At 36.3% G+C, this 144,179-nt stretch overlaps 7 protein-coding genes and 2 long non-coding RNA genes across 26 annotated transcripts in view; 1 reads left to right on the top strand and 8 right to left on the bottom strand.

Moving 5' to 3' along the window:
• LOC145212464 (DNA-directed RNA polymerase II subunit RPB2) overlaps nt 1-40,876 on the bottom strand; it is a 48,291-nt gene extending 7,415 nt beyond the window's left edge. For both annotated transcript variants that reach the window (XM_080080591.1, XM_080080593.1), the window contains exons 1-20: nt 40,702-40,876; nt 32,977-33,052; nt 24,976-25,126; nt 24,810-24,907; nt 21,389-21,623; nt 21,162-21,320; nt 18,968-19,132; nt 18,701-18,897; nt 14,653-14,836; nt 14,468-14,590; nt 13,641-13,784; nt 13,050-13,189; nt 12,821-12,941; nt 11,881-12,023; nt 10,189-10,387; nt 5,918-6,183; nt 5,707-5,855; nt 3,123-3,271; nt 2,920-3,057; nt 1,714-1,815 (exon numbers count right to left, since the gene is read on the bottom strand). In XM_080080591.1, the coding sequence (XP_079936717.1) occupies nt 1,714-1,815; nt 2,920-3,057; nt 3,123-3,271; nt 5,707-5,855; nt 5,918-6,183; nt 10,189-10,387; nt 11,881-12,023; nt 12,821-12,941; nt 13,050-13,189; nt 13,641-13,784; nt 14,468-14,590; nt 14,653-14,836; nt 18,701-18,897; nt 18,968-19,132; nt 21,162-21,320; nt 21,389-21,623; nt 24,810-24,907; nt 24,976-25,126; nt 32,977-33,052; nt 40,702-40,717 (2,955 nt within the window). In that variant the 5' untranslated portion in view covers nt 40,718-40,876. The remainder of the gene's footprint in view (nt 1-1,713; nt 1,816-2,919; nt 3,058-3,122; nt 3,272-5,706; nt 5,856-5,917; nt 6,184-10,188; nt 10,388-11,880; nt 12,024-12,820; nt 12,942-13,049; nt 13,190-13,640; nt 13,785-14,467; nt 14,591-14,652; nt 14,837-18,700; nt 18,898-18,967; nt 19,133-21,161; nt 21,321-21,388; nt 21,624-24,809; nt 24,908-24,975; nt 25,127-32,976; nt 33,053-40,701) is intronic.
• A 5,768-nt stretch (nt 40,877-46,644) lies between these two features.
• Nucleotides 46,645-50,949, bottom strand: LOC145212100 (52 kDa repressor of the inhibitor of the protein kinase-like). The gene is made up of 2 exons (XM_080080120.1): nt 48,640-50,949; nt 46,645-48,477 (listed from the first exon to the last, which is right to left on the bottom strand). The coding sequence occupies exon 2, from the start codon at nt 47,701-47,703 to the stop codon at nt 46,888-46,890; it is 816 nt and encodes a 271-aa protein (XP_079936246.1). The 5' UTR covers nt 47,704-48,477; nt 48,640-50,949; the 3' UTR covers nt 46,645-46,887.
• Nucleotides 50,950-51,017: 68 nt separating this feature from the next.
• On the bottom strand, nt 51,018-53,438 carry LOC145213083 (52 kDa repressor of the inhibitor of the protein kinase-like). Its single transcript, XM_080081322.1, has 2 exons — nt 53,250-53,438; nt 51,018-52,101 (listed from the first exon to the last, which is right to left on the bottom strand). The coding sequence occupies exons 1-2, from the start codon at nt 53,436-53,438 to the stop codon at nt 51,109-51,111; spliced, it is 1,182 nt and encodes a 393-aa protein (XP_079937448.1). The 3' UTR covers nt 51,018-51,108.
• A 7,292-nt stretch (nt 53,439-60,730) lies between these two features.
• LOC145212099 (uncharacterized) lies at nt 60,731-68,859 on the bottom strand. Of its 3 annotated transcripts, none has more exons than XM_080080116.1 (22): nt 68,051-68,859; nt 67,582-67,692; nt 67,435-67,479; nt 67,233-67,337; nt 67,083-67,145; nt 66,669-66,779; nt 66,522-66,566; nt 66,320-66,424; nt 66,170-66,232; nt 65,922-65,969; nt 65,728-65,832; nt 65,540-65,596; nt 64,830-64,946; nt 64,660-64,758; nt 64,469-64,531; nt 64,085-64,138; nt 63,681-63,866; nt 63,389-63,622; nt 63,148-63,333; nt 62,923-63,092; nt 62,738-62,847; nt 60,731-61,016 (listed from the first exon to the last, which is right to left on the bottom strand). In XM_080080116.1, the coding sequence occupies exons 1-22, from the start codon at nt 68,118-68,120 to the stop codon at nt 60,770-60,772; spliced, it is 2,394 nt and encodes a 797-aa protein (XP_079936242.1). In that variant the 5' UTR covers nt 68,121-68,859; the 3' UTR covers nt 60,731-60,769. The 3 variants fall into 3 exon arrangements, with proteins under 3 accessions (XP_079936242.1, XP_079936243.1, XP_079936244.1); XM_080080117.1 differs by having other exon boundaries at nt 63,389-63,574; nt 68,051-68,857; XM_080080118.1 differs by lacking the exon at nt 65,922-65,969 and having other exon boundaries at nt 68,051-68,857.
• A 762-nt stretch (nt 68,860-69,621) lies between these two features.
• LOC145212101 (ribonuclease P/MRP protein subunit POP5-like) lies at nt 69,622-79,097 on the bottom strand. Of its 3 annotated transcripts, none has more exons than XM_080080121.1 (4): nt 78,490-79,097; nt 77,384-77,526; nt 77,123-77,315; nt 69,622-70,554 (listed from the first exon to the last, which is right to left on the bottom strand). In XM_080080121.1, the coding sequence occupies exons 1-4, from the start codon at nt 78,507-78,509 to the stop codon at nt 70,461-70,463; spliced, it is 450 nt and encodes a 149-aa protein (XP_079936247.1). In that variant the 5' UTR covers nt 78,510-79,097; the 3' UTR covers nt 69,622-70,460. The 3 variants fall into 3 exon arrangements, with proteins under 3 accessions (XP_079936247.1, XP_079936248.1, XP_079936249.1); XM_080080122.1 differs by lacking the exon at nt 78,490-79,097 and adding an exon at nt 78,210-78,483; XM_080080123.1 differs by lacking the exon at nt 69,622-70,554 and adding an exon at nt 74,759-77,063 and having other exon boundaries at nt 78,490-79,070.
• Nucleotides 79,098-80,712: 1,615 nt separating this feature from the next.
• LOC145215371 (uncharacterized) lies at nt 80,713-83,090 on the top strand. Of its 6 annotated transcripts, none has more exons than XM_080084067.1 (4): nt 80,729-80,751; nt 81,100-81,289; nt 81,574-81,671; nt 81,770-83,090. In XM_080084067.1, the coding sequence occupies exons 2-4, from the start codon at nt 81,246-81,248 to the stop codon at nt 81,949-81,951; spliced, it is 324 nt and encodes a 107-aa protein (XP_079940193.1). In that variant the 5' UTR covers nt 80,729-80,751; nt 81,100-81,245; the 3' UTR covers nt 81,952-83,090. The 6 variants fall into 6 exon arrangements, with proteins under 6 accessions (XP_079940196.1, XP_079940191.1, XP_079940195.1 ...); XM_080084066.1 differs by having other exon boundaries at nt 80,741-80,765; XM_080084070.1 differs by having other exon boundaries at nt 80,713-81,289; nt 81,574-81,650; nt 81,754-83,090.
• Nucleotides 82,808-83,501, bottom strand: LOC145215372 (uncharacterized). The gene is made up of 2 exons (XR_013857287.1): nt 83,393-83,501; nt 82,808-83,189 (listed from the first exon to the last, which is right to left on the bottom strand). It is a non-coding gene; the product is annotated as an uncharacterized LOC145215372 (long non-coding RNA).
• A 1,529-nt stretch (nt 83,502-85,030) lies between these two features.
• Nucleotides 85,031-89,145, bottom strand: LOC145215373 (uncharacterized). Its single transcript, XR_013857288.1, has 2 exons — nt 88,326-89,145; nt 85,031-88,166 (listed from the first exon to the last, which is right to left on the bottom strand). It is a non-coding gene; the product is annotated as an uncharacterized LOC145215373 (long non-coding RNA).
• A 612-nt stretch (nt 89,146-89,757) lies between these two features.
• On the bottom strand, nt 89,758-140,255 carry LOC145215370 (uncharacterized). Of its 8 annotated transcripts, none has more exons than XM_080084057.1 (24): nt 140,095-140,255; nt 127,314-127,478; nt 125,006-125,241; nt 119,063-119,270; nt 118,365-118,399; nt 117,605-117,666; nt 116,875-117,026; nt 116,764-116,817; nt 116,436-116,558; nt 108,283-108,408; nt 106,063-106,251; nt 105,207-105,374; nt 103,874-104,008; nt 103,338-103,460; nt 103,147-103,272; nt 102,888-103,082; nt 97,933-98,130; nt 97,636-97,839; nt 97,178-97,260; nt 92,203-92,362; nt 91,642-91,738; nt 91,427-91,566; nt 91,184-91,369; nt 89,758-90,792 (listed from the first exon to the last, which is right to left on the bottom strand). In XM_080084057.1, the coding sequence occupies exons 1-24, from the start codon at nt 140,132-140,134 to the stop codon at nt 90,428-90,430; spliced, it is 3,570 nt and encodes a 1,189-aa protein (XP_079940183.1). In that variant the 5' UTR covers nt 140,135-140,255; the 3' UTR covers nt 89,758-90,427. The 8 variants fall into 8 exon arrangements, with proteins under 8 accessions (XP_079940183.1, XP_079940184.1, XP_079940185.1 ...); XM_080084058.1 differs by having other exon boundaries at nt 119,063-119,252; XM_080084059.1 differs by having other exon boundaries at nt 119,063-119,195.
• Nucleotides 140,256-144,179: the final 3,924 nt, after the last annotated feature.

Raw genomic sequence — 144,179 nt, 5'->3', positions numbered from 1 at the left:
CGATATTACTATTTTTAATTTGCTAATGACCCCGCGGGCCATGGAAAATTACCTTGCAGGCCAGATGTGGCCCGCAGGCTGCGCCCATGCTACAACCTATTTTAAAACATAAATATATTTCCTATGCTTATTTTGTGTTGAGTCCCATATTAACCATCGTCTTTTATAACCTTAGTTGTTTCTGCAGGCAGTAACTCATGGGTCCCCACACATGTAAAGCTAAAAATAGAAGGGTGGCTTAGCACATATTGCCCTTGCATATACACTATAACCTATTTTAAAACATTGATATATTTCCTATGCTTATTTTATATTGGGTCCCATACCATCTACTGTCTTTTACGACCTTAGTTGTTTCTGCAAGCAGAAACTCATGGGTCCCCACACATGCAAAGTTGTAGATAATGCATTTCAAGAGATAACCATGTGAACGTTTAGTGTTGTAAGGTAAAACGCAGTGATCGGCTCTGGGCTTAAATGATAATACTATGTAGAGTACAAACTATATAAAATTTAGATTCACCCCAGATATTGTTTGAAGTATGTCCTATTTAACGTTCTTTCTCAAAGAAACAAAGGAGTAAGTAATGGCATAATGAAAAATATATAGGAAATTCAAACAAATAGCAAATTCTACAAGCTGTCCGGTTTTCATTCAATTCGAACATTGTGAAAAGGGTCACCCATTTTAGGAATTAGTTCATTTATTTTAGGGGGCTAGTTGAGTAAATGTTGGGGCTACAAGGTAAAACACATCAATTGAAACCTACAAATAGCATAGTCCATATCCTACCCAAATTTTATCCAATCCCGACACTGTTTAAAAAACTGACCCATTTTAGGGGGCTAGTAGGGTAACTAATGGGGTCCGACACACAAACTAAAAAAATAGGAAACCGATAATATGATAAACTATGAAAAAACACGTTTGTGGAGTCTACTACTTTACACGTCCAAACACCGATACCTTTTATGTGCTTTAGTTTCTGTCACATTGCTTTGCAAATTTGGTACTTATCACCTTGGACCAAGTTTGGAACGTTGCAGTGCTTTGCAAAGGGACATTAAACACTGCTTAGAAATCGTAAATTTATTACCTACTTTTTAAGAGAAAGTTACTGCACCACACAATACTTAAACGTCAGTCTTAACTCTATAAGTCATCTTTATGTTACATTAAAATGCCTGTGTATTTCAAAGCAATTGCAATTGTTGCATTTTAACCGACGTTTGTTCGATTAATGGCTTCACTACAAGCGCAAACCTTATCTGGAAACGTTTCAAAACCGACGTAAATTGAACAAAAATGACATTGTGACGTAATACAATAGTCAAGGCCGGAGGTGTGCGGCACCCCCGTACTCTACGCCAGTGTATGGAGTACTTCGTGCAAAATTGGTACAGCTCTCTGCAACCCCTCAAGTTTGTTAAGCGACCCCTTCCGGGGTCGCGACCCCCAGTTTGGGAAGCTATGCTCTACAAGCTATCCAAATTTCAGCCAATTCCGACAGTGTTTACAAACTCACCTATTTTAGGTGGCTAGCGGGGTAAATACTGGGGTTATCAGGACAAACAAAGTGGGATGCACATCTACATAACTATATCTACAAACTGTGTAAATTTCATCCAAATCCATCAACTATTTAATAAAAAAACGAGTCGGACAAACTTTGGTAAGAAAAAAAAAATTTTGAGTCAATCAAACATAATTACCTGCAAGCATTCAATTAAATGGCCAATTGTCATCCTTGAAGGAATTGCATGTGGGTTTACAATTAGATCAGGTTGCACTCCCTCACAAGTAAATGGCATGTCCTGTACACAGACACATGTTACAAAATTATTTAGAATGGGTCTACCAATAGTTAAGCACAAACAAGTATATATTTTTTAGTCCTGCAAATTTCTGATTCCAATCAGCCACTGTTTAAAACAGGGGTGCAAACATTTTGGTAGCGCGCCAAAATTTGTAGTAGCACATACGGTATAGTTTTACCTATATCAAGTCTGAAACAATGTTTGGTCTATTAACACGTTATGTATGTGTTCTTTCCTCCTTTATGCATTTCAGAACCAAATACTTCAAAGTTTTTAACTACAGACCACTGAGGCCAGGCTATGTTTAAAGCAGTTAATTTTGCTAAAACCTTTTCACAAATAGCCAAGACACTTGACAAGTTCTATTCTACCTTTGCTCGCCAAGTGAAATAATTTACCCGTTTCAACAACAAAATAGCAAGCCTAAGAAAATTTACCACATTTGATTTTTAAAATTAAAAATAGTATTTGACCGGTCAAATAGAGTGCTGTCAATTGACCGGCTTGCCAATTGCTTTCTATAGTACAGGGGTTTCACTGCGGGCCGGATAAGTTTAATAATGATTCGCGCGGGCCGCATAGTTTGCACGCCCAAGCGACGTCTTTCCAAACTTTTCCAAACGGCGATTTTTATAGGGGGGCAATAGATGGTCTTTCTACAATCCTATTTAAAATCTGGTAATGCGACTGTTAAATTGTACAGTTGGTCTCATTTTACGAGCAATGCTTGTACATCACAAGTAACAAAATAAGGCAATTATTTGCGCACAATTAACACTTGTAGTCTTGTTTGTGACGTAACAAACCGATTTGGATCAATCTTGGGCGTTGTAATTCTATGAAACTATGGGTAATATCAATTCTACATATCACGACAGGAAAACTTTCGTAAGGAGCAGATAAATTTTTGAATGTTACAAAGTTATCAATACGATTTGGCACACCAAAAATGTGTTTGCGGGCCGGATGAAATGACCTCGGGGGCCGGATCCGGCCTGCGGGCCGTAGTTTAGTGACCCCTGCTATAGTACATCAAATATGAAGTCAAAAGTGTGTCTAACTAAACCGAAAACTATGCCAAAAATCACCCAAGCTACAAACCTCTGCACGGTAGGTGATTCCACATGTTCCCTTTTGTCCATGTCGACTTGCAAATTTATCTCCTATTTGCGGAATTCTTACAGAGCGAACTCGAATTTTTGTAAACTTGTAACCATCTTGATTGATGCTAACCATAACCTGATGACAAAGATACATCAAAGTTGGTCAAATAGGTATGTAAAAAAAAACAGTATTAGTAATACTTGATCCACAATTCCAGTTTCACTTGTCCTCAAAAATGTTGAAACATCTCGCTTCTTAAACCTGTGAGTAGAACCTTCTAACTCATCATCATTTTCAGGAAGCAAAACAGTTTTTCCAATTACAACATCGTCACCAGACACTCGCACCCCTTTAATTAATAAACATAAGTCTCCTGATAGACAATAGTCGAAATGATGTAACATTTAACTAAACTCTAGTTGGCTGTGAGACTGAAAACGCATTGGCTCACTATCGATGGAAAACATGCGACCATATAAACTACTGTATATGTCGGCAGAGCGGAAACATTACAGCATTATTCAAACAGCGCAAGCATTGCCTGGTGGCATGCATTGTCATCATTAAAGTGTCTAGCAAAAGCGCAATGGTGCATTTAGAAATATTTAGGGTTGTAAAAATAATCACTAGGCTGATCAGGCTAAAGTTTTAAACAAGGAACAAGCTACACAAACAACTAATTAAAATTTTAGCTTCTCCATATATATGCAATTTAGATACATTATATCCTACACAATCATCATTTGATCAATAATGACCTATCACCATGCGGCAGCCAAGCGGTACTAACATCTTAACAACCTCATATTTTTAACGTTACTTTTGAAGTAAAAGTAATATTATCAATACCACAGAACTGCCCAGCATTGAAATAGTGTATGTATCAGCAAACTAGAAGGGTGGCTTAGCACATTTTGTTGTTGCACATACACTATAACCTATTTTAAAACATTAATATATTTCCTATGCTTATTTTGTTTTGGGTCCCATATTAGCTATAGTCTTTTACACATGCAAAGTTGAAAATAATGCATTTCAAGAGATAACCATTATAAAGTTGGGTGTTGTAAAGCAAAACGGAGTAATCAGCACTGGACTTAAATAGTAATATATTATTTGAAGTATGTCCTATTCAACGTTCTTCTTCAAAGAAAAGAAGGAGTAAATAGTGGCGTAATGGTGTAAAACAAAAAAAGACACCTACGAACAGCAAATTCTACAAGCTGTCCAATTTTCATTTAATTTCAACATTGTCAAAAGGGTCACCCATTTTACAGGACCAGTTGATTAAATTGTGGTACTACAGGGCAAATTATAACATTTGAGGACTTAAAATAGTATGTTCAATAAACTTTGGAAATTTTTTAGGGACGTTTTTTTTTAAATTAACTTATTTTAGGGGGCTAGTTGAGTAAATGTTGGGGCTACAAAGTAAAACACATCAATCGAAACCCCACATGCTACCCAAATTTTAGCCTATTCCGACACTGTTTAATAAACTCACCCATTTTAGGGGGCTAGTAGGGTAACTAATAGGGTTCGACAAACAAACTAAAAAATATGAAACCTCAATGATTCAATCAATAGTTCTGCACAATTTTTTTTTTAAATTTCGACCACTAGGTGTTTTAAGCAACAACCGTTAATGTTTCTGACATCATAGTGCTGTTAACAACCCGCCAACTGCCATGGTGCAAAAACGTCCACCAAGCAACCCATAAAGTCACAAACGAGTAACATACAACTGGTTGCCCTTGTAACACTATTGCGCCACATAAATCTTTTTTTGGGGTGTCCAGTAACATACAAATACATTTTACACTTTGGGGGCTTGTGGGGTAAATGTTAGGGCTACAGGGTTAAACACAACAATCGACACCTATAAATGGCATACTCTCCAAGCTATCTAAATTTTAGCCAATTCCGACACTGTTTAAAAACTCACCCTTTTTAGGGGGCTAGCGGGGTAAATACTGGGGTTATCAACAAAAACAAAGTGGAACGCACATCTACATAACTGTATCTACCATCTGTGTGAATTTCATCCAAATCCATCAAATTTGATGGAAAAACGAGTCGGACAAACTTTGGGAAGAAAAAAAAAAAAAGAAAAAAAAAGAAAAAAACAAAAACAATTTGAGTAAAATCAATATGGGTCCCCTTCAGGGAAGGGGACCCATAATTAGCAAGAATAAATGTAGTAGTAAATGTTGCCCAGTTGCAGGAGTAAAGCAGATACATTTCCCAATCTTAAACCGCTTAATCACTCCCACCCTGTCTCATGTAAACAGAGTGTCCAGAAAGGGTGCAATAGCAATTTGACATATATTTGAGGCAGTAATGGTAATCACAGGATCAGCAACACTTTCAGCACAAAAGGGTGGTATTTCTCATCTAAAGGACGTATAAACATAAAATGAATATTTGGTGGGAAAAGAAAAAATAGGTAAATCCAAGTAAAGCTCATAAAATGCTTTAAAGGAGTTTATAATGCACCAACCAACAAATGACAACGATCCTGGTTAAAATACTACAGAAATAAAGACTGATCCTAAAAATTACGGTTTTGTGGGTGAACCACTGGTTCATTTGGGGTCAAACTTTAGGAGAAAGAACTTGGATAACTAACTACCATGTGGGTAAATTTGAAAAAGTTTAAAGTACCTTCCGTGACCAAACGAGTGAAACAAACCAGTGATGGACAGCAAAAAGGAAGGGAAAGAATATGTGTCCTCTTGAAGAAAAAGGAACCATAAATACTTGAAGTTATATTTGCTAATATACCTGGTGATACCAATCCATCATCATCCAGCTTATCATAAATTGCATGCCTCATTCCTGTACATGTTGACCTTTCTGGTCTTTCGAACGTTTCTTCCTGGTCATATGCACTTTTGTTCTCAGAATCTTTGTAGGATCGATAAAACACAGATCTAACAATATAACGAAAACCTGTGTAACTCAAATTATACATTTTCATTTACACAGATTCTACCTAAACAACCCACGGTCAACAGAGCTCTTGTTAATTATAATGGAATCTTCTTGATTGTATCCAGTATAAGACGCAATTGCAACAATTGCATTTATTCCTGCTGGAAGCTCACGGAAACGAAGATATTCCATTGACCGTGTTGTGACCAGGGGTTTTTGAGGATAGTATAAAACGTGAGCAAGGGTATCCATTCTTACATGAAAATTGGTTATGTATACTCCCATCGCTTGCTTTCCCATAGCACTTTGGTAAGTGTTTCTTGGTGACTAAACATAAAAAATAGTACAATCTAGAGTTGGGTGTTTGACCGGTAAATAAAATCTAGTCAACTGACCAGTCAAATACTTTTCAAATGCTATGCACACTATTAAATTGAAATTTAATTAAAAGCTGGAAGTTAAACCTTCTTATAAATCTTAAGTAATGGATATAAAGGTTTCAACTCATGTAAATTTGTTTGTGAAATGGAAAATGTTCAGTTTATATTATATCACAGCATTTTCCAACTGCATCCTTATTTCACCAATGGGACCATCAGTGTGTCTGTATTTTTTATTTAATAATTACATTTGTAAACTGGACTCTCACAATATTCTATATACATCAGATTGAAATAATTTTAACTGAGATGTAAAGGCAAAACTTGCTTATCATTCTTGAGGTCACAATTTATATTTTTGTGCTGTTGTCAAGGAATATACAAAAGCTTGGCATGTACATACATTGTTTATCCCCATAAATCTACCTGGTCTGTAGGTAATCCACAAAAATCTATTCAGGGCAATTATATGAAAAATATCTGCAAACAATTTTTAGCAATCACAGAAATAAGTTACACAACTGCTAATTTTTTTTATCTAAATCGGCCAATGTTTAAAATTCTGACCACTAGCGCTGTTATCATGGGCACAACTAGGGGGGCAGGTTCGTCGGCATGCCAGGTCCCTTTTTTATCAGCGTTATTGCGTATAACAGCTCTCGTACAGCGACGAAAAAACGTTTGTTCGCATCAAAGCTAAAAACAACTTTCAAATAACAGGACAAGGCGCCGATACAGCAGTAAATCGCTTCTTCGGCATGTATTGCGATGGTAAAAAATATTTATAAAACAAACTAAATAACCGCAACAAAGATGTTTGTTGGAACTAAAAAAATAAAATGTTTATCGGCATGGAGCTTCAGCCAAAAATCTTTGAACAACTTGTTTGTAATTTACGTCCACGTCTCTATGTAAAGCCATCATTGAAATTCCGCTAAGTCTTTTAGTACAACAACTATTTCGAAGGTAAGTCTTTAACCTTTTAGGGTCTGAACGGTTCTCTCCACTGAGGCAGTAGTGCAAGGTATTGTGAGGAAATTTTTTAAAAAGCCATGAATATTCGGGTAGGCTTCCTCCTACAATGGGAGAGTTCCATCAGTCGATGCAGGCAAAGAAAAAGAAGGTGTCGTTCCATTTCAAAGCCCATCTGAAAATCTCTTGCGCTACAACGTCTGCTGAATGCAACAAATCTCTCTCATACATGTCTATAATATGGCTAAAGTGACTCTTCGCGTCTTCTGGGCAAGTGATGTTAGATTTGTTAATACTAACAGGAATAAGATCTGATATTTTGGCCACATTTTGAAAATGTAAATTGAATCTCCTGGATAATTGAGAAATGACAGATCCTAAAAAAGGGTGGAATACATTATCGTAAAAAAAACCTTCCACTTCTTCATCAGTAGGATTTGAACGGAGGTTTCTACACGATCACAATATAAAACTTTCGGCGTTTAGGACTACCACGGAGAAAAGTAATGCATTTTTGAATTGTTTTCATTGAAAGTCTTATTGCTGAAATACTACTTGAAGACGACAAGGTCAGTTTATACAATAAGCCTCTCGTTTTAAGAAAAAAGGCAAAGCGTATTAGACTTCTCCGATTGTCGATACGCTCAACACAGGTGGTTTGAATACGCTTAGGCGCCAATACGCTTAGGAGAACTCTTTTGTGAACAAGTACGTCAACTTGAAACCATATGTAGTTTGTTTAATTTGGTGCCGAAAATAACGGGGAAATTTGAGGTTTATGCTGAACAAACGTTCCATACTCCAAGTTGCATATTTAATTAAGTTTTTCATCCAACTGGTGCAAAGTTATACAAATTAGTCGTTTTTGATACATATAACCCACAAGAGACTCTAAAGAAACAAATTTAATAGATTTGTACAGTCATATAAAGGAATTTGGACAATGAAGTCAGAGTGATCTATACACTTTGAATGTTTCTTCCAACTATTCCTGAGGGTTTAACTGTTCACAATAAACAGATTTATACATTTGGTATGTCTAAGCTAGACGCAAACAGCTGCTGCTAACAAATTAGTTTAGATTTTTTTCGAAAGAATAGACTAACAGTCTAAAAAGACTTAAAATTAACAATTATCCGGCTTTATGTTTGTATATCACTTCACAATAACCACCAGATCGCTTTTGCGCAAAGCTGAAAACCTTGAGCGCGATTCGGCTCGGCAGCCATGTAATTTTACGCTTTAGCGAATCGAAATCGTGACATCACACAATGCGCATCAACGATACGATTCGCTCATGTAAAAAGGCTTAATGACATGCACAATGCACATATATAGCCAACGGATACTGCCTTGATATTACAGCTTGAACACCTTTGAATTTACCGGCCATTGATGCTGCACCACCATATCCTTGCCCCCTTAGGTTATCCAATTCCAATCCACATTGTGTGAGCAACTTAAATATTTGTTCACTCAAACCTTTCCCTGTCTCATCTTCTGCCTCCCTAAACCCTAAAAAGCTTTCTTTCAGCACCTAAGTGCCATCTGGAAGACCTTGAACGTAGCGCACATTGATAGACAACTGTTCGGGTATTGCTGACATCGCTTGTTTCATCTGCTAGTACCGAAAAAAATCTAGCCACCAAGGTTTTTGGTGCAAATAGCACATGATATTTACAAAAACTTTCTTCTTTTGCGGGACTGTACACCAACCAATTAAATTCACTTAACCACTCAGATTGAAAGGATGAAAATCTATCCTTTCCCTTCACTTTTCTTGAGTAGCGGGGAAAATCATACTGAACCGAAGGTGTCCACGGTTACTGAAGAAGTTCCCATTTTAAACCAGCTGGTATGCTAAACCTTGTTGCAATGTAGTTCCCAATATCCATTCTGTTATTAGTTGTTGTTATATCTGGCGTTAATCCATGTGGTGATATTTGTTGATGAGCCTTATCACCCAAAAAGATAGAATTATCTAAAACCTGATGTTGAGATGTGCTTGCAAAACTATCCAATGTATTGGTTTCATGCATGTCAGTTCCTGGTCCGCTATCCGAAACAGACTTTTGAAAAAACGACGTTATTTTCCTTATTTTCTTAGATGGACAAGACATTATTATGCACAAGGAATAATCACGAGATTCGTCCCCGGAAGTGTCCTGGGTTTGAACCCCGTGATCGACAAAGGGCAAATTTCAGTTCTAGGACTGCCGCCTGATTGTCGAAAAATACAATTAAAAAAATAATAATAACGAGAAACTTACACATAACATGGTGCAGCACTAGTAGACAGATTGAAAGATTAACGTGTAAACACCCAATCGAACAAGTTTATTTGTTGCGAAACAATGCCTTAGTTTAAAACATCAATATACTATCACAATGGACTTTGTGACTTACAAGTGTTACTTTTTCACGGCATTCGAAGCCGTACAATCCAAGGACAAATCCCTTTTTTTTAGATTGTTAGTGGAAAAGCATGTCGGACCATTTGACCAATCTATGATACGCACTTAGCAATACAATCGTTTTTGGGAAAGTCGTATTGGTAGTTCGTTGCCTCTCAAAAAACTCTCATTTGAAGTTAACTGACAATTTGTATTGTATTTGTAAAAATGTAATTGTGTATACGATTTTGCACATCATTATGTTGGCAGAGGCCAAAACACAACTCAAATTGTATTCGCAAAATGTAGACATGTATTAGATATTTCCAATTCTTATGTTGTGATAGACAAGCAATGCCAGACAAACAAAAAGAACTGCTTTTAAATAAATGCTAGCATGCAATTAACTTCTTACAGTCCTAAAACTCACCAACAGTATAAAATCTGTTTGAATGAATAATTTTAAGATTTCCTAATCACAAGTTGTCGATTTAAATGTTAACGTCTTTTCAATTGTATTCATGTATCGTCAAACTAAAAAGCCCTGTGTCTGGTGTATAATACTTAAAGCAATGTGAACAACATACCTGATTATGATCAGGAAAGGGGATAATTGAAGCACATACTCCGAGAATCATGGCTGGGTGGATTTCACAATGGCTGTATGTGCTACAGTACTGCTCACCCTTGTCTTGCAGATCTTCAGGAAACATGGCAAGCATAATCGTTTCTTCCTCAAGTGGGTCAATGTATTCAACAACACCACTTGCTACAAGATCTTGCCAACTAAAAAAGTTAATAATTTAAATATTGCATTATTCCTTAAATCACCAAACAACTGCTTAAAAAAGTTTAACTTTAAAATCATCTCCATATGGTATAAAAGGGTATTCAAGGTATTAATTTATATTGGTGTAAAAGATGGTAAGGATGTTTCCCTGTCCTCATAATGCTTTTTATTATCACTTCAATTCTACCTAAAATGGTATTTGGAATTTTTCCTCTGTAAGTTACAGAGGCAGATTTTGCAAAAAGATGCCCATCCTACGAGTGAATAAATAATCATATTATCTAGCTGCCTTCTCCATAATTGCCAAGTTAGCAAAAATTTATAAAATTTACCCCAATTACAACCATCAAATAAACCAAAAAGTTTATTGACACATGGGTTACATATATTATAGCACACAAAACAAACTGTGCTTTATTTTTTCAACATTTTTTTATTATTGTGCAACAAACCTTGCAAAGTTTTTTGTCATAACTCAATTAACATATCTCCTTACATGCATCTGTTTATTAGATGACTTTTGAAAGCTTAATGTGCCCCAATTGTTTTCGCCATTCACCATATTTAACCAGCTTGGCAACCCATGTAAAAAGCATTTAAAAATTTACCACCCAATGTCCAAACTTTGTTTGGTAGGCTACTGTTTTGTTTGGCATTTGTTTGAAGTTAACATTCAATATATATTTGTTGACTGAGGAGTGTATATCAATACTCTGAAAGCAGGCCGACGAAATCAACCCAAGTATACTCACAATAAAGTTACTTCTGATGAAGGCAATAAAAACAATTGAATTAAATGATTGAATTTTTGTATTGTCATTTTGTGACTTCATTATGTCTCTCTAAATTTTTGGCCATTTAGACATTTTGTTTCAATGCAGTTGTGAATGTTTTCCCCAGTTCTCCTTTGTTTAGGTCAGTGGTTCCCAACCTTTTTTTAACGCGACCCAAATACTTACCAAAATTTAGTTTTGTGGTTTCTCGCGACCCATGGACATGCTATTTTAGTTGTATTTTGTCTGTAAGTTGGGAAAGCTTTGAATCGAGGCATTATTAGCCAGACAACGCTCTACTGTGAGCTAACACATCACTTTATGACATCACAAACAGTTTTAACCATCATCACGACAAGTTGTGATGAAGTTATTATTGGGCAACAGTTTAAAGCCCTGGGTAATATAAAAGTAACGCTACGAGGCGTCAAAAAGTAGATGCTGTAATTGTCACTAAAACAAGCGACCCAACAGAATGTTCAGGCGACCCAACTTTGGGTCGCGACCCATAGGTTGGGAACCACTGGTTTAGGTTGTTTGCATTTTTATTTTAAATATGTTTATTGTGTAAAAAAACTGGTTTGCTTTTAATATCGTTCATATTTAATATTGCACAGTCAAAAGTGATGTGAGATTCAATGGTCTTGATTTAAAACAATTATTCTAGACTAGAATACTCAGTCATTGCACTTAGAATATTCCTTGTTACTGTTTACCTGTAATTGTTATATTCCTCCTTCAACAAGTCAATGTGCTGCTTTTTAAGTAAAAGTTTCTGTTCCTCAACAATTAACAAAGGCCTGCAAATTCTTCCAGCATCAGTATAAATACGAATTTCTCTTTCTCTGATATCACGCACCTGTTTTGAAAAAAAGGCAGTGTTAAAAGTTGCTACTTTTGAACTGTCCCACAAACAACAAGAACAAGGTTTCTAAATATTGTTAGTCCATATTTACAGTTATAACAATAAATGTTTGACATGTATTAAAATCTTAAAGAACCAAATTCACATTTGTATAGAAACCAATGGTATTTTCCTACAAAATCTAAACAGGCATAAGTCTGTTGGCATAACATTCCCCATTTATCAAAACAGATTTTTATAGCTTCTAACAAAGTTTAATTTCATTAAGTTGGTTTCGTTTAAATTTTACACATATTACACAGCCAGGGGTGGGATTTGTGAGGGATCTATGGCTAAACAAAACAATGGGCAAACTTACATTCTGCCCCAATCAAACACTTTTTAGCCTTTTTTCGAAACTTTTTTCTGAAAGTTTATTTTTCACCCACCAGTATATTCAGTTAAAAAACACAAGTTTATTTGCACTTAGGGGCAGAATTTGCACAGAAACATTTTTTTGTGTAACTGTGCAAGTTACAAGCTGTACACATCCATCTAATAATGGTCCGTTTAGTTTTGATAACCACCCAATTTATTAGCTTGTTGGTTTTTGTTTATCTGTTTACAAGCCACACAAATGGCACATTGGGTTTTAAATCTATCCAAGAAATAGCATTGTCATGCTAGTTCATGTTGCATTCTATGGGTTCTTAACCTTGGTAGTGGCACCCACCCGTGGACATACAATACAAAGTACCACTTTTGTCAAAATGTGTCAATTTCGAGAAATAGCTATAAAAACCTAGATATACCATGGAAACTTCAGATACAATTATATCCATTTGTCTTCTAAGTTTTCTTAATGTATTCATTAGCTGTTCAGGATCACGGTGGATGCCTACCCAACAACCATTCACAAAAATTTTGGTAGCACTGAAATAAAACAACATGCATAAGTTTTTGATAGAGAGTGTTTAAGGATAACCCCTATCTTTAAAACAACGTGAAATTTTATCCAAGAGTGAAAAAACAACAACAAACTTTGCAATTGCCGAAGGTGAGATCTCTTCCAAATTTTCCATTGACCATTCTTCAAGAAACTCAAGAATAGGGCTTGGTTGTGAACCAACAGAAATATAAGCCATCAAAGCAAGATTTTTTACTAAACCAACAGCATGACCCTAAATATTTAGAACACAGATGAAATCAGTTAATCAGGAAACCCACTTTAACAGGACAGTTTAGAAAATCCCAAACTGTTGTTTATTATCTGTCATGAAAATGAGTTGGTTCCATCCAAATAATCAGGAAAGCCAGTTAATCAGCACAGTCTTCAATAGTGCCTATCATAAGTTAACAAAATAAATCCAGGTAAACAGGAGAAATAAAAAACTATAAACTGGCAGCGTGTTGTATGTTGAGGAGTGCCTGTGCGGTGTAAATCTTACTGTTAATAAGTAATGTTGTTTTAAATTTTGAATTTAAATATGAAAAGAATGCCTCAAGGTTATGACTTGCCCATACATCAAATTCAAGACTGCCCTGACTACTAAAATGAGAGAAGAGGTTGAACAGAAATAGACTAAATGCCTGGTAAACTGGGATCTTGGTTAGCCATTTTGTCTGCATTACCTCTGGTGTTTCTGCAGGACAAATCATTCCCCACAAAGAGTTATGTAGCTGCCTTGGTTTTGCCAACTTGCCATCCCTTCCGATTGGTGAGTTTAGACGTCGCAGATGTGACAAGGTGGAAGCATATGTCAATCTGTTTAGCACCTACATAGTTTTGTACAAAGCTACAATCATTTGTCTATTCCATTCGAAGTAATGTAATTGAAGGGGGGCTTTTACACATTACTCTTGCTCCTACACTACAGCATTTAAAAAAATATATATATATGTGTATATACATATGCTTTAAATTTAATGATAACATTTTTCACTCATAGTTTTCACTCCTGTATTTCTACATGAGATGAGACATTAAAGGCTAGTGCTGTTAAGCAGATTATACAATGACCCAAACTATAGACTATACAAAGTTTTATCATATCATATAAGATGTCACAGTTTAACACAAATGAAGTGTACGAACAAAATTAACCTAATGGCCAGAACTACAACTGTATGTATTCATCTCTGCGAAAAGCATTTGTATAATCTAGAGGTCACTAAACTAAACTGCCAGGGATAAAACTACAAAGTCAATTCATGTATTAATTTAATAAGAGATGATTGTGGATACTGCCTATGTAAACTTGTTGTAGAACTGGCTTTGTTAAATACTGCATTATAATTGCTTTTTTGTATAATCTGGCAGTGTATCAGCCAACCATACATAGTTTTTTTTTATTACATTTCCTTTGCAAGTTTCTTAATCAGCATAACTATAGCAACGTTTGGTACTGAGTACTGCTAAACCTTTGTCAAGTTAAGCCAATTGAAAACAAACAACATACTTGAGAGACCCCGGCACGTGCTTGATGGGCTTTCTTCTGATCTCCCCAATTTCCTGTTGCCAATGAGTATTTTAGCCCATCAGTGATTATTCTTGTTTTTATTGCCAACTCCAAATTGAAATCCTATATTTTACCATAAATTAATACACATTTTGGACAAACACACAGTAAGAAGTTTAGACTACCTTTCCCTTGTCAATAAATTTTTGAGCATACAGTCGCACTTCTTTCATAAGATTTCTAAAAAGCCCTCTGAATAAAAAGGCAAGTAATGGACCTGCCAGGTCCAATCTTTTATTTCCATAATGGTCCCGGTCATCCAACTCACGGCGACCAAGTGCAGCAGAAAGTAAGCGATGAACCATATAGCTAAACCAACAGGAACGACGTATAAAGTAAACTGCCATATCCAAAACTATGTAAAGTTCGGATGTGATATTGTCACTAGACGTAGGCTAATATAAAAGCTGCATGCATTAAAATACTCTCTAAATCACTGGTTCTCAAACTATTTTACTTTTTTTAAACGGCACCTTTGCCATTATTTTGAGGGCTCGTGGTCCTTTAGCAGGAAGGTGTATTTTAGCAAAAGGAAAGTTGATTTGCAGAATTTTAGCTAGTTATGCAAAATTACGCAATGATCCAAAATCTGTTTGTTACATCACAGATAAGACAAAAAACACATTACGATTGTGCAAGAACAATTGCTTTTTTGTCAGTGGCATGCAATAAAGGCTATTGTTTAGCAATGGAGACAATCGTTCTTCAATTACTGATTTACTGATACCCCAGTTTTTTTGCTTCACGGACCTCTAAAGGACCGCGACCCCAGAGAACCAATGCTATAAAAACATGGATGGATGAAAATTCATGAAAACTTTGAATTTTTAATGCCAGCAGTCTGAATTGTATTAGAATAAATTCAGTTTAATATTCCTAGATATTAGTATTCATGAATGATCAAATATTTTTTAAGAGTCAGCAATTTAAATTTATTCCAAATAATAACTCCAGCTATTAATATAAGCGCATTGTTAAGTTGATGCAAAAACAGGAAGTCACTACAACAAGAACTCAAATGTGCTGAATCAGGTATTTATATTCATGAACAAGTACAAAAATAAAACAATTTAATGGTTATGCACATACACCATTGTTCAACAGGTCCCTACCTTTACACATCATTTACCAGAAAAGGTAGGATCAATATTTATAAGGCATGATCCTTTTCATGTTTGGAGACAAATAATTAAAAGGCATGGAATTCATTTTTTTAAACATAATTCAAGCCCTAATTTTCATTCTTTTGTTAAATAACAAAAGAAATTTCACAAGATTAGTTTCTGTTAAAACTGAAAAGGTGGCTTTCCTAAATATAAACTAGAAGGTTGATTTAGCACATATTGTCCTTGCATATACACTCAACCCTATTTGAAAAAATATATTATTTTATATTGGGTCCCATATCACGCACTGTCTTTTATAACCTTAGTCGTTCTGCAGGCACAAATGCATGGGCCCCCACACATGCAAAGTTGTAAATAATGCATTTCAACAGATGTGACTATAAATAAACATGCTATATGGAATACAAACTATCCAAATTTCATTCCATTTATACATTTTTTATTGTAAGTTCTATCTGAAAAGTGGTAAATAGTGAGAAAATAGGCTAAAACACAACAATCAGCTCCCATTACTGGCAAATTGCACAAGCTTTCCAAATTTCATCCAATTCGAAAATCATTTAAAAATTAACCCTTTTTGGTGTGGTAATGTTGGGGCTACAGGTTGAAAAACAACAATTGACACCTAACAATGGCACAATGAACCAACTTTTCAATTTTCAACCTATTCGAACATTGTTTAAAAACTTCACCCGTTTTAAGGGGCTAGTAGGGTAACTGATTGGGTTCTACTGCTAAACTAAAAAAATATCAAATCACAATTACCCACTCATAGTCCTGTAAAATTTTGTCCCAATTAGGAAATAATCAAAAATTTGACCAATGGAGGGGCTTTTGAGCAACGACCCTTGATGCTTGTGATGTCATAAGGCTGTTAAAAACCCCTCTGCCATGTGCACCACCTAGCAATGCAAGTACATGACAAACATAGTACCACATGTTAGGTTGCCTTTATTATACTATTAAACGACAGAAACCTTTCAGTTGTGGTGCGCACAAACATACAAAAACGTTTTACACTTTGAGGGCTAGCGGGGTAAATACTGGGGTTTTTAAGTCAAATGAAGCAGATGGCACATCTACATAACTATATCTATCATCTGTGAAAGTTTCATCCTAATCCATTAAACAGTTCATGGCAAAAGAGGGTGGACAGACTGCAGGGGGGGAGAGAGAAAAAGTATAAGGGTGGCTTAGCACATATTGCCATTACACATACACCAGTGGTTCTCAAACTCGGTTTTCGGGGCCGCATGCGGCTCCCAACTACTTATTTTGCGGCTCGCACCAGACCTCAGAAAACCACCAAACATTGCTATTTTAGCTTTCAAAGTAATAATCTTTAGTGATTTTCTCAAGGTTTCGTTTTTTTGTGGCTCTCTACACACTTAAAAAATACCATTTGGCCCCGACAATAAAAAAGTTTGAGAACCACTGACATACACTATAACCTACTTTGAAACATTAATATATTTCCTACACTTATTTTATATTGGGTCCCATATCATCTACTGTCTTTAAAACCTTGGTTGCTTCTGCAAGCAGAAACTCATGGGTCCCCCACACTGCAAAGTTGTAAATAATGCATTTCAAGAGATAACCATGAAAACAGTGATCGGTACTGTGCAGAAATAAATATGCTATATGGGTACAAACTATTTAAATTCATTCCATTCATACATTTTTAAAGGTTTTTATACTTTATGGTCTATCTGAGCAAAAGTGTTAAATAGTGATATGCATTAAATAGTGCATTAATGACGAATTGCACATGACTGTAGGGGGCTAGTGGAGTAAATGATAGAGCTACAGGGTTGAATACAACAATCAACACCTATAAATGGTACACTCTACAAGCTGTCCAAATTTCATTTAATTCAGACACTGTTTAAAAAAATTGACCCATTTTGGGGGCTAGTGGGGCAAATGTTGGGGAAACAGGGTAAAACACAACATTTTACACCTATAAATGCACACTCTACAAGCTATTCAAATTTTATTCAATTCTGACATTGTTTAAAAAATTGATTCATTTTGGGGGGCTAGAGGGGTAAATGTTGGGGTGACAGGGTTGAACATTACAAACAACAACTATAAGTAGCACACTCTATAAGCTGTCCAAATTTCATCCAATTCAAACAATGTTTAAAAACACCCATTTTAGGGGGCTAGAGGGGTAAATATTGGGCCTACAAGGTTAAACACAACAATTGACACCCATAAATGACAAATTCTACAAGCTGTCCAAATTTCATCTAATGCCTACACCGTTTAAAAAACTCACCCATTTTAGGGGGTTAGTGGGGCATCTGATGGGGTTCAACACCCAAAAGAATAAAATATGAAATCACAATGACCCAATCAACAGCCATATAAAATTTTATCCAATTCGGACAATGTTTAAAATTCTGATCAATAGAGGTGTTAGTAGCAACATTTGTCAATGCTTTTGACGTCATAAGGCCGTCATAAGACAGAAATCTTTCGTTTGTGGTGCGCAGCAACATACAAAAACATTTTTAGGTCTAGCGGGGTAAATACTGGGGTTATCAAGTCAACTAAGCAGATGGCACATCTACACAACTGTATCTACCATCTGTGAAAGTTTCATCCAAATTGGGGGACCCATAAATATATATATATGTATATATTGCAATTTTATACATTCTATATCAGTGTTTCTCAACCTTATTTTCCCAAACCTTTTTCTCAACCTCGACCCAACTCCCTCCTTAAAACAAACAAAAATCAAAACATTTTATTTGATGTACAATGCCAATGTGATAATTATGTACTCAATTATTATGTACATATGTTCTGTTGCCTTTATTACACTATTACAGGAAAATAGGAAAACAAAAAACTGAGTGAAATCAACATGTGTCCCCTTCCCCATAATTACTAGGTCGATGGAGCTAAAATTGTCAAGTGCTTAAAGTTTACGTGTCGACTTTACACATGTTTTCGCACCGAAAACGAAAGCATTAATTTCTGCCATAGCAAAGACAACTAAATTAACATAAATTGTAAAACAGGGTTGTCTTACCCCAGGAAATAAGCCTTTTTGGTTTCACAAAAATCACTTATGCCAACATGTGGCAACATTTCCTTTTGCAAAATCTCCCTTGCATACTTTATTCGCTTCTCCTTGGTTACCCCTGGCTTTGCTCCACGAGAGCCGATGAAGTTTAGTGCAACATTTTGTTCTTGAATTACAAATGCCTCATCAAGTGATGGTTTCACCTTTCAAATAGTTTTAATATTTTACGCTCCTACTAATTCGATTTAAAAGTATTGAATTAACAGTTTATACCATTTCCATCATTTCAGGATCATCAAAATCATAGATAATATGTTCCAAAATATCTCTGTCTGACACAAATCCAAGTGCACGGAAAACAATTATGATAGGTATTTCTTGTCGAATGTAAGGAATAATCGTTGTGATTCTTTGGCCAATAGCACTTTTTTTAACCCCCTGTAAAACAGAGTGAAAAAGTCAGGCAACTTGTAGGGGAAAACTTGTAAGCTTGCTTTCTTATACACTAGTAACTTACATGCCTAATAATTGATTTGCCACTGAACCATTTGGTAAAGAAACAACAAGTGATGCTTTGGTTATAAATAGGAATGTTTGCAGACAAGGAGTTTACATTTTAAAATGGTCCTTATTTTTACAAAGCATTTACCAACATAATTGTTTATGCAAGCAGAAATGAATAGGTAGCATGTACTTTTATAATGGAACTGAAAGGGTGGGTTAGCACACATTCCCGTTGCCCTGGATATTAGCTAATGTTTTTCTGGCCTTTGTTTGTTTCTGCACACCGAAACTCATGAAGCCGAACTTAGGTGCAAAAACAACCCAACTGTTTGCAACATATTGCATCTTTAGAACATTAGCACGACAAGTATTAAAACAAACTAGAAGGGTGGCTTAGTGCATTTGCCATTTTATTAGACTATAACCTAAAGTGAGTCCCATATTAACGACTGCCTTTATAACCTTGTTTATACAAGCAAAAACTCATGGGTGCAATGCATTTTAAGAGATAACCTTCAGAAAGTTTGGTGTTGTAAGGTAAAACACAGTGATCAGAAGAGCTGAATTAATTATGCTATTAAAAGTACAAACTAGCTAAAAGTAAACAGCAAAACACAAGTATCGACACCTAAAAACAACAGCTAGTACAAGCTGTCCAAATTCCATTAATTTCAACTTTGTTAAAAAATCACCCATTTTAGGGCCTGGTGGGGTAAATCATGGGGCTCTATAGTTAAACAAAACAATTGAAGACTCAACATAGCATTTTCTTCAAACTGTCTCAAATTCATTCAATTTAAAACTTTTATTTAGGAACAGCACCCATGTTGGTGGAGTAGTGGGGTAGATGTTGGGGAACATGGTTGAACACAACAATCAACACCTATAAATGGCAAATTCTACAAGTTATCCAAATTCAGCCAACTCCAAAAGTGTTTAAAAAACTTCACCCTTTTAGGAAGGCTAATGGGTAGTGTTGGAGCTATACGGTAGATTTCTAGAAGCTATCCAAATTTAATTTAATTTATACATTATGTAGAAAATTCACCCGTTTTAGGGGGCTAGTAGAAAATGTTGGGGGTACAGGTTGAACTAGGCACAGCACCGTACATATCATACTTTTCAATATTATTGGCTGCGTACTGCACCATTTGCCATGCCAATTTCTCTTTTGTAGAGGCTAATCTGGTTCTAACTACTGTTTGAGCAAGGGGGTCCAATACATTGCTTGCACCAGTACATTTTTCCTCTCCTGGGCCAACTAATCCGACTAATCTACACCCAAAATAATAAAATATGAAACCACAATGATCCAATCAACAGTCTTGTAAAATTGTGTCCTAATCTGCCAATGTTTAAAAGTTTGACCATTACAGGTGTTTAAAACACCAATCGTTATGGCTTTTGACTTCATAAAGCTGTTGTCAACCCCCTAACTGTCATGTGAAAACGTTAACTATGCAAAGCACAAACACAAGTAACATATGTCTGGTTGCTCTTGTAACACTACACAACAGAAACGCTGAGGTTATCTAGACATCCGTGAAAGTTACATTCGAATCCATCAAACATTTTGTGGCAAAACAAGTTGGTCAAACTTGGGAAAGAAAAAAAGACTATTAAAAAAAACTTTATATATTGACAATTTTAAATTAGACTGTTTGGGTAAGTTCCAATAGTTCTGTTTGTTCCAACAAACAGATAGCTTTAGCTATTTTTGTCCAACAACAACATTTTGGGTTGAATCAGGTAGATTTAATGTTTGCTCTAAACTGTTAGTTTGGGTACAAATAACTGTTTTGTTTACCACATGTAACATTAAGTAGTAAGAGGAATAGAAAGAAAACAAGTGTCCTCTACAAGAGAGTGGAATTAAAACAAACACTTCTGTAGAAACCAAACAACGTTTTTGTTATATGCTTAATAACTGAACTCAATGAAAAACATATTTATTTATTTGTACCTGTCCACCTCTTGCTAACATGTTCACCCACATAGAACTTGTTGGTCTCGAACTATTTTCCAAGCAACTTCTTATTTCACTTGTAAAAGCATATTTGGAATCCTTTTTTTTGAAAACATAAACAGTATTTGTAGCCATTTTTTCCTGAGCAATCAAAACCTACACAACAAAAACAAAAGTTTCCATTACTGCAAACACTTATTTGCTAGTTAGAAAGAAAAATATACTTTTTCTGATCCATTGATAATGAAGTAACCACCAGGGTCCAATGGGCATTCATTTAACTCTGTTAAGTCTCTATCAGTAAGACCACTCAGTAAGCAGTATGTTGACCGTAACATGATTGGAATTTTTCCTATAAAAGTTTTTTGATGTGGGGTCTCCACATGTTGTCCATCAGATTTTATTATTGTTTTTGTAATATCAACATATAAGGGAGCAGAATATGTCAAGTTTCGAAGCCTAAACAAATGTAAAAATGGTTTCAATATTGAAAACACAGTTGTATACTTGTACTATTATTTTTGTTTAAACAACGGTTTCCCAATTTGGTTTAACTACTAACGCAAACACAATAGATGCCAAAAAAATCAAATGCTTTCATTCAGGTCTGAAGATTAATCCATAAACTTGAAGGGTGGCTAACGTCATTGCATAACACTATAACCTATTTTAAAACACTAGAAAAGTGACTTCCATTTCATACATTCTATACGATATTTATCAATTTACTATACTATACACAATTTTATCTGCATATATGATTGTTTTTGCAAGCAAAAACGAATGGGTCCCCACACGCGCGTTTGTGCGGATTTACGGTAAACCTATGTTGCGGTTATTTTTAGATTCTTAAGGACAAATTTTTCACAAAGCATTAACTTAACTTTCAATGTTTTTGTCCGCATTCTTTTTGCGTCATTATTGTCATATAATTACATAAAATCAGTGAAAAAAGAACGGGGAAAATACTTTCAATTTAATCTCTTGCTTTGACCTTGATATTGTCGTTCAAGTTCAGTTTTTAAACACAAGTTTTAATAGAAAGCCCAAACTGTTACATTAGACACTATATAAAAAAAGTCGTTTGCTACAAAGGTATACATAACAACTTGTTTTTCACTAAACTTTGTTTCACAAAAACGACCGTTTAATGACCTTTATGACACTTTTTTTAACAGCATGCAGTCCTTAGTGTTCAACAATACCGTTTAGTCTAATTTATACATGACGTTAGTACTAATTCTTGAATTGATTTGTCAAAAATAAAGAAGATACGTTATGACGAAAAATTCTTAACTGTGTTGTAAGCGTACAAGTTGACCTATAGTGACCCGTGGTTATGCGACGGCCAAAACGCGAATTTAAAGAGCATTTATCATGGAGTTCGAAAAAGTTAAGTTTATTTTTTCATATTTATGTTGATCAACGACGTTTTGCCTGACATAAATGAAACCGAACTACGTTTATCGAGTTTAAATTACGTCTTAGGTGTAAAACCTTCGGCAAAACTGAAAATGCGGGTGATAACTCAATAAAACGACACAGCATTGCTGTACAAAAAACAGCTGATTTCTAATCACCGAAACGACCGTCTCGTATAACGTCTGTCCGGACGTCAAGCCGAGCACTCCCGCTCTGTCGCCTTAATCGTAAACCAGTGAATTCCTCCCTTGGGACTTATATCTGACTAGCGTACACATATTATGGGTTATAAAGGTAACTGGCAAAATTTTAAATACTAAACGAATACCCTGCTTAAACAATTGTTAAAATTTTTAAAAATTTCTGAACCATAGGGCTTGTATTTCTTGCCTAAAACTAAAACCAAATATTTCGGGGTTTAAATGGTGAAAAATCAGTGAATCCGAAAAAAAGATACAAAATTCTTTAAAAAACCTTACATTGCACCAAACAACAAAGCATGAAACTCCAAGACGCTGTACTCCAGTTACTCCAGCCGTTTTAAAATTTTTACGTTTTAGGGGCCTGTGGGTGAACCGCTGGGTCAATCGGGGTCAAACTTCAGGAGGATCAAATTTGGATTATAAACTAACATCTCTGTAAATTTGAATAAATTTGAAGTACTCTTTCTTGAACAAACGTGTCTCACAAACCAGCGTTAGACAGAAAAAAGAAAAAAAGAAAAAAAAAATACGGACAAAAACAATATGTGACCCCTTCAGGGAAGGGGACCCATAATTAATATATTTTACAAACTAATTTTTATATTCAGCCCTATATCATCCACTTCTTTATAACCTGGGTTGTCTCTGCAAGCTGAAAGTCATGGGTCCCCACACATGCAAAGTTCTAAATCAAAGATGGGCAACCTTTTTGCATGCGCGGGCCAAAAAGTAGTGATATATTGTGGAGGCGGGCCGCAGCGATCGTCATGCAATAACATATCAGTGTTAGGCAAAGTCAAACATACAAAGATTTTTGTCTTTGTACGCAACATTGCCTATTCCTGGTAATAAACTAATAACTATTAACGTTTATGTAACAACTCTTTGGTACAAAAATGGGATTTAACACACACATTCCATCCGGCCAAACAAAATAAAATGCAGGTCGCATGCCGCTCAAAAGTTACTTGCAGGCCGGATGCGGCCCGCGGGCCCCTGTTCTAAATAATGTATATATTTCAAGAGATAACTATGAGAAAGTTTGGTGTTGTAAGGTCAAATCAGCACTGTGCATAAATAAATATGCTGTATGGAGTACAAACTAATCAAATTTCATTCCATCCATACATTTTTGAAGGTTTTTCTATTTTGTGTTTTATTTAAGAAAAAAAAGCTTAAATGGTGAGAAAATAGGCTAAGTGGGCTAAATGTTGTGGCTACATGGTGAAACACAACATTCTACACCTATAAATAGCACACTCCACAATCTGCCTAAATTTCATTTTAATTCAGACATTGTTTAAAAAATTCAACCATTATGGGGGCTAGTGGGGTAAGTGTTGGGGCAACAGGGTTGAAAAAAAATCGTTTTTATTTTTGTCAGTGTTGAGGTGGGGGGGGGGGTGTTTATAAATAACAAACACGTAAAAGGGACAGTACAAGAAAAAAGGTTGAGAAACACTGCTCTATAAGCTGTCCAACTTTAACCCGATTCGGACATTGTTTATCATTTAATATCAAAATCCACAATGACTTACAGCCCTGAAAACAATTTTCTAAATCGACCAATGTTAAAATTCGTAGTACTAGAGGTGTTATTAGCACATTTGTTAAAGCTTTTGACGTCATAAGGCTGTTAACACCCCTCTAACTGGCCTATGCGAAAACATCCACCAAATAATGCACAAACAAAAGTACCATATGTTATGCTGCCCTAATTATACTATTACACCAAAGAAACCTTTCGTTTGTAGTGCCCAGCAACATACAAAAACGTTGGTAAATACTGGGGTTATCAAGTCAAACGAAGCAGATGGCACATCTGCATAACTATATCTACCATCTATAATAGATTCATCCAAATCCATCAAAGATTTCCTGCCAAAAGTGCATAGACAAACTTTACTGGGGAAAAAAAAAGGTCAAAAAAATAGTGAAATCAAGATGTGTCCTCTTCAGGGAATGGGACTCATAATTACAACAAACAAGTAAAGCATTTTTTAAATATAACTTTTTAGACCTAGCTTCATTTGGCATCATAGGACTTGGTGCACCGTCTTTTTCCCAATGAGTTGGCTTTGACAGATAAATTTGCTCAAATTTAATAAGATATTTTGTCTAAAAAAAAGAGAAAAAGTATTAAGAAAAAGTACTTTATTTTAGATATCATTTTTACAGCTTCTCACAGGAGTAGTTATTTCTGTGGAAGTATGTTGTGCCTCTGCTTGAAGTTCTATTGTTGGGGCATCTTCCACAATTCGCTGCACTGACATTTGAATGAATTCATCAAAGGAATCTAACTGTTGGCGAACCAGGCCCTTTTCATCAAAGTATGAGCTTTAAACACATATATATTGTATAGAATTCATGAAACCTTCTTTAACCACAAAATTGTGTGTAAGTCACCACATCACCATTTTTAAATAGTGTAAAAATTATAAAGTAACAGTTTTTTATGACATAATTGTTTCTGATTCCGGTACCTGCAAAATTATGTCTTTTTTATGTATACATCACTACTGCCCATTTTAGATTGAACCAGGGGCGTATCCAGAAATTTTTAAAGGGGGGGTCCAACAATTTTTTTGGGGGGAAATCCCTAATGACGTCACACGTCATTCAAAACGACGCGTTATGCGGCAAAGCACTTTTTCCAAATTTGGCGGTTTCTCTACCCATCTAATTGACAGGAAGAACAGGTAATTTTAGCGAAAGCTTTCTAGTTTTCTGATTTCGCCGCTGCTATCTAGCTTACTCAGCCAAACTGCAGCTGCAAAATAAGCGTGACTGTCAGGTAATCAAAATCGTTGCTTAAAAAACAGGGTCCAATTTCTAAATAACTAAATTTCTTGCTGAAGCGGTAATCCTACTGTTAAGTTGCGCAAAGTCACGAATGCACTAAAGGTGGTAACTGCAGAAGGCATAAATTGTGCCTGGAAAGTAACAAATTACCCTAATAACATAACTCGATTTACATCGATCTAATGTTTTTAGCAAACTATTACGTGTTTGGCGGATCAAAGCAACACAACATTACACGTTTTTAACACTTTTACATTGTTCAAATGCAAAAACAGTTTGATATGTTGCACTTAGTGCAGTTACCACTTAGCAAGAAACTGCTACCAGCGTCCTAGCCGGAACGTAACTTTCCGATTGTTAGCGCATAAACCTCCTTATTAAACCCTTGTTATGTCACAATTGGCGATTAGATAACAAGCGAATACAAGAGATTGAAGGCTCGCGTCTTTGAGATAACGACTCCCTGTTATCACGCAGTGGTAAACGGAACGATTTTGGCCTATTTAATTTACGCACAACTTTTTGAAAAGGGGGGGGGGGGGGTCCGGACCCCCAAACCCCCCCTTGGATACGCCACTGGATTGAACCCAACTATTAATGCACTACATCAGGGGTGGCCAACCGAGCCGCATGTGGCTCTTACGTTGTTGTCAAAGTTTGGGGCCTCTGTGGATATTTTGAATTTGAAATAAACCTATAACAATTTTGCTTTTAAACAGACTTACTATCGGTATAGCCAAAAACCTTGAAACTGCAACATTATGTAGGGAATAACTTGATTATGATGACGAATATTCAATTGTTGAACAATGAATGATTGCTCATTGTTGCATACAATGCGAATAAGACACAAAGCAACAGCAATATTTACAACAATGTGTTCCAAAGTTAATACTGTTTCAATCCGTTTTTGGGGTTATGACTAACGGTATATTTTAAGGCAGTTTGTCTCTTGGTTTTGGATTTGGGCGATTGTTGGTGTTGAATGTATTAGTGACATTGCAATGAATTTAGTTTCACCACCTTGCATTTTTCCAAAATCAACGCCTAAGTTAGGGGCGCATGTGCATTAGATGAAAAGACCCAAAGTTTCTCAGCTGGGACAAGATCTTTTAAGTGAACAGTTTTTGCATAGTTAGCCATCAAAATGGCAGAAAAAAACTAGAAGGGTAGCTTAGCATATTTTGCAATTGCCCATACGCTAAAACATATTATAAAACGGTAATATAATTCCTACACTTATTTTATATTGGGTCCTATATTAGTCACCGTCTTTTATAACCTCAGTTGTTTCTGAAGGCAGAAACGCATGGGTCCCCACACATGCAAAGTTGTAAATAATGCAATTAAAGAGATAACCATAAGAAAGTTTGGTGTTGTATAGTAAAACACTGAGATCGGTACTTGGCTTATATAATCATGCTATACAAATTGGATTTAAATCAGAAATTGTTTAAAGTTTTCCTGTTTAAAACAATTAATGTTCTATTTTAGAACAAAGAAGTAAAACACAAAAATCGTCACCTATAAATGGCACATTCTACAAGCTAACCAAATTTCATATAATTGCGGCCCTGTTTAAAAAACTCCCATCACCCATTTTAGGGGGCTAGTGGGGTAAATATTGCTGCTACAGGGTTTAACAAAACAATCGACACCTATATATGTCATATTCTACAAACTATCCTAATTTCAGTCAATTCTAACACTGTTTAAACTAGAAGGGTGGCTTAGCATATATTGCCCTTGCACATACACTATAACCTATTTCAAAACATAAGTATATTTCCTATGCTTATTTTGTATTGGGTCCCATATTAGTCACCGTCTTTTATAACTTTAGTCGTTTCTGCAGGCAAAAACTCATGGGTCCCCACACATGCAAAGTTGAAAATAATGCAATTCAAGAGATAATCATGAGAAAGTCGGGTGTTGTAAGGTAAAACACAGTGATCGGAACTGGGCCTAAATAATAATGCTATGTAGAATACAAACTATAAAATTAGATTCACCCCAGATATTGTTTGAAGTATGTCCTATTTAACGTTTTAAAAAACTGACCCATTAGGGGGCTAGTAGGGTAACTAATTGGGTTCGACACACAAACTCAAAAATATATAAAAACCACAATGACTCAATCAATAGTACTGCAAAATTTCAGCCCAATCCGCCAATGTTTAAAATTTCGACCACTAGAGGTGTTTTGAGCAACAACTGTTAATGTTTCTGACGTCATAGGGCTGTTAACAAGCCCCTAACTGCCATGGCGCAAAAACGACCACCAAGCAACCCACCAACGGGCAACATACAACTGGTTGCCCTTGTAACACTATTGCGCCAAAGAAATCTTTCGTTTGTGGTGCCCAGTAACATACAAATACATTTTACACTTTAGGGGCTTGTGGGGCTAATGTTAGGACTACAGGGTTGAACACAACAATCGACACCTATAAATGGCATACTATACAAGAAATCCAAATTTCAGCCAATTCTGACACTGTTTAAAAAATCACCCATTTTAGGGGGCTAGCAGGGTAAATACTAGGGTTATCAACAAAAACAAAGTGGGATGCACATCTACATGAATATATCTACCATCTGTGTAAATTTCAGCCAAGTCCATCAAACATTTGATGGAAAAACGAGTCAGACAAACTTTGGGTAAAAACACCCATTTTAGGGGGCTAGCAGGGTAAATACTGGGGTTATCAACAAAAACAAAGTGGGATGCACATCTACATGAATATATCTACCATATGTGTAAATTTCAGCCAAATCCATCAAACATTTGATGGAAAAACGAGTCGGACAAACTTTGGGAAGAAAAAAAAAAGGAAGAAAAAAAAACAATTCGAGTAAAATCAATATGTGTCCCCTTCAGGGAAGGGGACCCATAAAAATGATCCATTTTAGGGGGATAGTGGGGTAAATATTGGGGCTACAGGGTTTAACACAACAATGGACACCTATATATGCCATATTCTACAAACTATCCAAATTTCAGCCAATTCCGACACCATTTAGGGGTAAATATTGGGGCTGCAAGGTCAAACACAACAATCATCATTTGTAAATGGCAAACTCTACAAGCTATCCAAATGTCAGTCAATTCTGGTCCTGTTTAAATAAATAACCCATTTTAGGGGGCTAGTGGGGTGATTAATGGGTTTCTTCACCCTAATGTTAAAAATATGAAACCGCAATGACCCAATCAACAATTCTGTAAAATTTCGTCCAAATCGGCCAATGTTTAAAATTTTGACCACTAGGAAGAGTTTTAATCAACAACCGTAATGACTTGTGACGTCGTAAGTAAGGCGATTATTTTTTGACTAAAAAAAAATAATAATAATAAAAAAAATAAAAAAAAGTCAAAATTTTGTCAAAATTTTTAGAATAGGTCAAAAAAAGTCAAAATTGTTTACAAAGTCAAAATTTTTTACAAAGTTAAAATTGTTTATAGAATCTGCATTGTCGTGGTGTTGTAGAGGTTGCATGTCAGTGAACGTTTCATTTTACACCTTGTAGCCTACTTTATACTGTTGTAAATGGCCCATTGTCTACTTCTTGTGAATCATAAACCATCAAGTGATAGAAATAATTAGGTTGACATGGTGTGATGCTCAACACACCTCAAAACATGCAAAATTTTGGTAGGTCCCAAGTCATTTTACGGCAGCTGTAAGTTAGGTGCAGCTCTTGCTTCGGTTTTGCTTTAGATACTTTGTGTATCTTTCATTTAGACAAATGTATTGAACAATTTTCGTTGTGTCTTAGCTGCAGTTTTTTGGCAGTGATTTATGATTAGCTCATTTCCCTTTTCAGAATAAGCTAGGTATGCATTCAGATTTTTGCCCTTCTGTTAGACTTTTGCACATTTTTCGCTCTAGTTAGATTAGCCCAGGGGTCCGCAAATAGTGGGCCGTGACCCAAATTTGGGTCCCGAGACCTTCCAGTCTGGGTCGCGAAATATTTTAAATTTCCCATGAATATAAGCATTGCATCTACACTTCTACAGTATTAATGAATTTCAGCTTTTTTCAACCTTTTAATCATTATTGCATTGTTACGTATGACTACGTAACTGTGACATACAGTCTATGTAACAATGCAAAAAGTTAGGCGCACCTATGCAAGCATGCGTTTTCTTATTAGCTGTGTTCTCAACACAGAGCCCACAGTTCTCATTTGTTAGAATAAATACGTTAGTTTACCTCCTGTTTTATGTAAAAATAGCAACTGACAATAGCATAATAGCAGTCTTAATATTGATATTTAATTGATTAGTATTTTCCACAGACTTGTATTGCGGACCCCTGGATTAGCCTACAGCCATATTTTAACTTTTCGTACAATAATGCGTCATTTAACCACTTGAATTCTTCATAGGTCAAAAATTTGTCAAAAAAAAGTTTTTTTAAACTCAAAATTTGTCAAAATTTTCAATTTGTAGGTCAAAAAATAATCGCCCTAGTCATAAGGCTATGAACAACCCCCCAAAAACAATCTGCAAACACTTCCATAACGCAGCCCAGAAACACAAGTGACCAGGGGCGTATCCAGAAATTTTTAAAGGGGGGGGGTCCAACATTTTATTTTGGGAATTTCCCTAATGACATCATTAGATCTGTGGAAAATTTCCCAAAGCGATAATGCTTCTGTTAAGTTGCACAATGTCAAGAACGCACTAAAGTTGGTGACTGTAGAAGGCATAAATTCAATAAACGTCGATCTAATGTTCGTGACAAACTATTACGTGTTTGGCGGGTCGAAACAATACAACATTAAACGTTTTTATGTTTTTCCACTTTTTACTCATTTTACATTTTTAAAATGCAAAACAGGTTGATATGCTGCACACGCCACTGCAAGTGACATATGACCCATGGACATGCTATTTTAGTTGCATTTTTGTCTGTAAGTCAATAACCTTATAACGAACAAACGCTGTTGTTTTTTACGACCAAACATTTCCATTTATTCTGAACTTGGAGCTGAATCGAGGCATTATTAGCCAGACAACGCTCTACTGTGAGCTAACACATCACTTTATGACATCACAAACAGTTTTAACCATCATCACGACAAGTTGTGATGAAGTTATTATTGGGCAACAGTTTAAAGCCCTGGGTAATATAAAAGTAACACTACGAGGCGTCAAAAAGTAGATGCTGTAATTGTCACTAAAACAGGCGACCCAACAGAATGTTCAGGCGACCCAACTTTGGGTCGCGACCCATAGGTTGGGAACCACTGGTGTAAACCATTGATTGCTGAAAATGACTGCCCTTTGGTCCGTACAAGTGTCATTATTCTGTTGATGTGGGACAATAAGAATACTACTGGCAGAGGTATCTGTGTGCGAGGGAGGAACATGTGTGCCTATAAGTCTAATGTGGCTCTTTACGGTAACACAGTAAAAAAGTGACTGTTAGGCTTTCATCGGCTGGCCACCCCTGCACTACACCTACAACAAATATAAAATCTGCCCAACTTAATTTATAAAGGGAATCAAAAGCATGTATTTTGTACTACATTTGTTGTCAGTAATTGTTGTGCTATAATTTATCTGTTATGCTAGAAAACAACCCAGCAGCATGTGAATTCTATACATTTGAATAAGAGAGGGTCAGTCAATGAATGCATACTTTTAAAAACAAATGTAGAAAAACAGGTACGTACAGGTATAGGCGTCGAGTTTTACGAAAAATATGACATCACTTTATGTTACGCCACTAATGAGTGCAATCGCAAGTACTCAAAGCCTAACAAACTACCCACAGAATGCAAAAATTCATCATAATTTGGAAAAAACGATATGTTTGAAATAATATTTAGTTGGCAATTGCAAAACGTTACTGTAACGTTTGTCATTGATTTAGCAATGGTTAAAAATGTTTCGTCAAGTAGTTGCTGCTTTACATCCTGAGATAACCATTTATTACAACACATTCGCATTGTACACGGCCATAGGCGCCGAACACGGGTATGCCGGGTATGCCACGTATGCCACGCATACCCGAACGCAAACCTGGGGTATGCGGCATACCCGAGAATCGGACCAACGTTAGTCATGCGTTATTCCTTCATGGAAATTTTTCTGATACAGACCAATACGTAACTTACACAATTGATTTCAATCGCGTTTATTGTTTCACAACCCATGAATTGTTCGCATTTATTACAATTGTGACAATTGTAACGCCTTTAGGAAGCATTGGAATTTAAACATTAAAGGGTGGTAAAAAGCACATCAAAGGTATTGGCGCTGACACTGCGCCGGCTATTACGTCAACAACCACGTAATAAAAAGTTTAGCGTTTGTAAACTATGCCTCTACCGCAGGAACAACGGCTGTCTAATTTCAACAGAAAATACAACAACGCTTATTGTTACGTCACAAACGTAAGGTTGGAACTTTTACAAAAATTAACGTGTTATCTTGTCGAAAGTTTCTGGCAGTTTAGGACACCGTTTCAAGTACACTAAACTTTAAAATTAATTATGCGTCACAAACAATTCACTGCGTTAAATATGCGGCACGTTGTAAACGAAACAAGCGACTTTAAAATGTAAAAAAAAACGATTTTTGTAATGGCTAGGCCAGAAGTGTTTGCTCTTTTTTATAATAGTTATTGTAGAGAAAATAAATGTTTACACATAAAAGTAATTCGTGACGTAAGATTGCGTCCGAGCTAAATCTTTTTTATCTTTATTCCGCCTCCCTGTAATTTCGGCAAGTGGGTCCCATTTTTTAAATGTACAACGCAGTGTTACCGGGCACAAACATGCATTGATTTACAACAGTAGCAGAAGGGCCTGGCGGTGGAATTCTGGCGTGTAAACTCGCATACTGCAAGCTTTAACGTAGTCTCACCCTACATGGCGACAGGAAATTAATTTGGTATTTCATGACGTCATTTTGTGACGTCATAAAATATGGCATACCCGGGAAAAATTTAAAGTCGGCGCCTATGTACACGGCAAAAACAAATTATAAGGTTTTACAAAGTGCATGGTCAAAATCCTATTGCAACAACCATCTCCCAATGTCTTTTCAGGACAAAAAAGCCCATTAGGTACAAGTTGATTTACCATTAGTATACAAGGCCTGGAAAAAGTTGTATATATTGCCAACAATGAGTTGGTGAGTGTAAAATAAAATTAGTGAGACAAGATTTATTAGTCATATCTATCTCATATGTAATAGTTTCATCTTAAGTTGGTCAAACATATCTTGCCCAAAATACATTGACAAACAAATGGTTGAGAAAAAAAACAGAAGCTCTGTAGGCAGTCCCTGTCAAGTGCAAAACACCATGCACTGCTACTACTTTTAAACTATTTCAAGTCAATATATGGTAAACAGCTTTTAATTTCAATACCTGATGACAATCCAGCATGCCTCTTGCCACAGTTCAGGAGAAATGTCCTCATCATCGGCAGCCTGAAGTCCCATAGCTATGAAAGAAATACAATAAACGTAAGAGTGCATTTTACCAAACCACTATATGTCAGATGTGAACTTTATGACTGTGTGTCCTATGTGTTACTGTGTATCCTATGTGTTACTGATTTTCTGCAGATGCAAAGTTGTGGATTTCAAGTTTTGATGAAAAGGTACAGATTCTTTTACAGACGAATCCGGTTAATCGCACACCAGTTAATCACATAATCCGTTTAATTGCATCACAATTAAAAATCCCAAACTGTCGCCAATCGTTTCTTGAGAAAATCGTCCGGTTAATCGCAAACCGGTTTATCGAATAAACCGGATATTCACAGCGATTTTCAACAAAATATGCGATTAACCGGATTGATGATCTCTATGTGAAAGTCGAACAGACTAAGTTTTTCGAATAAAAACTGACATAATGATAATAAAATCCTCTGGAAGTAATGTATGCGAAAAAGACGTAGATGCATGTTTGCATTCTACACCAAATAACGCATCTAATTTCAAAGTTGAAAATGACGTCTCGACCATAAAATATTTTTCAAAAAGTTATTAGGAGATTAAATCGGCAACTTATCAGTTAGATCAGCGAATAAGAAAGGCATTTATTCCTCTAGTATTTGTTGCTGGTTTAATTTTTTGAAGCAATGATCACACGTTGATCACGTGACAGTCACGCTAATCTTGCAGCTGCAGTTTTGCTGAGTAAGCTAGAAAGTAGCGCCACAATCTGAGTCTTTAAAGGTTTGCTAAAATCAATTATTCTTTTTGTCAATTGGATAACGGGTGATAATAATAGAAAGTGATGCCGCTCGCCATTGCACCAAAGCGCTGTAGAATGTGCCGAAGTTTTAAGTTTGACCAAGTTTCGGTCATTTACTTTCGGGTTTGGGCTTGCTTACAAATATGCACCTAGCACTTTGTCGCTTAACGCGTTGGTTTGAACTAGAAAACGAAATAGGTCAGAAACAACAGGCAATTTTACGTGTATATTAAGCAAGAGGCCTAGCACATTTATAAGGGAAGCTACCGAAAACAAGAATAAAACGTCATAAACCCTCGTCATAGGGAAGTTCCCAAATTTAAATGTTGGACCACTTGGCTACGATGCGATGTAACATATCTTTTCAAATATACCTGACTGCAAGAGAAAGCACAAATCAAGCGAACTGTGGCGTGTGCGCCAATTAAGGGGTGTGTGTGCATTTCTACTGTTTCTTCAACACACTTGGGCGATTGCACCATAGCCACGACAGCTAGGAAGCATGACATCATGTATTGCGCTAAGAGTAATAAATCTAGTTTTGACTTGAAAGTACTTTTTTCAACGAAAGAGAGAAAATACTGCTCCGTTGCCATAGTTGAATGTCACTGCAACTTTGTTTTCGCTGAAGTGAAAATGAGCACTTTTGTTAACGGCTTGTACTGTTTACATAGCAACCGGATTATCGCATAATCCGGTTAATCGCATCAAATGCCCTTGGCAAATCGATGATGCGATTAACTGGATTCGTATGTATTAGCAAAAACATCAGAAATTTTTAAGGGCTCCACATTAAAGTTTGGTAATTTGATAATGATGCTTTACGATTTATCTTGTGTTAGGTAATTTCCCATTTAAGTGTAAGGACAACGAATAATGAAAAGTTTTTGCACAAATCTTTGCAAATAATACAAGCCATGGCATATCACATGCCATATTTTTTATGATATCACAAAATCTCGACACAAAAACATGTTTTGCTATGTTACGCAACACCGGATGCCAGAGGAAAATGATAGAAGTTTTGTAATTGTTGAAAATAAGACAAAATAAAGACTCAAATCAAAAACAAGGACACTTTTCAGAATTAAGGACAAAAACTTTTTCTAAGACCTTCAAAATGAGGACAAATCTTAAAATAAGGACTGAATGGCAACCCTGCATTTAAATGTGCTTGGCCACTAAAATACTTGTAATTTACAGGTTGAACAACTGGTAGTTGTTTCATTCCCTATTTCACTTTCCGGTTCAAATACAAGATGCTTTGTCCTAAATATTAAACAGAACCAAACCTGAAAAAAACAAGCCTGAGACCAATCAAACTTGCAACTTTGGCACTTTCTGGAGCTCAAAATTGCAAAGGTAAGCACAATCAGCTTCCATTTCGGACGGTATTACAGAGACTGACAAATTGAGAAGATATTTTACCAGGAAGGTGGCTTAGCACATTTTGTCATTGCATTTTGACATACACTACAACCTACTTTAAAACATTAATATATTTCCTATGCTTATTTTATGTTTCGTCCCATTAGGGATGTTCAAAGTAGAATAGCTGGGTATTCTAGAATAATTGTTTCGAATATAGAATATCGAATCCAATTCTTATATTTTTTTTGACTGTACAATCATTAATCTTGACAACAACTAAAGTAGAAAAACATATTCTTCATTTATAATGTAAAAAAGAACCAACCAAAACAAAAAAAACACTGGGAAAAAACTTTGCACAACTGCATTGAAACTAAATGCCCAAAATCCACAAAGCCAGAAAAATTAGCACAAGGTTAAAAAATAATTATAACAATTTTATTCAGTGATTTTTATTGCCTTCAGTAGAAGAAACTATGTTGTAAGCATGCTGTGGACTGGTGCCGGCCCACATTAACTTTCCTGTCGGTCTGCCAAATGTATTACAATTTTATGTCTTAATTGCAAAATGCAAGATGTTGAAGGCAGAGGAATTGTGTTGAAGTCAACGCACTACTTTCTTGCAGAAATTTCATTAGAACTGCGTTTAACTACTATGATATCAAACAGACAGCGGCAAACTTCTCATTAAACTGAAATTTTATACTTCTTTTAAATTGCATATTTTTGTCGTGATTACTTTTGGGTTGATTTGAAATCCCCACCGGTCCGCAAAATTTGTTTTGAAAGTTTACCAGTCCGCAAACTAAAAAGGTTGAGAACCACTGCCAGGGTTGGGTAATGAGTCCTATCAGTCGAGTCTCAAGCCAAGTCAATAGGGGTTCGAGTCCCAAGTCAAGTCGAGTCACAAGGGGTTTGAGTCTCAAGTCGAGTCAAGTCAAATGAGGTTCGAGTCCCAAGTCGAGTCAAGTCATTAGCGGTTCGAGTCAAGGCATGTCCCAAAAAGTTTTTGCAAGGAAAGGTTAAAGGTTAAGATAGTTAATCTATTTGAATGGTTCATCGCGACTTTTTTACCTTAAAAACGGACACCGCTTCATTACAGTGAACATATCTCATCAACATACCTTTCTTAGAGTAGGGTCAACTTTAATGAAACACGTTAATTGACACTCATTAAACAGCGTGGAAAAGAACATCAATCTGTTCAAAGGAGTTTTTCAAAACCAAAAATTCATATTTAACTGCATGCGCTAGAGCGTTTGTTCAATAATATAAGCGCTTATAAAAGCAAATACTTGGCTTTGACATGTACTGCATTCAATTACCTTAACCCAAGCAATAAGTACAACGCTTAATGCCAGCGTAAGAAAGTTTGTGCATGTAGCAGCGACTTTCACGTTACGGTAATATTAAGCAAAAATAACTTTGCACAGTAAACTGCTGCTGTTGTTTGGTTGAAGCCAACTGAACAGGTTATTAATTATAAGAAATTTCCGTTTTGTTGTCCGAGTCGAGTCTCTACTAAGACGAGTCCAAGTCAAGTCGAGTCTTTTCACAACTGAGACTTGAGTCAAGTCAAGTCTTTTAAAAAGGTGACTCGAGTCTCCCCATCACTGACCACTGCCCTAGTGTACAAATATATAACGTTTGGTAACCTAAAGCAAATGCAAAAACAGGCAGCCTAGCAAACAAAGTTGAGACATTGGGTGGTTAATTTTCAAATCCCAATTAAACTACCTGCGATTTTGCAACACAAAACGTGAACTTTGCAGCGTTTACTCACTACATTTTTATGTTTGACCAAATCGTCATATGTTTAGGGTTCCTTCATTGTTATTGTGATATTAACAGACAATCCCATGTTTTAAATCGCTGCCTAACGCCATGACCATTAAACGTTTCTTGTTGCCAAAGTCGGAAAACAGAAGACGTTGCAAAAAGTCACCGGTACGTCGTTTAATGGCATAAACGTAATGGCGTGATGAGATGCGTATCAAGTGCGTTAATCGTTAATTATGCTTCCAATGCACAACCATCGTTAGGCCGTTGTTATACTGACTCGTGACTTGGCGTTAAGGTGTTGTATAGCGCTCCCTGATTTGACGGCGACGAGTCACTTGCCGTCTTTTGCAACTGGTACAATGACAGGGCGTCGATGCAAAAACGTAAGGGTTTACTCTTATATCGGTTCCAATTACCCGTTATAAACGGCAAAAATGGATTCGAATCTAACTGGAGTCGAATCCAAAGGATTCGATGTTCTACTTTGAACATCCCTACGTCCCATATTAGCCATCTTCTTTTATAACCTTAGTTGTTTCTGCAGACAGAAACTCATGGGTCCCCACATGCAAAGTTAAAAATAATGCATTTCAAGAGATAACCATGAGAAAGTCGGGTGTTGTAATGCAAAAACAGTGATCGATACTGGATTTAAATAATAATACTATGTAGTAGAGTACAAACTATACAAATCAGATTCAGCCTAGATATTGTTTGAAGTATGTCCTATTTACCATTCTTTTTCAAAGAAAAGGAGTGGCATAATGGGGTAAAACAAAAAATAGACACCTATAAATAGTAAATTATACAAGCTACAACTTTGCAAATTTCATTTAATTCTAAGCTTTTTTTAATTTACTTATTTTAGGTGGCTGTAGGAGTAAATGTTGGAGTTATAGGGTTAAACACAACAATCAACATTGATGAAAAAACAATCAACACAGGTTCTGAGGATCAGCTTGGTTTGTATAGTGTCTTAGTCTTAGTTTAAGGCATTAACTGTTTTAACACCTATAGTCAAATGGGGTAAAAAAAAAATTTGCTGAAGTTGGGGTAAAAAAAAAACAATACCCTCACAGCTAAACCAAATTTTTTTTTAAATGCTTTCTTTTTCATAGGATGTATTTGTTCTCTGCCTAAAAAATAAGCCACAAACCATTCTCAGATTTTGTTTCTAGACAATGTTCTGCAGGTTGAAACAACAGTAGTAAAATGTGTATGTTAAAAAGTCTTCAACAACCTTTGGAAACTTTTAGAAAAAGTTTGGTGTCAATGACCTTTGTTGTGTGTTGTGTCATAACTATGACCTATTAAACAAAAAAGACTCCACTTGGCTAGCTTCTAAATTTTTTCAGATATCTTGTTGTTCGTTTTTACCCCAAACGGTTCTATAGGAATGGGGTAATAAAAAACTATGTATTGCACTCAAACCAAAGTTGTATAAAATTGCTTTGGGGGCCCACTTTTGGAGGAATTTTTGCCAAAAAGTATACATGCATGGCTAAAAGTACAAATTAGGATCCAGGTCTAAAGAAAAATGCTACAAAGTAAGAAAAAGAGGTTATCAAATCATTATGTGGTAATTCAAGCAGTTTGGGGCAGAAAATTAAACTTAATTTCAATAAGGTTTTAGGTTACATGACCGGTCAGCAAGTGGGTGAGCTCTATTTAAACCTAGTTGCACACCAACAAAAGACTGGTAAATGACAAAAAAGACCAAATCAAAGGCAACAAATGCAGTGCAATAAAGGTACAAAGCCATGGAAAGTCTTAGCACCAATTTGAAAGTGTTTTATTAGTATACAGACAGTTTGCTAACTGCTGTAAGTTTGGTTTGCAAAATTTCGAAAACAAAGTAATTTATGTGGCTTGTGTTTTTTTGGCTTATTCATTGTAACAAAGTTATAAATGAAGTTTCTGTCTTATCTTTGACTTTAAGATGGTTCATAAGTTCATGTATTTGAAAAGTTCCAAATGCCACTTAACTTTTTGTAAATGGTCCTTATGTCGACTTGTTTTTTTACCTATACATTGTTTTTTTAAACTGGGGTCCACATAGCGATTTTTCGGGGGACTACGGGAGTCAAGGCTACAAGTTCTTCCAAAATCTTAAGCGAGGTCAGATTGTGCACATGCAGGGGCGTATCCAGAAATTATTAAAGGGGGGGGTCCAACAATTTTTTGGGGGGAAATCCCTAATGACGTCATTATGACGTCACACGTCGTTCAAAACGACGCGTTATGCGGCAAAGCACTTTTTCCAAAATTGGCGGTTTCTCTACCCATCTAATTGACAGGAAGAACAGGCAATTTTAGCGACAGCTTTGTAGTTTTCTGATTTCGCCGCTGCTATCTAGCTTACTCAGCCACACTGCAGCTGCAAAATAAGCGTGACTGTCAGGTAATCAAAATCGTTGCTTAAAAAAACAGGGTCCAATTTCTAAAGAACTAAATCTCTTGCTGAAGCGGTAATCCTACTGTTAAGTTGCGCAAAGTCACGAATGCACTAAAGGTGGTAACTGCAGAAGGCATAAATTGTGCCTGGCAAGTAACAAATTACCCTAATAACATAACTCGATTTACATCGATCTTATGTTTTTGACAAACTATTACGTGTTTGGCGGATCAAAGCAACACAACATTACACGTTTTTAACACTTTTACATTGTTCAAATGCAAAAATAGTTTGATATGTTGCACTTAGTGCAGTTACCACTAAGCAAAAAACTGCTACCAGCGTACTAGCCGGAACGTAACTTTCCGATTGTTAGCGCATAAACCTCCTTATTAAACCCTTGTTACGTCACAATTGGCGATTAGATAACAAGCGACTACAAGAGATTGAAGGCTAGCGTCTTTGAGATAACGACTCCCTGTTATCACGCAGTGGTAAACGGAACGATTTTGGCCTATTTAATGTACGCACAACTTTTTGAAAAGGGGGGGGTCCGGACCCCCAAAACCCCCCCCTTGGATACGCCACTGTGCACATGTGCCAAAAAAATGGTTCCTTGCCATACAAAGTGATCATAGATTTAGTGCCTAATACAATCTTTTGTTTTGCTGACATACATTCGGCTTAAACAAACGTATTTATGTTGGACCGCCATTATTTATTAGTGATGGGACGATACCAGGTTTTGAAGCGAGTACCGATACCGAGTACGAGTACCACATGTATATACCTTCGATACCGATTACCGAGTACTTAAGTACATTGTTGTACGTAGTTATAAATCACTGGCTAATTTATCTACCATAGTTGGGCTACAGGTGCACACATGCACATGCGGAAAAATGTAATCTCCACACGATAGCGAAAAAAATATACGTAACCAGATGGAACTTTTTCCCGATTTTGTGTTGTCCAAAGCAAATTTGGCATAAAGTTGCCTGTGTTTTTATGTTGTAAACCGACCCCAAACCCCCCTAGGATACGCCACTGGCTGTAATGGTAATCAATGAGCTGATTGATTGGGGTTAATTTTTTTACACCACAATTTCACATTCCACAACATTATAACTTTCCTCTATATTAAACCTTGTATGTTTCAACAATATTTGTGGATAAAATAATGTAAAATGGGTGAATCAAACTAAAAGTTACAAAATAATTTTAAATAGTTTGCAACGTGTTGCAAAGATGAAACTCTTGGGTCATTTCCTTTATCAAGTGCTGTGATTCTAAACTTTCATGTAAGTGGGTTGTTGTTAAAAGTGTTTCACAATTTTACTCACCATCATCTTCATACATTGTTGGTTTATCAACATGTATTTAATTTTCCTGTCCAAAAGTGTATTTCATCAAATGAAGAACCACCAAAGTCAACAACTTGAAAAACTCCACAATTGTATTTTAACAACAGGTTAATTGAATACTAAAAAAGTTAACAAATTTAAGACTAAAAAAAACTTAAGTGATAGTCTTGCATATTAATAATAGAGGTAAATAATATATATATATATATACCAAGAGTATTACACCTATGCAAGCATCGCGCACAACATCTGGCCCGGAACACAAGCAAAACATTAAATATATTTGATCTAGAAAAGACAGAATGCTAAAAATTTAAACCAGTACAAACTCAGGATCATGCAGAATTCAAAACTGCAAAAAATTGAAAATAAATCTGGTTTGAATTATGGGTTTAAATGTCATGAGTTTTAAGTCTGCAGAACATGGCAGTTTCCGATAAGATCTCAGGCATCTCGGCATCAAGACCCTTAAGTTTGGCAAGACCAATTTCAGCAGTGTGCAAAGCAAGCAATAGAGGTCAATGCACAACCATTAAATGCTTTTGGTACAAAATTTCTGCATGTAACCTTAAAAATTTGCATGCAAAAAACATTGTTTTAAATCATGCATGCAGCTGCCACAATCTGCAGACTGGTCGATTTTAGCAATTTAAAGTAATACGGAATGACAGAAATGTTGCAAATTACAACCTTATTTTGGCAGAGAGAAAATAATTTCCTGACCTTATTAGTACTGGTAAGAAATATTTTGTAGCAAATCTTTTTATGTTACTTAGGTACATCAATTTTTTGACATTTTTGGACACGAATTTTTAAAATGTCCTGTGTAAAAATTTTTGGGCGTTGTAACGTTTTTAGTTTTTGAGTGAAACATTCCGCACCTGAGATGTCCCGCAATAGCATTTTTGCCTAATGTCAGGAAATAGCTGAATAAGTTTTAGGCAGGAACATTTTTTATTTTTATACTATTATAAAACCTCAACCCAACCCTAATAGCACTAACTGTCAGCTATTTAGCGGTTTCCACGACGTCCCGCAATATTCAGCGTTTTAGTGTCAACCCACCGTAGTTTAATTCGGTAAAAAAGGAGACTATAATTAAATTTAAAAACACGTACCAGGCAACAGAAGCAAAATTAATATTCATATCAGGGAGCCGAACTGCTAGTTCACGCATTTATGTTTGGTCGGGTTCACTTTATTTTGTTTTTAGAGGTTTAGGCTTTTTTCAAAAATATTTTTGGGTTCAAGTTTTGTTCCGGTTTGGGCAAATTACCCGGTTCAAACTGGTTTACAAAATCTACCGGTCTGTATTAATCTACAGGATGTATCAAACAAAGCTATTTTGACTGTGTACTGCATCACACTTTATGTTATTTTGCATATTCTATATTCCGTTGTTCTATAAAGCCATTAATTTTCTTATGCGCAATGATAAAAAATATGGGCTTTATTTTTACCGGTTTGATTCCGGTTCAGGATCGACACTAAAGCAAACGATTTTAACTCCGGTTTGGAATTTTAAGAAAATGTAACTTAAGGTTCGGGTTTAATGAATGAATGGATAAAACCACTTAAACCATTGGACAGGTTCAGCGTTCAGCCAGGTTTAGGTCCAGTTCGACACCCTGATTTAAATGCGACTGGAGCACTTACTAAATAGAAACTATAGCTTTCAGTTTGAAACTTCGTCGTCATGTCCGTTTTCTACGTCTTATCTAATCCAAAGTCCACATAATTTACTGTGACGGCGTGCCGCCGTGCCTATGCTTGAAAGTTGTAATTATGATGATGTACAATGGTACATGTATTGTATCCGAGAATTTCATTCCCGCATTATTTACGCTTGATTGCCCTCAAACTTTTCTTGCGTTTTGACAAAGGACCACAGTTGATTTCTCTATTTTTCGACTTGGCTTGATTCAATTTTGTCTCATACACTACAGCAAGTATGTCAAACATTCGGCTCGCGAACCTGCAAAGTAGGCTATACAGTGAAAAAATAATAGTTGAAAACTAGATGGAAAGTTTGAAAAGAAATAACGAGTCCGAGTCGAGTCTCTACTAAGACGAGTCCAAGTCAAGTCGAGTCTTTTCACAACTGAGACTTGAGTCAAGTCAAGTCTTTTAAAAAGGTGACTCGAGTCGAGTCATTGACTCGAGTCTCCCCATCACTGCAATTACCTGATTTCCAAACATCCCATTTTTAAATGCTAAAATTACGTTTTGTCAATTAGTTTTGTCTGTAAATGACAACATTTGCAGGTGTTTAAGAGTGCATGGTACTTACTGTATCTACAAGTAGATACAGAGCAAAACACACTATGTTTGTCACTGATAAAAGTAAGTGGGATTTTTTGGGGTCGCGGAATATAATATTGGGGTCGCGAAACAATTTTCGTTATTATGTCAGTCACAATAAATGGGATACGTGCGTACATTTATTGTTCACACATCATTCCCGTGTAGAGGCTACCAGGGGTGCACGACCTTGCGGCCGTACAGAGACGAGTTTGTGCGCCGTGAACATGTTTATTAGAATATATGTACTGGTGGCCGTGATGTAAATAAAAACTCTTTTGCCAAAAAATTTGATTTTAAAACTGCTCTAAACACTTTGTGTGGAACTTAAAAGAGTATACCAGCCTATAGTAGCCATATGTCTATTGTGTGCAAACAATGCGAAAAAGCAGATACCACAAGCGTCACGACGTCGTAAAAGCTAAGACTGTCAATTTGTGTATGACGTTAGAAATTAATTTAGGCTTTTTAGGGCCCATAGACAGTATATGTATTTGTAATAAAGTATTTCTTAACATCAGTAATTTTAAAACACAAGCAAGCAGGCAATAAGCGTCCGCTGGTGAAATAAAGATCTGTGATGCGGCCGTCATAGCGAAAAGGTTGTGCACCCCTGGCCTATACCCATCAAGGGGTCGCGTAAAAATTTCTGTTTTAAAAAAGGGTCGCAGAGCAAGAAAGTTTGAGTAGCCCTGTGCCTAGACCAGTGGTTCTTAACCTTTTTATCACGGCCGAACCCCTATGACATTCTTCAGCCTTTGGTCGAACCCCAACAAGTTACATCCTTTATTCATTATGTGCTTTTGACCATACGTTTTAGCTGCTAACAAAGATTGGTAGCAATGCGCACAGCGGCACAGTATTCTTTGTTACGTCAAATATGTTTTGCCATCTGGCAAATAAAAATTTAACAGGCTTTGTGATGTCCAGATTTTTTGGTCGTATGGCCTATAAGGGGAATAGTATGTTGTATTTCGTGTGTTACGGGCCATGTAAGTTTCAGAAGTGTGACAATCCGATTTCGGAATAATCACTTGAGAATTCAGTAGCCTAGCCCAGTGCTCTTCAACCTTGTTTGGTTGTTGTGACGAACTCATGCACCCTGTTTACTTAAAAGGTAAACTGAGATAAATAGCGACATGAAAAATCGTTATGCATATCATCTTGTCAATTAACTCCAAGCATATGTTCGCGAAAGTATCAATATTCGATATCCTAACATCACCCGAATGTAACACGTACAGCCACTATCAAACTAGACACGGGGATAAACCATTGCTGATTCTCAAAAAGATGGGCTATTTCCATTATAGTAGTAGTATAGTATAATCTAAAAATGAATGCGACGTTTTAATCGTATAATGATTATACGATTAAAACGTCGCATTCATTTCTAGCCATTACTAATAAAGAATGATTGTTTGTTGTAATCGGTGGTCTAATAGGGCAGGGCTTCCCAAACTGGGGGTCGCGACCCCGGAAGGGGTCGCTTAACAAACTTGAGGGGTCGCAGAGAGCTGTACCAATTTCTGCAAAAAGTAATCAATACACTGGCGCGGAGTACGGGGGTGTGAGGGTGCCGCACACCCCCGGCCTTTATCTTTGTATAACGTCAAAATCGCATCTTTGTTCAAGTTACGTCGGTTTTAAAACGTTTTCAGCCAAGCGCAAACGCGCTTGTACTGACGCTATTGATCGAACAGACGTCGGTTGAAACGCAACAATTGCAATTGTTTTAAAATACCCAGGCATTTTAATGCAGCATAAACATGATATATAGAGTTATAAGCGTTTAAGCATTGTTTGGCGCAATAACTTTCTCTGATAAAAATATGCAATAAATTTCCGATTTTTAAGCAGTGTTAAATATCTGTTTTCAAAGCACTGCAACGGCCTAAACTTGGTTCAAGGTGAGCTCAGTTTAGGCGTCAACAATACACGATTTGAAACTTGTATTGCTTTTACTTTATTTTCCGCCCTAACAACTTACTTAAAACCTAAATCGTTGTGAAACTTGCCGACTCGGTAAATCGTCCTTTACGAACGTGCGTATGTTCTCGACGCACAGCAAACGTTCAAACCACACGAAGAAATTGTGACAAGTGCCCATTTGCAAAACAATCTGTCAGAAACTAAGGCTAAAGCACGTAAAAGTTATCGGTGTTTGAACGTGTAAAGTAGTAGACTCCGAGTACCGGTAGGTTGTTTTTAGTTTTCGCTCGAATTCGGCGTTTCAATAAATACAACAAAGGTTTTTTCGCATTGTCTATCATATTATCCGTGAAGGGTCGCGAAAAATTTAAAGAGATTAAAAGGGGTCGCGATCAAAAAAGTTTGGGAAGCCCTGTAATAGGGTATACAACCATAGGTAAACACCCAAAATTCAAAAGATAGTTCACGAGACGCAATAAAACCCTCTTAAAGGGCCACACCGGGTCGCGTGTCTGAGACCCCTGCATTAGGCCAATATAAAGTATATAAAGTATATTACGACGTGATAAAACATGAGTGTTTAGTCATTTCAGAAAAAAACGGAAGTTGATCGCGGGATTTTAGCTAGTTACGCAAAATTGCGCCTAAAAATGTCGCAAAGACAGCATTTGACATCACAGACAAGACAAAAAAAACTTTACGGCTGTGTGCGAACCATGCATTTTTGTTACTTGTTATACAAAAAAGGCTATTGGTTAGCAATGGAGAAAGTCGATTCTCAATTCTACTTTGATTGAACTGATTCAATGGCACAAAACTGACGCCAAATAAGATTATAGAATTACTTCAACCTTTTCGCGGTCCCCCAAAAATTGACTCACGGACCCCTAAAGGAACGCGGACCCCAGTATGAGAAACACTGGTTTAGTCAGTAGTGTAGCTTTAGTTTGGTGTTGTAAACTGTATCATTTACTATAATGTTAAAATACACAAAAACAAAAATGTAAAAAGCTACGGATTTGGGGCGGCACACCCAGCATCGACTTGCGGCACACCAGTGTGCCGCGACACAGCGGTTGCGGAGCACTGGTCTAAACCTTCAGCGGGGGCGATCTCGTCTATCAACGGGGGCGATTTCGATGGTGACAATTTTGGCGATTTTACTTCAAAAGGGGGCGATTTATACAAGTATGTACAAGAACTGTGAGACTCAGCTAACTTAACTTGCAGATATAATTCGACGTGCAAACAAACACCAGGGACAAGGGACGAATCAGCTTAAACATTCTGCTATTTGAATGCATTGCGTTTTCGGGCGTGTGTTCGTACTTTTTGTAATCTCGAGAGCAAGGTTGGGCATTTCATATGCCACAGGGGACACATTATTTACTACGTATGGTGACGAGCCATACTTTTTCAATACAACGGTAACAAGCTTTACCTCAAACTTATTTCTCTTTCGCACTTCCCGTAGGGTTATAGGGCGGACTTATGACGTCATTTCATGTGACGTCACTAATACGAGCAACCACATCAGTTCAAACTCAAAGCCCAACAAACATAGAATGCAACGTTTGTCAAAATCATAAAAAGTAAATTTTTGAAATAATATTTGTTTGAAACAATTTGCTGTAACGTTTATCGGTAAAAATGTAATGCGCCTCCTGGCAGTAGACTGTGTAGACCTCTCTGTTAGCACCTGTTGTGCCTACTAAACTCACAATATCAACTAAATGCTGGTTAGCATAAGGCCCTGTGAAGCCCTTACTCTTGCTGTAAGTGACGAACGTTATAGTCACGATTCGATCGTATACATGTAACACTTGGTATGTTTTTTTTCACGGAAACGAATGAAGAATGGAAGAAAGAGAAAATATACACTTACGTAATACGACACAGGGAATATACACTATCTACAATTCTACATGAAGTCTAAACGTCTATTTTTTTCGAAAATTCCACAATTACGTCGTCGTAATTCAATTTAATATCGCGGTGAATAAATAAAGAGGCAAGGCCATTCAATCGAGGTTCACCCATAGTAGAACGCAGGTAATTTTTGATGTACTTTAATGTACTGAATGAACGCTCACTTGTTGCGGTTGTGACTGGAAAAGTCGCAAATATTTGCAGCAATTTCGAAATGCAGGGAAACGTCTGCAGTTCACTTGCTGCTTTCAACGCAACAATTGTATTTGTTGGTTTGACTTCTTGGCGCTTCCAGTGGTTTTTCCATCGCAAAAACTCAACTTCTACTGTATCTTTCGGTCCTGGAAGGAATCGACCAAACTCTTCAACAGCAGCTTCGATCCGCCCGAACGGTTCGTTTACACAGAACTTCGGAAGAAGAGACTGCATGGACAGTGCCTTGGCAGAGTGTTCATTAAACCGTTCACGAAGCTGTGATATGGCAGTATCAATGAAGGGGTAAAAAACATTTCGCTTGTAGTACGACGCTGGAGAATCGGCCGGTGCGTTTCCTCTGTGAACTTGGCGTCCAATAATTCGGGGCAGTGTTATAGGACCGCCATGGCGTGCCTCGGCCTTCGAAAATAACATTGAAAATGTGTCATCTTCTCGCATCTGCTGCAATGTTTCAACGCAGTTGTTTACAGATGCTGAAGCCTTATGCAAATCCAAAGAGACAGTTTGGAGGAGCATTGCTAATGGTTTAGTAACTTCCAATACTCTTGCAGTAACCTCAAGAGCAACTAACAATGATTGCTCACTGATAGCTCTCATTAACATCAGCGCTTTACCTCCGTTGCGAGGACACGAAGTCAAAGAATCTAATGCTGCGACAACAGCAGGGTAAAGCTCTCTGAATATTAAAACAGAAGTCTGCTTTTCGACCCATCGTGTCTGACAGTGTTGCTGCAGTCTTGTGTGAGCGCTTTCTGGCCCAGTCGGAAATTTTTGTGCGGGACTTATTCGAAATATCTTCGAGTTTAGTATGGCCCATAACTTGCTGATCGGAGATACCCCATAGATTTATCACTGGCGGGAGACAGGAAAGGTAACATCGGGCCCATGTTAGATTATCGCTGATTTCCCTAGGTAGGGCCTTATATATGGGCCTAACGTGGAAGTAGCCTGGCCAAACGTATCCCTGCTTTACACCAAATGCAAAATACCCGCTACAATTATTTATTGTCATTGTACTTACGCGCACTTAGGCAGGGTAACAGGGGGCAAACAGGGTAAGTTGGGGAACGAATATAATAAACAAACGAACAGTTTAAACGGCAGGTTGGGGCAAATGTCGTTTAGGCAGTATTTTGCCATTTTGCCAGATGCAACCTTTGCCCCAAACCTGGATTTCATTCCATGTCATCGCAGTCTTCACATGGTATGGTGTCCGTACTGGTGTTGCTGTCACTCTCATTTGTTGAATTTTCAATTTCTTTTTTCTTCTCTCCTGGCGCCTCCCATTCCAATCCCCAACACCAGCCAGAGAAACTTTAACTTCATTTTCGATTTTGTCAATTGTTGCATCCTCGTAAGATGTGAATTGCAATACTCCTAAGAAAAAAAATTATGGTTGGATGAATGAACCCAACTACACGTACAGTACAAATATTACAAAGCGAAATGACATTTTAAGTCATTGCAGTTAAGTTCGCATTTATTGTAGTAATTCACGTTTTGGAGTCATTAAACACATATATATACAAAGTGACTCACCAATAATCGTCAACACGACAATAAACGGCTTATCTAATAAAACCGACGCAGCACCGTGCTCCACGGAAGTCAGCAACGAAGAACTAAATCACGTTGCGTTATCACAAAAAACTGGTAGTCGATTATTACGTCACACAACGCAATAGATTACAACACAAATTGTACCGAGGAAATCCGGGAATCAACAGAAATCGGCAATTACTGGCAAATAAGATGTAACATATACAGAGTAAGTTGGAAAAATGTAAATATAGTGTTGCTAGCAGTTAACGTGGCCTACATCTAGAAGACTTTTACATATGTCATTATACATTCCACAAACCTGCTGCCTTATGGCTTGTTTCATGAAGCAATGTATTCCACAAACTTTAATTAATACCTAGAGTCTAAACAAATACACTAACTATTTTATGCACTAACGGACTTTAAACAACTTAAATCCACCTAAACACGCGACACCCGCCAAAACCTAAATCGTTGTAGCAAAATCAAGTCTGGTCCCTTGCCAAACTCTTTTAAAAAGATAAAACGCGGGAATAACTGGACTCACAGTGACGAAACCAGCCAATAATTTTAAAATATTTCGCATAGTTTGTGCATTGTATGTTTCAACAACAAAAAAAATGTGTACAGCGAGTGTAAAAAACGCTCTATTGATAATTTATATGCCCACGCGTTTTATGTAGGCCTATAGGGCAGTGATTTTCAACCGGTGTTCCGCGGAACACTAGTGTTCCGTGAAAGATCGTCAGGTGTTCCGCGAAAAATTTGCTGGTTTGAATATTGGATTCTAATGTTTTAGACCAGGGGTGTCAAACTCGTGAGGTTCGCGGGCCACATTGCAGTTTGGGAATTATGCCGAGGGCCGCATGTGATTTTTAATCTAGTTTTATACACTGAAACAACCTTTTCGCTACGACGACCGCATTGCAGATCCTTATTTCACCAACGGCCGCAAATTATCTACTGGTTTTTGTTAAAAAATTACAAGGAAAAGATTTATATCATATATATACCGTCTATTGACGCCCCAAAAGCCCAGATTAATTTCCAACTTAATGTACAGATTAAGCTCCACAATGTGAAGACCAGCAGTTTTAACTCTATTATTATGTCATAATCTATATTGTGACACTTTTTGTACCTGTTTTTTTCGCATTGTTTGCACACAATAGGCCTACAAAAAGTCTGTCGCATATGGCTACTAGCCTGGTAATACTCTTTCAGTAACACAAAATCTGTTTAGGGCAGTTTGAAAATCAAAAATTTTGGCAAAGGAGTTTTAATTACATCACGTCTGCCAGTGCATATATTTTAATGTGGCCGTACGGCCGCGGGTTGTACACCCTTGACTGAAACTTTAAGGAACGGTTTAATTACTATCGTTTCTATTCATAACATATGAATTTGTATGTATAAATTTAATTTCGGTAAACGTCAGTTTAAATAATAGCTTTGAACTTGAAAAGAAAGAAAAACTTAGTATAATTGGATAAAAATCTGACAAAATACTACAATTGTTGTTGACTGTTCGTGGGCCGCGAGTTTGACAGGCCTGTTAAAGACTTCTATGGTTTAAATAGTGTTTTATGTCAAACACCGGTCGAAAATCACTGGATTAATACAATAGGCGGAAATAGGTTTTCTTTTATGAAAATAATTATCCGCCATCCCCGATTGGAATGTTCTGTAGTGATTGGCTTCATTTATTGTTGTGTAATATTAAGACTCGTTGTCTAATAATGAAATAGCTGAATCGCGGGTAAATTGCTGACCGTTGGTGCAATTTAGCTTTGGGTGATCTTTAAAAATAATATAACATTTAAACGCTGTTTCAGTCGACACGAGATTCAACAAATTTTCTGATGTTCAGCATAATTGCTTGCGCGGAAAACGATGAATCACGGAACAGTCAGTGCTAGGCGAATATTGTATTTAGGTACAATACTAGTTTTCGTAAAACTTCCCCCGACTCTAATAGCGCTATATAAGCGTTTTCATCCGTTTTAGTGATTACGTGATGTGCGATTTAGCGTTTTAGTGTCACCCTGAGCCTATAGTTGTTTCATTGCATCAAAATTTCGTTTGGTGTTCCGCAAACATATTTTAATGTATAAAGTGTTCCGTGGCTCAAAAAAGGTTGAAAAACACTGCTATAGGGTATAAGTTATGTAGGGTAGATACAAATTTAAACAGTAAATTTGATGTAAAGTGATTGATTTGGCAATAACACAAGATTCCGAAAATACCATCGGTACTTCCACGATTTACCCATGGGTTATCGCAGATAATCATAGAAACAGTTTTCCACAAGATTAACATAGTTTGCAATAACATGAATTAAAATATTGTTTAGGCCTACTTGTTAAAACATCGTCTCCACAACCTCAAATAAGAAAAATGTGTAAGAACACTCATCTGAGTTAATCTAAGATAAACCACTGCTAATTCGAACAAAGACCCAAATCCCTAGTTTGGCCCGGGGATAACTCCGAGATATTTTCTGACTGGGGGACAAACAGATCGTATAAACGATTGCAGAGAGGCCATCCTTTTATTGGAATCAGAAAAGAATACGGCTGTAGATTGAATAGTGGCTAGTGCCGCAGATATTGCTGGCACATTTGAAGCTTTGGCCAGACAGAGATTCGGGTTGTGTGCCGCACAATGTACGTAAACAGAATTTGGACATTTGTCTCGGACATACTTTTGCACGCCATTATGTTGCCCAGACATAGCTGCTGCGCCGTCATAACCCTGGGCCACCATAAAAGAAATGTCCACTCCGGAGTCTAGAAGTATACCAATAATCTGTTTTGCCAATCCTTTTCCAGTTAAATCTGGTGCCTCGGCAAAACATAGGAATCTCTCGCAAATGCGGAAGTCGCGAACGCAGCGGAGACACAAGCTCAGTTGTTCCTGCTGCGAGAAGTCGGTGGTTTCGTCCGCTAGAATTGCAAAAAAGTTGGACTCACATACCTCCCTCACTACAACCTTACGCATTGTGATATCGATGGCTTCAATCAGCTCATTTTGAGCAATGGGGGAAATATACTGCGCATTGCGAGAAGCTTCATTTATATGGCGTTCGAGAACCGTGTCGCCAGATTGGACCATAAGCTGAAGGAGAGCTCGAAAGTTTCCTTGAGAGTAAAGGTTTTCTGAGTCAAGTGCCAATTTGCCGCTGTCTCTGTGGCCACGGAACGCCAACCCCAGTCTTCCTATATGTTTCACTGCTCGTATAATTTTCTTCAGAGCATCTCTGTTTTTTTGTCGCTGCGTTTCAAAAGCCGAATTCGCTTGTTGGGAAACGTTGCCAATCCCATTTTTTATGCGCAGGCGTAGTTCTGTTGCTTGTCGTATACATTCACTGTGAAAGCCATGCGCAAGATCAGTGCTCCGCAACCTTTTTTTACGCACGTCGCACCACACGAGCTTTAAATTGTCAGCGGCACACTCGACCTAAAAAAGATGTACGAGACAGCACCAAACACAATATGGATTTAGTGAGATATGTGGCATTGTTTACATGAGCACAATCGCGGTATGTTAGGCTCAATATTTAACAGAGTGACTCGAAGTTCGTCAAGGTTTTTGAAGCAAGATCGTTTGTCATGTTTTATCAACAACAAAGAAGAAAAGCTTTGTTCGCACAAGTAAGTTGTGCAGAAATGGAGCAAAATTTCCGTAGCTGCGTTCGAAATTTTTCGAACGACTAAAAAAGCATTAAGCCAGGAGTCTCAAACTTCTTTGAGGGCCAAAATCATTTTTTTAAGTTAGTCAAGGGCCACATTGGAATTGTTAGTAAACGTAACATGAACAAAAATAGTATGTGCCTAAAAATGTTGTGCAAATATGCCATTTAAATGTCCCTAAAAAATGTGTAATGCAAAATATACAGTGTAGCAGAGGTAAAAACCAGTGCAATAAACTAGTACGTGTGAAAACAATGGCATACAATGACGAAACAATTGAAACATTTGACGCAACAATTGGAATTGCCGATTCTCAAAATGAGGGACTATTTCCACCATACGATTAAAACGTCTGATTGTTTCTTGTAATCGGTGGGTGGTGTGACAGGGTATTTAACCATAGGTAAATAACTAAAACTTAAAAGTTAGTTCGCGGGCAGCATAAAAACCCTCGAGGCCCCTGCATTTAGCCAATATAAAGTATATTATGACGTAATAAAACATGAGTGTGTGAGTAGTTTAGCTTAGTGTTGTGAACTGTATCATTTGCTATAATGTTAAAACACACAAAAACAAAAATTTAAAAAGCTACGGTTTTGGAGCGGCACACCCAGCATCGTCTTGCGGCACACTAGTGTGCCGCGGCACAGCCGTTGCGGAGCACTGCGCAAGATGAGACGTCAAATAACCATCTTTTCCAGTTAAATGTGTATATTTTTGCAAAGGAGTTTTGACTAATCGATTTAATTTGACTCCGCGAATCTCCTGAGGAGCAAATATAACACAATACTTGCAGAAAAGTCCTTTCTTTAATTGTGAAAATGCAAAGCAATCGTAAAACCCGCTGATGTGCTACTTTCCAAGATATTTTTTTCGAGTTTTTTCACCTTCTTTGCGTTCGGAAAAAGGCCATACAAAACTGTCAGATGGAGACCAAACATTGTCAAGTAATTCCAATCGCTTCCTGTCATCAATAACTGGTGTATCAATGGCATGTCCAATATCTAATGGCGAAATAGCATCCGAAAGTAATTCAAAAGTCTTGGGAGATTTGTTACCCTGGCTTGTCGAGGCTATTTCTGTTTCTGAATTTTCCGAGGCCATTTTACGTTTTGGCCAAAAATATGCGTTTATTTTATTACCTCGCTTCATTTTAAACAATAGTAACCTAAGTTGCTACCTCGACACAGTTGTTTCTAACAGTGGTTGCTCCTTAATCAAGTTGGGAATTATCTTCACTTCTATGAGTGTGACATAACAAAGCTATTATAAAATCCATTGTAACGTCATACGCGCAGTTGGAAGCCAAGTGACCTAGATCGGCATGCATTGTTTATTGAGATGTGTGACGAGCACCAATGCGTTACGCTCATTAAAAAAAATAGCGCACATTGCTGTTTACAGTTTTGTCTGGAATTGCAAGATTCAATACTAAAACAGCCGGTCAAAATTTCTTGAGGAGGGGGCATGGCACACTGTTGCTGCATATGAGCTGAGAAAAGGAAGTTCTCGAATAATCGATTTAAGGCAGCAATGCAGAAAGTGGTTGTACGAAGAAATTTCGAGAAATTAAAAAAATACAGAGCTTTGCACTTGTTTACGAATTACTGTGCAAGTCTAGGTCACTTGATTGAGCTAATTGTGACGTAATTTTGTTTGTGTGATATCATGTAATTTAGACCAGGGGTCCGCAAATACTTTTTGGCGCGACCCTAAACAAATTGCTCTAAATTCTCGCGACCCAAGCATCAAGTCTGTGGAAAATACTAATCAACTAAATATTAATATTAAGGCTGCTGTTATGCTATTGTCAGTTGCTATTTTTACATAAAACAGGAGGTAAACTAACGTATTTATTCTAACAAATGAGAACTGTGGGCTCTGTGTTGAGAACACACTAGCTAATAAGAAAACGCATGCTTGCATAGGTGCGCCTAACTTTTTGCATTGTTACATGGACTGTATGTCACAGTTACGTAGTCATACATAACAATGCAATAATGATTAAAAGGTTGAAAAAAGCCGAAATTCATTAATACTGTAGAAGTGTAGATGCGATGCTTATATTCATGGGAAATTTAAAATATTTCGCGACCCAGACTGGAAGGTCTCGCGACCCAAATTTGGGTCGCGACCCACTATTTGCGGACACCTGATTTAGACAATGCTTGATTTTTCGATATATTCTTGAAGGTTATGTGGGCTATAAAATCCCGCGTGTTAGCAATACTTAGTGTTAGATCGTTGGTAATTGGCCAATCGAAAAGCAGTTTGAATTTCATTTAGGCTACCTAAAGTAAGGATTGTTAAGTGTAAAGCCTCCAATAAGTCTTGTGCCAGTGATCACAACAATTAAGCAAAATTTATCTTAGCAGTGTTTAAAAGGAGTTTTACCGTAGGTTTTACTTAACATGAGTGTCAAAAAGAGAAAATGCAACAATTCATTTCTTGAATATGGATTCACATACATCAATCAAAATGGAGAGGAGATACCTCAATGTGTACTATGTAATAAAGTTCTGTCAAATGATTCTTTGAAACCAACAAAGTTAAAACAGCATTTACAAAATGTACACTCACAATATAAGGATAAAAGTAGAAGCTTTTTGAGCGTTACGCTTGTGCCTTGAAAAAGATGAAACTAGATTCAAGTGGGACATACTATGAAACAAACACAAATGCAGTTGAAGCTTCTTACTATGTTGCAATTGCATGGTGAAGATTTGATAAAACCTTGTGCTTTAAACATAGTTGAACTTGTGCTTGGAAATGAAGATAAAAAAAAGTTGCTGCCGTTTCATTGTCAAATAATACAGTCCAGAGAAGGATAGAAGACATGGCTTTAGATATAAAAGATCAAGTTATACAAGAGATTAAGTCTGCTACATTTGGCTTATTTTCGATTCAACTGGATGACTCTACTGATGTGACATCGTGTTCCCTGTTAATGGTATTTGTTAAGTATACCCATTCAAACGCATTTAAAGAGGAGCTTCTTTTTTGTTCCTGTCTCGAAACAACTACGAATTTTTAGAACGCTTGGAGGACTAAACAGGGGCTAAACGCTTTCATTTTAGGGGATTAAACATGACCATAACGGGGGCAAAGCGTCCGCTTAAGGGACTAAACTTGGCCATAATAGAGGCTACGATAGGGTTGCCATATTTTATGAAACACAATCCCTGACAAAATTTATCTCGGTTGCGTGAACCCAGTTTTTCTCAAACTTTAAGTCTAAATGTGTTGACGTAAGTCTGAATGTGTATTTCAGAAAAACGAAAGTTGATTGCAGGATTTTAGCTAGTTATGCAAAATTGCGCATAACAATGATCCAAATCTGACATCACAGACAGGACAAAAACATTACAATTGTGCGCGAACAATTGCATTTTTGTTAGTTGTCATGCAATAAAGCCTATTGTTTAACAATGGAGACGGTCGATTCTCACTTGAACTTTGTTTTCAACTTATCCAGTTGCACAAACTGACGCCAAATAAGGATATAGAATTATTTCCACCTTTTCGAGGTCCCCGCAAAATGCCCTAAAGGACCGCGGACCCCAGTCTGAGAACCGCTGCGTTGACCATTTTTGCGATCCAAACACTTCATTCCGGAATAAATTAGAATATTGGGAAGTCACACGGACAGCGACACGAGAAAACGTTACATACGATACTCTGATCCTTGTCAATTAACTTTCTGCACACGCTTCTGTTTAGTTAAGTTTTTTTTTCAACCAAAAAAATTAAACGATGGGAGTCACAAGGACCTTTTCAAATTTGAAGAAAAATGCCTCTGTAAAAATGTTTTTATGTCTTACGCATTCGACTTTTAGTTGTGAGTTTGTTCCCTGCATAATAGGTATACAGTTAAATGAAAGTTCCCACGTTCTGATATAGCTTCGAATGCTGTGTTTTCTTGAGACGCGGATTTTTATTTGTGTATTTAACGCATATTGTTAAATATCTAGTAACAAACAGGTATTGTTACGCGCGCACACACATCAAACAGTAACAGGTACGTTAACCTGCGCGCCGCCAGTTTACCTCTTATCGTTTCATGGTATAGACGCGGTTGTAGCTATCTACTAGAAACTTTCTCCGTTGGTACATTAATTTTATAATATATACAAATAATTTTTCTTGAATTCCGGACTTTTAGGTACATTTTGACATTTCTCCCTGACGCAGATTTAAACACTAAATTCCCTGACATGTCAGGGAAAATCCGGACGAATGGCAACCCTAGGCTACGACTAAATAGGGGCTAATAAGCAGCCTTAGAGTGAGTTACTCCGGCTGAGTGTGGGCCACTGGGCGAAATTTGGGCTAAGCGGATTTAAGTGTATTTCATAGTAAAGGCGACTGGTTTGCATAAAATTACTTTTGTACTTTCTTAGCGCAGTGCTCCGCAACGGCTGTGCCGCGGCACACTGGTGTGCCGCAAGACGATGCTGGGTGTGCCGCTCCAAAACCGTAGCTTTTTAAATTTTTGTTTTTGTGTGTTTTAACATTATAGCAAATGATACAGTTCACAACACCAAGCTAAACTACTCACACACTCATGTTTTATTACGTCATAATATACTTTATATTGGCTAAATGCAGGGGCCTCGAGGGTTTTTATGCTGCCCGCGAACTAACTTTTAAGTTTTAGGTATTTACCTATGGTTAAATACCCTGTCACACCACCCACCGATTACAAGAAACAATCAGACGTTTTAATCGTATGGTGGAAATAGTCCCTCAATTTGAGAATCGGCAATTCCAATTGTTGCGTCAAATGTTTCAATTGTTTCGTCATTGTATGCCATTGTTTTCACACGTACTAGTTTATTGCACTGGTTTTTACCTCTGTTACACTGTATGTTTTGCATTACACATCTTTTGTGGACATTTAAATGGCATATTTGCACAACATTTTTAGGCACATACTATTTTTGTTCATGTTACGTTTACTAACAATTCCAATAGTGTGGCCCTTGACTAACTTAAAAAAATGATTTTGGCCCTCAAAGAAGTTTGAGACTCCTGGCTTAATGCTTTTTTAGTCGTTCGAAAAATTTCGAACGCAGCTACGGAAATTTTGCTCCATTTCTGCACAACTTACTTGTGCGAACAAAGCTTTTCTTCTTTGTTGTTGATAAAACATGACAAACGATCTTGCTTCAAAAACCTTGACGAACTTCGAGTCACTCTGTTAAATATTGAGCCTAACATACCGCGATTGTGCTCATGTAAACAATGCCACATATCTCACTAAATCCATATTGTGTTTGGTGCTGTCTCGTACATCTTTTTTAGGTCGAGTGTGCCGCTGACAATTTAAAGCTCGTGTGGTGCGACGTGCGTAAAAAAAGGTTGCGGAGCACTGTCTTAGAGAGATGGAATTCCACATAACTTAGTAACCCAAGTTTTTTAATGTGATGTTTCATTTTAGTTACTGGTGAGTGGTGATCAAGTGTAAAACAGTTTTTTATTTGGTGTTGTCAGTGTTTAGATACACAGTTATAGCCTATGTCCTAAAGTTGCTTTTTTGAACTTTATTTTGACTGAAACAAAGTAGAAAAGAGTGGTTTCTAAACATTTTCAGTGTGAAGAGGGACGTGCGGGAATCATAATGTAGAAAATTATATTCTAGCTTGAAACTGTGAATGATTTAAAAGCTACTATAGATGAGAGCATGGCTGCGGATTGGAACACATTCACTCTTGTGTGACGTCGTACAGAGGAACCATACTTATAGGGGAAAAGAGTAAACGTGTAGCGGGTCGGCAGCAGTGGCGACTCGTGCCTAAAATTTCTGGGGCTGCTGCAACAAATTTTAGCCTTTATTGAACAAATATAAGTTTGCAATATATAGAAAAGCTACATTTCTAGTTTTCTAGCCATTGTTTTGTGTAAAAAAACAAGTAATACAAATCTTAATTGGCAACTCCATTGTGACGTAATGTTTGTTTCGCAATAATGTACACGAGTGTAAACAGCAGACGGTGTCATTGGGGAATTTTGTTTACTTGCACAGCGACGGACCAAACTCAATAACATGCAGCAATAATGTGGCACAAAAACACACGTGACACAGACTCAAAACGAAGCGGTTGTAAATACGGTAAAACACAACAACAGTATGTAGAAAAAAACTTATTAATAAATGAGTCGAAAAAGGTCGAAGTATTTCAGTTGGACAACATTAAAGTAAAACATAACAATGACTACTAACTAACACACTTGCAATTCAGTCATTAATATGGTCATGTATAATTTAGGTAACTTATAGCCACAGTCAGCATTTATTCCATTACACGTCACAGATTATAATTGCCACAAAAAAAACTAGCCATAAAGCTTTTTATTTGTATCATAACTGACAAATTTAACAACCACATTACATTTGTGTCAGAACTTGTTTATTTTATTCAACATCTTTTCTTAATTTTTGTGTACAACTATTAATTGTTTTTAAGTTTCTTAACTGCTATACTTGCTGCTTTATCTGGTGGCAAATAGCTTATAATTCCTTTTTTTAAGTGCAAAACTCCCCAAGCTTTGAAAACTACACTCTCACTTAAATTATTATATTATTAAACATATTATTGCCATGTTATTAAACCTTGTGCTTCTATTTTACAACCAAAATGAATCAGAAAGTTATAGTTTGAGCAAAATAATCGATAGCTTCTTCCTTGATTTCCAAATGACAACTAGAGAAACTGTTTTTTTCTATTTAGTGCTATCACTGCAAGTGCATGTCTTTTTGGAAATAATGGTGTTCCTTAGACAAGTTTGCATCCTTTTCAGTGTTGACAAGAACCGTTTTGCCTTTGAGAGACTCATGGAAATTGCTGGCTAACTGGCTTTTCTTTTAAAAGTTTCAATAACTTTTCTAACAACAGGATATGCTTGGTGGTCACTACTATCTCCCCTGTAGAATGTTCATTTTTAAGAAACATTTCCTGTGAAGCAATTTAGCAGCTACTGTTTAGAGAAACAGTACATGTCCATTATATCAATACAAATGATTGCACTTGGTTGCAAATACTGTCCACATGGTGTGATAAGAAACCAAAAATTGAAATTGTCATCACTAAGGTATTTCAAAATTCATGTTGCTTGTGTAGTTGTTTGTTCTGCTTTTAATATTGCCTGGAGTTCAGTAAGGCATTTAACTTCACAGTCACAAAGCTATTTTTTCTTTGTTAGTATTCAAAACTAAAACTGAGTAGTTCTTGCGGATGCTTATTCCTGCGTGACATATTTGGAGTAGCAGATGTTTTATCACATTTTTCTTAACTTTTTATTCAGGTTTTTATTATAAAGGTTTATCGTGACTTTTCAACCGGTTAGATGACCTTTTTTTCTTTTACAAGGTGGTAGACACACTTTTTAATTCAATGATCACTGCAAAAACTGAAGCCCACTTACAGTTACCTTAAAAAACCACGACTAACCTTTAAACAAATAAATTAAAAGATGGCAAAATAATTATCTAACTGTACTCACTGTCGAACTTAAGAATATAGCAAACGGGTTTGGTTTTGTTGCACAGCAAACCCGGAACAGACAACACTGAACTACGCATGCGCACAAGTGCAAAACGTCATGAAACGTCACGATTAGTCATGAAACTGGAGCTGCAGTTTCACCATAGATAACATATTAATGCCATAATTTTTTTTTGAAAAATGAAAAAAATGCCGGTCAAAGCGGAAATTATACTCACAAAAATTATGCTTAAGAATAAAAAAATAAGTGTCATCTGTATTGTTGTGGTAGGAATATTAAGTAAAAATATCTAGGGGGGCAGAGTCCCAACTAACGCTCGCCTCAAACGCATTTCTAAATGCAACAAGCAAATCCCTTAATGGAGCCGATGTTTAGTGTGATTTACCCTTAAGAACTTTGCGCCCTTGGCATGCACTTGCATTAAAACCATCAATTTGCTGAATCCTACATCGACACACCTAAAGGACACTTTGGCTGAACAAAAAAAAAACGAATATCAGTAATTTTACACAAAACCATTGATGGGTTCTGGCGTAATGCTATAAGCCTACGGGCCAGGGAAGAAATACGAATTATACGATAACTTGGCGCTAAAGTCTCCTTGAAATTTGGAACCTTAGAAATTATGTCGACCTACAAATAACCCAGTCAGAGCAAATGCTAAATTTCCTTACGGAGAAACCAACCGCGTCAGAACAAATTACATAAAGCTACAAGATAGCGCACCTCGCGTGCCATCATTCAAGTCCCAAGATTTGGAAAAAAAGATACTTGTAAATTTTGAGATACAATTGGGAGAAGTTTCCAAATTAAAAAAAATCTAAATGCTATTGTGTGCAACAATTAGTGCACTTCTTCGAGAAACTTTCGTAAAAATGCTATAGAAAAGGTTACCATCTTTTTTCTTCTTGTCCTGTGACCAGATTGTTTTATTGGTCCAATGCAATATTGACAGTACACAGACCAGAGGCGAAAGAAATGATTTCATTTACTTGGCGATTCATACCAAGAAATACATTTGCTGTTTGATTCTGATACGTAAACTTGCCATCTTCAATATGTTTCGAGCGACCTTCTCTCTGAAGTAGATAATGTACAGTATTTTTCTGTAGCTCGATGTGGATTGTAGCAACGTGTTTGTGGCGGAAAAATCGTTTCTTGAAACTTGGATTCATGCTAAAAGAAAAGCGAGGCATCTTAGGCAAAACTGATTGTAACAAAAAAATGATTGACCTAAAATGTTTTACTATCGACAATTTTTAGTACCGTGGGCATGTAAGTATTATTCAACCGCCAGTTGAACGTTTTAAATATCATTAATACTTGTTCCAGTATTACAGCTTCACTTTTGAAAAGTGAAGTTTGAAAAGTGAAGAATAAAAAAGGTAAAACTAAAACCAATAATGAGCCGTGATTCAGTAAAGCTTATTTGTTAGTTGCCAAAGTTTGAAAATTTAAAGTTCCATTGTAGCACTGGGGCATAACAGGGCGGGAAAACTGCGTGGCTCTTCTATAGCTTAATAGCGATTCATAATATACAGTTTTTTAATCACCAATGTTACCGACTATGATGTAACATTACAGGAAATCAGTGATGGGGAGTCATCTTTTTCAAAGACTTGACTTGGACACGTCACACCATATGAGACTTGACTTATTTTAATAAAAAATGGAAGTTTCTTAACAGATAACCTGTTAGCTTTAACCAAACAACAGCAGCAGCAGTTTACTTTGTAATGCGTAGTTATTTTTGCTTAATTTTAACTAAGTCGCTGCTACATGCAAAACCTTCCTTCGCTGGCAATTTTGTAAATTTTGATGTTGTGTAGTGCCCGCTTGGTTTAAGCGAATACAGTACATGTTCAGACCGAGTATTCGCTTTTGGGGCTTATATAACTGAGCAAACGCTCTAGCGCAGGGGTCGGCAGCCTTTTTGCGGAGCGGCCTTCAAAAAACTACAAACATTCAGGAATAAAAAACGCACAATTTAATTTTTAATTACCGACAAGCACGGGCAAAATGTTTTAAAGCATCTGGTCTAAATACGTATACGGCCCGGTAACAAACTCCTTACGGACCGGCGGTTGCCGACCACTGCTCTAGCGCATGCATTAAAATTGAAATTTAGGTTTTTTAAAAACTACAAAGGTTTGACGTTCATGTCCATGCTGTTTAATAGCGTCGATTAATGTATGTCGTTAAAGTTGACTCACTCAAAGACGGGACGCCGTTGATGGGTTTTGTTCGCTGTATAATGAAGTAGTGTCCGTTTTAAGGTAAAAAGGTCGCGATGAACCAATCAAAAGAATAGCTATCTAAACCTTCAAAAACTCGCTTTCAAAATCTTTTTAGGACTTGCCTTGACTCGAAACCCTCATGACTTGACTTGAGACTCGAACCTCATTTGACTTTGCTTGACTTGAGACTCGATCCCCTACTGACTTGACTTGCCTTGACTTGAAACTTGACTAATATGACTCGTTACCCAACCCTGCAGGAAATCAAAGCGTTACATGAGCAGTGGCCAGTGGTTTTCAAACTGTTTAAGCATGTGGCGGATCAACAACTAAACTTTCTTTCCGCAGTACATATTTTATTTCCCTTTACTTTTGCAGGGATGACGTTAACCTGTTTTTAACTCTTTTTTAATTCAGATTCTATGAAAGCACCGGACCCTGAAACTTGTTTTAAAATACTCGCCTTAAAAAGATTGAGAGCCTGTGTGTGTGTGTGTTACACTGTGTTAGACAATATACCGCCTGGCAGCACATTACTAAGCACAAGTACTGAAATATATTCAAATAAGGATTATTTTTGTAATAACATAAAAATTAAATGCCTGAGTTTTCCCTGACTCAGATATATTTTGATGGATTAAATTGTCACAAAGCTCTTACCCTATCAAGTTTTTATCTTGTCCTTTCACAGAAAAACCTCCTGTCTGCAGGTCGAGAAGCTGCAAGTGGTTCAGCGAAGGACGATCATAATGAAGAACAAACGTAAGTGTCTGTTTAAAGAGAGATAATAATTGTTAATTAACAAATGGCTGTAAGAAAGTTAACAGTGTACCAATAACTTGTACCTTGAGCGTATTTACGTCTACCGTTACAACTGTTTGATAAGAGCACGGCCCCATAGGAAGATATCTTTGTTTAAAACTGGCTATTTGAATTCGAGAATCAGATGATGGCTCATTCCTGTTGTTTCGCAGATTAATACTGTAGCTGTAGTTCAAAGGGGTGTACAAATTGGCTGCAAATAAAACAGTTATTTTTGTTTTTTTGCAAACAGAAATTTTCTAACTTACGAATACAAGATGGAATGTCATCGCTCCATGATGTTTGGTTGCATGTAATTAATTCTTCACCACTTAGGTGATATTTTCCGACGCAATAAAATTGACAGACTGATCCCACCAAATAATTATTGGAGCAGTTCACTCGAAGCATACTTCCATCAGTATGTGATGTCAGTTTTGAACATGACGGCTGAGCTAAAAGTTCGTTAAGCAATTAAATTTGAATCCTTCTTAAATTTGAAGTTCTTACGTAAACATTGAAAATGTCCATGACTCCACCTTCCATTGCTAAGACATGTTTTTGTTTCTACTCCGCTGTTGTAAAATCCACCCGGGCATTCAAAAACACAAGTTGAATTAAATTTCCACTTATTTGAACACCAAGGTATGTTTCCAATTGTTTTTGCAGGAAGTTGCAACGGCGGACATTCAATTTCTAAATAAGTCAGAATTTGACCGATTTCTTTTGTTATACTTTCAGAATCTAAACCGATTTATTTTGTTAGGGGTGGTAGAATCACTGTTCAAGCAAAAAATCTAACCTTGACAGTGCGGAAACACTTCAGGAGACCAAGTGCTATCTTTATTACAGATCACTTTTGCCAAACCAGCCACATAGAAACCAGGATCACAAAATAATTGGCATTCAGTCCCGTTTGTCATTTTGTCTGTCGACGAACACTGAAATACGCCATCGTCGACATTGGGTAACGATGGGCAGTAAATGCCTAAAAAAAATTTATATTAGGATTAGGATTTCAAAATATCAATTAAACCTAACAGGCACAAGTTACGAAACACCAACATAGTCGAATAAGGTCCTGTATGTTTAATGGTATTATCTGGTGTATAAGCATTTCTGTATGGAAGTAGCTATTTATGATCTGATTGCTTCCATCCTGTGATCATAAAACGTGAGCAAAGTAACCAACAAACAATGTCTTACCGTTTTGCGTGTTCAGAATCTCGTTTCCGACTCTTTCCTCGACGTTTGCAAAACCTCCAGTAATAAATCAGATTATATGGATTATTTACGTTTTTTAATGTTTAGAGTTAGCTGGGCGACAAAATGTTCATAAGTTATAATTTATTGAAAATCTGGTCTGCGAAATAGCGTAACGAGTAACATGTTATCAGTAATTGAATGTTCGTATGCGGGTTTACAATACTCTAAACATGCAAGATATGATAATGAAGATGCCAAATCAATCACAAAAAATTAGGCCCAATTTTATACATTTGAAATAGGGTGTGCTTTTACACGCTATTGGTTGCAATTAATTGTTTAAGATTATACACAAGTCAGCAAACAACAATTCAAAAAAACTACCTGAACTAGTTGTCCAAGTTGTCGCTGTGGTTTGGGCCCCATCCGATCCAGAACGCCTGGTTACTAAATGTTAATTATGACATTAACCGAAACCGTTAAGTGCAAGTTTTTAACATTTGGGTTTACTATTAAACTTGTACAGTAATAAAATTTTATGAAATTGTATTGGTTATGGAGAATTATTAAATTACCAGCGTAACAGGTGTTTGTATTTCCATCGTACACACACCCAACACCTTCACAAAAACTCCTTGGAGCACCCGGATATGAGGAAAGACACACTTTTTTTTCTGTGGTGTGTTAAAAAGAAAACAGAATAATGTTACAAAAAGAATTTCAAACTTAATTGAAAAGGACTAACCGAATATTTTGCATTCTTTGGCGATATCATGCCAGCAGCAGCCAGCTTTAGCACATGTTGCTCGTGGAATTCCTGGATAGTTTGACTTGCAGAAATTGCTACCACATACTTCGCCCACTTTAGTTGATCAAACATAAATAATAATGATGTTATACTTCAAAATTCCTATCGTGTAGCCTACACAAACGCGAAACAAAGGGTCCAATATTTAAGTTGACGATCTCGCGGCTCAAAGTTGGAAGGGAAATTTTAACATCAGTCAGCATAAATCGTAGTATGTTTATCTCAGTCAGCATAATATTGTTATGACTTATTGAGTAAGATGTGACTACCAGATTAAATGTAAATTTGAACGTGGTTCGTTGAAAACATTTTGAATAGGTCTTTGCCGCGGGCTATTCCTGTTGTCAGTAACGTCACTTCATAGCCGAACAATAAAACGGATCTAAATATAACATGCAAACATCCTTTTTGTAGCTGAGTAGACGGTTTTATATTCGGAGGTTCCAGTGTAAATATCAATGTTATAAGTTAACGTAGGGCGATGAGACTTAAATTCCTGTTACGTTAAACATTTTTACAAGGGTAATACAATTCAAAATCTACAAGGTCGCTGTAATAATGTTGGACTCATGGGTCAGCATATAAATTCAACTGATACCCCTTGTGATGAAATATTAGTGTAGCCCACAGTTAAAAGATACTTTTACCTGTTAAGATAAGATTGGGGATTGTAGCAAAATTCGATCCGGATCTTCCGCTAATTCCTGTAATTTTAAATAACAAGGTAATGTTTTTGCAACAAACGTTTTAGTTATCACCTTGCATTCAATGGCTAAAAAACCTAGGGGGTAGGCTAGCCTAACGAAAAAATGCATGTCAAAAAAGAAGCAGAAACCTTGGAAACAGCCGTTGTTTTCTTCGTCATAGTAACACACTTCTTCAGCATTTTCGCATACGCTTCTAGGAGCTCCCAGGTACACGTTGGGGCATTGACGACGTTCTACAATGTTAGTTATACAATATAAAGCAAACTTTATGTGCAGAAGTTGTGGTAGGCAAAAACAAGAAAAAAAATGAATACAAATTTACCAGGTTGGTCAGAGTCCGTTTTCGATTGAAAAGGTTTTTTAGTAGATGCTTCAAAACGAGGAAATGTATTGGTTATTATTATAGATCAATTGTTAGAAACAGATATGTTTCATGCTTTTATTTTGCCCAACTGTCCAGCATGCAAATATTGTTTTATAAAAGAAGATGGTTGTGTGCAAACAAACCCACAACCATCGCAATTTAATGGCCCAAATTTTTTTAGCGCAAATTGGTTAGAAAAACGCTACCTGTTGCCTCAACAAGAGTAGGAACTGTTGTAGTGGGGCCTAATCCAGATTTTCCCTGGAATCCTGCAATTTGAATTTGTAAGATTGTTGTTTAAGATTATTATGGACAAATTTCAAAATTTGGAACACGTTTTAAAATTTCAATAATACCTAAGAAACACCCGTTGTTTTCTTCGTCGTAATAACATTCTGACGTAGATTGTTCGCAAAGGGTTCTGGGAGCTCCAATGTACACATTTGGACATCGAAGACGTTCTGAAAAATGGTCGACAAAGTTTAAAAAAACGTATTTGTCTTTTTCTGCAAAAATACCAAAATCTGCTACAAGTTAGCCTACATCGAAAAGTGTTACCTGGTTCATCCGGATTTGGAATGTTTTTGACAGATTCGGTGATTGCTATAAAAAAATATGTTGATTTGAAAAAAATACGGGCAACAACAGTAATTTTATTGGCGTCTGAATAACACACCACCAGAGAATAACAGATAGGTAGGCTACCTTCTTTGCACCGACGATTTACTAAATCCCAACAACAACCGACCTCGGCACATCTTATTGCAGGAATGCCAGGATAACCTGACTGACAAAGACGACTTCCACATCCAATGACTTAAACATAAAGCATTTTTTTTAACTATTCGTTAAAAATGTTTACGTTTTCTGACACTTTGCTACGATTGCACGCAATCACATTTTTTTCGAAATGCAAGGTTGGGATACATATAAATTAATAATTTATTTAAATAGGAGGTCACTTTTTCGGGAAAAGAAATTACAAAAGCATTCAGAAATAGTTTTCAGGCACCAACTCAACAATGTTTCTGACGTCAAAATATTTTAGCCTTCGGGCTATGGTTTGTGTTTACGAGTAGGCCTACATTTTTTAGCGCAAATTGGTTAGAAAAACGCTACCTGTTGCCTCAACAAGAGTAGGAACTGTTGTAGTGGGGCCTAATCCAGATTTTCCCTGGAGTCCTGCAATTTGAATTTGTAAGATTGTTGTTTAAGATTATTATGGACAAATTTCAAAATTTGGAACACGTTTTAAAATTTCAATAATACCTAAGAAACACCCGTTGTTTTCTTCGTCGTAATAACATTCTGACGTAGATTGTTCGCAAAGGGTTCTGGGAGCTCCAATGTACACATTTGGACATCGAAGACGTTCTGAAAAATGGTCGACAAAGTTTTAAAAAACGTATTTGTCTTTTTCTGCAAAAATACCAAAATCTGCTACAAGTTAGCCTACATCGAAAAGTGTTACCTGGTTCATCCGGATTTGGAATGTTTTTGACAGATTCGGTGATTGCTATAAAAAAATATGTTGATTTGAAAAAAATACGGGCAACAACAGTAATTTTATTGGCGTCTGAATAACACACCACCAGAGAATAACAGATAGGTAGGCTACCTTCTTTGCACCGACGATTTACTAAATCCCAACAACAACCGACCTCGGCACATCTTATTGCAGGAATGCCAGGATAACCTGACTGACAAAGACGACTTCCACATCCAATGACTTAAACATAAAGCATTTTTTTTAAACTATTCGTTAAAAATGTTTACGTTTTCTGACACTTTGCTACGATTGCACGCAATCACATTTTTTTCGAAATGCAAGGTTGGGATACATATAAATTAATAATTTATTTAAATAGGAGGTCACTTTTTCGGGAAAAGAAATTACAAAAGCATTCAGAAATAGTTTTCAGGCACCAACTCAACAATGTTTCTGACGTCAAAATATTTTAGCCTTCGGGCTATGGTTTGTGTTTACGAGTAGGCCTACATTGTGGCTATTAAAACACATGCTGAACAAACGATGCTTATGGCGATTTGTTCAGGTATTTTAGAATTTACCATACCTAGTTACTTACCTGTCACAACAAATAAACACAAGACACATTCTAACACATATGTAAATCTAAACTTTGTTGAATTGGACATAGTTCTTTGCCAAGCTTGTAAAAATAAACAATAATATCTCCTTGAATCTAACTACAGGCTATTCTTTAAAATGTATCCTAACAACGTGCTTAACGTAAAAGCGTATTGAATATACCACACCGCCTGACAGTGGCACTCTGCATTGACAATGAAGACACAGGCATACAATATTTATGGTCTAACAACAGTGCCTTCTTTTGTCGACATAGCTGTCATCCAATACTGCAAAACGCGACAACAAAAAAAGTTTGGTTATGCCAAGGGTGCACAACCCTTATTTTATTGAAGTAAAAATTAAAGCTTCATCTCATATCATTCCATCTACTGGTTTGTAAAATCTAACCGGTTTTTTTTTATGTGAGATTGAACTAGCCCATTTTGTAATAATTTTGCATCACCAAAATCGCAATACACATGATCAAGGCGCCATAAATTTGTCGCCGCCGCCTGACGACAGTAGGTTGTGCACCCCATGTCTTTAACACCAATACAAAAGAACTATAGCCTAACTAAACGCATTCCGTGTGATCAGAAAAATATTCTGAAAAAAAATATAGTACTTTTGCTAAAATCGATTCACAATCTTTCACCTATAGGGCAAAACTTGACCAACAAATGGCGTTTCGTAACAAAAGAGCTTTTAATTCTTGGTTGAAATACAGCGAAACAACGGGTCCCGAGCTGCAGCTATTCTCTGTGGTCAGTCGCATAAATATGTTTGTACTGACACTCTTTTTGTGGGAGTGCGATCTCTCACAAGCGCTTCCGCACATACAGGGCCGGATTTAGACCATGAGAGGCCCTAGGCTATTCCATTTGTGAGGCCCCTCCCTATTTTTGATCTCAGAATTTCTCTCTAAACCAATAGTTTCCAACCTTTTTGTAGTCACAGACCCCTTTCATAAATTTTATACGCCAGCGGAGCCCCAATGTTATTTAGTCTTGTTATGTTTTACGTTTCCTGCGTTATACGTTATTATACTTTCGCTTTTTGGGACATCACAGTCCCTAAATCTCAATAAACTTATGTACTGTAGCGGTCAACACAACAAAGAGATATATATTTTTTGGACTGGTGTACAATGCTTGAAACAAAGCACTATAAGTTCGATTGTTTGTGTGTTGTAATGTCACAATGGAGGTAACAATCACACAAAAAGTAAGTTTTCCTTATCCAGAAGTTTGATAAACAGTTTGCACTTGTATGCAGGATTGTAAAAACCGCTTTGAAACGTAAAATATTTTACTGTTGGTTAATGGTACTAAGAATGTTTGCCTCCACAACCCCCCAAAACCAACTCGCGGACCCCCTGGGGTACAGGTTGAGAACCACTGCTCTAAACAACATCGCATGTAATTGCCTAATGTTAAAGTATGAGTGTATTAAACTCTTCGTTCTTTTCATTTTCCACATTCATGGGTGCAAAATTTTAGTTAAAATAATAAAAATTTAGTTAAGGCAGTTTTGCTTTTAATTTTAATATCTTTGATCAAACAACCGTTACAAAATTGTAAAGTTTATTTACGAGGACATAAGAAATAGTTACAGTGATCAAATAGAGCATATCATTTTCAAATTTCTTTTTCTTGCTCTTGCTAGCTCCACTTTCAAATCTTTTACTCATAATAAATTTAAGGTTCAAAAAATTATGAAATAAGATTATTGCTTGATCTAAACGCAGGTTAGCAATACCAAGACGTCTAATAATAAGATAAGTCGATAACATTATTAAATTTCAATTGATAAAACGTATAACAGTAAGCAACACAATGTCTATTAGTTATTTCAGCAACATGTCAACTACCGATACTGTTTTTTTTTTGCAGAGAAGACTATACGGTACGGTAGGTCTTGGAAATATGGTTACCTGTGATGCGAAATCTGACAGAGAGATCCAACGTCGAATCGGCACCGCAAAAGCAACATTGAAAAATATGGAGAAACTGTTCACCTCGAGGAGCGTTTCAATAACAACTAGACTGAAAATGCTGAGATGCTATGTTTGGTCAACCTTGCTGTATGAGTGTGAAAGCTGGACGATCAACGTGGAGAGTGAAAACAAGTCTAGAGCGAGAGAGATGTGATTCCTGAGACGTATGTTTAAAATCCCACGGACAGCAAAACGCTCAAATACGTCGGTTCTAGCCTACACCAAGGCGATTCAAAACGAGAAATGATATGGAACCTTGTCAAGCGCCCACTGAAATTTCTGGGACACGTTTTGAGGAAAAAACAGCTCGAAGAAATCTGTTCCGCTGGTCCAATTGACGGTAAACGATCTCCGGGACGACAAAGAACACGGATGCTCAAGGCGACGGGAAGAAAGGTGTATGATCTCATTAAAGCTTTGGAGATGGGTGAAGAAAAAGTTCTCCGACTGAAACCAACGCTAAAATATTAGCACGGCATCCTGATTGAGTTAAAGTTTTGTTTCTGAAAAAGAGGTAATTTCTACTAGAGATCAAATCTTTAAAGTTGTGCAAACAAAACATTTCCCACAATACTGTTTAAAAAGGAATAGTGAAGTTGGCACAACTAAACCGTTTATTTCTGTGTAATGACATTTTACTTATTGTGCGATATGTTTTCCCGAATAATTTGTTGTGACACAATAAAAAACTGGCCTATTTTTATGATATATTTTTTTAATTCTCATTTGTTATCATTTTGCATGGCTGCTTATTTAATGTATTTTGGTTAATTAAACTTTTTACACAAACTCGATTTTACTTATTACACATTTAAAGTTGCATCTCCCTCGTGATTACCTGAGTGTAGAACTCTGTAATCAACCCCTTTTAAACGAGTTGTTTCATTGCAATTTGCATTTGCAAATCCTTTTTGCGTTTTTACGAGGCTTTATGGTGGCAACAAGTCTTTTTGGTGTAGGTTTTTTAGTGATTTATTGCATGAATAGAAATGAACGTTTAGCCTACACAGCAATAAGTTTTTGTGTCTGTGTCAGCTTCGAAGTGTCAAAGACGAATTTAGGCACATTAGCATATTATCCTCCTTTTGCGCTTCATGTTTTTCTTTTTGTCATACAATCTCATTTGATTATTATAACAAAACACCGAAGATAACACAATGATTGGGCGATATTCGTTATTTTTGAACACCATACTATACTGTAGGCTAGGGCTACGAGGTTGCTGAAAGTTGATTTTTTATCACTTTTTCCACATTTACACAAGCGGGGGCTGCTTACACTTTTATGTCATACCGATATTAAGCTTATTTCTACACCCGGCTTCGACATAAATTTGATTTGTAACAGGTTTCAGTCGCATTCCAATTTTATATGTTGCAACTTGCAACATTAACACACAAATTTAATGGCCAAGAAGGGCAATAATGAAACGAATAGATTGTTAAAGTGTTTTTTTTGGTGATCGCCATCAAAACAAAAACCGGATTGGAGTAGGAAGCCTTGGTTCGTATTTGCTTTAATTAAACTTACACGACGATGCGACAATAGCTTTTGCAGCAACTGATATTATATTTGAATTGTTTAATAACACATGTTTTCAGTCGCTTCTTTAGTTTCATTGTCTCTTTCAGAAGAAAGGTTTTTGTCACATTTTTGGCATTGCCACTGCCTGATTTATTGCGAGTTTTATCTCCATTAATGGAGATGTTCATTAATGCAAATTTGCACTTCTCACATAACTTATCTTATCACAAGTAATTATTTTTTAACACACTTTACCATTACAAATCTACGATCAAAACAAGTCAGTTAACTTTACGGACTGTGCTTGCTCAATGATTTTAACAAGATTTTAGTACGGATGCACATACATTACTTTTAAAGTTATCCAAGTCTTATTAAATTTAGACATTGTTTAAAGTTTGTCCTATTTTGAAACAAAGTAGGGGTAAACAGTGGAACTATAGAGCAGGGGTGGCCAGACTTGCTTCATACTCGAGCCGCATATCACAAAACTTAGTTTTAAATGAGCCGCAAGACAAAAAATCATAAACGAATTTATTCACTCACAGTGAAGTCCACGCTATCAAATAAAGATTGATGTGTGGTGACACTGTGTGCCTCCACCTGGGCTGCAATGTGTGTGAACTTAGGCTGATATGATGGGAAAGTTTTTGTGTTTAGGCTCGTAATGACGTTTCAAGTTACTAGTTTTGTAATGATTGAGCGAAGCTGGACATACAAGATACACAGGTTTACCTCTATTATCAATAAATGGAAACTCCTCCTCCCATTCTGTTTTAAAAGTTATATTTTCCTGTTTATCTTTTTTGTTTTGCAGTTATTTCTCAACAACGTTTTTTTTTTTGGCTAAACTTTGCAGTTATTGCATGTTCAACATTAAAGAGCCGCAATCACAGGCTCAAAGAGCCGCATGCGGCTCGGGAGCCGCAGTTTGGCCACCCCTGCTATAGAGTAAAACACAACAACTGACATCCATAAATGGAAAATTTTATATCTAACCATTTTACGCCAATCTGCCATTGTTTAAAATTTTGACCACCAGGGGTGTTTTGACAGGAACTTTGCGTTTCTGGTATGTTGCATCATAAAAAATGGTTTTACACTTTAACGGCGCAAAATACTGGGGCTATCAAATCAAACGAAACAAATGGCACATCTACATGACAATATCTACCACCCAATAAAAGTTTCATGAAATCCAAGAAATATTTCACGGCAAAAAAGGGTGGACAAACTTTACAGAAGAAAAATAGTAACTAGAAGGGTGGCTTAGCACATATTGCCCTTGCATATACACTATAACCTATTTTAAAACATTGATATATTTCCTATGCTTATTTTATATTGGGTCCCATACCATCCACTGTCTTTTATAACCTTAGTTGTTTCTGCAAGCAGAAACTCATGGGTCCCCACACATGCAAAGTTGTAAATAATGCATTTCAAGAGATAACCATGTGAACGTTTAGTGTTGTAAAGTAAAACGCAGTGATCGGCACTGGGCTTAAATAATAATACTATGTAGAGCACAAACTATATAAATTTAGATTCACCCCAGATATTGTTTGAAGTATATATGTCCTATTTAACGTTCCTTTTCAAAGAAACGAGTCTGGTTTTCATTCAATTCGAACATTGTGAAAAGGGTCACCCATTTTAGGAATTAGGTGGTTAAGTTGTGGTGCTACAGGGCAAAACATAACATTTGAGGACATTTTTAAAAAGTTCATTTATTTTAGGGGGCTAGTTGAGTAAATGTTGGGGCTACAAGGTAAAACACATCAATTGAAACCTACAAATAGCATAGTCCACATACTACCCAAATTTTATCCCATCCCGACACTGTTTAAAAAACTGACCCATTTTAGGGGGCTAGTAGGGTAACTAATGGGGTCCGACACACAAACTAAAAAAATAGGAAACCTCAATGACTCAATCAATAGTACTGCAAAATTTCAGCCAAATCCGACAATGCTTAAAATTTCGCCTACTAGAGGTGTTTTGAGCAACAACCGTTAATGTTTCTGACGTCATAGGGCTGTCAACAACCCCCTAACTGCCATGGCACAAAAACTTTCACCTAGCAATCCACAAAGTCACAAACGAGTAACATACAACTGGTTGCCCTTGCAACACTATTGAGCAACAGAAATCTTTCGTTTGTGTGGTCCAGTAACATACAAATACGTTTTACACTTAGGGGGCTTGTGGGGTAAATGTTAGGGCTACAGGGTTGAACACAACAATCGACAACTATAAATGGCATACTCTACAAGCTATCCAAATTTCAGCCAATTCTTACACTGTTTACAAACTCACCCATTTTAGGGGGCTAGCGGGGTAAATTCTAGGGTCATTTGGACAAACAAAGTGGGATGCACATCTACATAACTTTATCTACCATCTGTATAAGTTTCAGCCACATCCAACAAACAAATTTAAAAGAAAAACGAGTCGGACAAACTTTGGGAAGAAAATAACCCATTTTTAGGGGGACTTTGGAAGAAAAAAACAAAGCAAAAAAACCAAACAATTTGAGTAAAAGCAATATGTGTCCCCTTCAGGGAAGGGTTCCCATAATAATAAATAAAAAAACAAGAACATCATCAACTTTCTCGGAAACCTTAAGCAGCAATGGAATAATCCATTGTAAATAATGGGAGAGACTTTATTTTCTTGAATTAACATAGTGTTGATGTCATAAATGTTAAAAACAGGTTGTGTTCTGAATAAAAAGGGTTTTTGAAACCAGTTGCAGATAAAAAGTTCGTCTCAAAATTTATCCATTAATCTGCTAATAATATTTTTATCACTTGCCTGTATATACCTTTCATTTCTTAGTTTTTATAAATGTTTCCCCTTTAAAACAACTGTCTTAAAATATTGTGCGGTGGGGGAATAAATAGGTGTACCTCAACTTTTTTTAGGAAGGATACTATTTGTGAAATTCTTTTCTTAAGTAATTGTGAATGTTAACCAATGTCCTGTTTTAATTGAGCACTGACAATGGCATTGTAAACATTGCCATAACTGACTTCTTGATTATAACTTTTTTCAACTCTTTTGTCCACCACACAATCTTTAAACTGCATACTATTTCCGTCTTTGATTATTATCTGAATCTCAATGGAACTAGTTTTAACTGCTCAAAAGCGTAAATTTATATTACATCACTGCAATAGATGCCAAAGCTGTTTTTTTTCTATTTTAAAACAACATCCCAAATAAAACAAACATAGTTAAACAATCATTGTAAAAATAAATTTGATTATGTGTTACCAACTTTGTGTTGCTTTACGGAGTTAATTTATACATTATACATGAGAACATTTATATATTATTTATACATTATCAAAAAGAAGGTGCATTTGAATTTAAATGTGTCTAAAAAACTTTAAGCGAAGTTTTTGCACTATTGAAACTATAGGTGGGCAACCTTTTTGCATGCATGGGCCAAAAAGTAGTGACATATTGCAGAGGCCGCAACGATGGTCATGCAAAAACATAGCAGTGTAGGCAAAGTCAAACACACAATGATTTTGTCTTTGTATGTAACAATGTCTACTAAGTAATAAACTAACTAGAAAAGTGACTTTCTGATATACTTCCATTTTATATATTCTATACGATATTTACCAATTTACTACACTATACACAATTTTATCTACATACATGATTGTTTTTGCAAGCAAAAACGAATGGGTCCCCACACGCGTGTTTATGCGGATTTACGGTAAACCTATATGTGGCGGTTATTTTTATATTTTTAAGGACAAATTTTTCACAAAGCATAAACTTAACTTTAAAAGTTCTTTTCCGTATTCTTTTAGCATCAATATTGTCATATAATTACAAAAAAATCGGTGAAAAAAGAATACGGAAAATACATTCAATTTAATCTCTTGCTTTGACCTTGATATTGTGGTTCAAGTTCAGTTTTTAAACACAAATTTTCCTAGAAAGCCTTCACTGTTGTATTAGACACTATATAAAAAAAGTCGTTTGCTACAAAGGTATACATAACAACTTGTTTTTCACTTAACTTTGTTTCGCAAAAACCACCGTTTAATGACCTTTTGACACTGTTTTTAATAGCATGCAGACGTTAGTGTTCAACAATACCGTTTAGACTAATTTATACATGACTTAAGTACTGATTCTTGAATTGATTTGTCAAAAATAAAGAAGATACGTTACGACGAAAAATTCGTAATGGTGTTGTAATGCCTACAAGTTGACCTTTAGTGACCCGTGGTTATGAGACGGCGAAGCTGACAACGAGAATTTAAAGACCATTTATCGAGGCGTTCGAAAAAATTAAGTTTATTAAATTTCATATTTATGTTGATCAACGATGTTTTGCCTGACAGAAACGAAACCGAAGTACGTTTATCGAGTTCGAATTACGTCTTAGGTGTAAAACCTGCGCCAATACTGAAAATGCGCGTGATAACTCAATAAAACGACACAGCATTGCTGCACAAAACACAGCTGATTTGTAATCACCCAAACGACTGTCTCGTAAAACCTCTGTCCAGACGTCAAGCTGAGCACTCCCGCTCTGCCGCCTTAATCGTAAACCAGTGAATTCCTCCCTTGGGACTTATATCTGACTGATAGCGTACACATATTATGGGTTGTAAAGGTAACTGGCAAAATTTTAAATACTAAACGAATACCCTGCTTAAACAATTGTTAACTTTTTCAAATATTTCTGCACCATAGGGCATGTATTTCTGCCTTAAAACTAAAACCGATTATTTCGGGGTTTAAAGGGTAAAAAATGGGTGAATCCGAAAAAAAGATACAAAATTCTTTAAAAAACTTTACATTGCACCAAACAACAAAGCATGAAACTCCAAGATGCGATACTTTAGTCAGTACAGCCGTTTCAAAAAATTTACGTTTTGGGGGCCTGTGGGTGAACCGCTGGGTCAATCGGCGTCAAACTTCAGGAGGATCAAATTTGGATTATTAACTAACATCTCTGTAAATTTGAATAAATTTGGAGCACTCTTTCTTGACCAAACGCGTCTCACAAGCCAGCGTTAGACAGAAAACAGAAAAAAAAAATACGGACAAAAACAATATGTGTCCCCTTCAGGGAAGGGGACCCATAATAACCATCAATGTTTAACGTAACAACTATTTGTTATGAAAATGGGCTTTAACACATACATTTCGTCCGGCCGATCAAAATTAAATATGAGTCGCAGGCCGCTCAAAAGTTGCTCGCCGTAGGTTGCCCACCCCTGGTCTAAAACTTAGGTAATACACTGCAGTAAGGACAGCAAAAGGAGTGAACTATAAACTAAACAGGACGATATAGCATGTTCATGTTTTCATCATCCACGAATCAAACCTTTAGCTTGTGTCAATGACTTCAATTCAATTAATACATCCTTGCATTGCTTTGTACGTTTGCAATGTCACAAAAGGATTAAAAAACATGACTTTCCAAAGCTTTTACAAAACCAATGGGTTATTTCTGTAAAAAAAAACACTTTAGCACAAAAGGAAACTAAGTAATGAAAACAAGTGACATACCTTATTAAAAATTTCTGTGCACTCCTGATTGTACCACTGACATAAAGTGTTCTGAAAAATATTTTGTGGTCGGTATTCTTAAACTCCGTACTTTCTGTAGCAGTTACAAAAGGCAACACAGTGAGCAAGATTTCAGCGAATCTTCGACGCACACGCAATATTATAGTATTTGTGTGTGCATTTAAATATCTCACTGTAAATCAAAACTGATTTTACATTTTATGAAAAAAGATGGTAAAACATACAAATTTTATTTCTCACCACTTAAGTTGGGGTAAATGGATGCTGAACCCAACTCTCCATATAAGTTATTAAGATGCATTCTTATTGCACCTGTTATAACTTTGGGTTTCATGTTCCTTTTTAAAAATGCCTTGGACATAACTACTTCCAATGCAATATACCTGTGAGAGAGAACATTACTATTAAAGCATTGATTTATGAATACAATCATGTTGCAAACAACTTTTCAATGTTTGGTGGTACGCGTACCACTAGTTGTATGCAGGCTTTTAAGGTGGTACACAAGTAGCTTTTAGCAAAACTTGTGTATTGGATATTATTTTGGAATTGCTAAACTTGCTGGTTTTAGAAATATGATGTCCTAGTCAAGAAGAATAGGCCTTTCTCTTGTTTTATCCTTTACAGCAGGGTTTAGGTAGAACGCAGCAATAGAAAATGTTGTCAGGTGGTATGCTATCAGTATAAGGTTGAGAACCACTGTGTTTGAGGAACTGAAAAGCAATACTTGTGACCCAGTCTGCAGAGTGCAGAATATGGCAGTTCCAAACGAGATCTCATGTGTGCAGGACCAACATGTCAGGTGGCCACGGGTGGCACTAAAATGCAAAATAGGGGACAACACGGTAGATGGCAGAAACCTCTGAAGATTGGGTTAAACTGCTGACAGTCAATGCTACTAAGGTTGGGGTGAGGTTTTATAATAGTAACATTTTGCGGCCAAAGGAGACTTCCCGCGCAAGCACTTTTGGTAAATCTCAGGAAAATCGCTGAATCAATTTTAGGCACAGACATTTTTTATTCAAATACTATTATAAAACCTCACACCAACCTAAAAAGCACTAACCGTCAGCAATTTAACCCGACATCCAGCCTTCAGCGGTTTCCGCGACATCCATCGATCTTCTGTGATTCAGCGTTTTAGTGCCACCTTGTCCCTCGTGCAAAATCCGCGTACAAGATCCAGTTCACCAGGCGCAAAGCAAACGTCAAAGGCAGGAGTTAAACGTCTTTAGTTAAAAAATTTCGCGTGCAACTCAAAAACAAAACCGGTGTGCAAAAAATGTTTTTGAAAAAAAAGCACGTGCAAGTTTACCTGTGACAAAAAAATAACAAAACATACTAACCTATGTTTTAAGCGAACCATATTGAACCTCGCTTTATTTTATATCAGAACAGAGCAGCGAATACGTTCGACTACCCTGTGTATAGCAAAAGCAGTTTAAAAAACAACACTTTTACGACTAAACGTCAATCAATGAGGTAGAGCTACTGGTGGTGCTCCGAACACAGGTAGAACTAATAACACTGAACTTTGGCTTGCGCCCGGTTTGGTAAGTGGCGCAACGGAGCATAGGCGTTTAGGTAGAGCTACTAACACTGGAATTTGGCTGGCGCCTGGTTGAAAATTGTTCGATAGGTGGCGCAACGGAACATAGGCGTTTATAGTGCTGACTCAGCAATTTGGGTTCATGGTAAGAATGATTGCTGAGTGAGGCTGAGCACCATAAACGCCTGGTAGAACTACTAACACTGGAATTTGGCTGGCGCCCGGTTTGGTAGGTGGCGCAATTCCATAGATAACTTCAATAAACTTTCTGTAAAATTTTAGATTTACGTTGCACAATGAAGTTCTATGTCGTCACTAGCCTTTTTTCGCGAATAATTCACGTAAATCAGTCAAGCGCAACTTACCGATCGTCACGCTTGCAATAACATTTCTAATTCGCTAACGTAGTCTTTAAAAGTACATTTTATCAGCACTTTTAGGACGTAGTTATGACATTAAAGTGACTACCGGCTAGGCAAGTTACATAAAATAATGTTTTCTATGTGACAAACAATAATTTAGGGCAGATTGGCATTCTTAAATTACTTCATAAGAAAAAAATGTAAGAGCAAAATGTGTTGGATAGAATGTACATTTTAAATGCACTTAATTACAATATTTAAACACAAAAAACACAACATACAATCATAACGATGTAATAAATAATTAAATTTGAGACAAATAGCGTACTATCATTTATTTTTGGCAAATGAATCAACTTTTTCAAATCACAACCCCGCACACAGCAATAATACAAACCGTTTGCGCAGGTTCAAGCTGCCTGATACGCAGAAAAACGCTCGGCAGGCGATCGCTCGCTCATTTCTACGAGACTTGAACGACCGAAATCAGTCAAGCGCGAAACCAGACAGAAAAAATGAAACAAACAAACTTACTCAGGTTTGAGCGATCACGCATAGTGTAAACGGGCCTTTAATCGTTAAATCCACCTGTCAATCAAAAGTCCATCAATCCGCGCAGAAAATTTTTATTCCGCGCAATTATTTTGACGAAAAAAATATCCTCCGCCCAAAAAAAACTTTCCAATAAAAGGTCATCTTATGATAATAAAAAACATGAAATGTGGGTAAAGAAAGTGTTAAAAACTGGATATAACCTGTTATCAGAAACAGCTTAAATGCAGTTTTAAATTGCACAAAAATCAAATCCGAAACGGAGAAACATGAATAATAATTGTCGCACTTAATTTTAGTGCAAAATGTCGTAAAAACTGCAGAGGCCTACCATACGTCCTCTTTTTGGAGGACATGTCCTCCTTCTTAACAAAAACCAAGTTGTCCCCCGAGGACAAGAAAAAGTGCCCAAATGTCCTTCTTAAAGAATTTCTGATTTACCAAATACATGTGTGACAATTATGCCTTTGAAAACAACCAAATATACATCTTCAGCTATTTTTTGCAGAATACACGTGAATATTACATTTTTTGAATACAATCTTATTTTAATGTTGTGATGTGATAAACGTTAAACTTTATCCAAACTATTCTATACCGTCTAATTTTTGAGGCTTTTATTTTTGCGAGGCCCTTAATTAAAGTATTTTTTCGTGTTCTTTTCAACAATGTGTCCTCCTTTTTGTGGATGGAAATATGTTAGGCCTACTTTACTGGGTCACATTAAGTCAGACCCTTGTTGAGTGCACAGCAAAATGGGAGTGAAAGCGAGCTACTCACAAGCGGCGCGTTATGGAAACTATTAAAAGATATTGATTTTCCTGTCAAAAAAGTGCTTGGAACTGCCGAAATGATAGGACAAATTTTTTTGTCACAAATTTTACTTGACGCATCCATATTAGAATTGGATTGCCTATAACAGCAGACTGTTATGGTACAAAACCAGTTTACAGTACCACTTGCAGGCACATGTTGGAACTATTTTGTATGACTGTTACAGGGGCGGCTCGTGCTATGATACTTATTTTTTTATTCCAAAGTATAATTTTTATAAGTATAATTTCCGCCTTGATCGGCATTGTTTTCATTTAAAAACAAATTATGGCAGGTAAGCACTTTTTTCCAAGGAATGCAGCCTGACTACGGTAACTATAGCCAGGTGATTGTTTCCGTCATGGTAGTTGGTTTCAATTTGGCGCGTGGTGATACCGGTTTTGTTGCTTCTTGTTATAATGTGACATGTAGTCTGCAGTCTGCACCAACTATTTTTGTTAAAAAAACTTTACGGATAACATTTTGAATTGTAATTTATTTTGCGCAAAGTCGCGAACATCGTCTGCAACCTGTTTAATATCACACAATGTATTTTTGTTTGTTTTTTTAGAAAGACTGTAGCCTATAAAGAACAGCTACACTGTACTATAGTTTACAAAAATTTTAAAATATTTTATAGTATACTAAAATAGTATAATACAGGTCATGTGCCCTTTAAGTCTACAGCATCAAGTCAGCCACTGGTGAAAGCATTTGGTTCTGATGGGCGAAACCTTTTTTCCTGACTGACATGCCATGACCATCACCATTGGGAACATATTGCTCAACTTTAACAATTTTGCCTGCCAATTACAAAAGCAACAAAATGGTGTTGAAATCAGGGACAAGAAATCAACCAATAAGTGTGAGGTAGGTATCAGATGGCAGAACACAAACATATTTTTGTGTCAGATTAAGAACAGACATAAATAACAGAAACTTCACAAGTTAACAGAAAAAAACCCTAATTTTTGAAAGGATTTTGCTTCATTAAAAATGTCCAGTTAACCAAAGACCCCTGCCTTAAAAAATGAATACTCACTCAAAATAGTACATACTGTGTTCCTCATAAAAACTTAACTTTTAGTTACTAATTTTACTAATTTAGAAAGTTCAGGTTTTTACATCAATATTGATTCTGAATTTATAAACAGATCTCATAAACAAGTAAAAGATGCTTCTTGCAATGAGGTGATGTTTACACAAGATGATAGCATCAACAAGAAATTTGGTCAGTTACTATTGTCATCCAGTGAGTGCATGGTGTTTATGACTGAAAAAAGTGCAACTTCTAGAAATACTTAAAAACATTTTTTTTCTATTTTCTAATACAGATTTTGTTGGTTGCAGACTTGCAGTACACTTTCTTTCTGTGCAACCCACTCTCACATAAAATCTCCAGCATGCACGCCTGTGTTATCGGGCTGATAATTGTGCGCAGGTATTTTTGCAGTGTATATGGCTATACTAAATTTTCTTCCAATGTACAAAATTTATTGCTCATACAATATGTAAATCTGTTGCCATGGTAGTTTTATTTTTGTTGAAAAGGTTTAGTATTTCTTTAGCAATGTCTACATCAGGGGTTCTTAACCAAGGGTTCTCGTACCCCCAAGGGGTGTGAGAACTGTTCCTAGGGGGTGCGGGGATGCTGAATCATTAAGGTTGGTTAGATCTATTCTATATATTATAATTAAGAAACCCAGGGGGGTGCAAAAAAAAGAAAAAAAGGTTAAGAACCACTGGTCTACATTCTACAGGCAGTCAGAATAAAGATTGCATATTGTCTGGGTGTTGGTTATTACCCATTGATAAATTAATCATTTCTCCAACCAATTAGAACTTGGTTGTCGAATACAGTAGTACAAACATTTTTTTTTTTTTTGTATGATATTTACCACAAATGACATTTGAAGATAGTTTATATAATGGAAGCTGTTTTTATGCATGCTGAGTGCAGATTTTTTTCTTGGTACTATTGGGTTATTTTTACATTTTGTGAGGAAGACTCAGTTAAGGTTTAATTAACATCAGGAGCTAAATATACCAATAACTTGAGGTTTTTGTTCTAATTGACAAACCTGTCACATCTTTCAGCAAATGTGTTTTTGGTATTTTTGTTGGTAAAAACCTTCTCACTACGGTCAAATTTTACTGTAACTATTTCAATCAAATTGTATACTTTCAGTTTAATATTATAATAAAAATGAATATTCCTTATTTTCTTTCTGAAGTTTTTGAAAAACTGATGTTTGTTTATTGATTCATTTACAATACAATTTCAAAATCAATATGATTACCTAATTTGCCTTTTTAATGATAGTCACAGGCTTGTACTTCATATAACTAAAGGACTCATATTTTATGTGTGTTTAATTTATGAATAAAACAGCCTTTTGCAATGCACTGGCACAAACAGTAAAATGTTACAAAACAGAAATGTGAAAGAGAATGTGAAACATGGATTTTTTTGTTTAAAACAAAAATATGGCTTCTGTAATTACAATTGTATGATTAAATGCTTTTTTAAGAAAATCGCAAACATGTTTGCTTCAAACTAGCCAGTAAACTGTGTTTTATGTTAGGATATTAATGCATGATCAAAACATTGTGTATGGTGTAGTAGGTTCTGGGTGGAGTTTATACCAAAAATAAAAAGGCATTTGCACAGCTTTGTGGTCTTCATTTCTCAGAAAAAGTTTCCATTTAAAAAGGGAGAACAGTTCCGTTTTGTTAGTCATTTAAGTCGCAATATGGCTGGGTCTCCCAACTGTGTTAAAAATTCGATGTTGAATAAAATAGTTCGAGTATATATATTAAAAAAACAGGACAGTGAAGTTCACGAGTAGGAGCAAAACTTCATCAGAATCAACCCTAACATTGAATCTTTTATATGGGAGTGTTTATACGCATTTAATGTTTAATAAGTACCTCAAACTCCTTTTGAGAGCGTACACAATATAACTTACCTACCTAAAACCAAGAACACAAACTGGCGCCAGTTTGTTTACAACGGTATGTGACGTCATAATGCGTACATTTTTATTCATGGTAGTCAGGCTGCATTCCTTGGAAAAAAGTGCTTACCATTATGGCATTAATATGTTATCTATGGTGGAACTGCAGCTCCAGTTTCATGACGAATCGTGACGTTTTGCACTTGCGCACTTGGAAAAGCTACATGCCGGGCGAAATAGGCGACTGGATGCTGCGACTCGCGCAGCTCCACCAATCACGCAGCGTGTAAACCGGCCGCTGTAGTTGTGTTGTCTGTTCCGGCTCCGGGTCTATATTGAGCTCCAAAACCAAACCCGTTTGCTATATTCTAAGTTCGACAGTGAGTACAGTTAAACATTTTTTTGCCATGTTTTAATTTATTTGTTTGAAGGTTAGTCGTGAATTTTTAAGATGACTGTAATTGGGCTTCAGTTTTTGCAGTTATCATTGAATTAAAAAGTGTATCTACCACCTTGAAATAGAAAAAAAGTTCATCTAACACTTTGAAAAGTCACGATTAACCTTATAATAAAAACCTGAATAAAAAGTTAAGAAAACTGGGATATAACATCTGCTATTCCAAATATGTCATGCAGGAATAAGCAACCACAAGAACTACTACTCAGTTTTAGTTTTGTTAACAAAGAAAAAATAGCTTTGTGACTGTGAAGTTAAATGCCTCACTGAAATTCAATATTAAATGCAGTACAAACAATTGCACAAGCAACAGGAATTTTGAAATACCTGAGTGATGACAATTTCGAGTTTTGGTTTCTTAACACACCATGTGGACAGTATTTGCAACCAAGTGCAATCTTGTGTATTGATATAATGGACATTTTATGTTTCTTTAAACAGTAGCTGCTAAATTGCTTCACAGGAAATGTTTCTTAAGAATGAACATTCTACAGGGGATAGTAGTGACCACCAAACATATCCTGTTGTTAGAAAAGTTACTGAAACTTTTAAAGTAAAAGCCAGTTAGCCAACAATTTCCGTGAGTCTCTCAAAGGCAAAACGGTTCTTGAAAAGGATGCAAACTTTTCTAAGGAACACCATTATTTCCAAAAAGACTTGCACTTGCAGTGCTAGCACTAAATAGAAAAAAACACAGTTTCTTGGTTGTCATTTGGAAATAAAGGAAGAAGCTATCAATTATTTTGCTTAAACTATAGCTTTATGATTCATTTTGGTTGTAAAATAGAAGCATAAGGTTTAATAATATGTTTTAAATTTAAGTGAGGGTGTTGTAATTTTCAAAGATTGCAGAGTCTAGAAAACTAAAAATGTGACTTTTCTATATATTGCCAACTTATATTTGTCCAATAAAGGCTAGAAATTGGAGAAGCACCCCCAGAAATTTTAGGCACGAGCCCCCACTGGACTGTTATGAAAATTGAATTATGGCATTTAGGAAATACAGTGACAGAAACACAATTGGAGCAAGTGGCCGAGTTGTCCGGTGTACTGGAGGCTCCAAGGGACTACTTAAATGAAAACATAAGAACTTTGATGCAATCCAAAATTGATCGAAAATTGTAACTGTACTGATGCATTTTGTTTTAAAAGCAAAGCATTGGCGAAGATGAAAACTTGTAGTTCGTGACCAGCCTGTATTGTTGTGTATGTTTTATTTCTAAGAATTGAAAGTGAACACGTTTTCAAAGTAACACAATGACGTGGTGTGATATGTGAAGACATGAGGTATTCGGATATGACAAGGTAACACATGTGGTCATAGGCGCCGGACACTGGTATGCCAGGCATACCCGGACGAAAACCTCGGGTATGCCGCATACCCGAGAATCATGATACGAACCAATATGTACCGTACACAATTGATTTCAATCGCGGTTATTGTTTCACAACGCATGAATTATCAGCATTCATTACAATCACGACAATTGCAACGTCTTCAAAAAGCATTGGAATTTGAACATTAAAGGGTGGTAAAAAAATAAAATGAAGGTGTTGACACTCGCTTACGGAAGAAGGGGGAACGTCGCTGCCCCGGGTTATACGTTAACAACCAAGTGATAAAATAGTTTAGCGTTTGTGAACTAAATTTTGAGAATACAATCCAATCTTTGTTCTAACTGCCTTTAACGCAAGAACAGCGACTGTCTAGTTTCAACCGAAAAAACAACAACGCTTATTGTTACGTCACTAAAGTTGGTACTTAATGTGTTAGCTTGCCAAAGTGTCTGGCAGTTTGGGACATCCTTTGAAGTACACTAACTTTAAAGTTAATAATGCGTCACATATGATTCACTGCGTTAAATAGGCGACAAGTTGTAAACGAAACAAACGATTTTTGTAATGGCTAGGCCAGAAGTGTGTGGACTTTGTGGCGTGAAAACAAAGCATTTTTGTAATTGTTATTACAGAGAAAATAAATGTTAAACAGTATAGTAATTTGCGACGTAAGGTGACGTCCGACCTAAATCTTTTTTATCTTTATTGTTCCGCCTCCCCATAATTTTGGCAAGTGATTCCCATTTTTTTATCGCATTACCGCGCACAAACATGCGTTGAATTGCAACACTAGCAGAAGGGCCTGGCAGTGGAACTATGGTGTGTAAACTTATATACTGCAAGCTTTAACGTAGTTTCATCATATGTAGCGACAGGAAATAAATTTGGTATTTCATGACGTCATTTTGTGACGTCATATATATGGCATACCCGGGAAAAATTAAAAGTCGGCGCCTATGCATGTGGTTTAACATTAGTACCATGGCTTATAAAAGTACAAAAGGAATGGTTGCAATACTATAACACGTTTCAGCATAGGTAATGAAATTTTGCAAATAAACAGGCAAATGAATTCTGAACAAAAGAACAATATTACTACAGGGATAACTTTAACCCAGTGGTTCTCAAAGTATGGGTCGCGACCCAAACATGGGTCGCGCAGGGTCACAAAATGGGTCGCGCTGTGGTGATTCAATTCTGCCCAAACAAACTTTGTTCATTTCAATTTTCAAGTATTTTAATTCTCAGTCATGACTGAATTATTGTATCATAGGCATTTTATGTGGCTTTATCTTAATAACCTTGGAGTATTGCAGCATAAGTAAATGGTTTTCTGAGAGTTTTGATAGCACCGTAGCCAAATACAGCCTCACTGGACAACGCTATGCAGCAAAATGAACCAATCATTATAACATGCAGACAATAGCCTTCCAATTATCTGTTACGCACACGGCGATTGTAACACGTTAGCACGGGGAATGATAGGAGGTTAATCATACCAAACTAAATTTTGGAAAGTAACAGTTAGCGTTGATAACTATTCATACAAAAATAAAAAATACATTTTTGTTGTTTGAGGCTTGGGTCGCAAGATGTTCATAAATCTCAGATTTGGGTCGCGGTCAAAAAAGTTTGAGAACCACTGCTTTAACCAATGTAGGCACCAGTTATCTTAATCTTAAAAATGAAACTTAAATGAAATATACAATTGTAAGTTTAACAATAAAAACCCCTTACAAACTTTCTAACCCTGTCAATTGACAATATTTATTACACCTGTGGCTTTCAATAAATGAGGCAATTGTCTTGGTGGCTAAATTTCCGGTGCAAAACAAAAAGGTCCCCTTTTCAGTTGTAAGAGATTGTGAAGCGATTTCTGGGTCAGTAAAAACTTGTTGTCCACCCTGAATATCAGTAAGCAGAAGTTGGCGGTTGCTAATAAGGAAACTGAAGTGTGCCAAACAGGGCTTTTTGGCAAACCTCAGTCTTCTCAGACCCACAAACTGTGCCATCATTTGAAAGATATTTGTCAAATGTTGAGCTTATTAGCTCTTCAACTGTCACAAACTCATTATCTGTTGTATCTCTGCTATTTATTATTCCAAGATAAATTTTGTTATAAGCTGGTATGTAACCATATTCATCAGCACATTTTTTATTAACTTTTCCCAACTGGGCAGCAAAATTGGCAGCCAGTGTGTGCATTTGCACAATTTTCCTTGTATGTTCTTCAGGGCCCTGTTTTGGAAAGCAGCTCCAAAGTTTCAGGGAGATATCGCTTAACCACCCAAACACCAGGAAAATCTTTAGATGAAAACCTAGCCTTAAATGCTCTGCGGAAACCACCCTTTCCAAACTTCTCTTCCTCTATTTTGAAGTCAACACTGGTTTCGCTGCCACACATCATCTCATCATTTTTGAATTGGGAGATAATTAGATTATTAGAGGAAGACTGTACAGCACTGTTTCATCATGTCAAAAATAGACAGGCTTTTTGGTACATAATTAAAACATCTTCTTTTTGGGTATGGCCCACGTGTAGGTTTACTTAGTCGTATTCTTTTTTTAATGTCAGGCAATGAGATATTTTCATCAGAAGAAACTGGAGTTTCAATTGTGTTTGATACAGCACCTTCTCTATTCTTTGACATAAAACGGATATGAATAACTTTTAAATTTGGTATTTGTTCAAACAAGCGAGTACATCACAGTGCACATGCTTAAGGGAAAAGTGTAAGCTACATGCTTGTTTAATGTTTTCCAAAGAAACACTCTCAAAGTTATAGGGTACAAATTCACGAGCACCGACTTTGGAATATTTTTGGGATTTTCCAGAAACTTCCGAACTACACCTTTGCACTGTCAAATGCTTTTTGTCCAAGATATCTGAATTAATCTTGCCCTTTTTTCTGGTTTACTTGTTCTTTTATCTTTCATTTGCATTTGAAATTTTTTCCAGGTTTCGGTCATTTTTTAATCTTGCAGTACAAAGTTGCTGCACATATAAAATAGGTAATAGCGGTTACTGGGCTTTGCAATTTATCGTTATTGTTTTATTTTTAGATGATTAGTATGTTTTACAATTAAACAACAAACGTAGGCTTACAGCTGCCAAATGCTGCACACCTGCAAGTCCTCATACCCAAAACATTACCTTTGCTCTTTGCTTTACTCATACCCAAAATCCATAGAAAACATAGAGACTTTGCTCAGGTAAGCACTTTTATTATGCAGTCTTTCCAGTCTGACTACGGTAACCATTGTCAGTTGATTGGTACCGTCATGGATGGATGATATTTTTTCATTCACGGTAGTCAGACTGGAGAGACTGCATAAAAGTGCTTACCCTTTGCTCATACCTGACTGATTACCTGCGAATACGTTACTCAGCCGTGACCAAAATATGACGTCACATTTGGCACCGGCACTCATGGGCCACGGCGGAAAAACGATTTAAATCTCGTTTTCATTTTAATTTGCGTTTTGATTTTGATTTGTGTTTTCATTTTGATTTTAGTTTTGTGTTTTCATTTGATTTGTGTTTTTATTTTAATTTGCGTTTTCATTTTGATTTGTGTTTTCATTTTAATTTGCGTTTTGATTTTACTTTGTCTTTGCATTTTGATTTGCGTTTTTATTTTTTTATTTTTTTGTGTTGGCACTCATGGGCCACCATACACCACCCATTGCGTATGCAGAGCTATTGGGAAGAGATCTTTTTGTGGATTTCGGGAAAACTTTTAACTCCTCTTGGTGTTAATCCTGTGTACGCTTTATTTGGTGTATTTAACGAATCTAAATTATTGAACTGATTACTATTTTGTGCACGCTTTGTAATTTACCGTTGTAAGCACGAGAAAATACTTCCGAGCTTCAAAATATACGTTTCTCGTTATTCCATCACACAGTGAAATCAGTCAATTCTGAATACATTGCGGCAGCTATAGCAAGAAACTACCGATGTATAAAGCAAAATGGACTGATTCCAGTATGTTTAAGTTCATCTAAGGTCTAAGCTAAGACAAAACAAGGACTATAAATTTATAGAGCTCTTCTGGCAATTTACCATGAGAAACACAGCTGCGAGTTCGCCCGCATACCGTATTTGCTCGATTGTAAACCGCATGTTGAGGTGTTAAAAAAATAATGCAAGCCGCCCTCGATTGTAAGCCGCACGGTGGAATTTTAGATACGATTGTTTCCTAATACATCTTTCTGTAGTTATATGGTATGACTATTTGCCCATATCTGTTAGTTACGTTGATAACTGTAATCCGTACACGCATACATGTTTTGAACCCCAAATAATTTAAATGTTGGAGTGTAGAAATGATTTCGGTATAAAATTAAAATATAAGCCGCCCTCGATCATAAGCCGCACAAACGGCAGCTAAAAAACAATATAAGCCGCGGCTTACAATCGAGCAAATACGGTATCAACCACGGGTATTTTAAGGAAAATATTTTGCCGCGCTTTCTGAACTTTATCGTGCACTGTAGGCTACTACGCGCATTCAGTGTTGTTTACCCTGATGAAGGCGACCTGTATAGGACAACGAAACGTCGGTATAAAAGTACAATGGTCAGAAGAGTTCTATAAGTTTATTGTTATACTTGGCAGCAACAGCTTATAAGGACATTTTGAAGTAAATTTTTCAATAATTTTTTTCAAGACATTGCCTTTCAAAATAAGGACAAATCTATGAAATTAAGATAATATGGCAACCGTGATTATAGCCTATTTCAATCATACTTCCAAGTCATAAAAATAAATTATAGCATACAAAAAACAGCCAAGTGTTGATTTAATAGTAACAATAAACTTGTGCCTTGGTTTCATATTTAACAAGTTGTTGGGTTAATGTAACTCCATTGTCACCAGCACAACCGGAAACTTATAACCATTTTCAATTTTTTTTTTCTGGAAAAGGGCACAAATTTGGTTGAAAAGTTTTATCATAATCCACTTAATTTTAGTTTAACAATAATAAGATACATAAAGGTCTTGAAAATAATGACGTGTGACAGCCTAAATCTTACCCCATCTTACTAATCAGGGCTACGTGCCAAAACAAAAAAACTAGCACCAAGAACTAAACATATCTGCCAGATATACAGCATAACATATTTCATACCAAACATGTGACACTAACATGTGCTTCCTTATATAAGGGGCCTATAAATATCTAGGCAATTAAACTGATACTCAGGATTAGGTATCAAAATTTGTTTTATTTCATCCCTGTGTTATAGTTTTTAACATCCTTCTGGCAAAACAACACCATTTACATTATCTGAACTGCTCCTTGAAATTGTTGAGCATGGATGACAAAAACCTTGACCAGGAAAATTCTGGTAAAAACCATGTGGACAAGGTATGCAGGATTTTATGAATACTAATTGAGGGCGATACGTTCCAGCTTTACATGGCTTGCATATGTAGCTTCCTTTATACAAAAGGGATAACACATGGCCTTGGTTACATAATTTAGTGAAAGCAGTTGGTGAGACTACTGTGGCAAAGTCAGAAGCAGTTTGGCGAGATATCTCAGTTGTTGGCATCGCATAAACTTTAGAAGTTGGATGGTGATACAGATTTAAGTCACTGTGATTCCCAGTTTCTAAAAGACAATTTTAAGTTTATTTGCTTTTTTAAGACTTTTGGTTGAAACCAGTGGGCCTTTTACCACAAATGAAATAGCAGTAACAGACATTTTTTTAATCATTACATTTTGAGGGATGAACCAAAAGGATTTGCCTATTCTAAGCCAAATGAGCAGACATGGTCCCTTTTCTGTAAGAAACTCCATCAGCAGTGTATATATTACAATAAACCCCTTATCTAAGAGGGCAACTGATTTTTCAGTTTGATGTTGTAAATAAAGATAATTCAAAACAAAGAAAATGACTTGCCATTCTTTACACCCAGTTAGTTTGTTGGCATAAAAGCCAATAACTTCATTAGTTGTGGTTGTCAAAACCTATCCCGGCTCTGGTAGAAACATAACTTACGCAAGCACTTTGGCTTGTTCTCAGTCAATGCCCACACTCCATTTGTACACAGATAAGTAAGTGGAGATTCAGATGACAATTGAAAACCTGGGATGCATGAGATTTCACAAAATCTTCCCTTCAACCATGATGTGCAAGACAGCTTTCCATGGTCATGTGGCTGTAGCGTGGAACAGTTTGGTTCTGCTGCAAAGTTTAATTGTTGCAGAATAATCAAAACTTTATCTTGACACTTCCACCTACATTTCAAAGTGATTGCATATGTACACTCCGCAATATTTCCAGCAGCATCATTAGCTGTGTAAGTAACTCGGTAAGTACCCCATGTAAGTTGTCCTGGAGGTACTCTTGACACTTGAATGTTAACTACTTGCACGTTATCACTGCAAAACAAAAACAGGAAAGAGCATTGGTCAAAACACAACTGTCTTAAAAACCATGAACCAAAACCTGTATACCTAAACAATGGTTCATCCCATGTGACATTTGGAAATTGGTTGGAAGTGACAATAGTAACAGACTGTGGACACTGCTGTATTACTGGTGCTTCTTTGTCTAAAAAACAATCAACACCCAAATAAATACTGGACCCTATGTTATATTGCAGAAAATTTGTGTTAGGTGGTGTAAATACAGACAAAACCGGTAAATTGGGATGGTTTCATGAATCCTAAATATTGTCTACTATTTGTTCAGAAAATAGGTCGATTGCAATCTGCTTAAAAATGAAATAAAGACACATTTAAATGATTTGTTTGATCAACTGGGTTGTTGATTTCTTTGTGAATGTTACCCAGCCCAACATTGTTTCTAAAATATCGACAATAAAACATATTGTTGCTACTTCAATAACAGTGTTACTAACTTATAACAGGGTGAAATGAAGGTGTGTCCCCTTCAGGGAAGGAGACCCATAAATACTGTATCCTTAATCATAGACTTTTTACTCGCATACAATTTTATGTTTGCAGAAAAACTTAATGTTACAAAAAATTTTGATAAACCCACTAAAAAACAACCTTTCACATTAATTTTTACTCTGCATGAGGCATGTGACTGTCGATCATCTGAGTAAGCAATAAATTCAACTACATTTATTCCAGCAGGAAATGAATTTCGCGATCCATGTCCATCACTCCGTCTTTCAATAATATTCATGTTTGAAACAGGACCAACAACCTGGGCAAATATTTTTATGTTTTTACTTACCTAATGAGTGTCAATATTTTATAATGTGCAATATAAATAATTTTTTTAGTGAATTTAAAGAACAACAAGAATATGGAAGAGAGGGTGTAGACTCTCAATCACAGCCATGAATAAACAACAGCAAAAACACATGTTTTAACACATTGAAGTAATCACAATGACTATGTTGGTCATTCAAGTGTAATTGTTGTTCGTGGCAAAGCTAAATTTGCAAAGGTTCGTTTGGCACTGACTGCAGTAAAACAATAATTTTACTTTTTGTTTTGATTCATTTTATTTATATGGACTCTAAGCAAGTTTTGCATTGATTGGGTCAATAAAAAACGTTTTTGACTTTAGGCCCTATTGTGCAACAAAATACAGTGCGAGAATAATCACTTGACCCATTAAGCTAAGATTTTATGTAACAAACAATGGGCATCATATCTATATTTAGAAAAAAATTTAAGGTTTTTTTTCTGACCAAAGAGCCTGCAAGCTAAAAAATCTAACTTAAAGTTATAAAAAGCTTTTAAATAATATGCAATGTACTAATCAAAAAAGTTTAAAACTCCTCTGAGTCAAGTGCTTTAAGAAGTATCATTTTTTTTAATATTCACGCTTTTGGGTCCTGCGGATAAACCTCTAGATCAGCTGTGGTCAAAATTCACAATGCACAACTTAAGATACTTATCTTTAAAATGCAAAACTTTAGTTTCACGAAACGTTTATACATTCCCTACACTTATTTTCTATGCATTTCAAGAGGCCATGAAAAAGATTTGTGTTGTAAGGTAAAACACACTGATTGGAACTGGGTTTAAATAATTATGCTATGTAAAGTGCAAACTATACAAATCTGATTCAATCTAGACATTGTTTAAATTTTGTGTATTTAATGTTCTTTAAAACGAAAGAACACAAAAAACACTTATTTGTGGGTCTATAGGGTAAAACACAACAAATGACACCCATTATAGTAAGTTCCTACAAGCTGTCAAAATTTCATTCAATTTTGAAAATTGCTAAAAAATTCACCCATTTGGGGTAAATCGGGGGGCTACAGGGTTACCACAACAATTGACATGTTAAACTAGAAGGGTGGCTTAGCACATTTTGTCATTGCATTTACACTATAACCTTTTTTAAAACATTAATATATTTCCTATGCTTATTTTGTATTTGGTCCCACATGAGCCATCTTCTTTTATAACCTTAGTTATTTCTGCAGGCAGAAACTCATGGGTCCCCACACATGCAAAGTTGAAAATAATGCATTTCAAGAGATAACCATGAGAATGTCGGTGTTGTAAAGTAAAACATAGTGATCAGCACTGGGCTTAAATAATATTACTATGTAGAGTGCAAACTATACAAATCAGATTCACCCCAGATATTGTTTGAAGTATGTCCTATTTAACATTCTTTTCAAAAGAAAAGAAGGTGCAAATAGTGGCATAATAGGGTAAAATAAAAATATAGACACCTATGAATAGAAAAATTTACAAACTGTCCAATTTTTATTCAATTTGAACATTGTTGAAAGGGTCACCTATTTTAGGGACCAGTTGGTTAAATTATGGTGCTACAGGGCTAAACACAACATTTGAGGACTTAAAATAGTATGTCCCACAAACTTTCGCAAATTTCATATAATTGGGACATTTTTTAAAAATTCACTTATTTTAGGGGGCTAGTTGAGTAAATGTTGGGGCTACAAGAAAATATACATCAATCACAACCTACAAATAACATTATCCACATGCTACCCAAATTTCAGCCAATTTCGACATTGTTTAAAAAACTTACCCATTTTAGGGGGCTAGTAGGGTAACTAATGGGGTTCGACACACAAACTGAAAAAATATGAAACCACAATGACTCAATCAATAGTACTGCAAAAATCCCAATCTGCCAATGCTTAAAATTTTGACCACCAGAGGTGTTTTGAGCAACAACCGTTAATGCTTCTGACGTCATAGGGCTGTTAACACCCCCCAACTGCCATTGCGCAAAAACGTCCACCAAGCAACCCACAGAGTAACATACAACTCGTTGCCCTTGTAATACTAATGTGCCACAGAAATCTTTCATTTGTGGTGCCCAGTAACATACAAATGTTTTACACTTTAGGGGCTTTTGGGGTAAATGTTGGCTACAGGTATGAACACAACAATCGATGCCTATAAATGGCATGCACATGTACATAACTATATTTACCATCTGTGTAAATTTCATCCAAATCCATCAAACATTTGATGGCAAAACGAGTCGGACAAACTTTGGAAAGAAAAATACCAATTTTAGGGGGCTAGCGGGGTAAATACTGGGGTTATCAACAAAAACAAAGTGGGATGCACATCTACATAACTATTTCTTTCATGTGTGTAAATTTCATCCAAATCCATCAAACATTTGATGGAAAAACGAGTCGGACAAACTTTGGGAGAAAAAAGAAAACAAACAAACAATTCGAGTAAAATCAATATGTGTCCCCTTCAGGAAAGGGGACCCATAAATAGCATGTTCTATAAACTGTCCAAATTTTTGGTCAATTCCAACAACACAAAGTTTTTTAGATGGCTGGTGGGGTAAATGTTGGAGCATAGGGTGAAACACAACAATTAACATCTATAAATAGCAAATTCTACAAGCTTTCCAAATTTCATACAATTTTACACTTTTCAGTGCGGCCTGTAATCACGCAAACATGTTTTCAGTGCAGGCTTTTGTTGATTGTTTCATCTATGCGCGCAATTGCATTGTCCAGTCTGCTGCAAGGCCTTAACAGTAACCATAACAAACTATAATGAAACTAATTCTTTTGTCATGTACACCATGTCCGAAACAAACAACATCTCAAAGGTTTTTTTGGTGTGATCGAGCGCAAAGCAATTTATACATTATAATTACACCCAACCACTGGCGCCCACTTATGGGGAGTATCTGCGTCGCTTACTATGTCATAAACAAGTTTTGCGTTAACTTACAAAATGATGCGCATACGGTTTTGTTCTAACTGAAACTACAGCTCAGTCAACGACTGTCTAGTACTCTAGTTGGAACAGAAAGGCCTTTCTGATGAAAAAAACGCATTTTGTTACGTCACAAACGTACGTACTTTAAGCGTTGTATGTAGGGCCATTGGGTAAAACCATGTAAGTAGTGTTTAATATAACTTAGTCATCAACATCGACACAAATTCAACATAACACCGTTGAAAGCAAGGGTTAACATGTTTACTTCACGGCGAGCTGTATAATAAGAAAATGACATTCGATGGCCACATAGCTTGCAAGCCCTAACGCAACGCCGTTCGATAACTATGGTCTACTAGGCGCCTTTACCAGACCATCAGAAACTACAATATTATCTAGTGTCAGATAGCGCTACTGTCGAAATATAAAATTATTTGGCATCAATTATCTCCTCGACTGGCATTACTCAATTGACAAATAAAGGCAATTGTTTGCGCAAATTAACGAAAGCATTGTTGTCTATAGTCTTATCTGTGATGTAACAAACTGCCTTTAGATCATTGTTATGCGTCCTGTGAAGTGTAAAACTAGGTACACTTAATCCCACATGTTGTTGAGGGAATACTTTCGCAGCAAATTAATGTTCAACGTTTAACTCGTTTTTTTTCCCCAAGATAATATCAATAAAAAATATCTTCGCAAGCCATACTTTGGTGACTCCTGATTTATGATAATAAACTAAACTTAAAAGCTAAAAATGCGTTACATACAACTCATTGCTATAATAGACAACACGTTTTAAACGTACCAATCGACCTAGAAACGTAAACGATTTATGTGAACGATTCATATGGCTTATTTACACGCGTTTTCGCGTTGTTGCATAAAAACATACATACTATAGTTCAGCTGAAATCAGCTGCTTATGTATGTTAAAAACAGAAACACGCGGCAAAGAGTGCAATTTGCGACATTAGGTAACGGCCGGGGGGAATTATTTCTGTCTTTACCAAGTTATAAAATTCTGCCTCCCCGCCGATTTTGGCAAGTGGGCGCCTATGCACCCAACCTTTGTAACAGTTGGTTTTGTTAGATTGTTATGAACAAGACTCCATTCACACAATCAAGGTTAATGCCCACTAAACGCCGCCCTAGACACATGTTGGGGCTCCACAGTTAAACACAACAGTTGACACCTAGAAATGGCATGTTTTACGAGCAATCCAAATTTTAGCCAATTCTGACACTTTTTACAAAAATAACTTATTTTAGGGGGCTAGTGGGGTAAATATTAGGGCTACAGGGTTAAACACAATCAGCTTTTATAAATGGCAAATTCTACAAGCTCTCCAAATTTCATTCTATTACGACACTGTTGTGAAAAGCCACCCATTTTAGAGTGCTAGTGGGGTAACTAATATGGTTCTACACCTAAACGTTTAAAATATGCAACTACAATAACCCAATTAAGAGTCCTGTAAAATTTTGTTTCAATCAGCAATTGTTTGTAATTTTGACCACTAGAGGGGTTTTGTGCGACAATTGTTAATGCTTCTTACATGACAAACGAAGCAGATGGCACATCTACATAACTATATCTACCATCTGTAAAAGTTTCCATCAAACAATTAAGGCAAAACAGGGTGGACAATTGCAGGGAAGAAAAAAAACAAATAAAAAACAAACAAATCAAGTAAAATCAAAAGGGGAACACGAATTGCAGTGGGCAAAAAACAATCTATGAAAAAACATAAAAATTCTGGAAGCAGCATCTCATAAAAACTGCCTTTCTAGTTTTTTTACTGCAACTGACAATGGTAACACTTACAGTAACATTTGCATATGAATGTCCTTCTCTTAAGTCAACATCAATATCAGGAGGACACTGTATTATGGGTAATTCAGTATTACCTGTAAATATGTACATAATAGAACAAAAAATAGTACTCTACAAAAGAATTTCCTAATTTGGTAATACTACTTGTATGATCTCAGGCTAAAGAAAATATTATAGGGCTATTTGCTTTAGAGCACAAACAAAAAGTGGTATTCTGTTGGACTTCAGACACTGCCATTTAAACTGTTAAAATGTATCACCAAATGATTTGTTGTTATCTTCTTCTTCTGCTTTATAATGGCAATGATCGAGTTTAAGCGGACTTCAGTGTTTAAGTTTTCCATCCAACAAAAATTACTTGTTGTTTTTATGAAATCAAACAAATAAATATTTAAAAAATGCACTGGCAACTTTGCTTTTTCGCAACTATTTGCAAACAAATGAGACACCTGTAGACGGTTTGATGCACTTTGGAGGAAGAGCGTTCCATAATTGATTTGAACCACAGCGAGTGGTTAAATTTCCCACTAATGTGTAACCACTTTTACAAACAAATACACACAGTTGCCATCTTACACTCTTCTGCAAATAACAGGACTGTGGAATGACCTCTGCATGACTTGGACGACGAACTGGTGGGCAAAGTTGTGTCGCTATAAAATAGACATAGTACGTATATCTTTTAATATTTGCATACAACAGAACCAATGACTAAAACCTAGTTTATTTTAGGTTCACAAACATACCAACACAGACGGGGGCATCAGTAGTCCATCCTTCCACTCCACACACTCTCCTTCCTGAACCCTTAATTTTAAACCCACGGTTGCAGGTATACAAACATACTCTGCCAGCTGCATGGGTCTGTAGGCCAAGGCACAGCCTTGCTGGAAGCACATGACCATTTTCAGGATTTTCCAAGTTTTCACACATCCTTTGAGTGGCTACAAGTACATTGTAAAAACAGCTAAGTGTGTGTGCATTAATAACAGGTAAAATGAAATATTTTGTACCTCATTCTATTGAAATCCATTCTATTTTAACTACAATTGAACATGTTCGGTCAACCAGCTTACATTGGTTTGTTCCACCTGTTTGGTCAAGAAGCAGTGCTTCAACTGTTTTTAAATTTCAACACAAGATATTTAAGTATACAAAGTTGATCCTCCCACAGTTTGACCATGTTTGACCCCGCGGTTTACCCACAGGCCCCAAAAAACGTGAAGTTTTAAAAATGGCTATGTCTAAAAAACATTGTAAAATATTTTGAAGCATTTGCAACCCTAGTTAAATTCACCCATGTTTCACCCTAAAATGAGTGTTTTTGTGTTCAGAAGTCCTTTGGGTCAGAAATACAACACCTACACTATGTTTCCGGGTCGCAAGTTCAGGCCATGTGACCATATTTGGGAGTGAAAAACATGACGCAGCAAAATTACTTTGTCCAAATAAAAAAATTTTAGGCCATCTAATTCAGGTGGTCTGAACTTAGTTTCGGGCATGTTATGTGTTGAACCATTTATATGTCTTGTAAGCTTGAAAATGCCGAATAGCGCATTTATATTCGTAAGTTAAGGTAAAACATTGTAGCAGAGCTTATTTTGTAACTGAGGAAGTACTTTCACCAACGGATCTGAATGCTAGCATTCAGTACAGTGACTTGACGGGCATTACAGTAGTTGTATGCAGATAAATATGAACAGAACTGAACAAAACTAGTTGTGTATGCCATGAAGTATCTACAAGGACAAGATTTAGTACTGTAAAATCAAATTTCGTTTTCTGGCAATGTCAAGAACTTCTGTTCATACTTCAAAAAAGTTGTTTTGGGAAGACAAAGGTGATGGAAAATAAAAAAAAACATCTTAGTTATGGAGTGAAAAGAATTCCAGCATTTCATATTTGCTATTTTTAACATGGTTTTCATAAAATGCCCTGGCATTAAACATGAAGCAGCTGCACACAAATCTGAAGCAGCTTAATCTGAAACAGTCAATTGACTTTGTTGCAATAATTGGAGGTTAATTTTTTGTATAGGTTCATGTTTTGACTGAAGGAACAGCCAATTGTCCAATGATTTTGGGTGGTCTGACTGCAGCCTGCTTAATGCTTTCCTTACAAAACCATCAATAAAAATACTGTAAAAGCTAACTTTTGTACTTTTTTTGCCTTCACTGAAGTAAGTTTTATGTATAGAAGTTAAGTTGCCACACATTTTTGCATTTCTTGTTACATTCCAAGCCTAGTTTACCATGTTTCTTTTAGTCTCGAACCCTGCAAAGCAGGCCATATTCTTAGAGTATTGGTATCGAACGTTGGTTCTTGAAAACTAAGGCAAAATATTTCAATACCGAGTATCGATACCACTGAAATCATTCGATACTGAGTACTCGTCCCATCACTAATTTGGTCCCATGTTAGCCACCGTCTTTTATACCTTGTTGTTTCTGCAGGCAGAAACGCATTGGTCCCCACACATGCAAAGATAAAAATAACGCATTTCAAGAGATAACCATGAGCAGTATGTTGTGAGGTAAAACACAGTGATCAGCACCAGGCTTAAATAATAATACTATGTGGATTACAAACTATACATATTGGATTCAACCCAGACATTGTTTGAAGTATGTTTTATTTAATGTTCTATTTTAAAGAAGAGGAGCAAATAGTGACATAATGGGGAAAAACAGAAAATTCGACACCTATGAATAGCAATATCTACAAGCTGTCCAATTTTCATTCAATTTGAACATTTTAAAAAAAGTTACTCATTTTGGGGGCCAGTTAGGGAAATTGTGGTGCTACACTGCAAAACACAACAATTGAGGACTTAAGATAGTATGTTCAGTAAATTTGCAAATTTCATTTAATTCCACTGTTTTCATAATTCACCCATTTTAGGGGGCTAGTGGGGCAAATGTTGGGACTCCAAGGTAAAACACACCAATCGAAACCTACAAATAGGATATTCTACATGCTATCCTAATTGGTGAAATTTGGGCTACAAGGTTAAACACAACAATCAGTTCCTATGAATGGTAAATTCTACAAGCTGTCAAAATTTCAGACAATTCCGATACTGTTTAAAAAACTTACCCATTTTAGAGGGCTAGTAGGGGTTTGACACATAAACTAAAAAAATATGAAACCACAATGACTCCATTAATAGTACAGACGAATCCGGTTAATCGCATCATCGATTTGCCACGGGTATTTGATGCGATTAACCGGATTATGCGATAATCCGGTTGTTATGTAAACAGTACACGCCGTTAACGAAAGTGCTCATTTTCACTTCCCCAGCTAAAACAAAGTTGCAGTGACGCTCAACTATGGCAACGGGGCAGTATTTTCTCTCTTTTGTTGCCGAGAATCGAAAAAAGTACTCTGAAGTCAAAACTAGATTTATTACTCTCAGCGCAATGCATGACGTCATGCTTCCTAACTGTCTCGTGGCTATGGTGCAATCGCCCAAGTGTGTTGAAGAAACAGTAGAAACGCACACACACACACTCTTAGTTGGCGCGCACGCCACAGTTCGCTTGATTTGTGCTTTCTCTTGCAGTAAGGTTTATTTGAAAAGATATGTTACATCGCATCGTAGCCAAGGGGCCCAACATTTAAATTTGGGAACTTCCCTATGAAGACGGTTTATGACGTTTTATTCTTGTTTTGGGTAGTTTCTCTTATAAATGTGACAGGCGTCTCGCCTCATATACACGTAAAATGGCCTGTTGTTTCTAACCTATTTTGTTTTCTAGTTCAAACCAACGCGTTAAGCGGCAAAGTGCTAGGTGCATATTTGTAAGCAGCAGGCCCAAACCCGAAAGTACACGACCGAAACCGGGTCAAACCTACAACTTTGGCACATTCTACAGCGCAAAGGCGCTAAGGCGAGCTGCAGCAGTTTCTATTATAACCCGTTATACAATTGACAAAAAGAATAATTGATTTTAGCAAAACTTTAAAGACTCAGATTGTGGCGCTACTTTCTAGCTTACACAGCAAAACTGCAGCTGCAGGACTAGCGTGACTGTCACGTGATCAACGTGTGATCGTTGCTTCAAAAATTTAAAGCAGCAACAAGTACTAGACTAGAGGAATAAATGCCTTTTTTAATCGGTGTTCTTCCTGATAAGTTGCGCAAGGTCACGAATAGAAGACATAAAATATGTCAGTCGTTGGCACGTTACCAATTACGTGAATCTAAACAACATCGTGTGATTACTTGCGATCTAACATTTTTTACAACCATTGCGTGTTTGGCGGGTCATGAACAATATAACAGAAAACATTTTTAAACATTTGTTTTACATTTAACATTGTTTAAATTTCAATACAGTTTAACACTTCGAATTTGGTGCAGTTCGCACTAAGTAAGAAATTACAATCAGCGTCCTTGCCGGAACACCAGTTTCGTAATTTTGACACGTTGAACTCTTCATTTAAATTTTAAACGCCTGTTACATCACTATTGGCGATTAGATAAGCCAAAAGGATCAATGTGCACGGCTTTGAGATAACGACTCCTTGTTATCGCACAGCGGTAAACTGAACGCCGTTTTAATCTCCCAATGACTTTACCAAAATATTTTATAGTCGAGACGTGTCATTTTCAACGTTGAAATTAGATGCGTTATTTGGTGTAGAATGCAAACATGCATCCACGTCTTTTCGTGTACATTACCTCCGGAGGATTTTACTATCATATCGTCGTTTTTTATTCGAAAAACTCGGTCTGTTCGACTTTCACATAGAGATCATCAATCCGGTTAATCGCATATTTTGTTGAAAATCGATGCGAATATCCGGTTTATGCGATTAACCGGACGATTTTCTTAACAAACGATGGGCGACGGTTTGGGATTTTTGATTGTGATGCAATTAAACGGATTATGCGATTAAACGGATTATGCGATTAACCGGTATGCGATTAACCGGATTCGTCTGTACTGCAAAATTTGAGCCCAATCAGCCAATGTTTAAAATCTTGACCACTGCGGTGTTTTGAGCAAAAACCGTTAATGTTTCTGACGTCACAGGGCTGTTAACAACCCATAACTGCAATGGCGCAAAAACGTCCACCAAGTAACCCACAAATGAAGTAACATATGACTGGTTGTCCTTGTAACACTATTGCACCACAGAAATCTTTCTTTTGTGGTGCCCAGTAACATACAAATGCGTTTTACACTTTGGGGGCTAGCGGGGTAAATACTGGGGTTATGAAGACAAATGAAGCTGATGGCACATACACTACACATAACTCTACTATCTGGGAAAGGGACCCATAATAACTGCGGCATGTCTCTATATATTATTTTGATCAGAAAAAAGATGTAGTTTGGATATTATGAATAAGAGCACCACCACATTACAATTTTCATTAAATGACTTTGAAATATCCCTATTTAATAACGACTCTGGGCCTTAGGTCTCAGGTATTTAAAATTATTTCATTTGAAAGAAAAAAAAAATTGATTATTTGAAAACCTTTCTTTGATAACAGCCCTAAAGATAACTAATAACCATTTGTGGTAAAATTAAATTTAAAAATACACATTTTCAAGACCATACAGGTGGAATAAACTTAGATTCTATATACAAATAAAAATACAAATGAAAACAACTCCTTCAGCAAAAGGAGACCAATAACAATCAAAATGTGGACCTCTTTGGGAAAAAGGGTCTGTTGACTAACCAACACATTTAGGTTTTCTTGTACTCCATCCCTGATCTGTACACTTTGAGTGCCTTTTTCCAATTATCTGATGCCCTCTGTTACAAAAATAATGACAAGACAAGCCCAACCTAATTTTAGTTGTACCACATAAGTCTGGTGGCACTATCCTTCCATTAAGAGGGTTAACCAAAGACTCACATGAAGTTTGAGTCTCTAAAACACACAAAAAACTCTCAATAAAGGTACTGTTTCAGTAATTGTAATGCAAAAACTTTACCAACACAGTTGTGAGGATCAGCAAAATCAATAGTGTAGCCTGCAAGACAACTGCAGTTGAATGATCCATTAAAATTGCTACATACTCCGTTCATACAAATTCCACCAATTTGACACTCATTGACATCTGCAAAGTCAGCAAATAATTTACCATAACTAAATTACAAATAAGTATATTAAATGCCATCCCACCTCTGCATGTTCGCCCATCAGTATCCAAAGAAAATCCATGTGGGCAGTCACAATAAACACCACCATTTGTGTTGACACATATGTGGGAACATCCATAGTTACTGTCATTGCATTCATCTATTTCTAAATAGTGTTATCTTAGTTCAGAATTGGCACTAATTACAAATACAAAATGGTGTAAAAGTAAAAATTAACACTAATTGTACCTACAACCAGTACCTGTTGTCCAGGTTTAAAATAATTTATTTTATTTAGCTTTATACAGCTGCTATCTATGCAAAACACACATGCAAACAGAAACACAACATTGAATTTAGTGATTTTTCTGGCTTTACGCGGAACAACTGATGAAATGCCAAAATATTTCATGAAATGCCAAAAAAACAAGCAGGCTAGCAAAAGTTGGGACATTGGGTGATTCTACCTGCGCTTCTGCAGTACTTAGTTAACTTTTAAAAATGAATCTAAGTTCACTATCACAGATGGCCAAAAAAATCACTACAGTTATAAAGTACATTTCTAAAAAAACAGCTAACCTGTACATTCTATGGATAACTTTGGATTTCCTTTGTATCCTAAAATGCATATGCATTGGTAGACTCCCTCTACCTCTTGAACTGAAGAGTGAGACGGGCAGTGCAGACAATCTTTTAAGCTGCTTTCATTGCACTCTAAAACATGATCCGTATGTAGTTAAAGTATATCTTTAATGCATTATGACAAAAAAAACAATCAAATTTTATCCAACTAAAAAGTTGGCTTTCCTATTTACTATATACACCATTTCACCCACTAAAATAGCAGTATTGAACTAAAATATTTAATCAATCACTCTCATGGGTATTGAGTGTCTAGCAAGGGCACAATGGTGCTTTGATCCACATTTGATTGTGGGGTAAATGTTGGAGCTACAGGGTTGAACACAACAATCGACACCTATAAATGGCATACTCTACAAGCTATCTGAACTTTAGCCAATTCCAACACTGTTTACAAACTCACCCATTTTAGGGGGCTAGTGGGGTAAATACTGGGGTTTTTAGGTCAAACAAAGTGGGATGCACATCTACATAACTATATCTACCATCTGTATAAGTTTCAGCCAAATCCATCAAACATTAGATAGCAAAACGTGTCAGACAAACTTTGGGAAGAAAATACCTATTTTAGGGGGCTAGCGGGGTAAATATTGGGGTTATCAACAAAAACAAAGTGGGATGCACATCTACATAACTACATCTACCATCTGTGTAAATTTCATCCAAATCCATCAAACATTTGAAGGCAAAATGAGTTGGACAAACTTTGGGGAGAAAATAACCCATTTTAGGGGGCTAGCGGGGTAAATACTAGGGTTATCAACAAAAACAAAGTGGGATGCATATCTACATAACTATATCTACCATCTGTGTAAATTTTATCCAAATCCATCAAACATTTGATAGAAAAATGAGTCGGACAAACTTTGGGAAGAAAATAACCCATTTTAGGGGGCTAGCGGGGTAAATACTAGGGTTATCAACAAAAACAAAGTGGGATGCATATCTACATAACTATATCTACCATCTGTGTAAATTTCATTCAAATCCATCGAACATTTGATGGAAAAACGAGTCGGACTAACTTTGGGAAGAATAAAAAACAAAGAAAAAACAATTCGAATAAAATCAATATGTGTCCCCTTCACGGAAGGATAATAATAAAAACGAGTAAATTCAAGGAAAGTGGACCCATAAGTTTGTTCCTCTTGAAGAAAGTGGACCCATAATAAGTTTTTAAAATCCATTAGGATAAGTCTTTTTAACTTGGTCAAATATTCAGTTGAGCCCAAACATTTTGAGTCAGGTTTAATTCATCATTAAAACTCACCACTAGCATTAGATAAAACACTTTGATATGAAGGATAAATTTCAAAACAGGTGAAACCATCTTTACTTAAAACAAAACCGTCATTGCAGTCACATACATAACTTCCATATGTATTGACACAGATAGATTCACATAAGTTATGTCCATCACCTTCACATTCATCAATATCTACATAAATGTAACCAATCAGCTGTTACTCAAAAAAGATTAGGTGGATGATTTATAATGGATTTATAAGGAAACATAAACATGACAAATAATTTGTTTCATTTCGTTTGAGCCTAAAACCATAAATTCTTTGATATCATTGTAGATTTAAAAGCAACAAAATACCCATAGGTTCGGATTACTGTATTACCAATATATATTTACTGTTATTTATTGAATATCCATGAACCTATTTCGATACTTACAATGAATATACATTTGTTAACAATTTTTTAAGCGGGTTTTCCACCACAATAAAGGATGCAAAATTCCAACAAACAAATTTATTAGTACTTCATTTATTGGATGTGGTGAAACTACCAAGCAAAACACAGCAGTTGACATCGTACAATGCCACATTTAACAAACTGCCTAAATGTATATATTTCACTCATTTTAGGGGCCAGTGGGGAAACTGACGGATTTCTACACCCACACTAAATTACAAAAAAATCTAAATCCCATGATCCACACAACAGGCCTGACATCAGGCAGTTAAAGTCACAACCATTTGCTTGTAACATCTGGTGGTCAAAATTTTAAACAATGACTGAAGTCGAATGAAATCAAGGGGCCCTCTTCAGGAAGGGATTATATGAGAAAATAGAACTATTTTAAACTTAAAAACAAAATTAAAGTTTAAGCATACCAATGCATCTGCCAATATTTTCATCATCTTCTCTTGTTGCAATCAACCCATTATCACAAACTGGTGAGCAAGATACACTGTCACTCTCAAGCTGGAACCCAGAATTACAAATACACTTAAAACTGCCGTAAGTATTCACACAGCTATGTTGACAAGGTCCCAGTCCATCTGGTAAACATTCGTTGATATCTAAAAAAAAACTAGAATAGTGGTTTTCCTATATACTGCCAGTTTATATATACTACATTATATTTAACGATGTATCACATATACCATTTACTATATTTATAATGGACATATATTTGGCACCTACATTTCATTGGGTCCCTATCTTTTTCCTGGCACTTTATAACATAATTGTTTCTGCAAGCATACTCTAATGGGTCCCCACACATGTGCATGTGCGATTTGGTAACAGTTACAATAGGGCACAATCATTGTTAAACTGGAATAGTGGTTTTCCTATATATTCCATTTTACAGAAACTGTGCCATATTTACGCACCATTCATTATAATTGTAAGGCAGTGGTTCCCAACCTGGGGTTCGCGGACCCCCAAGGGGTCTGTGAGATGGTTTTAGGGGGTCCGTGGAGGCAAATATTTATAGTACCTTTAACCAACCGTTCGATATTTTTAAGTTACCAAACCGTTTTTACAATCCTGTGTACATGTCCTAACTGTTTATCAAACCTTTCGATAAGGAAAACATACTTTTTTGTGATTGTTCGTCCATTGTGATACCACAACACACATTAACAATCGAAATTATAGTGAATGTGTTTCAAGATTTGTACATCAAAAAAATTATCTCTTTGTTGCGCTAAAGGCTACAGTACAGAACTTTATTGAGATTGAGGGACTATGAAGGTTGATTAAAATTCTGCCCCAAAAAGCGAAAGTAATAACGTATAATGCAGGAAATGAAAAACAAAACTAAATTACTTGGGGGCCGCGGACCAATAAAATTTATAAAAGGGGTCCGTGACTACAAAAAGGTTGGGAACCACTGTTGTAAGGGATATATATTTGATGGATACATTCAGTATGGTACCAATATTTTTGTGGCCTGTTATAACATGATTGTTTTTTCAAGCAAAAACCAATGGGTCCCCACACACACACATCATTTGAATGAATGGCGCAAGGATATGCTAGGTAAGAATTTGAATTGCACAGATGACATTTGTCGTATTAAAAAAGTTGTGTAGGAGATTTTTATATATCAACGACAACTAGTTTCACCAAATGTTATATAGGGGCAACATTTTTTCCCGTGGCTGGGGTCAATGCAAAGCTCCAGACAACAGAGGTTAGCATCGATTTTTCACGGTTTTTATTGTGCGAATGTTAGGCTGTCGTTAACCGCCATAAGACGCAAAACTGCATCATACAACAATTGCATAACAAACGTTTTTAAATGATCTACAAACATATCTTAATTGCACAGTGCAAAAAGACTGCCTGATAGCACGTCCAGTTATGCACGAGGCTGAGATATTCGCTTTTCAGTGGGCAGGTTTGCGCTTTTCGCGCCCAATTGGGCTTTATTCGACATGGAGTTGTGCGTTGTTTTTACGAGGTGGAAAATGGATGAGTCCAACTATTTAAACTTTTAACAAAGTTTCAACATTTTTTTCCTTTATAGCCCTTTGTTGGTTAAATTATGATTTTGAATCCGCACATAGCGTTCCCTGGCGCCGTTAAGTTTCTACATACCAACAGTACTTGCTTAGCTGTTTTTGCTTAGCTGGGCTTTCTATGTCCAAAACCTGTTCTGACACAGTTTTATTAACGCTTTCATATTGTGGGGTTTAGGGGTGAAAATGGGTAAATCATTTTTTAAGGTACAAAATTCTTTAAAATACCTTACATTGCACCAAACAACAAAGCATGAAACTTCTACATTAAGTACTTTGGTCAGTACAGCTGTTTTAAAAAATTTACGTTTTGGGGGGCTGTGGGTGAACCGAGGGATCAAACGGTGTAAAAATTCACATGGACCATCTTTAGACCAATATCTATAATGTGTGTAAATTTGAAAAAGTTTGAACCATTCTTTCTTGACCAAAACGTGGAAACAAATCCGCGTTAGAAAGAAAAAAAGAATATACACAAAAACAATATGTGTCCCCTTCAGGGAAGGGCACCCATAATTATCAACAACAAAGTAAACGTAAGCCAAAAAGTCGCTTTTTAACAAATTAAAAACAATTACCCACCAAGACAAGTCCTTTCATAAGAACCTAATGCAAAGAAACCAGTTCGACAACTGCACTGATATGATCCAAATGTATTCATACAAATATGGCTACAAAGTTGCACAGTGTGTCCACACTCATTGACATCTTAAAACAATAAGCAAATTATGTAACACACCATGCAACCAACCCAATGCTTTAACAATATTTAACACTTAAATACCACTTGTCTGTAAATAGCACTTGAGTTAAGTTTAGAGGTTCACTTTAGAGCAGGGTTTTTCAACCTTTTTAGCGAAATCAACCCCTTACAAGGGCACTGGCTCAAAATCGCCCCCCCTATAAGATTGTTATTTTGTATGAAAGTTCTTGCCTTTTGAGCAGATGTGAGCGGTTAGATTCACCTAGCAACACAAAAGCTTTACTTAACAGTTAAAACCTAATTTAATTGCTATCATACAACACGCAGGATCTATTTCAGGCAATTCTAATGCAGCTTGGGAATTTTTTTTACATCATAGACAAAATAATATTACGATTATGCGCAAACAATCACCTTCTCTTGTTGAAAATAATGGGGCATTACTCGGCAGAAGAGAAATCTATGCATTCCACCACAACTTGCAATAAATTTACCAAATTAAATGTTACAAATAATTGCAGTTTGGGAAGCGCCAGTAGGCCTATAGAAAGTGTGGAAGCAAAACCAACTGGAAAGTATGGCCCATCAGCATACATAGCCCTAATAAAATGTCCCTTATGGCAAATTAAATGCCTAACCTTGCTCACAAAAAATAAATCAATTGCCAGCAAACACAATGTATTCAAATAGCAGCGTGTTCAAGCTAAAGCGCCCCGTGTGTTTGCAAGCCGAAAAAAAATCTGCTTGTAAGTTAGAGTTGGCTGAGTCTCATGGTTCTTGTATATATTTACAAAATTACTAATGTTGAAATCGCCCCCTAATATCAAAAATTGTCACCATCGCCTCCTCGGTGGACGAAATCGCCCCGTTGAAGAACCCTGCTTTTGAGCTTAAAATATTGTTTTGAGCAGTCTTTACTTGTTATGGAGTGGCATCTGCAACATTGCAATACACTACAAACAAAGATGTTTATCTGTTTGTAACTGACTGATTTGGATTAGATGTTATGATTATAGTTGATCATAAATAGTTTTAGGTGCAAAACCAGGAAATTGCTTGATAAGGTAATCCACCCATCCATGCAAGCACATATGCGTCAAATGTTTTTTTTTTAATCCAGTTATCAATTCCCAACTGACCAATAGAAACCACAAGGACCATGCTACAACTGTTCAGATTCCGAAAAAAAAACAATTATTGGAAATGTTGTGATTTTTTTAACCATCAAGATAGATCAGGGCTCTTCAACCGGGGTTCCCACAACCCTAGGGTTCCGTACAACTCTCTCAGGGGTTCCATGAACTTTAAGGGTTCCGCAGGGGTTCCCCGACCTTTCTTGTACCAATTCAAAAATGATTCATAATATCATTGTGGCGAACAGCCGGTACAATCTAGTTAACCTTTTCTAGTTTACCAATTCTAGTTAACCTATTGATCAATTGTGACGTAATAAACCAAGCTTTGCTACTCTGTGGCCGAAGTGTGAGACAAATACAGAAACGACAAATCCAAGTAACATGGCAAATCGTTTTATTGAAGTCAACTTATATTATGTGCTTGGGGCAGTGATGGGGAGACTCGAGTCAGTGACTCGACTCAAGTCACCTTTTTAAAAGACTTGACTTGACTCGAGTCTCAGTTGTGAAAAGACTCGACTTGGACTCGTCTCAGTAGAGACTCGACTCGGACTTGTTATTTCACCAACAAAACGGAAATTTCTCATAATTAATAACCTGTTCAGTTGGCTTCAACCAAACAACAGCGATGCGAAAGTTATTTTTGCTTAATTTTAACGTAACGAAGTCGCTACTACATGCACAAACTTTCTTACTGGCATTAAGTGTTGTACTTATTGCTTGGGTTAAGGTAATCGAATGCAGTACATGTCAAGGTCAAGTATCCTATTCGCTTTTAAGCGCTTATATTACTGATATTTTCTGCTCTCGCGCATGCAGTAAAATATGAATCTTTGGTTTTGAAAAATTCCTTTGAACAGATTGACGTTTTTTTTCTGCCCAGTTTATTGAGTGTCAATTAACGTGTTTCATTAAAGTTGACCTTTCTAAGAAAGGATTTGTTCACTGTAATGAAGCGGTGTCCGTTTGTAAGGTAAAAAAATCGCGATGAACCATTCAAATAGATTAACTATCTAAAATATTAACCTTTTCTTGCAAAAACTTTTTGGGACTTGCCTTGACTCGAACCATTAATGACTCGACTCGAGACTCGAACCTCATTTGACTTGATTGACTTAAGACTCGAACCCCTTGTGACTTGACTTGACTTGGGACTCGAACGCCTACTGACTTGACTTGACTTGAGACTCGACTGATAGGACTCGTTACCCAACCCTGGCTTGGGGTGTGTTGACTAAAAACAGTGTCGTAAGCAACAGAACATTTTGGGGGAGCCAAATATTTGAGACTTTTAACAAGTTGTTGAATAACAAATCCAAGATCATCTGCTATTCCTATTTCCTGAGTAACACTAGGCGTTAGGGATGTGCCAAAACTGCAAATGTTCTGTTTGGTCGAGCACTGAGCATCTCATGTTAAAGCATGCCCATGAAGTGGGCGTTTTTCCACAATCTAATACATTTGAAAAATCATTCGTTTTGTTTATAGACACCCTTTCAAACACCAGCTATGTTTGTTAGCAGGGCATGATATGCAAATTTAATGCTCGGGTCAGTTGAGCATCAAAAACAGCGATGCTTGGTACCGAGTACTCGGGTTCCGGCTCGGCTTGGCCCATCCCTACTAGGTGTAAAAGGTGTTTTCTCGTGTTTTTTACTTTAATATTTACTTAAAGTCTTACAATTTCTTGTTCTATCGCTATGTTCAGAGAGCTAATAAAACAAGTGTCTTTTTAATAAAATTATTTCCTAAAAATTTAAGAAATATTTCCTTTTTTGCCAATTTAATAACTAACATTTGTGTATACTCCGACCCCTTTGGCCACGCCACTGGTTAAAAATGCACACATTTTCTGGAGCCTATTGTATTACATAGTTAGGCCTATTAAGATTTTTCTTCGTGGGGTTCTGCAAAATTTGACAAAATACTTCAAGGGTTTCGTGCCACTAAAAAGGTTAAAGAGCACCGAGATAGATGAGTGGTTATAGCATCTGCCTTGCACTTACTAATCCCTCTAGGCTAGTTATGTTCCGTCAGCAAGAAACTTTACTCTAACCTAGTGGAATCAGATATGAGCAACAAATTAAAGTCACCAATTCCTTAAAAGGCGAAGGTGCTCTAACAAAATAGCAATATTTGTAGAGGTGGATTAAGGTAAGATGAGCCCCATGGTGCACTAGGGAGCTTTTACCAGGGAATTGTACAAACAGAAATGGGCCCTCTGTAGTGGGAACTGGCGTCTACTACAAATTATATAAATCTTACCACATTAAGACATAGCTAAACTAGAAAAGTGGCTTTCTGATATACTTCCATTTTATATATTCTATACGATATTTACCAATTTACTACACTATACACAATTTTATCTACATACATGGTTGTTTTTGCAAGCAAAAACGAATGGGTCCCCACACGTGTTTATACGGATTTACGGTAAACCTATGTGGCGGTTATTTTTATATTCTTAAGGACAAATTTTTCACAAAGCATAAACTTAACTTTAAAAGTTCCTTTCCGTATTCTTTTAGCATCATTATTGTCATATAATTACATAAAATCAGTGAAAAAAGAACAGGGAAAATACATTCAATTTAATCTCTTGCTTTGACCTTGATATTGTCGTTCAAGTTCAGTTTTTAAACACAAATTTTCCTAGTAAGCCTTAACTGTTGTATTAGACACTATATAAAAAAAGTCGTTTGCTACAAAGGTATACATAACAACTTGTTTTTCACTTAACTTTGTTTCGCAAAAACGACCGTATAATGACCTTTTGACACTGTTTTTAATAGCATGCAGTCCTTAGTGTTCAACAATACCGTTCGGCCTAATTTATACATGACTAAGTACTGATTCTTGAATTGATTTGTCAAAAATAAAGAAGATACGTTATGACGAAAAATTCGTAACGGTGTTGTAATGCCTACAAGTTGACCTTTAGTGACCGGTGGTTATGAGACGGCCAAGCTGACAACGAGAATTTAAAGACCATTTATCGCGGCGTTCGAAAAAGTTAAGTTTATTAAATTCCATATTTATGTTGATCAACGATGTTTTGCCTGACATAAACGAAACCGAAGTACGTTTATCGAGTTCGAATTACGTCTTAGGTGTAAAACCTGCGCCAAAACTGAAAATGCGCGTGATAACTCAATAAAACGACACAGCATTGCTGCACAAAAAAAAACAGCTGATTACTAATCACCCAAACGACTGTCTCGTAAAACGTCTGTCCAGACGTCAAGCTGAGCACTCCCGCTCTGCCGCCTTAATCGTAAACCAGTGAATTCCTCCCTTGGGACTTATATCTGACTGATAGCGTACACATATTATGGGTTGTAAAGGTAACTGGCAAAATTTTAAATACTAAACGAATACCCTGCTTAAACAATTGTTAACTTTTTCAAATATTTCTGCACCATAGGGCATGTATTTCTGCCTTAAAACTAAAACCGATTATTTCGGGGTTTAAAGGGTAAAAAATGGGTGAATCCGAAAAAATGATACAAAATTCTTTGAAAAACTTTACATTGCACCAAACAACAAAGCATGAAACTCCAAGATGCTGTACTTTAGTCAGTAAAGCCATTTCAAAAATGTTACGTTTTGGGGGCCTGTGGGTGAACCGCTGGGTCAATCGGAGTCAAACTTCAGGAGGATCAAATTTGGATTATTAACTAACATCTCTGTAAATTTGAATAAATTTGGAGCACTCTTTCTTGACCAAACGCGTCTCACAAGCCAGCATTAGACACAAAAAAGAAAAAAAATACGGACAAAAACAATATGTGTCCCCTTCAGGGAAGGGGACCCATAATTATATACACTATAATCTATTTGCCGAAGTTCCTGTTCAATTTTTTTATATCATTATAATGTTACATATTTACATAAATACTAAGAAAGCAAAAATATTCCTAATCTCTGTCTTTAACTTCGAAAAAGCATGATTCAAAACAATTAAATAATTATAATTAGAAGGGTGGCTCAGCACATATTGCCATTGCACATACACTACGTACACTTTATTTAATAGGTCCCATATCAGCCACTCTTTTATAACCTTAGTTGTTTCTGCAAGCAGAAACTCATGGGTCCCCCACACATGCAAAGTTGTAAATAATGCATTCTGCAAAAAAACTATGATAAATTTTGGTGCTGTCTGTTTAAACAGGGCAATAAAAAAGTCTGCAGACATAATCATGCTATATGAGGTACAAACTATTCAAGTCACATTCAATTCAGCAATTGTTTGCAAAATTTAACCATTGCAGGGGTTAATGGGGTAAATGGTGGGGCTGCAGAGCAAAACTCAACAATCAACACCTCAAAATAGAATATTATAAAAAGTTTCTAAATTTTATGACATTGTTTAAAAAGTTAACCCTTTTTAAGGGGCTAATGGGGTAACTGATCGGACTACAGGGTAAAACGTCAAATTTGACACCTAAAAATGCCATATTGCACAAACTGTCAAAATTTCATGCAACTTGGTCAATGTTTAGAAATTACACCCACTTAGGGGTTACTGGGGTGAAGGTGGGGCTCACAGGGTAAAAGAGATCAATGGATGATGTATTTTATAAACTGTCCATATTTCATTAAATTTAGACATTATTTAAAAAATTCACTCATTTTAGGGGGCCAGTGGCATTAATCTTGGGGATGCAGTGTGAAAAACTACAATTAATACCTAATTATGGCAAACTGTCCAAATTTCATCCAATTCAGACTTTGTTTAAAAAATTCACCGTTTTTAGGGGGCCAGTGGGGCAAATATGCTACAGGGTGAAACACAACAATCGACACCTAATTATGGCAAAATGAACAAACTGTCAAAATTTCATCCAATTCAGACATTGTTTAAAAATCACCCTTTTTGGGGGTCTGGTGGGGTAAATATTGGGGCTGCAGGGTGAAACACAACAATCGACACCTAATTATGGCACAAAGAACAAACTGTCCAAATTTCATCCAATTCGGACATTGTTTAAAATTTTACCCATTTTAGGGGGCCAGTGGGGTAAATATTGGGGCTACAGGGTGAAACACAACAATCGACACCTAATTATGGCACAAAGAACAAACTGTCCAAATTTCATCCAATTTGGACATTGTTTAAAATTTTATCTATTTTAGGGGGCTGGTGGGGTAAATACTGGGGTGATTAAGTCAAACAAACCAAAAGGCACATCTACGTAACCATATCTTCAATCTGTGAAAGTTTCATCCAAATCCAAAAAAAGATTTGTTGCCAAAAGTGCATGGACAAACTTCACGGCAGAAAAAAGAAAAGAAAAAAACAAAAACATAGTGAAATCAAGATGCGTCCCCTTCAGGGAAGGGGACCCATAATAACCTTTTGACAACGTTTCAACAACATGCAATTAATCCTCTATGTTCAACAACCATGTTTTGCCGAACTTTTACATAACCTAGTATTGTTTTAGGAGTTATTTTTCATATCAAAATAAAAGTTGGGTCATTCGGGGTCAAACTTCAGGAGGATCAAATTTGGATCAAGTTAACATTATTGTAAAATGGAATAAATCCCCATGCATGCAAAGTTGTAAATAATGCATTTCAAGAGATAACTATGAGGAAGTTTGTTGTTGCAAAGTAAAACTCAGTGTTCGGTACTGATCATATATAATATGCTATATGGACTACAAACTACTCAAATTTCATTCCATTCATACACTTTTGAAGGTTTTTCTCTATCTGAGAAAAAAGGCTAAACACAACAATCACATTAATAGCGAATTTCACATGATTGTAGGTGGCTAGTGGTGTAAATGTTGGGGCTACAGGGTTAACCACAACAATCGACAACTATAAATAGCACACTCTATAAACTGTCAAAATTTTATCCAATTCAGACATTGTTAAAAAAATTCAGCCATTTTAGGAGGTTAGAAGGGTAAATATTGGGGCTACAGGGTTAAACACAACTATTAACACCTATAAATGGCACACTCTACAACAGGGGTTCCCAACCTATGGTACGCGTACCACTAGTGGTACGCGAACGTTTTTCAGGTGGTACGCGAGTAGCTTCCGTTTTTTTTCACACATACCTGGATTCACAACTTTATCATTTATTTATCTGGTTTTGTTCGCCAATTGGTTGACAGTAAACAAAAATGTCTTAGTTGTGGTGTTTTAGTGTTACTTTAGTAGGCCAATATTCTTCTTAATAAAATGTGATTCAATCAAATTATTGTTCTGCAAGAAGTGGTACGGCTGGCAGTACAGAGCGTCCAAGTGGTACGAGATCGTAAAAAGGTTGGGAACCCCTGCTCTACAGGCTGTCCAAATTTCATTCAATTCAGACATTGTTTAAAAAAATGACTCATTTTGGGGGTTAGTGGGCCAACTGAGGTTCTACACCCAAAAGTATAAAATATGAAACCACAATGACCCAATCAACAGTCACGTAAAATTTTATCCAAATCAGCCAATGTTTGAAATTCTGAGCACTAGAGGTGTTATTAGCAACATTCGTTAACGCTTCTGACGTCATAACACTGTTCATCCCCCTCTGTTGGCATTTGCAAAAACTTCCACCAAATAATGCACAAACACAACTACCATATGTTCTGTTGCCTTTATTATACTATTATACCACAGAAGTCTTTAATTTGTGGTCTGCAGAAACGTTTTACATTTTGGGGGCTAGCGGGGTAAATACTGGGGTTATCAACTCAAACGCAGATGGCACATCTACATAACTATATCTACCATCTGTGAAAGTTTCATCCAAATCCACCAAGGATTACATGCCAAAATGGCATAGACAAACTTTGGCAAAAAAAACTGAGTGAAATCAGGATGTATCCCCTTCAAGGAAGAGAATCCATAAATGTATCGGTGTATAGAATGTCACCACCTACCAATGCATGACAGTGAATCTTCAGCTAAATGGAAGCCATATCTACACATACACACAAAGCTGCCAAGTGTATTTTGACATATTTGAAGGCAACCTCCATTGTGCCGATCACATTCGTTTATATCTACCAAAACAATGATGTGATTAAAACAACAATAAGTTTAGAATATTAAGTACCAGGAATGAAAATTACAGAAAGTGTCTTTCAACCCAAACGAATTTTTCAAGTAATCTTTACATTACAAAGTACATGCAAAATTAATCCCATTGGCATTTTATAGGTCATCCCCTTTATTTTTTTAAGTTTAATAAAAAAAAACATTGCCTACCTTCACATGTACCAGTGCTTGTACGTTTAAAACCATTAACACAGCCTTGGACATCTAGAAAACATATATTACTTGCCCATAAGTATAAATTACAACACTGGACCACATTACCTTCACATGTTGGAACCTGGCCACTCCATTTGCCATTTTTCAGGCAATAGCTTGTGTTGTCACCACTAACCATGGTAAGACCAGGTAGACAGTGATATTCTATATAATACACATATTCATCGTCTGCATATTCAGGAGGCAGGGGCCTTGTACTACAAATATTGGGGGGGAAAATTAAATTAACCTAACTTGGGTGAATGAGTTAGTCAGCTGATGTAAGATTTTGTATTTTATCATAAAAAACACTTCACTTTTATTGTAACTAATTGGGTCATTCTTTTACATCATTGATATTAAAAAGTGAGGTGTCTTGTTCAATGTGGTGTTAGCATTAACATTACCTAAATTTGTTTTGTTTCTAAAGTAGTAAAAAGTGAGGGGCAGTGGGTAGGTGTAAAATAGCAGTTGTTAAAAATGTACTATGAGTTTTGAATCCACATCTTAAAATATTCTAATTAATTGGACAAAATAGATTGGCAAATTGAACATGTGATCAACTGAATTTGTCTGTGAATAAACATTAGGACGAAACTTTTAAATGCAATTAATTTGAATGAAAAATCGTATCCATCTTTAATGTGTGACATCTAGAAAAAATACCTATAATAGGTTCTCATTATTTTATTTTTTTCATTTTAAAGTATCACTTTATATGTTAAGTTATGTAAGCTGGTATTTCAATCAAGCTCTAAAATACTATATACAAGGCCATGAATGCACAAAGGCATACATGTGAAATCCTCTTCTTGGTCTTAGTGGAGATGGGCAAGAAGATAGACGCCGAGAAGGTCTCTGCAAAAAATAAGCAAGAATTTGTACATCTAATTGCATTCTGTAATGCTTTTATAATCTGTGCAAGCTTTATTAAATATGTCACTATATACGTATATACAGGTTTTTTTAAGGTTTGGTTTGGGTGACCGCTAAGTAGTTTTAAGAGACCGCAAGTGTTTCATTTAAATACCAAAAAATAGCCATATTTGCTTAAACGAATTATTTATTAGGCTACTGGCAGACTGTTGGAGAAATTTGACACCTTAAAAAAAACACTGCGTATATATGTTAAAACTATAAACTTCAAGGTCAGACTTTGTACATTCAACAGCTTTATACAATGTGTTTTCTTTTTTTGATTTGTGTAATACTGCCATAGTTTAATCTGTATGAAGTAAGGTTTATCATCACAAAATCAGACAAATGCTATTTTCATCCTAGTTCAGGGTAAAAACTTTAATCATAATGTTTCTTGTTGGTCATACAAAAGGATTGCTTCTGTTGTTTCTGCTATGTTAACATTGCACCACACTAAGGTAACTTTGTAAATTTTTACTCACTTCTTTTATTGATTCATGTACTTGGTGGCAAACAGAAACAAAATCTGTCACTAGTGTACAATTAGTTTTTGTACCTACCTATTTAATATTTAATGACACTGACTTTTTATGTCACATTTTTTTATATCTGTATAAAACAAAAAGTCTTTTACTTACACTTGCTTCAATGCTATGGTTCATTATATTGTGATCTGTAACAATAAAACCAAATTTATGGAAGGGTATTCAACATTTTGCAATTTCATACGTTTTATCATCTATTTTTGTCCATATTTTATACTTGGTGCCACAGTAAGCTCAACTTTTTTAAACTTGTATTTAATTCAGTGCTGGGGGTCCGTGGAAACCCAGGGTTACCAAACTGTTGCCTACCATTTGTTGAGCAAATAAGTCAGGTAAATGCAATATACTTAATCAGGACGGTTTTCATATCTTTATTGCCCATCAGTTGTGATAAAAATAATGCCAGATAAATTGGATAAATTTGAACAATTATTTTGATCACTGGATTGTTGATTTCTATGTGGTGGGTTTAAGGATCACAATAAAAAGTATTTCTCAAAATATAGGGAAATAAAAGGTTGTCATTACTTAAGACAGTGTCACAAAATGTATCTTCAGAATGCGTGGCATGTTGTGAAGTGCCATTGTGATGTAAATCTTGAAATGTTTTTCAAACAAACTTGTGGATTGTTGAATTAAAATAAGATTCAAAAATGGCTTTGCAGTTAACACTCAGCAAAGAGAGAAGAAAGGACAAAAACAATGTGTATTTAATGCTAACAATGCATGAAACAGCCTACAGGAGAAAAGGGACTTACAGAACTGTGGCCTGCATGAATTTTCAGACATACCATGAATGTCTTTCGGTGGAAAAAGATGTGTTGTATTCAACACAGCTGGGTTTTCTTGCAGTTGGTCACCTTTTTGAATTAAGCCATGCAACAACTTCCGAGCTGTGTCATATGACAAAACGCTTGAGTTAACCTGTGTTGTGTTTGATGGAAGTGAGTTAAAAATTTGTTCTCCAACTTGGGTTGATCTCTGTTGATTGGTTTTATGCTGTTAGACATTTTCTACATTGATTACAAAAGTTTTAAACTTTACTAAATAAAATTTTATTAAAAGTTACTTGTTTAATGGTAAATGTTAGAATAGACCAGCGGTTCCCAAACTTTACTAAAAATTTTGCCTGGCGGACCCTTTGCAATTATTTTGATATTTCGCGGCCCTACAAAAATCAAAGAATGCTACAGGAAAAATGCAAAACCATTGTTTCTTATATTACATTAACAACTTTCAAACTTAGTGGTTTTCAAACTTTTTCATTGTTTTTTTCAAAACGGTCACTTTGCCATTGTATCGAAGACTCGCGGACCTTAAGCCTGAAGGTGTATTTTAGCAATACGAAAGTTGATTAACAGAATTTTAGCTTATTATGTATGCAAAATTATACATAACAACGATCCAAAGACGGTTTGTGACATCACAGACAAGACAGAAAACATTACGATAGTGCACAAACAATTGCATTCTTGATAGTTGTCATGCAATAAAGGCTATCTATTGTATAGTAATGGAGGCAGTGGATCTCTAATACTATTTAAACCTATTCAGTGACACAAATTGACGCCAAATAAGCCTACAGAGGCATGTCAACCTTTTCGCGGACCTCGCAAAATTGCTTCACGGACCCCTTAAGGTCCGCGGAACCCAGTTTGGGAACCGCTGGAATAGACTAATTTCAATTTTACAGCTAAACATGGTCATCTATAAAATGTAAAAAAGTATGTAAACTAGATGGGTGGCTTAGCACATATTGCCATTGCACATACACAGTGACCTATTTCTTAACATATATTTACATCCAACACTTATTTTGTATTGGGTCCCATATCATCCTCTGTATTTTATAACCTTAGTTGTTTCCGCAAGCAGAAACTCATGGGTCCCCACACAAGCAAAGTTGTAAATAATGCATTTCAAGAGATAACAATGAGAAAGTTTGGCATTGTATCGTCAAACACAGTGATCGGTACTGTGCATAAATTAATATGCTATATGGAGTAAAGACTTAAATGTGCATAAATAAATATGCTATATGGAGTAAAGATTTAAATTCATTCCATTCATACATTTTTGAAGGTTTTCCTATTTTATGACTATATGAAATAAAAGTGTTAAATAGTGATAAAATAGGCTAGAACACAACTATCAGCTCCTATTAATGGTGAATTGTACATGACTGTAAGAGTCTAGTGGAGTAATTGATAGGTACTACAGAGTTTAACACAACAATCAACACCTACAAATGGTACACTCTACAAACTGTCCAAATTTCATTCAATTCAGACATAGTTTAAAAAATTGAACCATTTTGGGGGGCTAGTGGGATAAATGTTGGGGCAACAGGGTTAAACACAACATTCTACACCTATAAATGGCACACTATACAAGCTATGTAAATTTCATTCAATTCTGATATTGTTTACAAAATGGACCCATTCTGGGGGGCTTGTGGGGTAAATGTTGGGGCGACAGGGTTGAACACAACAAACAACAACTATAAATAGCACACTCTATAAGCTGTCCAAATTTTATCAACTTCGGACAATGTTTAAAAAATTTACCCTTTTTAGGGGGCTAGAGGAGTAAATATTGGGGTTACAGGGTAAAACAAAAAAAAGGACACCAAATTCTGCAAGTATTTCAAATTTCACTAAATTCTGACACCGTTTAAAAAACTCACCCATTTTAGGGGGTCAGTGGGGTAACTGATGGGGTTTAACACCCAAAAGTATAAAATATGAAACCACGATGACCTAATTAACAGTCATGTAAAATTTTATCCAAATCGAACAGTGTTTAAAATTCTAACCACTAGAGGTGTTATTAACAACATTCATCAATGCTTCTAATGTCATAAGGCTGTTAACACCCCTCTGACTGGCATGTGCAAAAACGTCCACCAAGTAATGCACAAACACAAGTACCGTATGTACTGGTGCCTTTATTATACCATTACACCACAGAAATCTTTCGTTTGTGGTGCGCAGCAACATACAAAAATGTTTTACACTTTGGGGTCTAGCAGGGTAAATACTGGGGTTATCAAGTCAAACAAATCAAATGGCACATCATCCAAATTCACCAAAGATTTCATGCCAAAAGTGCATGGACAAACTTCACCGGAGAAAAAAGAGAAAAAAATGAGTGAAATCAAAATGCGTCCCCTTCAGGGAAGGGGACCCATAATTATGCTGCATAGCCTAGACTGTTTGAAACCAAAACTGTTTATTTTGGGACCCCTGTAGTAACACTTATGCTGGCCCATCAATGTCACATTTTTTACATGAACAGTTTTATCTTCAGTACATTTAGTATAGCGTAGTTTCTAACACAACTGGTATGTTTATGGCTATTATCACACAAATCATTAAGTGATATTTTTAATCATTAAGAAAATTTTCTTTTTTACCAAACTTCAAACAATCAAATAATTTTTTTCCAAACCAGTAAACCTTGATGTAGATAAAAAATAAAATTTGAGCTTTTAAAAGCACTGCAACATGTTTTCTTAGCACCTCACATTCTTGCCAAATCTATGTAGTCAGTTGAAAAGTAAAAAAAAATATATATGTTGAAAATAATAGGGATGATTAACATTGACCCATCATACTGTTTTTATTAGGTAATTAGATTATTTCTTTTTTGGTTTTAAGACGTCAGATTGCAATCTCAATTTTTTCAAAAGGAGGTGAATGAGTTCAAATTAGGTTCTCTTAGGGGTAACAATCACAAAAAGATAAATTCCCATTCAATTTAGACATTGTTCTGGTGGGACTAGAGGGTAAAACACATCAATCGACAACTTAAAATGGTGTACTGTATAAACTGTATAAGGATGTCCTAAGGCTGTTAATATCCCCTAAACGCCAACTGCAAAAATAGCCACCATTTAATATATGTATAATACAAGCACAATTTACATACTTTCTTGGTTGCCTTTAGAATACTGTTATGTCGCAGAAAATTTTCGTTGTGTAACCTACAGCTTTAAGACTTGTTTCACTTCAGGGCAAGACAGGAAACCCCTGGACGTATCGAGTAAAATGATGGCACATCTACATGATTATTTCAACTAGCTATATAAGTTTCATCTAAATCTATAAAACTTCATGAACAAACTCCACCGAAGAGAAACAAAAATCATAATGACCTCAAGATGTGTCAAGGAAGGAGGCTGCATACCAATTCGCCACATTTCACCCCCACCATATTTGAAAAACTTACTTTAACTGCAATCCTGACTTAACCCTAGTACAGTTCACCACCAATTCTGACATCTAACCTTAACTTCACAGCCCTACCTAGTAGTGCTAGAATTTCAGCTCTAATTTAAATGTTGACTAGTAACCTGTTTTCCAAAATACTTAAAGCTTATTTATTATTGACACATAGAATGTTGCAAACATATACCCCAAACTTGCTTGCATATGCCTGTGTTTTAACCTATTTTTTGCACTACATTCTGAGTTTTTGCAAAAAAACTAAGCAATTTTCATTCACACTATTAGTCAAACTTAAGACTAACTAGAAAAGTGGCTTTCTGATATACTTCCATTTTATATATTCTATTTCCTATATTACCAGTTTACTATACACATCATTTGATCTACATATATGATTGTTTTTGCAAGCAAAAGCGAATGGGTCCCCACACACATGTTTATGCGGGTTTACGGTAAACAAATGTTGCAGTTATTTTTAGATTCTCAAGGACAATTTTTCACAAGCATTAACTCAACTTATAGGTTTTTGTCCGTATTCGTTTTGCATCTTATTGTCATATAATTACAAAAAAAACAGTAAAAAAGAACGGGAAAAATACTTTCAATTCAATCTCTTTCATTGACCTTGATATTATCGTTCAAGTTCAGTTTTCAAACACAAATTTTCCGTGAAAGCCTTAACTGTTGTATTATACACTATAAATTGAAAAGTCGTTTGCTACAAAGGTATAGATAACAACTTGTTTTTTGCGTAACTTCGTTTCGCAAAAACGACCGTTTAATGACCTTTTGACATCGTTTTTAACAAAATGCAATCCTCCGTTTTTTTCACATGACTTAAGTATTGATTCTTGAATTGATGTGTCAAAAATAAAAAAGCTACGTTATGACGAAAAATTCTTAACTGAGTTGTAATTAGTGATGGGACGATACCAGGTTTTGAAGCGAGTACCGATACCGAGTACGAGTACCACATGTATATACCTTCGATACCAGGTTTTGAAGCGAGTACCGATACCGAGTACGAGTACCACATGTATATACCTTCGATACCGAGTACGATTACCGAGTACTTAAGTGTAGTGTTGTGCTTAGTTGTATATCACTGTCTAATTTATCTGCCATGGTCGGGGTCATAGGTGTAGACTGTAGAGTTTTAAAAAATACCGGGGGTGCGACTTTTGATCACCGACGCCAATACCTATATCATGTGCAGTATCTGTACCCGTATGGGACCAAACACCGATACCTTCGGGATTTAGCCTATCCCTATATAGTTTCTATCACATTGTTTGCAAATAGTCACTTGGCACAATTTCTTCGTGTGGTTTGAACGTTTGCTGTGCGTCTGATAACGTCTGATGTAAAGAAAGGACGATTTGCGGAATCAGCAACTTTAACGACGATTTAGTTCTCAAATAATGTGTTACGGCGGGCGATTCATGTTTTAAATATAGCCGACCATGTATTGTATACGCCTATACTGAGGTCTATTTGGATCAAGTTTAGGCCAATGCAGTGCTTTGCAAACGGACATTACACTCGGCTTTTATATTTTTTTTGCGCTGTCGCCTTAATCGTAAACCAGTGAATTACTCCCTTGGGACTTATATCTGACTAATAGTGTACACATATTATGGGCTGTAAAGGTAACTGGCAAAATTTTAAATACTAAACGAACATCCTGCTCAAACAGTCGGTAAAATTTTCAAAAATTTCGGCTTGTATTTCTGGCCTAAAACTAAAACCGATTATTTCGGGGTTTAAAGAGTGAAAAATGGGTAAATCCAATAAGTTTCAAAAATTTTGTTTCAAAATTCAAAATTCTATGGCATACCTTACATTGAACCAACCAACAAAGCATGAAACTCCCTGATTATGTACTTTAGTCAGTACAGCCCTTTTAGAAAAAAATCGTTTTGGGGGCCTGTGGGTGAACCACTCGGTCGTTTGGGGTTAAACTTCAGGAGGAATAAATTTGGATCAATAACTATTATCTGTCCAAATTTAAATAATTTTGAAGTACTCTTTCTTAACCAAACGCGTTTAACAAACCAGGGTAAGACAGAAACGAATATTGTGGGGTTTAGGGGTGAAAATAGGTAAATCATTTTTTAAGGTACAAAATTCTTTAAAATACCTTACATTGCACCATACAACAAAGCATGAAACTCCTAGCTCATGCACTTTAGTCATAACAACCGTTTTTTTAAAAAAATACGTTTTGGGGGGCCTATGGGTGAACCGTTGGGTTATTCGGGGTCAAACTTCAGGAGGATCAACTTTGGATCAATAACTAACATCTGTCCAAATTTGAATAAATTTGAAGCACTCTTTCTTGACCAAACGCGTTTAACAAACCAGGGTAACAAACAAGCGTTAGACAGATAAAAGAAAAAAAAATACAGACAAAAACAATATGTGTCCCCTTCAGGGAAGGGGACCCATAATAATAATACATGTGGTGTTCCATGTGCCACCAAAACGCATGCAAAACTTGCTTACATATGAAGGTGCAGTTGGATTATTTTTTGCTGTGAAGATATCATTTGTTAAAGAAGTGGTTTCCATTCCAACATTGGCATACAAAGGTAAAACATATCTTCCTTGAATTTCAACTGCAGCTGATTTGTTCAATGGTTTGGTTGATAAATAATCATGGGCAAGTGTGGATATTTTGCTAGAAAGTTGTTGATCTTCAGAAGGACGAAGTCTAGATGTCATAGGTCCTCTTATATCAGCTAAAATACAGATGGTTAATCAGGATTTCTGCTTTAGTGCATGGAAATGGATAGGGATTTTGAGATTATGTTGGAAAATCCCGGAAGTGGGATTTCCTGGATCTAAACTTATGGACAATGTATGGGTTTGAAAGTGAGGAATACAAAAAAAAACTAACTTACCCCTGACTTATCTTGTGTTTCAAAAAGTTTCAAAAAAATGTTTTTTGACCCCACTTGACTGTACCATAAGTGTCACAATATAGATTGTGACATCATGAACACCTAAAGACTGATCGTGGCTAAATCTGTGCATCAACATAGAAATTAATCTGACCTTTTCAAGCATCAATAGATGGGATATATATGGGATAAATCTATTTCTTTACATCCGTAGTATTAAACAAAAACAAGCGGACTCTTGGTGGTCGTTGTCGAAATAAGGATTTGCGGTGCTGCCGTCATAGCGAAAAGGCTGTGCACCCTAAATTATGACATCAATCTGATTTGGGGAATTTCCCTTATAAATGTGCATGGCGGAACCCACAAACTTCAAGTTCAAACAAACCTTTTTTCGTTTCATTTCATACTGCGTTTACAATTTAAAATGACATGACCGAAAAGTACAAGCCTCAAACCGAGTGCAACTTACAACTTTGGAAAGGTCTACAGATTAACGTTACTGAGGTGACCAGGTGGTGCCACCAGCTCCTGTTTTTATCCAATTGACAAAAAATAACTAGAATTTTATCACTATTATGTAAATTACATCAGCAAAACAGCAGCTACAAGATATGCATGACTAGTAGGTTTAATTTTAGCTTTATCAATAGACAGATATCAACTCCCAAAGTCCTTATTGCGGTTCATTACATGTTTTTTGTAAAGGTAATGAAAGTTGCAAAACGTAATGAATGTCCTAAAAGTTGACTTGAACAAGACACTAGTATTAGTGGGTTGCCCATTAACATTACATTTACCTTACATCTAGGGATGTTCAAAGTAGAATTTCAAATCCGTTGGATTCGAATCCAGTCAGATTTGAATCCAATTTTGCCATTTATATCGGGTAATTGGAACCGATGTAAATGTGTGCTCTAACCGTTTGTAAAAATGTAAACGCATGCATTTTTTATTTGTGTGGGCGCCATGTATTTTTACCCGTCACAAAATAGGTCAAAAGACTCATATGCGTCAAGTCATCAGGCGCTATGGCAACGCCATAACAACGGCGGTGGAAGGTATGCTGTTAGTACGTGACGCTTGTTTGTTACGCAACTGTTTCCTGATTTTAGCTAAAGCAATGAACGGCGTTAGGCAACAAAGGGAAGCTTCTCCAAGTAGTTAAACTGGGATTTAAAAATGAACCAACTAATGCCCAAATTTTGTTTGCAGGCTGCCTGTTTTGGGGCATTTGTTTCAAGTTAAATAAATTGTACTCTGGGTAATCTATGCAGTCCTCTGCAAGCAAACCAAATTACCTCAGCATGCTCACATACTCTTACAAGAGCATTATTCAATTTTACAGATATCTTTTAGTGATTGTGCTAATTTCTTTGTCTTGGCACATTTTGGGGCATTTTGTTTTAATGCAGGTGTATAAGTTTGGGTGGTTCCTTTATTTCAGATTAGAGATTTAAAAACTACACAGTCAAAATTTATGTAAGAATTGGATTCGTTATTCTGAATTCGAAACAATTATTCTCTTAACAGTGATTAAATAGCGTCATAAAAAACTAACATCAAAAAATATTTTTGTCACTTTCAAAATTGATCAAATACGAAATCATCTTCGTTACTTTCCGACCTATAGCAGTTATCACGTTGCAAAAAAAATGCAATCAGCAATCTTGCCTGCACAACACTTAATTTGAGGTCGTGCAATACAGAAACAATTCAATGAGGTTACATAACTCAGCACTTGGAAAATAGAGTTGGCCCGCCATTCGCTATTTACAGTGTGCAATATTGTCTGTAAATTCAAAACATTGTTTCTGTAGGCAAGGTTGAAAAAAAAATGTTGATATTTAATGGCCTGTTTGTTCGAGGCAGAAGTGGGGTAGTGTTATTGTTTGCTTGAACCTAATTCTTACAAACACAAACAGGGCGAGTTCCATTCCAACGAGTGCCATCACAGTACAACACTTGACTTCCTTGCAACGTAAATCCCGAATTACAAAAAAAACGTATTACTCCACCATGAAGATCAGTTGTTTTGAATCCATTGTGTAGAACTTCCAATGTTGGGCATCCAGGAGCTATACAAAATCAAATTGCACAGCTGATAATAGTAATGCTAATTCAAAGCACACTGCATTAAATGCTAACTAAATGTAAACTGCACCTGGGATATTATATTCATACATTTGCTTTAAACAAAACCTACTGATTAACGTTTGTTGGAGTTTTATAGACGTTTATTAGACTGTGTAAGAAATATTGTCTTTACTGGGGTTATCCCAGATATGGATGAGTCTCACTTTCAAGATGATAGATTTAGATATTTTTAATTATGGTATGTGATTAACTAGAGGGGTCATCAAACTTTTTTCACAGTGGGCCGAATAACATGAAAAATGACACAAAAGGGCAACATAGCTTATTCGCTCTGAAGCAGCCATTCCAAAACTGTGGCCCGGGAAGTCATTTTCGCAAGACCTTTACGTCTTACTACAATCTTAGTTAGAGGTCGAGCTACTGTTAAATTGCAAAATTGTGTGAAAGTTTACTGTCTCCACTACTGAGCAATACATACTTATTCAAAAAACCTTAAATGACATTTAGGCCTTGTTTGTGATGTAACAGTCTTTCTCTATGTCACCTACAAAACTAGGTAAAATTAATGCTTCACATGTTGTCACAAGTAAAGTAACTTTAACACTAGAAGGGTGGCTTAGCACATATTGCCCTTGCATATACATCAGGGGTGTCCATCTCGAAAACACCACCGTGCCAATTTTGGTTTTGAAATATGCTCGCGTGCCGCAACGTTTGGTACTTTTCCCAAACCATGTCTTAAACATCTTAACGGTATGGACTCAATCCGAAAACATGTGAAGCCCTTTTAATTAATTAGAAAAAAAATATGTCGTCTAATGCGAGTAAACTTGTTTATGATACTCCAGAAACCTTTCATTCCGTTTATGCGACACAAGATACAAATAGTTTGCAACGGGGCTCAAAAAGAACAATTTAATTAGTGGGTTTGTGTAACATTGATACTGATATCTTTACTAAATTTAGAATAAAGGCCTAGAAGAATCAATAGAAAAAAATTATTTGCCTGACAAATCCTACTGTTTACCACCTGAATGTGCAAAAGCTTGCGTGCCATTTTCAAATGCTCTGCGTGCCACTTTTGGCACACGTGCCACGTGTTGGACACCCCTGATATACATTATAACCTATTTTAAAACGTTGATATATTTCCTACACTTATTTTATAATGGGTCCCATACATAGGCGCCGAACACGGGTATGCCACGCATACCCGGACGAAAAGTCGGGTATGCCGCATACCCGAGAATCGGACCAATGTCACTGATGCGTTGTTGCTTTTGTAAAATTATTTCGACTAATACATAAAATACGCAAATGATTTCAATCAAGGTTATTGTCTCACAACCATTAAATTGTTCACATTCATTACAGTTGTGAAAAGTTTTCGAAAAGCATTGGAATTTAAACATTAAAAAGTGGTAAATAGCACACCAAAGATATTGGCGCTGTCTTGCGGTAGAAACGCCGCTGCCCCAGGTATTTTGTCAACAACCAAATGATAAAAAAGTTTACCGTTTGTGAACTAAATTATAAAAATACAGTCCAACCTTTGTTCAAACAGCCTCCACCACAAGAACAACGACTGGCTAGTTTCAACCGAGAAAAACAAATAAAACTTAATGTTACGTCACAAACGTAAGGTTGGTACTTACAAAAATTAACGTGGTTGCGTGTGGAAAGTTTCAGGCAGGTCAGAACATCATTGAAACAAAGTACAACTTTAAACTTTAAAATTAACAATGTGTTACATACAACTCGCAGCGTTAACTAGGCCACACGTTATAAACCAGTGGTTCCCAACCGTGAGATGGTTTCAGGGGGTCTGTGGAGGCAAACATTTTTAGTACCATAAACCAACAGTAAAATATTTGTAAGTTTTCGAAGCGTGTTTACTAGGCCTACCATACATCCTCTTTTTTGAGGACATGTCCTCCTTTTTAACGAAAAGTAAGTAGTCCTCCAAGGACAATAAAAAATGCCCAAATGTCCTCCTTTTTAAATTTTCTGTATTTACTAAATACTTAAAAAACAATTGCGTCTTTAAAACCAGCCAAGCGAGTTGTGGTCATGATTAATGGAAATTCACAATTTATAGTAAGTTAAACTTCATCCAAATTGGACCATAATAATTGACTGCCTGAAATTCGTCAAAAATCTTGTGCCTTCATATTCTTTGGACACAAAAGTAAGTGTCTATACTCTTTCTTGAGAATGTGTCCTCCTTTTTGGTGATGAAAATATGGTAGGCCTAGCGTTTACAATCCTGCATACAAGTGCAAAATGTTTATTAAACCTTCGGGTCAGGAAAAAATACTTTTTTGTGATTCTTATCTTCATTGTGACATCACAACACACATGAACAATGGAAATTATAGTGCTTTTTTTAATCTTGTACGCTAGAAAATCTATCTCTTTGTTGCTACAGTACAGAACTTCAATGAGATTTAAGGCTTATTGTGAAGGTTGATTAAAATGCTATCCAAAAAGTATAATAACATAGAATGCAAGAAACGAAAAACTAAGAGAATTACGGAAAATTAGGGGGTCCACAGACATACAAAAAATTTATAAAAGGGGTTCTTGACTACAAAAAGGTTGGGAACCACTGTTGTAAACGAAACAAGCGACTTTAAAACGTATAAAACGATTATTGTGATTGCTAGGCCAGAAGTGTCTGCGCTTTGTTGCGTGAAATTTAAGCACTTTTGTAATAGTTATTACTGAGAAGATAAATGTTAAACATTAAAGTAATTTGCGATGCACGGCAAAGTATGTAATTTGTGATGTTAGGTGACAGTCAAACTAAATCTTTTCTATCTTTATTGTTTTGCCTCCCCGTAATTTCGGCAAATGGGTCCCATTTTTTTGCGATGAGGTGTTACCGTGCACAAAGATTCGTTAAATTATTTTTCGCAGTATTTTCTCTCTTTTGTTGCCGAGAATTGAAAAAAGTACTTTCAAGTCAAAACTAGATTTATTACTCTCAGCGCAATACATGATGCCATGCTTCCTAACTGTGCCGCTATGGTGCAATCGCCCAAGTGTGTAGAAGAAACAGTAGAAACGCACTCACACACTTTAAATGGGGCACATGCGACAGTGCGCTTGATTTGTGCAGTCAGGTTTATTTGAAAAGATATGTTACATGTTACATCGCATCGTAGCCGAGGGGCCCAACATTTAAATTTGGGAACTTCCGTATGACGACGGTTTATGACGTTTTAGTCTTGTTTTGGGTAGTTTCCCTTATAAATGTGCTAGGCGTCTCGTTTAATATACACGTAAAAATGTCCTGTTGTTTCTGACCTATTTCGTTTTCTAGTTCAAACCTTCGCGTTAGGCGGCAAAGTGTTAGGTGCATATTTGTAAGCAAGCCCAAACCCGAAAGTACATGACGAAACCTGGTCAAACTTATAACTTCGACACATTCTACAGCGCAAGAAAGCTAAGGCGAGCTGCATCAGTTTCTATTATACCCCGTTATCCACTTGATAAAAAAATTATTAATTTTAGCAAACCTTTAAAGACTCAGATTGTGGCGCTACTTTCTAGCTTACTCAGCAAAACTGCAGCTGTAAGATTAGAGTGACTGTCACGCAGGTTTTTTTTAAGGTTTGGTTTGGGTGACCGCTAAGTAGTTTTAAGAGACCGCAAGTGTTTCATTTAAATACCAAAAAATAGCCATATTTGCTTAAACGAATTGCTTTGGAAAACCGCTGGAGAAATTTGGGGGACCGTTTCAGAACACCGGAACAAAACACCTTAAAAAAACACTGCTGTCATGTGATCAACGTGTGATCGTTGCTTCAAAAATTTAAACCAGCAACAAATACAAATGGAATAAATGCCATTCTTAATCGGTGATCTACCTGATAAGTTGCGCAAGGTCACGAATAGAAGACATAAAATATGGCAATCATTGGCATGTTACCAATTACGTGAATCTAAACAACATACTTGCGATCTAACATTTTTTACAAGCATTACGTGTTTGGCGGGTCATAAACAGAAACCATTTTCAACCATTACATTTAATAATGTTCAAATTTCGATACAGTTATTACTAGGAATTTGGCGCAGTTCGCACTTAGTAAGAAATTACAATCAGCGTCTTCGCCAGAACACTAGTTTCGTAATTTTAACATGTTAAACTCTTTATTTAAACGACTCCTAGTTATCGCACAGCGTTAAACTGAACGGTGATTTAATCTCCTGATAACTTTTCAAAAATATTTTATGGTAAAGGCGTGTCACTTTTAACATTGAAATTAGATGTGTTATTTGGTGTAGAATGCAAACATGCATCTACGTCTTTTTTGTGTACATTACCTCCGGAGGATTTTACTATCATATCGTCATTTTTTTGAAAAAATCAATCTGTTCGACTTTCACATAGAGATCATCAATCCGGTTAATCGCATATTTCGTAGAAAATTGATCCAAATATCCCGTTTATGCAGCGGCATGCGATTAACCGGACGATTTTCTTAACAAACGGTGGGCGACGGTTTGGGATTTTTTATTGTGATGCAATTAAACGGATTATGCAAGTCACCAGTATGCGATTAACCGGATTCGTCTGTATTAAACAAATTATCAAAATTTTATGACATGGGGGCTAACTGATGGGAGTGCAGGGTAGGGAGATTCAAAGTAGAATATCGAATCCTGTGGATTTGTGTGGCGTGAGTTGAGTGCATGTGCGTTACCAATTTTTTTTTAGACACATGTGACCGATTGCACCATACTCACGACGATTAGCATGTGTGACATCACATTCGCGTCCAACGTGTAAGAATGCTTATTATGAGAGTAAATGTTCTTTTTAGGTTATAAAACAGAGTATGGAAACCACTATGTACTTCATTGATGACAGTTTTACACAGTTAGCGTAGCATCACGATAATGCCTCAAAAATTAAAAAGTTCAGTATGTGACGAACGTAATTCAGTCGCGGTTTGATCCAAGCATGTTTTTCGCAAAAACAATATTGGTAGTTCGTTGCCTTATCTTTATTTTCTTGCTAGTTGAGCCACTGTATCAGTACTTCATTATTGTTCTGAGAAAATGTAGTTTAAACTAGAAAAGTGGCTTTCTGATATACTTCAATTTTATATATTCTATACGATATTTACCAATTTACTATACTATACACAATTGTATCTACATGTATGATTGTTTTTGCAAGCAAAAACGAATGGGTCCCCACACGCGTGTTTATGCAGATTTACGGTAAACCTATGTTGCGGTTAATTTTAGATTCTTTAAGGTCAAATTTTTCACAAAGCATTAACTTAACTTTAAAAGTTTTTGTCCGTATTCTTTTTGCATCATTATTGTCATATAATTACAAAAAATCGGTGAAAAAAGAACGGGGAAATACTTTCAATTTAATCTCTTGCTTTGACCTTGATATTGTCGTCTAAGTTCAGTTTTTAAACACATATTTTCCTAGAAAGCCTTAACTGTTATATTAGACACTATATAAAAAAGTCGTTTGCTGCAAAGGTATACATAACAACTTGTCTTTCACTGAACTTTGTTTTGCAAAAACGACCGTTTAATGACCTTTTGACACTGTTTTTAACAGCATGCAGTCCTTAGTGTTCAACAATACCGTTCAGCCTAATTTATACAACACTTAAGTACTGATTCTTGAATTGATTTGTCAAAAATAAAGAAGATACGTTATGACGAAAAACGTCCAAGCTGACAACGAAAAACTTCACCAAAACTAAAAATGTGCGTGATAACTCAATAAAACGACACAGCATTGCTGCACAAAAAAACAGCTGATTTTTAATCACCCAAACAACTGTCCCGTAAAACATCTGTCCGGACGTCAAGCTGAGCACTCCCGCTCTGCTGCCTTAATCGTAAACCAGTGAATTCCTCCCTTGGGACTTATATCTGACTGATAGCGTACACATATTATGGGTTGTAAAGGTAACTGGCAAAATTTAAATACTAAACGAATACCCTGCTTAAACAATTGTTATTTTTTTTAAATATTTCTGCACCATAGGGCTTGTATTTCTGCCCTAAAACTAAAACCGATTATTTGGGGTTTAAAGGGTGAATCCGAAAAAAAGATACAAAACTCTTTAAAAAACGTTACAATGCACCAAACAACAAAGAAAGAAACTCCAAGACGCTGTACTTTAGTCAGTACAGCCGTTTAAAAAAAATTACGTTTTGGGGGCCTGTGGGTGAACCGCTGGGTCAATCAGGGGCAAACTTCAGGAGGATCAAATTTGGATTATTAACTAACATCTCTGTAAATTTGAATAAATTTAAAGCACTCTTTCTTGACCAAACGCGTCTCACAAACCAGCGTTAGACAGAAAAAAGAAAACAAAATACGGACAAAAACAATATATGTCCCCAGTGGCGCAACTAGCGGAAAATTGAGGGGGTAGGCAACGAACTACCAACTTTCCCAAAAAACGATTGTATTGCTAAGTGCGTATCATAGATTGGTCGAATGGTCCGACGCGCTTTTCCACTAATAATCTATAAAAACTGGGATTCGTCCTTGTATTGTACGGCTTCGAATGCCGTGAAAAAGTAACACTTGTAAGTCACAAAGCCCATTGTGATAGTATATTGACGTTTTAAACTAAGGCATTGTTTCGTAACAAATAAACTCGTTCGACTGGGTGTTTAGACGTTAATCTTTCAATCTGCCTACTAAGTTCCAACAAAGATCAGTGTTGCGGTTATTTAGGTTGTTGTATAAATACATCGCAGAGACTTCGTTTTTACTTTTTATCATCGCAATACATACCGATGAAGCGATTTACTGCAGTGCCGGCGCCTTGTCCTGTCATTTGAAAGTTATTTTTAGCTTTGATGCGAACGAACGTGTTTTCGGCGCTGTACGAGAGCCGTTATACGCAATAACGCAGATAGAAAAGGGACCTGGCATGCCGACGAACCTGCCCCCCTAGTTGCGCCCATGTGTGTCCCCTTCAGGGAAGGGGACCCATAATAAATATAAACCACCTATAATTGTGACTACAAAACCGTGTGACCACATTTTTGCATCACTGCTATAACCTATTTTAACACATTAATATAATTCCGATGCTTATTTTATATTGGGTCCCATATAGCTATCGTCTTTTATAACCTTAGTTGTTTCTGCAGCCAAAAACTCATGGGTCCCCACACATGCAAAGTTGAAAATAATGCACTTCAAGAGATAACTATGAGAACGTCGGCTGTTGTAAGGTAAAATACAGTGATTGGAAATGGGCTTAAATAACTAGAAGAGTGGCTTTCTGATATACTTCCATTTTATATATTCTATACGATATTTACCAATTAACTATACACATCATTTGATCTACACATATGATTGTTTTTGTAAACAAAAACTGATGGGTCCCCACACGCGCGTTTGTGCGGATTTACAGTAAACAAATGTTGCGGTGATTTTTACATTCTTAAGGACAAATTTTTAAAAAGCATTAACCCAACAATAAAAAAAAATTGTTCGTATTCTTTTTGCACTATTATTGTCATGTAATTACGAAATTAAAAAAAACGCAACAAAGACTTAAATCTAATCTCTTGCTTTGACCCAGATATAGTCCTCCAAGGTCGAGTTTTGAACACAATTTTTTTAGAAAGCTGTAACAGTTGTGTTACAGACACTTTAAATTAAAAAGCAATTTGCTACAAGTGTATACATAACAAATTGTTTTTCATTTAACTTTGTTTCGCAAAACGAGTACCATTGACCAGTAGTAACCTCTCAGGGTGCACACGCCAAACGACTGTTTGACCTTTTGACACCGTTTTCAATAGCACGCCGTCATTCGTGTTCAACAGTACTGTTAAACCTAATTTATACATGCCTTGAGTATTGACTCCTTAATTGATTGTCAAAAAAACGCTACGTTATGAAGGAAGTTCTGAGCTGTGTTTGTAATACCGACTAGTTAACCTTAAGTAACCCGTGATCATGCGGCAGCCAACCTGACAACGAGCGTTTAAAAAAACATTTATTTGGCAAAACTCAAGTTAATTTTTTCATCTTAACTTTTATTAACAAAGTTTTTCTTGACATATACAAAACGGAAGCACGGTTATTAGGTTTAAATCACGTCATAGGTGTAAAACCTTCGCCAAAACTGAAAATGTGAGTGACCACTTAATAAAACGACATAGCATTGCTGTGCAAAACAGCTGATTTCTAATCACTGAAACGACGTCTCGTAAAACGTCTGTCCGACGTCAAGCTGAGCCCTCCCGCTATCGTAAACCAGTGAGTTACTCTCTTGGTACTTCTGCCTACAGTGTCTTTCTTGACCAAACGGGCGTTAGACACATTTATGTTTCGGGGGCCTATGGGTGAACCTCTGGGTCATATGGGGTCAAAATTCACATGGACCATCTTTAGACCAATATCTGCAATGTGTGTAATTTTGAAAAAGTTTGAACCATTCTTTCTTGACCAAAACGTGGGAACAATAGCCGAGCTAAAAATTTCACGTTTTGGGGGGCTGTGGGTGAACCGGGGGATCAAACAGGGTCAAAATTTACATGGACCATCTTTAGACCAATATCTGCAATGTGTGTAAATTTGAAAAAGTTTGAACCATTCTTTCTTGACCAAACCGTGGGAACAAATCTGCGTTAGAAAGAAAAAAAGAAAAAAAGAAAAAAGAAAAAAGAAAAAAGAAAAAAAGAAAAAAGAAAAAAAGAAAAAAAAATATAGACAAAAACAATATGTGTCCCCTTCAGGGAAGGGGACCCATAATAATACTATGTAGAGTACAAACTATACAAATCAGATTCACCGTAGATATTGTTTGAAGTATGTCATATTTAACATTCTTTTTTAAAGAAAAGAAGGAGTAAATAGTGACATAATGGGGTGAAACAAAACAAGACACCTATGAATAGCAAATTCTACAAGCTGTCCAATTTTCATTCAATTGGAACATTGTTAAAATCTTGAGTCACCCATTTTACGGGCCAGTTGGTTAAAGTGGTGCTACAGGGCAATTTTAAGGAGCTAGTGGAGTAAATGTTGGGGCTACAAGGAAAAACAAGTCAATCGAAACCTACAAATAGCATATTCTAGATCAGGGGTCGGCAACCTTTTAGGCAACGCGTGCCAATTTACTTGTTTATTCCATGTGTTAATGACCTCGCGTGCCAAGCCCTTTTCTAAACTAGAATAGTGGTTTTCCAATATATTGCCAGTTTATATATACTACATCATATTTAATGATGCATCACATATACCATTTACTATATATATTTATAATGGATATATATTTGGCACCTACATTTCATTGGGTCCCTATCTTTTTCCTGGCACTTTATAACATAATTGTTTCTGCAAGCATATTCTAATGGGTCCCCATACATATGCATATTCGAGTTGGTAACAGTAAAAATAGGGCACAATCATTGTTAGATATTTACCAATTTAATACACACATCATTCGATCTACACGTATGATTGTTTTTGCAAGCAAAAACAAATGGGTCCCCACACGCGCGTTTGTGCGGATTTATGGTAAACAAACATCCTGGTTATTTTTAGATTCTAAAGGAAAAACTTAACCAACTTTAGCCCTAACCCAACTTCAAAAGTTTTGTCTGTATTTTTTTTGCATCATTATTGTCATATAATTACAAAAAACAGCAAATAAGAACAGGAAAAATACTTTCAATTTAATCTCATGCTTTGACCTTGATATTGTCGTTCAAGGTCAGTTTTTAAACACAATTTTCCAAAACTGAAAATGAGCTTGATAACTTAATAAAACGACATAGCATGGCTGCACAAAAACAGCTGATTTCTAATCACCAACACGACTGTCTCGTAAAACGTCCGTCCGGACGTCAAGCTGAGCACTCCCGCTGCATTCACTCGCCTTAATCGTAAACAAGTGAATACGTTGAGAGTTGAGACTTCTATCTGACTGACAGTGTACACATATTATGGACTGTAAAAGTAACTATTTGGCCGATTAAGGCAAATTTTTAATTACTAAACGAATAACCTACTGCAAACAATTGTTTAACATTTCAGCACATTAGGACTTGTATTTCTGGCCTAAAACGTATTATTTTGGGGTTTAAGCGGTAAACATGGGTGAGTCCAATAAAAAGTTACAAAATTCTTTAGAATAGCTTACATTGCACCAACCAACAAAGCATGAAACCCTCAGATTATGTACTTGGGTCAGTACAGCCATTTTTTATTTATTATTATTTTGGGGGCCTGTGGGTGAACCGCTGGGTCGTTTGGGGTCAAACTTCAGGAGGGTCAAATTCAGGGCAATAACTAACATCTGTGCAAATTTGAATAAATTTAAAACACTCTTTTTTGACCAAACGCATTTATCAAACCAGCGTCAGACAGAAACGAATATTTTGGGGTTTAAGGGGTGAAAATGGGTAAATCTTTTTTTAAGGTACAAAATTCTTTGAAATACCTTATATTGCACCAAACAACCAAGCATATAACTCCTAAATGAAGTACTTTAGCAAGTATAGCCGTTTTAAAAAAATTACGTTTTGGGGGGCTGTGGGTGAACCGAGGGATCAAACGGGGTCAAAATTCACATGGACCATCTTTAGACCAATATCTATAATGTGTGTAAATTTGAAAAAGTTTGAATCATTATTTCTTGACCAAAACGTGGGAACAAATCAGCGTTAGAAAGAAAAAAAGAAAGAACGAAAAAAAGAAAAAAAAAGTATGGACAAAAACAATATGTGTCCCCTTCAGGGAAGGGGACCCATAATAATAGTGGTTGGTGCCAGCAGATATCAATATTAAAGAGAAAGCAGAGTGTTTTGTGCATGTAAGGGTAAATTTTACAACAATGCCATGATAAAAACTATAAACAAGCAGTGTAAAGTTAAATTGTTACATCAATACAAAAACACAAATCGGTTGGCGTACCATGAATAATCACTTCCAGGGGTTCTAGATGCTACCCAATTTTTAGCCAATCCCGACACTGTTTAATCAACTCACCCATTTTAGGGGGCTAGTGGGGTGAAATTGGGGCTACAAGGTTAAATCAACAATCAGCTCCTATGAATGGTAAATTTTACAAGCTGTCCAAATTTTAGCCAATTTCCACACTTTTTAACTTTTCAAAAAATTTTAGAGGGCTAGTATGGTAACTAATGGGGTTTGATACACAAACTATTAAAATATAAAACCACAATGACTCAATCAATAGTACTGCAAAATTTGAGCCAAATCCGCCAATGTTTAAAATTTTGACAACTGGAGGTGTTTCTCACACAGTTTAGTCGGCCAGAGGGAATTCAACTCACCCAGTTTAGTCGGTTAGCGGGGAAATACTGGGGTTATCAAGACAAACAAAGCAGAGTGCACATCTGAATAACTATATCTACCATCTGTGTAAGTTTCATTCAAATCCATCAAACATTTGATGATAAAACAAGTCGAACAAATTTTGAGAAGAAAAAAAAACAATTTGGGACTGCCTGGAATTGCACATCGTCGCGCCATATTAACTAATGAAAGCTCCGGCAATGTTGTCATTTTTAGCATTACTGTATATGAGTATTGTTGTGCATGCACACACATACTATGTTATTTCGTCAGTTAACCCACACGCTAGTTTATTGTATGTGAATGCTAAACACATTTTCGTAGTTAAACTTCTTACATGTCCCGTTATGTTAGTAAACCCCCAAATGGGTTCGCACTTCGCAAAGTAAAAAAGGTTGAAAACCGCGCTAGTCTCTCTTATAGACCCAACATATGCTTCATAAAATCAGTGGACGGCTGCAAACTAACAGAAGCTGGCTGAGTTACGTTATTTCAACAGAATATTTGTTTTCAACTGTTTGTTACTTAACAGCGAATAAAGATATCCTGCGAGTAGGACCGACCCAGGATGGAGCATCCTTATTTCCCCACCTTTTCCCATTATTTTTACCCCAACATTGTTATTTATTAGCACAAAATTTTTATTTGTCATCTTGAAGTTTGGAAAATAAAAAATTTAAAACATGTACCAAAATTTTTATTTGTCACCTTGAAGTTTGGAAAATAAAAAGTTCAAAACATGTACTCAACCAAAGCTGTATAAAATGGCTTTAGGGACACTAAAAGGTACACTTACATTATGAAAAGTACACTTTTTGTGTATGGGCTATATAAAATGCTACAAAGTAGGGAAAAAGGGCGAGTTAGTGGTTACATGGGAACACAATCAGTTTAGGACAGAAAACGGAACTTTATTTCAAGAAGTTTTTAGGTTATTTTTTGTAACTAATTTATTAACAAAATATATGTGTAATCTTTGACTTTAGGATGGTTTATTTGGGTTATTTATTTAAATTAAAGTTCAACCAGCCACTTACATTTTTTTAATAGTCCTAATGTTCACTTGTTTTTTTTTACCCCGACATTGTTTTTTGTACCTTTTTCAGGTTAAAAAACAACAGTCTTTGTTAAATATTTATTACAAAAGTAGTCCCATCAGCTCTAATAGGAAAGAAAAACTGACTTTCTGTCGGTCAAAATAAAAGTTTGGGAACAAAGTTTCCAAAATTGTTTTTTTTTATCTCATTTGACTATACCTGTACAAACTGGCTTTGTTCCTCTCCATTTTCCATTCATGCATGATAACAGAGTATTTCCCAGTGCTTCATAACCATGACTACAAACAAACTGAACAAGACGTTTGTTTCGTTGGAATATTCGTTGGCTATTCAGTACAAACTTTGGATCACCACAAGGATATGCTATACAATAAAAAATAGAAACACAATGTTATTCGCAATATCTTAACACAAGAACCAGAAACAAATGTGAACAGAGCACCATAAGATGAAATAAAATTTGAATGAACCTTAATGAAGCAAATTAAGGCCAACAAATTATAATATTGTTGACTATCGTCGTATTTGTAAAAAATACATTATATTGAACCCAGGGGTTCTTAAACTGTGGGGCATGCCCCCTATAGCGGTGCATGAGAGGTTTGCAGGGGCACTATTTGACTTTGATTGCAATGTTTGAATAACAACATTCAATCCTCAATTAATGTGTTAACCTTGCCGGCGCTATTTGTCATTTTAGTTGAAAAATAAATTACAGTCGATGCATTGTGATGCAGTGATTGTCATTGTAAAGTTGTAATTGTGCTAGTTCGTTTACTGTTCTTCATTCGGTTATGAATGTTGACTACATTAAGAGTTAGACAGTTTAAGTTTTAAGACAGGATGAGCATTAAAAAGAGACAGTACATGGAGAAGTATTTGTAGTATGGTTTTACTCAAGCTACAGTAAATGGTCAAGCTGTTCCAAAGTGTGTGGTTTGTTTTGAAAATTTAATAATGCACTGCGGCCAAGCCATTTGAAACGCCCATCTTGAAACGAAGCACTTTGGTCTGAAAGACAAACTGATCAGCAGAGATTTTCCAGCCAAAAGGGGCTCTTTCAAGTAAATGAGAATTGCAGGAAGTTGTAGAAGCTTCCTTTGAAATAATTTTAATGATTTTCCCTGGCAAAGAAACCCCACAATATTGGGGAAACTTTAATTAAATGAAGTGTGGTAAATTCAAGATTGTTTGCGAAGCTGTGAAATAATTTGGATTCCAATCACAAGACTCTGCTATTTCATACAGCCGTTCGTTGGTTATCAAAAGGGCATATGTTAGCTCATGTTTATGAAATGAAGGGAGAAGTAGAGCTATTTCTCGAAGACCGCTTTCAGCAACGTCTTTGTATGAAACCGGATTTTCTACACTTAACTGTAGAAACAAACTAAACTGTGAAACTGACCTACGATGTGCTTTAAATACCACAAAACGGAAAATTAAACAACTGGTTTAAAAAAACCTATCCATCTCATTGATAATATAATTAGTTATAGCCGATGTTGATAATAAACAAAAATGATGCCTTTTTGATATGAATTTATTAAGAGGAGGCGTGAGCGTGAGATATACCAAATAGTTTCATTGGAACGCGATCTCAAAAGTTTATGAACCCCTGGTTTCACCACACAAGCCAGCGCAAATTTGCCGTCATGTCCACTAGCGACGGGCGCGCTTTTCCGCACAGCTAAACAACTGATCTAAACACGAGAGGCAGAAGAACGCCCACTTTTTTCTTTGTGTCATCAAACTTGGGACAACAAGAGTTTTAATGCAGGCTTCTTTTTGTCTTGTTTTACTATTTCTTTTGATAAAAATATATCCATTGCACAAAACATACGACTTGTTTGTTTCTTTCGCAGCTTAACCTTTAGTGCTGCATTATTTCTGTTCTTGTCAACTCAAAACTTTCTCTGGTGAGCGTGAGTCATTATTTCTGTTCTTGGGATGTCTCACGGGAAAAGAGGGACATTGAAAATATTCTTGGACGTCGTAAATAAACTTGTTCGGTGACGCCAAATAAATAAGGTTTAGCCAAAATTTAGCCTACGTTTTTGGGTAAAATCATTAAAAAAACATTCCTCACGGCAGACCCACATTTAGTTAATTTCCGATACGATAGGTATATAGGCCTATATATCATATCATATCGATGAGTAGCAAAAAATGAATCTTCTAATTTGATGCCTTCTGTGACATAACATAGTACAATATGCACAAAGTCACAAGAACACTTCACTAAAGTTTATTGGTCAGGTAAATATAAACACCAAACTTGATGAATTTAAAGAGAAGAGGGTCAGATGCGATTGGAATGCAACCATTACTTCTTACCGGATTGTTTTAATTGATAAACCAATTCTTATGGCCTCATTTAAAGTTTCATATCTATTTGAAAACGGCACACAACAGGCGAGAGACTTGTAAAGCCAGCTGTAGCCTACTCCAAATAGCCAACACCATTTTAGGGAAAGTGGCCAAAGACAAACTTTCTTTGGTGCCTAGTTGTCTCTGGTACCACTATCAAATGACGCTGTTACCAGTCGGATTAAAGACATCAGTGACGACATTCTCAACCAAGTTTTGGAAGACTTAAAGGGGACTCCTAAAAAGTTTAGCTTACAACTTGACAAAACAACCGATGTTGCTAATTTATGCTAACTCCTCAAGTTTGTTCGCTACGTGAAAGGATTCGAGGTAAAAGAGAAGTTTCTTTTTTGTAAACCGCTCGAGAAAACTTCCGAGGCAGTTGATGTGAAAAATATCTTAAACAATTTCTTCATAACGAATGATCTTTTGGGGAGTATGGTTACATCTGTGAGCACTGATGGAGCTCCTGTCATTTTAGGCTGCAAGCCTGGTTAAGGGCTTTGATAAAGAGTGAAGCTCCACAAATTACTTTTACGCATTGCGTCTTGCGAAAACATGGCCTCCTATACTTGCTTAAGTTCTGAAAAATGTTGTGGAAACTGTTAATTAAAACGTGCGAGGACGTGGACTCAATCGTCGCATTTTCAGTAAACTGATGGATTCACAAATTTAAAGTTTGACTTTTCAAGTTCGAAGCTTTTATGTTGTTACATAAGATCATCCACATTCAACGCACTTCACGGAATCAACATTTATTTTTCCAATGGCTTATTTGGCTGACATATTTGCTAAGCCAAATCACTTGAATTGTCAAATGCAAGGAGGTGATATGCATTTAATGGAAGCTCAGGAGAGCTATAAGTGCTTTTCGAAAGAAAGTGCAAGTGTGGCTAAAACGTATGGGAATTGACAACTTCGCCAACGTTTCACTTTTAGATGAGCTTATAAGCAGCATCAATAATGTAAACGACGAAATAGAAAAACTAAAGCCAAAGTAATTGCTGAGTAGGCTACTTACGTCAATTGGAGAAATAGTTTAAGTATTATGACCCTGGCCAACGTTAATATCCAGAATGGATACAAGCACCATTTGTCTTCGATACAGCAACTGCAGACGTAAACAATCAGTGCATTGATGACATTATCGAGCTTCAGGAAAGCGGAATTCAAAAGCAAATCGAGGGATTTCCGCGAATCGTTAAATTTGGCTTTGACGCCATTTGTTTTGTGATCATGTATTTGCTTTTCTGGTTGACGTAAAAACGAAAAAAAAAGAAAAGGCTTGCATGTGAAAGTGACTTTAGAGTATGGCCTTTCGGAAACAAAGCCAAGAATCGTCAGGATCGTCTAAAGAAAGCAACAACAAAACTCGTTCATCACAGTTGCAAATGTGTACCGCATTGTGGGGTTCGAGAAAAGGTTCCAGAAATTCATTGGGTTTCGGTATGTTAAAAAAGGTTAAGAACCACTGGTCCAAAATAAGAAAGTGATATAACGACTGAAACAAAGTGATATAACACAATATGTTGAAAAATGGTTTATGTTCTCCTGATGTTTCAGTTAGTTGTAACAACATACGCTTTAAATAAATGTTCAGGCGTAGGCTATATTCCGTAAAGACAGCTTCAAGCAACCTCCCAAATGGAAATCGGTTAGCAAAGCAGCTAGGATGTTTTTATTACATTCATAATTGAGCAGGTAGATTTACATAAATAAGTCAACTAACACAGAAATAAATATATTCTACATATTAATTTAAAAGTTTTTGATAAACAGCATCGCAGTGCACAAACGAACTACAAATTGTGGATGGTTTGGGTCCCAAAATAATAATAAACTACGTTTTTAGACCTATCTGCCGACTTGTTTACAAGGACGTGCCAAAGTAACACAGGAATGATTATCTTCCACAC

The sequence above is a fragment of the Phallusia mammillata genome, chromosome 2, assembly GCF_965637545.1.
Source record: "Phallusia mammillata chromosome 2, kaPhaMamm4.hap1.1, whole genome shotgun sequence".
NCBI classification, from domain to species: Eukaryota; Metazoa; Chordata; class Ascidiacea; order Phlebobranchia; family Ascidiidae; genus Phallusia; species Phallusia mammillata.
Note: the sequence above shows the minus strand (reverse complement) of the source record. Positions and strands in the feature narration are given on the sequence as shown.

Excerpts from the sequence above, each read along its gene's own strand:
- LOC145212100 (XM_080080120.1), bottom strand. The coding sequence starts at position 47,703 with ATGTTAATGAGAGCTATCAGTGAGCAATCATTGTTAGTTGCTCTTGAG.
- LOC145213083 (XM_080081322.1), bottom strand. The coding sequence starts at position 53,438 with ATGGCCTCGGAAAATTCAGAAACAGAAATAGCCTCGACAAGCCAGGGT. Across the intron at positions 52,102-53,249 it reads GGTCTCCATCTGACAGTTTT|GTCGAGTGTGCCGCTGACAA; the intron begins GTATGGCCTTTT and ends CATCTTTTTTAG.
- LOC145212099 (XM_080080116.1), bottom strand. The coding sequence starts at position 68,120 with ATGTCCAATTCAACAAAGTTTAGATTTACATATGTGTTAGAATGTGTC. Across the intron at positions 67,480-67,581 it reads AAATCGTCGGTGCAAAGAAG|CAATCACCGAATCTGTCAAA; the intron begins GTAGCCTACCTA and ends ATTTTTTTATAG. Across the intron at positions 64,947-65,539 it reads CCCCAATCTTATCTTAACAG|TGGGCGAAGTATGTGGTAGC; the intron begins GTAAAAGTATCT and ends GATCAACTAAAG.
- LOC145212101 (XM_080080121.1), bottom strand. The coding sequence starts at position 78,509 with ATGGTTCGCTTAAAACATAG. Across the intron at positions 77,316-77,383 it reads CATTTACCCCAACTTAAGTG|TGAGATATTTAAATGCACAC; the intron begins GTGAGAAATAAA and ends TTTGATTTACAG. Across the intron at positions 70,555-77,122 it reads GCACAGAAATTTTTAATAAG|AAACAAAACTTTAACTCAAT; the intron begins GTATGTCACTTG and ends CCTCTTTTTCAG.
- LOC145215371 (XM_080084065.1), top strand. The coding sequence starts at position 81,246 with ATGGTGTTGAAATCAGGGACAAGAAATCAACCAATAAGTGTGAG. Across the intron at positions 81,290-81,573 it reads AATCAACCAATAAGTGTGAG|ATCTCATAAACAAGTAAAAG; the intron begins GTAGGTATCAGA and ends ATTTATAAACAG. Across the intron at positions 81,672-81,769 it reads TCAGTTACTATTGTCATCCA|ACTTGCAGTACACTTTCTTT; the intron begins GTGAGTGCATGG and ends TGTTGGTTGCAG.
- LOC145215370 (XM_080084057.1), bottom strand. The coding sequence starts at position 140,134 with ATGAATGGAAAATGGAGAGGAACAAAGCCAGTTTGTACAG. Across the intron at positions 118,400-119,062 it reads TCCACCGAAAGACATTCATG|ATCACAATATAATGAACCAT; the intron begins GTATGTCTGAAA and ends TTATTGTTACAG. Across the intron at positions 104,009-105,206 it reads TGTTTTATCTAATGCTAGTG|AGTGCAATGAAAGCAGCTTA; the intron begins GTGAGTTTTAAT and ends ATCATGTTTTAG.